Below are 144,179 nucleotides of genomic sequence, written 5' to 3'. Positions count from 1 at the left end.
TATCACTTGGTGAGTCACCACTTCCATCATGCTTGGCCTCCCAGGTCCCCAGGCCTCAATCCGTGTGATTATTGACTGTAGGCATTACCAGAAGTCGTAAGTTAACCGCGATCGTCCGATCTCATATGGGGTACTAGAAGACAACATCCGACGGCAATTTCTTGCCATGCCTACTGATATTCTACAGAGTGCTGTTCAAAATATTGTTCCTCGAATACAGGTATTACCCGCCAGGGAAGCCGAGAACGCTAATGCGCTGTTTCCTGGTCTCGGGTAGGCGCGCCGGCCCCGGATCGAATCCGCCCGACGGATTAACGACGAGTTCCGGTATGCTGGCCAGCCTGGATGTGGTTTTTAGGCGGTTTTCCACATCCTGATAGGTGAATACTCGGTTGGTCCCGACGTTCCGCCTCAGTTACACGACTCGCAGACATTTGAACACGTTCACGCTATTGTATGGCTTACACTGGACGCAGACAGATGGGGTACACTAATTGCGTCCCGGGGATTTGGGGTGGCGACAGGTAACACTGCCACACTCCATAATAACACCCAGACCCGGCAGTATCAAGAGCCGGGATCTGGATGCGATGACGACTACAGGTATTGTTGATCATGCTAAAAACCTATTGCTATGCTAGTTATTGCTTTTCTATAATATCAATCACCATTTGTTGGTCATTTTGTGTATGACATCTCAAGCTTGTGTCCTAATTTTTACCTTTCTACCTACATTACTCCGTGAAGTATTGAATTTTCAAGTGGTAATGAACTTGTGGGTCACTCTGTATATCGGATATACGATGCCCAGGAGGGGAGGTTGCTTGGCACCTTAGTCGGCAGCATATGTTTTCAGCCTGAGTCCAGAAAACGAGAAAGACGACAGGGTGTTCCCAGTCACTGTTATGTATCCGGACAGGACACAATGCAAATTGTTGAGATACCGTGGAAGTAGACAATCGCAGAGATAAAAGCGTTTTGAAGATACAGCTGATTAAAGCACACTATCACCAGATAAGAGTCATTTTTAGATACCGAAGAAAACACATCATTACGAATGAATGACTTCTGAGAAAAGCCGTTGAGGAGTGTGCGTGGCTTTTGACGTCAGAAATAGTACACAAGAATTACAAAAGCATGATTTAAAAAATTTCACTCTCCAGAACGAGAACGTTAACTGATCAAACAGATATATTGAACCCGCCTACAGATAGTTATGCAGAACCCGAGGTGGAGCTCGTACTAGTGTAGCCAGTTCACTGCTAAACCTGGGAGGACGGACTTGGACGCCTACTCTGAGGAGGCAGCTTGGAGGTCGCTCAACACCTGGCTCCTGGGAGTGACTGCCGCTAAAGCCAGGCATGGCGCTCCGGCAGCCCTCCACATTCACACCTGAATCCGATCGTCGTCGCCGAGAGAGCGTTCGAAGTCTGGTGTCGACGCGCTGATGCACTCCCATCGCTCTCTGTCTGCCAATGTCCCATTGGTCTCAGAGTAACCATTACTTAAAACCATAATTACCCGATCGATTTATTAGGTTGGGGCTTAAGTTACTAGCGTTCTTGTTTTGCGTGTTGGTATTACTGTTGCTATTGGGTTACTTATCGAATGTCATTTTTATTTCTGGTTCACTATCGATATTCGAGTTTACATTTGGTCGATTTGAGATAGTGAGTGGAGCTGTGGGCTCTAGGAAATAGAGGGCCTTGTGGAGAAATATGAAAGTTTTCTACTTATTCTTCGGTCTGAGTTCACTGAGGTGGGCAGCCAGAAACATTTACGCCGTGTGTGGGGATAATGCCACTGGACAGGGCACGGCAAGAAAACGGTTTTCTCGTTTTGTGGAGCTTCCTTTTGACGTTAGTGACTCTCGGCGTTAAGGAAGACCTCCAGGGTTTGACGAAAATCCTTTCATCGCATTAATCCACGGTGATCCACATCAGCGTACACGAGAACTGGCAAATCTGATTAACTACGATCATTCCACATTCGCCCGACATTTTCGTGCAGCAGGGAAGGTTCAAAATTAGGTCTATGGGTAACATACGCTCTAGGCCAAAATCACAAAAATCAGCGGGTGGTCATATATGCATCTCCACTTCTCATCAATTGGCTCATGAACAACACCGACCATTTCTGTCCTGTATCGTTACGGGTGATGAGGTTCAAATGGTTCAAATCGCTCTGAGCAGTATGGAACTTCTGAGGTCATCAGTCTCCTAGAACTTAGAACTACTAAAACCTAACTAACCTAAGGAGATCTCACACATCCATGCCCGAGGTAGGATTCGAACCTGCGACCGTAGCGGTCGCGCGGTTCCAGACTGTAGCGGCTAGAACCGCTCGGCCACTCCAGCCGCCTTCGGGTGATGTGAAACAGTGTCTTGATGCTAACATAAAGAAAATAAAGAAAAGGTTGAGCCCAAACTAACAGAGACCCCCGTACAAAGACCTGTACACAACCACGGAAGATAATGTTCAGCATCTGGTGCAATAGCGGCTATCAATAGCTTCCCGGAAATTTTACCATCACTAAAGACGTTTATTGTGAACAACTGAGGGGTTTGCAGACGCATTCCAGGAACAACGACCAAGAAGGTTACTTCAAGTATGTTACTCCACGATAACGCCCGCCCTCATTCTGCTAGTCTGACTAAAGCACTGTACTTGAGTTGGCTTGGGAAGTCATTTCGCACCCACCGTACAGATCTGATCTTGTTCCCTGAGAATTCACCTTTTCCGCTCTGTATAGAACAATCCTCCCTGATCCCCCCACGGGGTCCACAACTCTTTTGTGGATACGTGCGTAGCGAGCACGGGACCCCGAGCTAATGTGGGCCTCCTTCCTTTCCGGGCTGCATACCTTCCTTTTCCGCATCCTTCCCTCTACCCCATCTTCGCCCCTCCTCCCCTCACCTCTGGCTCTTTCCTTCCCTTTCTCCCCCTCTGGGAGTATGGTTTGTGCCTACGTCCGGAGACGGACGCTCGTAAATGTACCGCATTCTTCGCCTTCTCTGCTTGTATGTCTTCATCCTTCCTTTGTCCTTCTCTTTTCCTTACCTCTTCTCTTTACCCTTTTCTCCACTGCGGCGTTTGAGACCTCTCCTCTTTCCTTTCCCTTTCTTTGTTTTTCCCTTTCTCTTTCTTCCTCCCTGTGCATGTCTGAAGGCCGACCCACGCATTTTTGTGCGTAGCCGGTGACGGGGTAACGCGTAATTCCCCGCCCCGGGTAGACAGGTAGGACACGTACGTACCCCCTGGTAACGGCCAGGCCCAGGGAGGGGTGATTACCCGAGCTGATACCTTCCGAAAGTGCCGATTGGTCCCTCCGTCCGTTTGTCGGGAGGTGTGACCTGAGGTGTGAACAATCACCTAAGGCGGGAGTGCCCTCAGAGAGGGCCCCCACAAGGGAGGAGCGCGCCATCTGAGACGCCGGTAATCATGGGGGATTCTTCCGCAATGGTTTCCTCACCTTCCATTATGTCTGCTCACAAGCGTAAGTTCACTGAGTCTCAGCCACAGACAGTTCTTCCATCGTTGCCACAGTTCCTTGTTGTTTCTCGGTCTGACGAAGGTCACGACTTCTCCACGGTCAACCCTTTCATTATTCAGAATGGTGTCGACGCAATTGCAGGTCCTGTAAAGTCTTGTTCCAGATTACGGAATGGCACCCTGTTGTTAGAAACAGTCAGTGCCCTCCAGGCACAAAAATTGCTGCGTACTTCTCTGCTCCACACCTTCCCTGTCCGGGTTGAAGTGCACCGCACTTCAAATTCCTCGCATGGAGTCGTTTATACACGCTCCCTCGATGGATTGTCTGACGAAGAAATTCAGCACTACCTGTCTGACCAGGGCGTAACGGCTGTTCATAGAGTTATGAAAAGGGTTGACACGAACATCATTCCAACCCGCACTGTCTTCTTGACATTTGACAAAGTTCAACTCACATCGAAAATCAAAGCAGGCTATGAGATAATTTCCGTTCGCCCTTACGTCCCAAACCTTACGCGTTACTATCGGTGTCAGCGGTTCAATCACACCAGCCAGTCCTGTTCCAATCCGGCCAAATGTGTTACGTGTGGCAAGGATGCCCATGAGGGTGCTTGTCCACCTCCATCCCCTATCTGCATCAACTGTATGGGTGACCACGCTGCTTCCTCTCGAGATTGCCCCGTTTTTAAGGACGAAAAGCTCATCCAGGAAATCAGAGTGAAGGAAAAGGTGTCGACCTATGCTGCTTGAAAATTATTCGCCAGTCGACAGCCCACCGTGCCTGAGACAGGAAAATACAGCACTGTCCTTGCTTCTCCTCGGCCAACAAAGGAGGCGGCCACGCAGACTTGCGACCTCACCTTTAGTGCCACAGTCGTCAGATCGGCCAGCGCAAAGATCGCCCGTTCAACCTCACCACTTTCGCCTGCCCACTCTCTGGCTCACCCTTCGTCGGGTTCTGCTAAATCTCGAGCCCAAAAGTCAGACACCAAGACTTCGAAAAAAGAGCATACTCATGAAGAGTTTTTACGTACCGCAACTTCCCAACCATCGGTTCCTCCTTCATCTAAACATCATACTTCCAAGAAGGCTACAAAGAAACCCAGTTCCTCTCCTTCTCCACCAAGGCGTGTCCCATCTACAGCACCACCTGGTGGAAATCGCCCTCGGCCGTCTTTTGTGTCGCCGAGGCGCACTGCTGGCGGCCGATCAACTGGCCTATCGCTGGTGGCAGGAGCTGCTCCTGAACAACCTATGGATCAGGATCTTCTGCCTTCGGCTGAATGCCATTCCATGCTGTCGGTTGCAAGCTCTGAGCAGTCGTTGAGTTGACAGCAACCTTGGTCACATTCCTCCAATTTCTGTCCACCCTATGTCCATTATCCACTGGAATATCCGCGGCATTCGAGCCAATCGGGATGAATTGTCGATCCTCTTACGATCCTACTCGCTGGTCATCTTCTGTCTTCAGGAAACAAAGCTGCGTCCTCATGACCGCTTTGTTCTCCCTCATTTTCAGTCCGTCTGATATGATCTCCCCTCTGTTGAAGGCCCTCCAGCACATGGAGGACTCATGATTCTTCTCCATGATACTCTCCATTATCACCCAATCCACTTAAACACTTCCTTCCAAGCTGTCGCCGTCCGTCTTTCCCTTTCCGGATACACGTTCTCTCTTTGTACTGTATACATTCCATCGTCCGCACCAATGGCACGAGCTGATCTCCTTCATCTTCTTGGTCAGCTTCCACCCCCTATTTGCTGGTTGGGGACTTCAATGCCCACCACCCGATTTGGGGATCTCCAAATCCTTGTCCACATGGCTCACTATTGCTAGACGTCTTCCACCAAGCGGATCTAGTTTGCCTCAACACTGGGGTCCCTATATTTTTGTCTGCCTCCACGACAAATTTATCCCATTTGGACCTTGCGGTCGGTACTGTTCCGCTAGCTCGGTGCTTCGAATGGTTCGCCCTTGATGATACACACTCGAGTGACCACTTTCCATGTGTCCTTAGACTGCAGCCTCAACTGCCATATATGCGCCCGCGACGCTGGAAGTTTGCCCAAGCTGATTGGACACTTTTTTCGTCTCTAGCGACATTCGATGACCGTCACTTTCCCAGCGTCGACGATGAGGCCACACATATTACCGACGTTATTCTTACAGCTGCGGAACGTTCAATACCACGCACCTCCGAATTGCCCCGGCGCTCCCCAGTTCCTTGGTGGAACGAGGCATGCCGTGATGCAATACGTGAGTGGCGACGTGCTCTCCACGTTTTCCGCCACCATCCTACTTTGGCCAACTGTATCCGCTATAAGCAGTTCGGTGCGCGATGCCGTCGTGTCATCCACGATAGCAAGAAGGCAAGCTGGAAAGTCTTTATTAGCTCATTTAACACCCTCACTCCCTCCTCGGAAGTTTGGAGTCGGCTTCGACGGTTTTCAGGCGCGCCTAGTTTCTCCCCGGTCTCTGGGCTCACTGTCGCGCATGATACATTAGTGGACCACGTCGCAATTTCTAACTCGTTGGGTCAGCACTTTGCTAAGATTTCGAGCTCTTCAAATTACCCGCTAGCGTTTCTCCCGAAGAAACGCGCAGCGGAAGTGCGACCTCTTGCTTTCTCCTCTCAAAATCGCGAAAGCTACAATACTGTTTTCTCCATGCGGGAACTCCAACATGCACTCTCTTCTTCTCGCTCCTCCGCCCCAGGACCGGAAGGTATCCACGTCCAAATGTTGCTGCATTTATCAACCCATAGTCTGCGTTACCTCCTTCGCCTTTATAATCGAATTTGGACCGACAGTACTTTTCCCAGACGATGGCGGGAAGCTATCGTCGTTCCAGTTCCGAAACCTGGAAAGGACAAACATCTCCCCTCTAGCTATCGCCCCATTTCTCTCACGAGTAGTGTCTGTAAGGTTTTGGAGCGTATGGTGAATTACCGTTTAGCGTGGTGGCTGGAATCCCGCAGTCTTTTAACACATGCCCAATGCGGATTCCGAAAGCATCGTTCTGCAGTTGACCATCTTGTTGCTCTCTCCACTTGTATCATGAACAATTTTCTCCGGAAACGCCAAACAGTAGCAATATTTTTTGATCTGGAGAGAGCATACGATACCTGTTGGAGGACAGGCATCCTCCGCACACTTTTCTCTTGGGGCTTTCGAGGTCGGCTGCCCCTTTTTCTTCGCGAATTTATGGCAGAGCGCACATTTAGGGTGCGGGTGAACACTACTCTCTCCCGTACTTTCTCCCAAGAAAACGGGGTACCCCAGGGCTCCGTGCTGAGTGCTGTACTGTTTGCCATTGCCATAAATCCAATTATGGATTGTCTCCTTCCAGATGTCTCGGGCTCCCCCTTTGTGGACGATTTTGCGACCTACTACAGCTCTCAACGGACCAGCCTTCTTGAACGACGTCTTCAAGGATGTCTCGATCGCCTCCACTCTTGGAGCATCGAAACCGGCTTCCGTTTTTCTCCCAGTAAGACCATTTGTGTTAATTTTTGGCGACGTAAGGAGTTTCTTCCGCCCTCCTTACATCTAGGCCCTGTCAACCTTCCGTTTTCAGGCGTCGCTAAATTCTTGGGTCTTGTGTTTGACAGAAAACTGTGCTGGTCCTCCCACGTTTCCTATCTTTCGGCTCGCTGTCTGCGATTCCTCAACACCCTCCGTGTCCTGAATGGTACCTCCTGGGGAGCGGACCGAGTGATCCTTCTCCGCCTCTATCGCCCCTTAGTGCGCTCGAAATTGGACTATGGAAGCATAGCCTACTCCTCTGCTCGGCCGTCTATTCTTCGGCGTCTCGACTCTATCCACCACCGTGGATTACGTTTAGTGTCTGGAGCTTTTTACACCAGCCCTGTGGAAAGCCTTTATGCTGAGACTGCTGAACCTCCGCCGTCCAATTGGCGAGCAGTCCTTCTGAGTCGTTATGCTAGCCATATGTCTTCCATGCCTGCTAATCCAGCCCATGACGTTTTTTTCGACGCCTCCTTTGATGTAGGGTATGCAGGCCGCCCCTCCTCCCTACTACCACCGGGAGTCCGCTTCCGTCAACTGCTCCATTCTCTTTCCTTCCGCTTTCCTAAAACCTTCTTGACAACTTGGGGTACACCACCGCCTTGGCTCGGTCCCCGGATCTGCCTGCTCCGTGACCTTTGTCGATTTCCCAAGGATGGTACCCCATCACTTGTTTATCGTCGGACATTTGCTGCTCTATGTGCACAAATGACGGACGCCACATTTATTTACACCGACGGCTCGAAAACATCGTTAGGTGTAGGGAGTGCCTATATTGTTGGCGATACCCCAAATCACTTTCGGCTTCCCGACCAGTGTTCGGTTTATACTGCGAGCTTTACGCTGTTCTCCAGGCTGTCCACTACATCCGCCGCCATCAGCGGATACAGTACGTTATCTTCTCAGATTCTCTCAGCTCTCTCCTCAGTCTCCAAGCTCTTTATCCTGTGCACCCTCTGGTCCCCCGGATTCAGGACTGTCTGCGCTTGCTCCACCTGGGGGGCGTCTCGGTGGCGTTCCTCTGGCTCCCGAGACACGTTGGTATTTGTGGAAATGAGGCGGCCGATATTGCAGCCAAGGCTGCAGTCTCTCTTCTTCGGCCAGCTATTCAATCGATTCCCTTCGCCGATCTACGGAGCGTTTTATGTCGTCGTGTTGTTCATTTATGGCACGCGCATTGGTCGACACTTCCCCATAATAAATTGCGGGACGTGAAAGCTCTTCCTTGTGCTTGGACCTCTTCCTCCCGAACGCGTCGTCGGGAGGAGGTAATTTTAACTAGACTCCGGATAGGGCACTGTCTTTTTAGCCATCGACATCTTTTAAGCGGCGATCCTCCCCCACTCTGTCCCCACTGCTCTCAGCTGTGGACGGTAAGACACCTTTTAATTGAGTGCCCCTATTTTAGTCCGTTACGCTCCCGTCTACAGCTATCGCCTGATATATCGTTGATTTTAGCAGATGACACGCGCTCAGCCGACCGCGTTCTCAAGTTTATTAGTGCCAGTGAAATGACGTCAGTCATTTGAAGCCTTTTTTGGGGACAACCAACCCCTTTCTGTAGTGGATTTTTAAGCCTTCCTTCTGCTTTTAGTTTCTCCAATTTTATGACTTTCGTACCCATTGCTGCTGGTTTTCAATTTCGGTTTTTTACTGTTTCCTAAGTCACGGACCGGGCGCTAATGACCATAGCAGTTTTGCGCCCTAAAACCAAAACAAAAAACAAAAAAAAAAATCCTCACTGATGAATATGCGCTGCGAATATGGCTTGACCAATTCTTCACTTCGTAACAACGTGATTTCGACATTAGCGGTATCGAAGACTCCAGCGCTGGCGGACTGTTGTAAATAGTGAAGGAGATCGTGTTATCGATGACTAAAGTTTCTATTAAGTGTATCTGTTGTGTTTATTAAAATTATGGAAAAATGATACAAAGTTAAACACCAACCTCATGTTCAGGAAAAACAGAATACTTCGAGTAACTAGAGACATATTCACAGGATATGTATTAGGATTGAATTAAATGTAATGCCCGCACCTTCGTTAATTGGGTTTGGATGGGAATATTTTAATAAATCAAACGCAGAAACAATCCTTAGAATGTGTCGTTCAGTTACCAATATTAACTTCTCCACATAATCACCAGCCAATTGGATACATTTCTGCCAACGATGAACAAGTTTTCATGAAGCCATCATGGAATAAGTCGACACACTGTTTCCGGAACCACAGTCTCACAGTTCTCTTATCGTCTCCGGGTCGTAATGGTGTACCCACGTTCGGTATCCTGTCACTATTGGAAGGATAAAGGCGTAATCTTCATCCTCGTAACGCGAGAGGAGTTCCTGGCAAATTTCAAGTCTGTGCGCTTTCATTTCAAGAGTCAGCATCCGGGGTACCCATCGTGCACAGATCTTCCGATAGCCAAGCAAAGCAATAATGTGACTCACACGTTCTTGTGAAATGGCGATTGTGCTTGCAGTTTCTCTCTGAGTGATACGACGATCGTCCTGAATCAATCTGTCAACATTTTGCTTGTGAAACTTGGTGGTTACTGTGACAGGACGTCCAACTCTTTGTTTGTCACGCAGGTCGGATGTTCCCGCCTCAACATCTTTAAACTTACTCCTCCAATGGCGCACATTCTGCTGTCAAGAATTCAATTAAATCGCATTGACCGACCGTCTGCGCAGAGTTCTATACTTTACACTGTAACAACACAACCATTCAATGCCAACGCTTCCCGCCAACTGGAGCTGTACAGAAGAAGCTATGAAACCTGCCGCATATTAATGCTGCCAACTGTTGAAGAGTTACGAAGTTTTCAGTCAACCGCCGTAAATTAGTATGTTCCGCAGAAATGATTAGTATTTCAGTCGGTTCAGCATGTGTCCTGTTGCCTAGATGGCACAGGTCCTGCCATGGGTCTACATCTACATCTACATCCATACTCCGCAACCCACTATACGGTGCGTGGCGAAGGGTACCTCGTACCGCAACTAGCATCTTCTCTCCCTGTTCCACTGCCAAACAGAACGACGGAAAAATTACTGCCTGTATGCCTCTGTACGAGCCCTAATCTCTCTTATTTTATCTTTGTGGTCTTTCCGCGAAATGTAGGTTGGCGGCAGTAAAACTGTACTGCAGTCAGCCTAAAATGCCGGTTCTCTAAATTTCCTCAGTAGCGATTCACGAAAAGAACGCCTCCTTCCCTCTAGAGACTCCCACCCGAGTTCCTGAAGCATTTCCGTAACACTTGCGAGATGATCAAACCTACCAGTAACAAATCTAGCAGCCCGCCTCTGAATTGCTTCTATGTCCTCTCTCAATCCGACCTGATAGGGATCCCAAACGCTCGAGCAGTACTCAAGAATAGGTCGTATTAGTGTTTTATAAGCGGTCTCCTTTACAGACAAACCACATCTTCCCAAAATTCTACCAATGAACCGAAGACGACTATCCACCTTTCCCACAACTGCCATTACATGCTTGTCCCACTTCATCTCGCTCTGCAATGTTACGCCCAAATATTTAATCCACGTGACTGTGTCAAGCTCTACACTACTAATGGAGTATTCAAACATTACGGGATTCTTTTTCCTATTCATCTGCATTAATTTACATTTATCTATATTCAGAGTTAGCTGCCATTCTTTACACCAATCACAAATCCTGTCCAAGTCATCTTGTATCCTCCTACAGTCACTCAACGACGACACCTTCCTGTACACCACAGCATCATCAGCAAACAGCCACACATTGCTATCCACCATATTCAAAACATCATTTATGTAGATAGAAAGTCCGCAGCTCGTGGTCGTGCGGTAGCGTTCTCGCTTCCCACGCCCGGGTTCCCGGGTTCGATTCCCGGCGGGGTCAGGGATTTTCTCTGCCTCGTGATGACTGCGTGTTGTGTGCTGTCCTTAGGTTAGTTAGGTTTAAGTAGTTCTAAGTTCTAGGGGACTGATGACCATAGATGTTAAGTCCCATAGTGCTCAGAGCCATTTGAACCTTTTTTTTTTTTTTGTAGATAGAAAACAACAGCGGACCTACCACACTTCCCTGGGGCCCTCACCTCCAATGAGCACTCACCATCGAGGACAACGTACTGGGATTTATTACTTAAGAAGTCTTCGAGCCACTCACATACTTGGGAACCAATCCCATATGCTCGTACCTTAGTTAGGAGTCCGCAGTGTGGCACCGAGTCATACGCTTTCCGGAAGTCAAGGAATGTGGCATCCGTCCGATACCCTTCATCCATGGTTCGCAAGATATCATGTGAAAAAAGGGCGAGTTGCGTTCCGCAGGAGCGATGCTTTCTAAAGCCGTGCTGATGCATGGACAGCAGCTTCTCTGTCTCAAGGAAATTAATTATATTCGAACTGAGAATATGTTCGAGAATGCTGTAACAAACCGATGTTAAGAATATTTGTCTGTAAATTTGAAGATCCGTCCTTCTACCCTTCTTATATACGGGCGTCACCTGCGCTTTTTTCCAGTCGCTCGGGATTTTACGTTGGGCAAGAGATTCGCGAAAAATGCAAGCTAAGAAAGGAGCCAATGGAGTAGAGTACTCTCTGTAAAGCCGAACTGGAATCCCATCAGGACCTACCGATTTATTTATTTTCAACCTATTCAGCTGCTTCACAACCCCAGGGATGTCTATCACTATGTCCTCCATACGGGAATCTGTACGAGACTCAAACGGCGGTATGTTTGTACGCTCCTCCTGCGTGAAAGATTTCTCAAATGCTAAATTTAAAATTTCAGCTTTCGTTTTGCTGTCTTCCGTTGCCAGGCCAGACTGATCAGTGAGTGACTGGATGGAAGCCTTCAACCCGCTTACCGATTTAGCGTAAGACAGGAATTTCCTTGGGTTTTCAGCAAGGTCCTGATAACTTGTACTGTGCGCGATGGCGTCGACGCGTATAAGGCCCGTCCATGATGCATTTATTTAGTTCCAGAGTTCGTCTTTGGTGTTTGGCATTGGGTTACCGACACACGTCGTTTCACAGTATCCCACATATACGAGGGGCGTTCAGAAAGTAAGCTCCGATCGGTCGCGAAATGGAAACGACTATGAAAATCCGATAAAGCTTTGCACAGATGTGTTGGGTAGTGTCTCTAGTATAACCCCAGTTAGCATCACGTCGCTCTTCTAATTTCTGAGCTCGCAGTGAGTGCCTAAAGATGTCTAGAAAATAGTGTCTGCCGCCAAGTACGAGGGCCTGGTGAGAAATTTCGCCTGAAGCTATGCAGCTAACATTACATAACTGTCGTGCTGTTTCTTCTTCAAGACAATTCTCAGCCGCATTCTGCAGGGGCAATGAAGATGCTCCTGCGTCGTTTTCAAATGGAAATGTGAGATTACCCACAATACAGTCCGCAATTGTCTCCCCCTGAGTTTCATCTCTGGTCACATGAACCGCTGTCTTTGAAGACAACATTTTGACACAGACAACGAGGTGTAGGCCAGCGTGGAGAATTGGCGGAAAGCACTGGCGGCTGCCTTCTATGATGAGGCTATTGAAAAGTTGGTACAACGCTATGACAAAAGTCTAAGTCAGAACGGCGACTACGTAGAGAAGTAGCTGAAAGGTGTATCTAATTGTTACAAGAAGAACATTTCTTATGTTCACTGTGGTTTCAATTTGGCAATCAATCGGAGCTTACTTTCTGAACAGGCCTCGTATTTGATTGATGACAAGTCTGGTGACCTGGTAGGCCAAGGCAGAATGTGACATCCTGCGACATCAAGAAGGCATGCGTTCATGCAGCAACATGTGTTCGTGCATTATCTTGCTGAAAAAGTGGCGTGTGAGGTGTTAGGCAGTAAGGGTATGGCTACGGGTCGCAGGATGTCATTTACAAAGGCCACACTGTTCACAATGCCCTGGACACGCACTGTGGCTGTACCCAATAGCACGCCACACCGTAAGGCTTTGAGATGAAACTGTGTGTTGTGTGAATGCCGTCACTGTGATGCTGCTACCCCTGTCTGCGGCGAACCACAATGAGGCCATCATTTTCAAACAAACAGAAGCTGGATTCGTCCAAAAATACTGTCTGATCCAATTCCTGTCCACAGTGACGCCGTTCGAGACATCACTGCCGTCTAGAATGTTTGTGCACATTAGTCAGAAGTAGGTGGATAAGTGTACTATGCGCACGTAACCCATTCCGAAATAAACGGTGTACAATGTGTTATTACACTATTCCACTGTTGCGACAGAGCCGAGGAGGACGGAGATCTGTCCTGCAATGCCATGAGGTGTCGATCTTCTCGGGAGTTGATCTGGTTGGTGCGACCTGACCCACCTCGTCGTGTTGTACGGCCTTCCGTGAACCATTCGGCACACACCAGTTGCACTGCCGACACACTTCGTCCCACACGAGCAGCAATTTCCCGGATGAATGCATCACATTCCCTCATGCCAATAATTCGTCCTCTTTCAAACTCACTGATTTAACAGTACGGTTCGCACATACGTCTGCAAGTCACACGAGCCATTACGTTCCGTTTATAGCGACAGCGAGAGTCGCATTTTAGTGGTAGGAAGAATTGTGCCGCGATATCGATGTTGAACTGGAACCCGCAGTCTGACATGGTTCAAGCGCAAGTTATTTCTGAAGAACATACTAATGTGCGTGTGCTGTGAATATGAACGTCCTGTCTCTAGTCGTTCAATGTGTTCTGTTTTTTTATTTCTGAATATGAGTGTATAAAAGCCAAATAACTATTCGTGTTACACGGAAAACGTCGTCGAAGTTGCGTCCAGTAGAAAGACTTTCACCAGGCCATTGAACCACACGAAATCGTTACTATTTTTTCATTATTTCATTTCTGGTGATGGACATTACATTAATTATTTTGTATGTGCGCTTAGTAAAGGATAATTGATGTGGTCCAAATACGGTGGAGTGCTGAAAAGTAATGGCTCCTAATTTTGTATGTGAAAGCTATTGAAGCTTTTTAAGCAAAACTAACTTCATTAAATTCGAATCATTGTTCTTCGTGTTTAGATATTTATTTGTCAACATGGTCGCCTTGGTGACTAACACATTTCTGCTAATGAGAGACCCGTTTGTTGATACCGGATCTCTAGAATGTCAACGGAGCCACAACCACACCTCTGCTTGCATTGCTTCAACACTATCAAATTGAAGTCCTCGAAGGTATTCTATCAGTTTTGATCGACCACTCCAAGCTCTACCACACAAGTTGAGGTTTGCTCCCCCGTTTCCTTCATTACGACCACGAACAACCCATCACACATTACCGATGTCGATGTAATCGTCGTCGTATACATCTTTCATTCTTTGTATAGATTTCAATTGGAAGCACGTTTTCTGCTGTTAGAAACTGGATTATAGCACGCTGCTTCTCAGGCACCGACATAGTTCCGTTACACGTCGCCGATTTCAGGTCAATATTATTGTATGCCCGTATTTTGCTGTTTTGAGACATTGATTTTCTAAATCGCAAAAGCGTTAGGTAGAAATCAACGTAAACTAACGGACGAGTGAATTGGTTTATCAAATAGTTAGCAGTAAGATTATGGACAGAATGTATGTGCTTATGTTGTATGTTTATTTGGGTATGCATCTGGTTTCAGGTATTATATTACTGATAATTTTTGTTGTTTGGATCTCTGTGGAAACAGTGTTGTCTCTTTGATGCACCACAGTATTGTGTTAATATCGTTGTTGTATGAGATGAGAAGAAAATGAGGAAATTTTCTTATGTTGAAATGGTCAGAGAAGCAGGAGATTTATATATTAAAGACTGTTAATAATTTTGAGATCTGGATTGATAATCAATATGTGTTCAGACGAGACAACGGTCTACCTCAGTTTAACAATGTGAGATCAGGAAGCAGGGAGCTTGACAGGTAGCGCATGGGAACAGAACGAGAGTAGAGTCACAAATGCGAGGGATGCAAATCAGTCGAGCAATAAATTACAAAACAACATGGTGGCCGAAATTTTTAAAAGATAAGAACTGTAATTTACTTGGAAATTATCATCTGTCGTACAAAAAAATTGACAAAGTTGCTAGCAATGCATTGGTGGATTGTGCTTCTCGAGCGTTATCAAATAGTTTACTTACTTACTACTTAAATAGCTTTCAGACACGGTACACCGGGAGTGAATTTTGTTCGTTACTTAACAAGAATCTACGACCCGGGACACAAACACATCCAGTAGCGTCCAGTCGAATAACTACATACTGACAATAATACAGCTTTAAATTAATGCATATATGTACGTTTCATATAAGTGCTGACTAATTACTTTCATCTCAGGTAAATGGTGTGTAGGAGATGAATTAAAAGTCCACGTAATGAAAATTTCTTTCAGAATATCTTGTTGTATGCCTGTATACGTTTAATTAAGAGGAAGTTTTTGATTTAACTATACTCTTATTATGAGAACCCGTTATTAAGATCTCATTAATTTCTCTACTTAGTAAGAATTATGTTATTAGTGCCGGTTTCATCACCGCATCAACATTCTCGTTTTAGTGTATTTAGACATAACGTACTAAAGGTTAGCTTCTGTAAAAGGAATCATTTACTGGTAAATAAAGGTTGAAAGATCTTGCAAATTGATCCATAGAGACAGACAACAGAGATCAGTCTTAGCGAACCTAGTAAACGTCTGAGTGGAAATTGAACTCAATTAGAATTTGAAGCGGTCTCCGACACACGGGCTACGGTGTACAAGATAGGAATTAGTTTTGTAGGCTCATTCTCAGACTTAGGTTCATCTGTATTTTTCTGGACTTACAATGTGGAGCGGATCAAGTTTCTCCTGACTTGAGAGTACTTCAGATGGCCACATCTGGGTTCACTAGGGGGTGAAATTAATTGAAAACATTACCGGTTTGAAAATTAATTAAACTGGGTTTGGAAATATGTGCTTCCTCTCAATCGAACTTATTGGTTAGTCATTGTGCCCACAATTAAGCGCCGATCAGTAGTATTTTCCACTAATATTTGTGGAGATAATCTGTCTTATTCAAAACTAATTCGCTCTGTATCACTTAGCGTCAGAAACGACCCGATATTTCTGTAATGGTGAAGGAAGTCATATAATGTTCCAAGGACCTCTTGGCAGTTGGGCAAATGGTTTATTTTGTTACACAGTGTAATAATTTGTAACTATGATCTGCACGTCGCTGGTTAAGGTGGCGGCATGGATGCTGAAGATCATATTGCATGGGAAGTTGGTTGGTTGGTTGATTCGGGGGAGGGGAACGACCAGCGAGGTCATCGGCCCCGTAGGATTAGGAAAGGATGGTGAAGGAAGTCGGCTTTGCCCTTTCACAAGAACCATCCCACCGTTTACCTGCAGTGATTTAGGGAAATCATGTAAAATCTAAACCAGGATGGCTGGATATTTTTTTTTCTTTTTCAGGTCAGGGGACAGAGTGGGCAGGGGTAGTACTTGGAGGCCTGGCCACGGTGTCCCCGTCTCCTGATAGGATAAGTGGGAGGCAGCGGGAAGGAGACATTGTACGTGTATGTAATTTCTTTTTATTATTAACAATATTATTTTATTTATTCATTTAAGTTTAATGTCCCAAAAGAAAAATCATATATAAAAAAGAAAGGAAAGAAATATTCGGCCGAAGTGACATCCTCGTCACTTCACTGGGAGTAATGTCCTATCCCTCGAAACAACGTAAACCTGGGACTCCCCACCACTTCGGGGGGCTATGAAACAAGCTGCCTAGAAAGTTCGCAAAATGCGTTTTATATTTAGAGTGGCGTCGGATGATTTCGTGTTGTTCTACTACATAATACCAATAGTCCATGCCCGATATGAAGGTTCGCGAGAGCACGCAGTGCGATGCGTGTCCTCCAATCCAGCGGATTGCCGATGTTTTTTGTGAGGGGGAAAAGACAGCGTCAGGGAAAAATAAAGCGTCCGTCGTGATCGTGGATTCGTCGGTGCGTCGGAGAAGCACCATGACGCGTTGCGTCAGCCGCCAAACATCCTTTACCTCACCGCACTGCAGAGAATGTTCGTCGGTGTCCTTGCCACATATAAGGCAGAGCGGCGAATCTACCATGCGAATGTCGTACAATCGTTGGCGTTTGACTGTCTTGCGGTTGATTAATGTATACCAAGACGATCTCGCTGCTGTGGTGAGGAGAGAGTATGGACAGCTCGCCAAATCTGTCTCCAGTCGCGTAAGTTCGACAACATTGCTGCCATGATGACGCCGCAAGTATCGATATATCTCACGGGTAGTGGGGATTCCTGTAGAAGGTATCTGTAACTGAACATAACTAAAATCAACGAAGAATCGCGCGACGTGAGAAAAAGAGGGCGATATTGTGCCTACCGCCACCGGCGGTTCAAAGGACGTGGGAAGAAGCACATCCAGGATCGCTGACGTGATGGCGTGTTGCCGTTGGTTCCAAGTTCGTAGCGTCGTTCTCAGGTATAGAGCTAGAGCCTTGTTCCGCACATCCTCCAAAATGGTGTGGGAGAGTTAAAGTCTCGTATTTGATCTTAAACAACGTTCCTTGGCTGACAGTATCCAAAGGCCGCGATTAATCTGCCAGCAATACCATGTGGCATTGGCAGTACCTGTGCCAGGTGCGGCAGTCGCGAGGCCAGGTGAACATTAGTGTAGTCCACCCTTTGGAGCAGGTCGTGAGTTCGGAGTGAATTGTTGAGTATGTGCACTCGGACGTGCTGGAGGAGACTTCGATAGCTCGCCGCCGATGATTGCCGTAACGATCGGGTGAACAAGACACCTAAGCATCGCAAGATGTCCATCGTCGTAAACGGACTGTGAAGAGCGTCCAGCCCTCGACCGATGTCCATAATCTTGGTTTTATTCATGTTGACCCTGTTTCCCGCAGCTACTCCGTACGTAGTAAGAAGGGTAACCACCTTACTTCGTTCTCCGACCGTACGAGTATCATCAAATCGTCGGCATAAGCACCCCACGTGAAGGAGCTCGCACGGAGTCGGACGCCTGTCAGAGTCCGTCTATGAGCCTGCATCAATGGTTCGAGCGCTATTGTAAATAGCATCATCGACAAGGGACATCCGTGCCTAACTGAGCTGCAAACAGGAATCGTTCCTACCTCCCTGCCACTGACTCTCACCGTCGAAGAAGCGCCGCAAAGGGGGCGTATGAGGACGGTAATAAAATCCTGCGGTATCGCCATGCGTCGCATGGTCGAGTCAAGGAAATCATGGTTGATCCTGTCAAAGGCACGATCAAAATCCACCGATACGAACGCAGCTCGCATGCGACAAGCTTCCGTCAGGGAAATTACGTCACGGTATTCGCCTAGGATAGAATGGATGTTGTTTCGAACCACTAGACAAGCCTGGTCTGGTGGTATTGTCTTGCATATTATAGTCTTGAACCTTGCCGCCAACATTCGCGCAAAGATCTTAGTATTGAGCATCGTGAGCTGTCTAAATTGATGGGCGCTGACACTCGCTGTCGATTTTGGTATTGGTATAAGCAGTCCCACCATGAACTGCGACGGAACGTCCTGTCAGGGCTCAATAACTCATTATACATCGACACCAACCGGGACATCATTAAATCCGCTAATGCGCGATAAAATTCGAGTGTCAATCCATCTGGCCCAGGGGATATATGCACCGCACTCTTCGTGAGTGCCCCCCGGATGTCATCTTCCGTTAGGGGTTCCAATAGCGCCTCTGCATCCAGACCATCCATCTCTATTTGCATCTGAAATGGGTTTGAACCATCGTCCACCCGAATGCGAGTCCAGTGCGTTAACCACTGCGCCACCTAGCTCAGTGCATGGGAAGTCTGGGACATCCTATTTTCCAGTAACTGGCCTCAACTGCTGCAGCTGCTGCTGCCGGCCCTGCTACTGCTGATGATAATAACTGAACCACATAAGTAATGCCCCATTTCTGAGTTCAGGGTATCTTCAGAATAGTAATTTCACCTATTTAAATAAGTACTGCAAACCCTTCTGTCGATGCTAGGATGTAAGAAAAAATGGTTCAAATGGCTCTAAGCACTATGGGACTTAACATCTGAGGTCATCAGTCCCCTATAACTTAGAAATACTTAAACCTGACTAACCTATGGACATCACACACATCCATGCCCAAGGCAGGATTCGAACCTGCGACCGTAGCAGCAGAGCGGTTCCGGACTGAAGCGCCTAGAACCGCTCACCCACAGCGGCCGGCTAGGATACAACAGCTTTGCAATCATTTTTTCACACATTAGTATCGAGAGATGTTTGATTTCTTATTTAGTTTAAGTAGCAAAAATACATTCAGATTTTTTTAATCTGTTCCACAGTACGGAAAACTGTTTCACTTATTTTATGTGGAAATGATGTTAGTATATCAACTGTTTTATGAATATGTAGGTTACGGATATTTCTGTTAGTAAATCGCTACCTTCAATCACAATATTTTAGTTTTCTATTTAGTTTCAGTGACAATTCCGTTTTCAAGGACAAAAATTCTTTGGGCGTTACATTAGTTTCAGTTCATTACTTTTGGTTAGTTTTGCTCAAAAATAATCTTGGACGGGACAAATGAAATAAGTATAGCTAATGGTTACCTTCTTCGGCCACAAAATGTTCATCTATTGAATCGGTAGAAGACTTCCACCTTTACACATGTACTTCAAATAATATACCGTTTTTATGGCTTTAATTATTCAAAAATAGAATTGGCAGATGTAGGTTACACTTCCTCGAAGATCTGACGTGGACCGACACTGATGAGCCAAAAAATAATGACCACTCTTCACCATGAGACTCTATGCCACCTGGTAGCATTGCGAACACATGGAGCAGTAAGCAAACTATAATAGTAGGTCAGAGATGAATGGGGAATACCTTCTCCCCACGTGCATCCTCTGCCACCTCATCAAATTCCCACCCCTCCTCACTCACACCGAACACCTCCACATCTCCCGTACTAACCGCAGACTAGATTCCAATAACCCAGTTGCCTGTCTTCTGATCACCAACCCTGGTACTGTGTTGAGCCTTCACACACGCATCCCTCCTCCCTACACATACACACACTTAAAATACTATCTCAATGCAATATCAACAAACTCCTAGACGATGAGATCATCCCCAATAATTATCCCACCTAACAACTTTAACTCCTCCTCACCTACCCCACTCCACATCAGGGCCCCTGTGTCGCTGTCCCTCTTCATCCATCTCCATCCTTTCCCTCTTGTTACAACTACCGTACCTACCCCGCACCAAACCACTCCCACCCTCTATCTTTACTAACGTCTGTCTTCCCACTATCCATCTCAACACTTACACTCATCACTCTAGTTTACCGTACCCCTCAACCCAATGGAACATACCGCCTCCTCTCGAAATATGGGATGTTTCAAAACGAAAGGTCTGATTTCAAAACCCTGTAATTATTTATAAAAACATACTACAAATATGAGATGTATTGCAAACACTCACAAGAACTTAAAGTTTTAGCTATGCTATTATAAGTGCTCTAAATATCCACCAGCAGAAACACAGATGTGTCTGCTTTTCCAGAAGTTATGTTGGCTGTTGTTCTGTTCTGCACTTCTTTTATGTCATGAGGTAAAGGGGAGATGAACACACTTTCCTTCTCATATCCCACACAAAAAAATTTTATGAGGTGATGACTGGCGATCTTGATCACCAAGAATGCAGGGCAGTGTCTCTGGGTACCGCATGCCCTGTCTAGGGATGAGACAGAGTGTCATTGAGAAACTGACATATGTTGTTGCGCCAGTGGGGTGGAGATCCAGTGTGTTGGAAAATGAAGTCATCGGAGTCATCCCTAAGCTGTCGGAAAACCCAATACTGCGGCATTTGAAGATAGCTCATTCCAGTCACTGTGTTTTCCTCAAAAAAGAAGGTCGATTCAAATTGGCGATACCAACGACGAGTGTTTTTGGGTGCAGCTGTATCAATGACAAAACGCTCACGAAAAACACGCTGAACGGAAATAACTAACTCTTTGCAAACTGCAGCGCACAAAACGAGTTCTGTTAGTAGACACCATCTTACTTCCGACTGACCATAGACTGAAAAGACGCAGTGACTGACATCTAGAGGAGATTTTCTGAAAATCTAGGCCACGCCCGTTCAGACAACACTCATATTCTTGCCGGCACGTCCTATGTTTCGTAATTATTAACTTACAAAATCAGGCCACCCTGTTTGAAACACCTTGTACCTTTCTCCCAGTGCAGGTCATTCAGATTTTAAGCGGAATTGCAATACTTCAGTGTTTTTTGTCTTAGAAGAATTTCAGCATTCTGTAATGTGTTTTTACAAAATGTATATATATTCGTTTTTTAGAGGTCGGTCTTTGGTTTTCTAATTTACAATAGTAAATAAATTCAAATGGCTCTGGGCACTGTGGGACTTAATTGCTGAGGTCATCAGTCCCCTAGCACTTAGAACTACTTAAACCTAACTGTCCTAAAGACATCACACACATCTATGCCCGAGGCAGGATTCGAACCTGCGACCGTAGCGGTTGCGCGGTTCCAGACTGTAGCGCCTAGAACCGCTCGGCCACCCCGGCCGGCAGTAAGTAAGTCCTCATGTTGTTTATCTCATCCTTGTTACTTATTTAAAATGCTCTTGGTTAGAGAGCGGAGTACTTTATGTGTGATAGCTCACCCCTGCCCATTTATGAGGAGGGGAATGAAAGTAATAATAAAGGGAGAAAAAAAAAGAACGGGTAATCATTCGGTCGACGATATGGGCGGCAAAAGGGAAAGTGCCTTACAGAAGCGTCTCTGACAAAGGGCAGATTTTTTTCGCCCGGCACCTTGTACCGAGCATCTCGGTAACGGCGAAGCCGGTTCGCTGTCCGACCAAAGCTGTGCGTCGCACCACACTCACCCGAGCCCACCTGTGGCTGACCGCTCCCTTCTGCTGCCTGCACCGCGGGCAGTCGAGCTCAGCCCCACCGGGAACAGAATGCGCGAGCCGCAATACGCCGTTGAGGCCCGCGGTTCGTTCGCGTACCCAGTCGAGCCCGGGCATCGACAGGGCTCGGTGCATTAGGGAAACAGACAGCGCTGGGAAGGCGGGAAAGACGGACCACACGTGAGCCGAATAGATTTCTGAATCGTCTGAACTCCTCCTCTGAGCAGCATGAAGTTTTGATAGGAAACGACTGTTTTTGAAACTTTGTAAAAAAGAAATATCTCGTAATGTAAAATGATGAATGCAAGACAGCAGTTGGTAATTTCATAAAATTGTTCTTTACCTGTCTCCGGTTCTTTCACAGGCCTCCTTATCTCTGAGCTCTTTTATGAATTTTTTTCCAAAATTTTGTAGTTAAATTTTTATTACACTTTGCTCCACTGTTTTCTATCGTCTAGAAAATTTTCAACAATCTTTTCGTACATCCTACTTTGTATATTATTCTGCATGTAATGTCCCTGAGTGATTTCCCTCAAACGAGGTCTTTTGCGGTACATTTTTGTAAGTTTTCGATGTGTCCGTATTGAAAGCAACTAGAACCTGCTGTCACGTGCAGGAAAAATCGTGGACCCTCTTGCGACACTTGAGTAACTACAATGCTCCTCGTAAGAGTCAGATCAGTAGTAGTGATTCTGGCGTCAGCAAAATCAATTGTCCCGGAAAGGTGTGTAACAATGTGCACTGGAGATCTGTGGCCCTTCATGAAAGGGGCAGGAGAAGGCCTTCCAGATCTTGCACAGACACTGCCGAAAATAGAAGCACAGTAGTCTACTGCAACAGCAGGAGATGTACCGCCTTACCAACTAACAATGCCTCGCCATGAAACAGAAGTAGGAGACGAATACCGCGTGGCTGTAGTCCGCTAAATGTAGCAGGATATGGTGGATGTTGCGTGCGCATATGTAACTGACATATGGACAGATGCGTACACTAAAAGGCATTATTTCACTATTACTACACATTCACTATCGTCAGAGCTGTACTCCGAGCCGGCCGCAATGGCCGAGCGGTTCTAGGCGCTTCAGTCTGGAACCGCGCGACCGCTACGACCGCATGTTCGAATCCTGCCTCGGGCATGGATGTGTCTGATGTCCTTAGGTTAGTTAGGTTTAAGTAGTTCTAAGTTCTAGGGGACTGATGACCTCAGATGTTAAGTCCCATAGTGCTCACAGCTATTTTATGTAATCCGAAAATCGGGTCCTGTTTTTCGCCAAGTTGCTGTTTCTTGGAGAATAGTACTACGAGTGTACGGGACGAAGGTATATCTAAAATAAAGAAGGTAGGGAGATTTTCAAGCCATCTCTTGTATGTTACATTCTTTGTCAGTCAGGTGGAAAATGTGACAAGTCTTTAGAGAACTTTTGTCGCCTTCCATGTAGTAAGAACTCCTTCAGCACTATGCTGTGCTACGCCCTTGAGGAAAAATGGTGCAGAAATATTGTCGTAATGTTCACTCACCGTTGGAATCAACGAAATTTGCGGTAACTTATTTGAAAAGGAGTGGCCACGTGAAAAACTCACGATTGTAATTTATCGTGAAGCAGCACGTTGAGACTCGCTGGAACACTTAGTGTGTTATGCTATGAACAAATTGTTCAAGTGATACGTGAATTCGAAAAATACACTTGTTCGAAAACTGGGATTTCCAGGTATCTGACAAATTAATTTATTTTCTCGAAGTATTTCAAGGGGTTACCAAGGTTATAGAAGCTGACAGTGAGTCGACGCTGCAGTTGCTTGGGCCATGGGCGTACCAGTTACAAGAACACTGTGCTGAGAATGCGTCCGACAATAGGGAATCACTCAAATATGTGTAAAACGACGCATTTATAAATGCAGTTTGTATTTTGACAAAATTTTTTAAACATGCAGAACTGGATAAGAGGTCGTATTTAAAGAAGACCGTGTGCCTTAATACTGTCAAATATTTGCGAGAAGCACCAATACTGAAAGCAAGAGGTCGAAACATCTTAAGCAAATAAATGGAAATAAATTCAGTGCGCTTGCTTGTATTATTTCTAGTACCACAGGTGTTTCATCTAAAGAAAGTTTATGCCGCAGCAGATTCCAGATATCCTGCACTAGGAGGTAAATGTAATGTTGATTAGCTATGCTAATTAAATATTTTATCAGCACTAACGCCCTCAATGTTTGATCATATAGTAGTAAAAAGACGTAAATTTATCTGAACAATGCACCAAATTTACTAACAGCTACACAACATGACATATTTGTCCTCCCTGGCATGTTCCATTTCCTCCAAAATGTCATACAGACAACGAAGCCTCAGCATCGACGCCTTCAAACCGTGGAGAGAGGGTGCAATGTGAGAATAGTTCTGCCGTGATATAACCCTATAACATCGGTGACAACAAAAACTTTTAAATACTTGTCATTTCCTGATACACTATCATAAAAATTCGGTAATTTGTAGGGTGACCCTTAATAACGTGAACTGCATCATAAGGTATAGTGTTTCTTACATGCACATTACAAGAAGTTCATGCAACAATTACAAGCAATGGTGGAGTTATAAGCATACGTCTTGTTCCTGATGGTACGGTGTAAGGGGGCTACAATTTCGCACCTTACAAGAACTCATCCATATTCTTTGCCATTATCTGCCAACACAATTAGGCATCATGTGACAGGTTGTACATCGTGTATATGAATATATAAAGGAGAATGACATTGTCACGTACTTCATGTAAATAATTGTTAACGCTCATTGCATGAAATGTGACGGAGTGGCTTTATTATAAAACTGGCGTAATGAATGACTGCGTATACTGGTAGAGGTTGGAACGCCAGTGGAGATGAAACAGCAGGTAGAACTATAGCTCTTGCTGGAAGGCCCGCACAGGTATTAGTCCTGCTTAAACACAGGAAGTAGCTAGACGGACGTTGTGACACCTGATTTCTGGAGCACAATACGGTTACGGCCGGCCGCTATTGTAGTAGGGGCCGGAAGGATAACCAGATAATACTTCTGAACGCTGAAAATCTTGAACGCAGGTTAGAGGAACGAAGAAACGGCACATCGGAAACCGCGCAGGCTGGGTTACTTCCAAGGATTTTTACTCAGAAGCATACTGTTGTACGAGTACAGGTTTTTCCTCGCAAACTTTCCGCGCTGGACGACTAAAGACTCAAATATGGTTGGTCGGCGTTCGGAAGAATCTGTAGAGAGGGAGAATATTTCGTGTTTTGGGAGTATGATTCTGTTGTGACTTGGCGAGACAGCCAAGCCACTACGAGGTAGCCGAAAGGCACGCGTTTAAGCTCACGCAGGTTGGCGTGAGGTCTGGAACGGGTAAAGTAATTGAGACTAGCAAGTAAAGTACGTAGCTTCCTGAATACTTAACTTTAATCCATAATTGGTGAACATCGGTCTGACGGTACATGCATCACAAGATAAACAGCAAATGATAATGGCGCCTTGCTAGGTCGTAGCAAATGACGTAGCTGAAGGCTATGCTAACTATCGTCTCGGCAAATGAGAGCGTAATTTGTCAGTGAACCATCGCTAGCAAAGTCGGCTGTACAACTGGGGCGAGTGCTAGGACGTCTCTCTAGACCTGCCGTGTGGCGGCGCTCGGTCTGCAATCACTGACAGTGGCGACAAGCGGGTCCGACGTATACTAACGGACCGCGGCCGATTTAAAGGCTACCACCTAGCAAGTGTGGTGTCTGGCGGTGACACCACAGATTCGTTTTCGGAATTACGGTGGTGAGCGCCCGTGTGTGACGGTCGCACGATATCAGCTTGTGTTGGTACCGACGGACTTGCTGTCTTTGCTCTCAGTAAAGTGTATAGTTAGAACAGTTAGGAACTGTTCTGTTGTGAACCTACACGTTTCTGGACTTCACATCCAGGTAGGAAGTCGTCTTTAAGTACGCAGTATTCAGTAATTGAGAGCACTTCCTCTGCCTGTACTTAGGTTGAGACGTTATCTGAACTCCGTCCTTGTGGCTGGGAGTTAGCGTTTCTCGTCTGTAGAACACAGAGAAGAGAAGACAGTATTAGAGGATATTAGTCAGAGGAACGCCTTCTGCCGTCCTACTGTTGGAAAGAGTTTTTTTGTGGCTGGAGTTCTTCCACTGTCGCAGACGAGTACGAGAACCATCACTTCGACGCACCGGACGCAGTACATATGGTGGTATCGCTAATTGCTTCGGCTTATTAGGGCTACAAAAGCTAAACAGCTGTGATCGCGTTTGTCTATTTCCACTGAGGTTCCACACCGCCGTAGATCATCTTTAAAAGCAGTGTGCTCTAGTCTTCGGTACGTAGATAATGTCAGTCATTTCGCGTTATTGATATTAGACCGCACCGTCATAGTTAGGGGCAGAGTTGGGAAATTGAGTAGTAATTTTACTTAGGAAATGTAAACTTTCTAATCTAAAGGTTTTCTTAATCTACAATTAATATACAGGGTGTTGCAAAAAGGTACTGCCAAACTCTCAGGAAACATTCCTCACACACAAATAAAGAAAAGATGTTATGTGGACATGTGTCCGGAAACGCTTACTTTCCATGTTACAGCTCATTTTATTACTTCTCTTCAAATCACATTAATCATGGAGTGAAAACACACAGCATCAGAACGTACCAGCGTGACTTCAAACACTTTGTTACAGGAAGTGTTCAAAATGTCCTCCGTCAGCGAGGATACATGCATCCACCCTCCGTGGCATGGAATCCCTGATGCGCTGATGGCTGGCTCTGAGCACTATGGGACTTAACATCTATGGTCATCAGTCCCCTAGAACTTAGAACTACTTAAACCTAACTAACCTAAGGACAGCACACAACACCCAGCCATCACGAGGCAGAGAAAATCCCTGACCCCGCCGGGAATCGAACCCGGGAACCCGGGCGTGGGAAGCGAGAACGCTACCGCACGACCACGAGATGCGGGCGATGCGCTGATGCAGCCCTGGAGAATGGCGTAGTGTATCACAGCCGTCCACAATACGAGCACGAAGAGTCTCTACATTTGGTACCGGGGTTGCTTAGGCGAGAGCTTTCAAATGCCCCCATAAATGAAAGTCAAGAGGGTTGAGGTCAGGAGAGCGTGGAGGCCACGGAATTGGTCCGCCTCTACCAATCCATCGGTCACCGAATCTGTTGTTGAGAAGCGTACGAACACTTCGACTGAAATGTGCAGGAGCTCCATCGTGCATGAACCACATGTTGTGTCGTACTTGTAAAGGCACATGTTCTAGCAGCACAGGTAGAGTATCCCGTATGAAATCATGGCGGTGAATCAAGTAAGTACAGTACATACTGACGAAACTGAAATGAGCTCTAACATGGAAATTAAGCGTTTCCGGACCCATGTCCTCACAACACCTTTTCTTTATTTGTGTGTGAGGAATGTTTCCTGAAAGTTTGGCCGTACCTTTTTGTAACACCCTGTATAATCAGACACAATGTTTATTATTTAGTAGGACTAGTTGCCTTCATTGTTCCTTTATGTTTAGATTGTAATTTATAGAATTAAGAGATCGTAAAATCCGCTTCAGGGGGTTGTGAGACAAGGTCAGATCTTCATTTAGCGATTATTATTTTCCGTTGTGCACATTCATTTTACACCCGCCTGGAGTAGCATCTTGGAACAGCCATCAGTTATTTTTATGTAACACCGGAGGTTAAGTGTTATGTCGGTAAATACTGTGCAAAGTGAAAAAAATCTGCCTCGGGCCGCAGAGATTTCGTTCTGCGCCCACAACGGTGTCGTGCCTGTCAGGCGCGCGATTTGACGAGCAACCGAGCCGCTCGGTTGCTTGGGCGGACTCGGGTTATGGCGGGCAACAGCGCAACTGGCGGGCTCTACCGGGTGACCTGGCAGCGCGAATCGAGGCTCGTCCGTCAGTCATGGCTGCGGTCTCGGGCAGATCGCACAGGCTCGATGCATGACTCTGTGGCTGACTGCTAGTGTCGAGAGCATTTACGGAAAGTGGTTGGCGAACGGTTAAACGACGAGCAGGCGACAAGGAGTTTGAAGTCCGCGCCTTATCACAAAAATTGGACACCGTAGGCTTTCCCACTCTCTAAAGCAGGACAGACGGCGATGAGGCATATTTGACGAATAAAAAGAGTACATTTCTGGTTAAGACACAATTGTTTTGGAACGCATTGTTCGGCGTACGTTGCTGAACATTGGTCTCTGCAATAGATGACCACCATGAGTTCGCCGGCCGCGGTGGTCTAGCGGTTCTAGGCGCTCAGTCCGGAACCGCGCGACTGCTACGGTCGCAGGTTCGAATCCTGCCTCGGGCATGGATGTGTGTGATGTCCTTAGGCTAGTTAGGTTTAAGTAGTTCTAGGGGACTGATGACCACAGATGTTAAGTCCCATAGTGCTCGGAGCCATTGGAACCATTTGAACCACCATGAGTCCCCATGTTGACCCAACGACATCGTCAATAACAACTGCAGTGGGCAGAATATCGTCGAAATTGAATAATTGGAAACGTGTCGCTTAGTCGGATGAATCACGTTTCTTGTTAGAGGAGGTCTATCGTCGTGTCTCCATACTGAATAAATCGGCCGCCTGCCGTCTGTACTTGCTATATTACTAAACATTCTCAAAACATAAACGATCACAGAAGCAGCTTTACGTACGTTTGGACAATCATTAAACTTAATACCAATCATTTCAAAAATGATCGCTCTACAGTAAAACGTGATACACCGACATAGGCACTTCACTGTCGATGCAGATGGGTGGGGGGCAATCACTTGTGCTTCCATGGCGGCTGTGGTAGTGAAACACGTATGTAACGCAGCAGCGATGGCGAGGCATTGTAGCATCTGTGACCAGAGAGTATGCGCTTGACCGCGCGAGTGTTGCGAGCGGTTCTCAGTCAGTAGTAGTCTTTGCGAGTTAGTTGTCGCTATGCAGAGTAGCAGTCAGTCAGTCGTTGCGAGTCTGTCAGTTCAGTCGTTGCGAGTCTGTAGCTCTGTCTAGTTGAGAGCAGTACTCAGTCTGTAGTAGTCATGCAGAGCGGTCGGTCAGTAGTAGCAGCCCAGTGCGGTTGTGTGATGTAGGCGGTCGGCAACAATGGTCAAGATGAGGAATAAGGTATACAGTTAATTAATATAATCATTAGATAATGAAAAATTTTATTTATTGTAATTATTCTCCAACAAGTCTCCCAATAATAATTTTTTATTTCAAAAGCATTTTCTCAAAAGTTTAATTTTTTTGAACTAAAGATCTCGTTGCACTTCCCATTTCATTCCACTTCTTTTGAAGAAAAATTCCACTAAAATCACAAAAAAAAGACAATATTATTATTTGCAATGCAGTTCCTCCAAGCGGTGCGCAACAACAAGAGCAGATATGTGACATCCATTTATTCTGAGGTAAGACTTTAATTCTGATTGTTTTACACAGGGCCAAAGACCGATATTTCGGTTTAATTGAATTTTCTTGTCACTGAATGGACTTTAATTTTTTGAAGGATTTATATTTGAGTCAGATTGCGAATTTCACATTTTTGTTGCCATTGTCAGTACATTTGATTGTGGGCAGGTTACGCATAGAGCAATGTCCATCAGCATTTCTAATTAGTATCGTTATTTTCTTTTAAAATTTTTGTGAGGAGGTTACACTTGGCTCCCATTTCTATTAAGTATTGCTACATATTTTCTCTTTTAAAAATTGCGGTGGGGAGGTTACACTTGGCGACACCCAGTCCAGGATCGAATTTCGTTGAGAGTCTTTTGAGCGACAGTCAGATATCTGCTCTTATTTGCTTAGATAATTAGGATTTGGCGCAACGCTTTTAATAATATTGTGACTTTCTTTCTACAGGTCAACGGCAATTTGCTGCTTTGTTGTATTTGTGTGTTGCTTTTGCATTGTGCTTATTTGTTTTGTGAATAATTGTGACTATTGCAAAAATGCCGCGAAAGACTGTGAATAGTGTATCGCGAAGTATTGTGAATGAAATTACCGACTTAAACAACGTGACCGATAGTAATTGTGATACGCAGCGTAATGATGGCAATCCTGCGTTCACTAACAATCAGTGCATTCCGACCACTAATGATGACTTTCACCTTAATGATGAACAAACGAACTCAATTGTCTCGTCTGTTAACTTGACGACAATTGATGACGCAGAACGCTCTATTGTAATGAGCGCTGCAGAGCTTAACACACCCGATTCGGAAAACTCAAGTAATGTACAGACAAATCTGTCTAATGAAAATGAACAGATCACACAAAGTAGGGCGGATTTATTTAATTCCGGAACAGTGTCTGACAATGTACATCCGACTGACAAACCTTTTTCTAAATTACAGAATGACCAAATGGTCACGGAAAGCGAGAGAGTTCTAGATCCACCACTAAACAGCACAGAGAATATAAACGCTAATTTTGACTTGGTACGAATTATGACAAGATTGCTACAACAACAGAGTGAAGATATCAAACAACAATTTAGTGAACAGGACAAAAAATTTAATAAAAATGACGAAAATTTCAAACAACTTAGTGAACAAATTACAGCCGTTGCCGCGCAGTGCCATGACACTAAGGAACAGTTGCGCGTGGAAATTGAGGCTTGTTCACAAAAAAATAGCGAAGAAATAAAGTCTGTTGCGCGAGAATTAAGGGAAATGCAAACAGCCGCGACAAATACACTCAGAGACGAAATTAGCGGAGTCGCCAAACAGTGCTCTGAAAAAGCTACACAATTACGGGACGAGTTTAGAGCAATGACGGTAGAACTTTCGCGCACAATGGACGCAAAGATAGACGCAAAATTCGAACAGCAGAACACTCAGATTAACGAGCGCTTTAATCTGCACATACAGAACAGTGATACGCGTTTCCGCAGATTTATTCAAGATCAAAACAAAGTAAAACGACAAGTCATGGAAACAATCACTGCACAGAGACAAGAGGACAAACGTAAAATATTCGCGAAAGCGAAGACGTATGTAGACAATAATATTACTACAGTGTCCGACAAAATTAATACCATAGAACAATTGAACGCGGAATTACGGGATGAAATTTCTGACCTTAAATCAAAAACAGATACACACACAGTAAATATTCAAACAGTGACAGATAGATTCGAACAGTTAGATCTAACACAGGATTGTGATGTTATCAAAGCTGATGTTAAAAAACTGAGCGAAACTACGCGCAAGTTGCAAAAACAGATTAATGCGTCTGATTCTAAAACCGATGATCAGGTTAAGATATTGACTGAAAAATGTGATGAATTGGCCAGTCGTATTGATGTTATCGAAAATGCTAATGACAATAAATCAGACGATACTGCACCGGTTTCTTTTATCCAAACACCTGAATTTCAAAATTTACAGCTGACAATTAATGAAATCGATTCATCTAACAACACGTTACGTCGGAAGTTATCAAATTTACAACAAGAAGTAACAGAGATGAAAAACATGTCAGTTAATAACATACCACAACAGACGCCACTTTATGAACATGTGTCAGAGTCACGCAGCGCGTATCATGTGAGCAATTTACAGCAACTACGCGACTTAAAATCCGAAAAGCCACGCGACTTAAAATCTGAAAAGCTACGCAACTTAAAATCCGAAATGACACAGACGAACAGATTCACACACAAACCTGAACGTGTTATCAAACTGAGTGACGAGAACGTAGATTTCGAGCAATTTGCATTTGTAAGCAAATGTAAAGAATTTAATAATGACAGAACACAGATACACGATTTGCACTGTATACGACAATTTATCTTTGTACATTCACCGCTATTATCGGTAATGGAGAAACTAGCTTTGAACCAGATGCGACAATTTATTTTTGTATTTACAACAGCATGGCCTGTAATGAAGAAATTTGAATTAGCACGGATACAACAATTTGCCTTTGAAATTTTACCGCTATTGCCTGTAACACAAAAGCTAAAATTTATTTGCAGTGCGTAATAGACCTCAGGGGATTCATTACGCTTTAATGAATATGTGCCGTAGCGAGCATAGGGCCCCGAGCTGTAGTAGTGCTGTTTCATCTTTAGTTTTCTGCACTGCTGCCTTCTCTTCTACTATCCTTTATATCTATCCAAACTGCTCTTTAACTATTGCTCTACCTAGTATTAAGAAACGTATGTAATGAAAACCGGATACGACAAATCTTTTACCGAATGTGACAATTTTCAGTAGGCACTCCAGTACCGCCGTAATTTTAATTACAGATAAAATCGTAATCATCAGTATGTATAAAATTTTGAGCAGTCGGAACCATATTTTTGTAACAATAGATGTTTTTCACCACAATAGCATGAAAGTCAGCCGCTTAGCATACCTAACCAACAATGCAGTCTACAAGGTCAACCAAACTTTAATGTTTCGCCGCGTGCATGTATAGTCTCAGCGCCAACAAATAGTAACGCATGGCAGCAAAGAAATAACTACGTACAGACAACACTCTATTTCAATTCCTATCGCAATACACCGTATAGGAATGATTATTAGGACAGACGTAAAAAGAATGATGAGCACAATTTTCAGCGTACATTTAATAACAGTCGATCTTATGAGCAGCAAGAACATTAGCAACAACACATTATCATGAATGATCCAGACAATAGGTGTCATCCATAGCGTAACACGTCAGTATGAAATAACAGAACAGTTCATACAGTGGATATGCCACAACATTCTCCCGTAAATAATAACACGTACGATAGAATTTAACCAGATACAGCACAGATTGCATACTACAGTAACGCAAACATTACTTTTGACAAGCAGAATTTTGCTCACGAGAATGTTATTTGAAGCATGCTTTGTTGAATGCTCCACTATTATCGCACCCAGATCTTACTAGAAATTTTTCCATTGCCACCGACAGTTCTAACACCGCTTTAGGCGTACACATTTTCCAGGAAATTGAAGAAGATGGTTCAATAGTAATCAAAAACATCGCATTTGCAAGCCGCATTCTGTCACCTGCTGAACGAAATTATTCCGTTACAGAATTGGAAACATTATGCGTTGTCTGGGCTTTTACGAGATTTCGGCACTTTCTTTATGGCAGACATACCACCGTTTACACAGACCATAGAGCTATACAATTTTTTGCTTTCAGCTAAATTTACTCACGACAGATTAAGTAGATGGAAACTATATTGACAAGAATTTAATTTTACGATTGTTCATATTCCCGGTACACAAAATGTTATAGCAGACGCACTATCGCGTTCTCTCAGTAACAATCAGCAAGACGTAGCAACCAACTTCTGCAAAGCAAATTTCAGTGTCATGTACATTCAGCAGGTTGCATTTGAAAATTTTATTTCATCGTCATTACAGGACATAGCACAAGAACAAAATAAGGACAATGTGTGGAAAGAAATTAAACACCTTTGGCAAGATAGGAAAAATGTTACGATTAGGAACCACTACACTGTACGCAATGACATTCTGTTTCGCCGCTCTCATCCTGACAGCAACATTTGGTTATTATGCATTCCTGACGAACTGGTTAACAAACTAATTTGGTACACTCATTTAAGTTACGCACATTACGGAGCACGAAAATGTTTTCTTATACTGAGACAGAACTGTTATTTTACCAACATGGAGAAACGTATACGACGAGTTTTAGCGTCTTGTAAAATTTGCCAGAAAGCTAAATCAGACACCATTTCACATATTCCTCCTTTATATCCCATTGTACCTGTTAAATTAAGACACATGGCCGCAGTAGATATTTTTGGTCCGATTCCGAGAACTAACAGAGGTTTTTGCTACATTTTTGTCGCTGTTGAGCTCACTTCAAAATTTGTTACTTTCACTCCATTACGCAAAGCTACTGCTAAAACTGTTTCGAAAGCATTTGTAAAACATTTTCTATTTCATGTAGGGCATGTAATGAAAGTAATTTCTGATAATGGATCTCAATTTCGTAGTAGTGTATGGACACGCATGTTACGAGCTAGAAACATTTCTCCGATCTATATATCCAAGTACCACGCTTCTTCGAACCCTTGTGAAAGATTAATGAAGGAAATTGGTAAGCTGTGCAGAATATACTGCCACAAAAGACATATTGATTGGGATACACACATACTCTCATTCCAAGATGTAATTAATTCCATTCCAAATGAATCCACTATGCTATCTCCGACTGTTATACTGAAAAACGTTGAACCACCGAACAAAATTAAAGAATTAATAGAATTCCCCAAAAATCGTCGCCTACGACACCACGAAATAATTGACATTGCGCTGAACAACATCAAACGTGCCGCAGAGCGCCGGAGAAGACAGCAAAAACAGGTTTGTACACGCCGCGACTTTCACGTTGGACAGAAGATATTAGTACGTACACACTATTTATCCAGCAAATTAAAAGGTAAGTGCAGTAAATTTGAACTTCTATACGCAGGTCCGTATCGGATTCGCAGCATCCCTCACCCCAATGTTGTACACGTCGAAACTTTGAGAACCAGAAAATCGAAAGGCAATCACCATATCTCAAACATTAAACCGTTTATTGAGTGAAACCACTGTATGATTCAACACACTATGATGCCATTTACTAATGCAATTAATTCACCTGACTAATTATTGATGATTATCGTATTTTTTTTCTTGGCAAGTGCCCGGCAAGGTAAGGTTAGCAGGTCGCTCTTCTTGTCGTTACACATCAGACCGTGCATATTTTTCCAGATGAATTTACACATTTACGACTATTTCTGCAATTATATTTATGTGACTACTTATTGATGATTATCGTATTTTTTTTTCTTGGCAAGTGCCCGGCAAGGTAAGGTTAGCAGGTCGCTTTTCTTGTCGTTACACATCAGACCGTGCACATTTTCCATTTTTTGTGTATATGACTGTACTCCAGTTTTGTTTGTATGCACTATGAAATAGTTAAGATATAACACACACCAGTCGACTTTGACATTTTTTTTTGCCTTATGACATCTCAACATCGTGACTGTTTCACATTTTTTTTGCTACTGCATTGTATTATTCTGTGTACATTTTTTCGCATCCGAACACTGTCAATGTCTTGGACATATTACGTTTTCTGTCATGTTATGCTGTATGGTTAATTGTGTCACCATAAACCAGTCATTATTTAGTGGGTATAGGATTTAAATGCAAGACATTAATCTTTGTTCACCAATTTCAGAAAGGAATGATGATTCTAAGAAATAAATTTAACATAAATGGGAATTTCACCTACGGAATAAACGAAAGGAGATGCAATAACTTTATGAGGAAGAGTAAATGGATCAGGATTAACAAACATTAACAAGAATATACTATACTCATCACAGAATAGCAGTCTTAACTAATTTTTTCTTTCAGAATACAAGGTGATTGATGCAGGCTGTCAGAGAGAACTACACATCTTATTTTTAGTGATGAAATATGCTAGAGATAAGGAATAGTTAGGTAATGAGTAATGAAGTGATTTTTTGCAGATGATAGTGAATACTGATGAATAATGATGAAGGAAATGGTATTATGAATAATGAAGTTTTTCTTTACAGGTGATGATAATGGTGAAGTTATGAGGATATGGATAATGAAGTTTTTTTTTTCTTTATGCCACGTAGTTATTTAAGTATTTGTTGCGGTTTGCTTTGACAGCAGGTGTTACATTGCATAGTAGGATGACGGAAAGTTTTGGAAAGGACAGCTATGGAACACATTTTATACACATTTCACTACTTGTTAATTCGAAGTTCACTACTTTTCAGCATAGTGTGCGTTTCTTCTTTCAGGTCAATAATCCGTTTTTGTATTTTTTCCAGGAGAAGTTTTTCATGACACTTACTAAACCTGTTACTTATTATACCTGTTCTAGTACTTGCATTTTTATATTTTTTACCCATTTGTGTTTATCATTTATAAATGTGATCACATATACTGCCTTGTTACATAATCTTGCTACAGCTGACTCATGACGAATGACGTTACCTATCCTCATTTGCAGCAATAGGTCAAAAGCAAAAAGTATTATGCCTCAGCAATTAATTATCGATCCCAACGCAATGCATTGCTACCAAAAAAAAATGTATTACCAGTCCCACATAATGTCACTAGTTTATGATAATTCTGAATAATACTGATCAACTCTGAATAGCATGTCACTCGAGTAATGACCTCTTAATGAGACTATATTCAAAATAATGCTTTGTCACTAGCTAATAACTGCCACTGTTTATTGTAATGCCTGTGATTACTAATGATTTGACTGTAATTAACTGATTTTTAATAATGACTTTGTAATGATCTGAATAATACTGAATGATGAACTATGTTTTATTCTATTCAATACTTGATGGCCACTGAGTGCCAATAATTAATGTCACTCCACGAATTGTTATTAATTATGCCATTAATTAACTCTTGTTTTCAATGTTCATACTTTGTAATTTGAAATGAATGTGACGGTTTAATAATGCTTTGTAATTAATTAAGGCTAATAATTCTTAATATATTGAAATGACAAATGATCAATTAATTAACTGTAATTATACAAATGATTAATTAACTGTAATTAGACAAATGATTAATTAATGACAAATGATTAATTAACTGTAATTAGGAAAAGGCTAATGATTCTTAATTATACACTGTAACTGGAAAAGAATGCGATTATTTAATAATGCTTTGTAACTAGGAAAAGAAGATTACTGATTCTATGTAAAACAATTAATGAACATTTTTCTGTAATACTACATACTTGGTACAGAAATGTTCAATAACTGGGCTATGAATGCCACGAACTATCAATGAAGACTGTAATTGTCAATATTATGTGACTTGATGTCCTTCACCTCATAAGCTGACTACCCTGAATTACTGCAATGTCCATTTGTCCTGTTTATCCCAGTGATCATGGAGCACTATATTTGGTTTTGCACTAATTCTACGTTGGTGTGCCTTGTAAGAGTGTGGTGTTGACACGGCATGCTGTCCACCACCATGAGCGATGAAGACATTATTATGGTCCCACTGTTTGGTGTACCTAATGTACTGCCAAAATGAAAACATGGAACATTACTACGACAGTTCAGTGTCTTGGCTACACTGATAAATTCTGATGGGAAAAGAACTTCAAGTTGTGTCACTTGGTGTTGTACTACTGTGGAAAGATATGGACTTTCAGAGCAGCTGTGTGCAATCTAAAGTGCTACAACCATGATGCAATCCTTCCCTTTCCTATCCTGATTCTTGTCACATAAAGAAAAAATTTTTTTTGGTAACATCATTTATGTTCATAGGTTATACATTTTTCGATTCGCTAAACTCCAGTGTGAGTACACTTACGTCACTGGTCGACATGATGTTTGCCATTATGTTTATTTGTTGTGAAAATACTAAAGACATTTTTCAGTGCATGTGCACTTTGGACATGAATTTTTTTTTTTGCCATTATGTTTATTTGTTGTGAAAATACTAAAGACATTTTTCAGTGCATGTGCACTTTGGACATGAATTTTTTTTTTTTGCCATTATGTTTATTTGTTGTGAAAATGCTAAAGACATTTTTCAGTGCATGTACACTTGTCAACATAATATTTTTTGCCAGTCTGTTTATTTGTTCTGAATATGCTAAAGAATTTTTTCAGTGCCTGTGCACTTTGTTATCTGTCAAATAATTTGTATATACTTTTCTGATTTGCTACTATGTTTTGTACTCACATTTTGTCTTTGTCTGATATATTTTGTACTTAGTGCGTGTGCACAACATTTACTTTATGTACTACATCTAATTATTCTTGCCAGTCTGTTTATTTGTTCTGCATATGCTAAAGAATTTTTTCAGTGCCTGTGCACTTTATCTGTCAAAAAGTTTGTATATACTTTTTTCTGATTTGCTACTATGTTTAGTATTCACATTTTGTCTTTGTCTGATATATTTTGTACTTAGTGCGTGTGCACAACATTTAAATATTCTGTAAGTTGTAGGATTTTGTTAATTAAAGAAAAATTTTGCCGCGCTTGGCAAGTCCAAATGACTCACCATCGCTGCCAAATTTTTGCCCCCCGAGTGGAGGGTTATGAAACACGTATGTAACGCAGCAGCGATGGCGAGGCATTGTAGCATCTGTGACCAGAGAGTATGCGCTTGACCGCGCGAGTGTTGCGAGCGGTTCTCAGTCAGTAGTAGTCTTTGCGAGTTAGTTGTCGCTATGCAGAGTAGCAGTCAGTCAGTCGTTGCGAGTCTGTCAGTTCAGTCGTTGCGAGTCTGTAGCTCTGTCTAGTTGAGAGCAGTACTCAGTCTGTAGTCGTCATGCAGAGCGGTCGGTCAGTAGTAGCAGCCCAGTGCGGTTGTGTGATGTAGGCGGTCGGCAACAATGGTCAAGATGAGGAATAAGGTATACAGTTAATTAATATAATCATTAGATAATGAAAAATTTTATTTATTGTAATTATTCTCCAACAAGTCTCCCAATAATAATTTTTTATTTCAAAAGCATTTTCTCAAAAGTTTAATTTTTTTGAACTAAAGATCTCGTTGCACTTCCCATTTCATTCCACTTCTTTTGAAGAAAAATTCCACTAAAATCACAAAAAAAAGACAATATTATTATTTGCAATGCAGTTCCTCCAAGCGGTGCGCAACAACAAGAGCAGATATGTGACATCCATTTATTCTGAGGTAAGACTTTAATTCTGATTGTTTTACACAGGGCCAAAGACCGATATTTCGGTTTAATTGAATTTTCTTGTCACTGAATGGACTTTAATTTTTTGAAGGATTTATATTTGAGTCAGATTGCGAATTTCACATTTTTGTTGCCATTGTCAGTACATTTGATTGTGGGCAGGTTACGCATAGAGCAATGTCCATCAGCATTTCTAATTAGTATCGTTATTTTCTTTTAAAATTTTTGTGAGGAGGTTACACTTGGCTCCCATTTCTATTAAGTATTGCTACATATTTTCTCTTTTAAAAATTGCGGTGGGGAGGTTACAGTAGTAATCGAAGGTACCATTAATAGTGTGGACTACGTGAACCATATTACGAACAGCTATGTCCCTTCGTGCTTCATATTTTCCCCGACGTCGATAGTATGGCGGGTTAACTGTCCGTTCCACAAGATCAGAATGGTGCTAGTGTGGTTTGAGGATCATGATAGCTAACTCGCGTTGATATTAGGCCACCAAATTCGGCATGTACATGGTAGCCATTTGGGGACCTATCGGGCGCCAACTCCGCGCGCACAAGTCACCTGAATTGCATGACTTAAGTGTGGTCATCTGGTAGCACATGCCTCTGTAAACCTGTCAAGAACTTGTCGAACATATGTCAAGCAGAATCGCTACTTTACTCAGTTCCAAAAGTGGACCAATACTCTATTACGATCTTACATTGCCTTTATTGTTAGTAACAACGATGCAATGCGCCGTTGGACATGCACGTTTCTAACTACACAGACACTGCATTATCATATTTATCCACCTATACCAGGCAGTGACTTTCAGTATTAAAATGCCCTCCTCTGTATGGGATTTATATAATATGTGTACGAGTACAAGTTATGACGCATGAACGACAACATATGGAAGTTTGGCTCTTGGCGAGAGTCGCGTACGTTTGGGCAAACCGGTTAAGGACACCGTTTGCGTAAAGCGGGAATCCGGCCCAGCACAAATTCTCATCGCCGCATTCCATTATACAGATGATAGGTGTCCATATTCACAACTGCGAACACATCTCATATCATATGGTACTACATCGTAATATTTTGACTCATCTGTACATGTATCTAATGAAACCTAATCTCTAAGCTCACGTCAGTCCTGCTTGACGGTTTTTGGTGCAAATGATCCCATCGCGGGATTTCTGCTGCACTGCATATGAGTGTCATGTGGAGTTCACCTGTGATTTCTATAAAAACAAACTTCAGTCTCTCAGTGCATTACAGTTTGATTTCTAGTGGCCTTGCAATCACTTCCAGTAATTTGTTATCAGCAGAGTGCCCAGAGTAGATGGCTGTCCTGCGGAAGACCCAGATTCAAGTTTGGCGCTGCCAAGGATTTTCTTTCTTGAGGATGACTGATACGAGGGGCAGTCAACCTCTTGATGCTAAATTGAGGATATATTTGAATGAGAATTAGAGGACCACGCACTGGAAAATCAGCAAAACGGCATGGAGAGCAATGTACTCACCACATGTCCCTCTCAGCCACATCCGCATGATGCCCCGAGGCAGAGGATGACACAGCAGGCTGTCGACATCCCTTGGGTCTGCACGGCCTGGAACAGGAGCTCGATATTGTTATTCTTATTTAATATTATAAATTGTTATCAGATTTTTAAGGTACCCATTATTTGCATGTAATGGCGCGCTTTATTCTATTTCCAGTTTTGCTGTTTCACTTATGTGAAGTAAACGTATTAGTGCTACGGTACGTGCAGAGTAGGGAGCGAGCGGTAGTTTAACACGCTGGTTTGCAGAGGCAGCAGGCCATCTGGTGCTTTCAGAGTCAATGGCATGAGGTGCCAATGCAGATATCACTTGTGGTGTCACCAAAGATATACGTAGAGAACGTCCATTTATTCTGGCACGAATCAATTAATTTTTATTAATAAGTATTTACTAACGAAGTTGCCTTTCGCCACTCAGGCATTAGGAGGAGCCTACGGGTCATAAATACTACGTTTGAGTAATTTTATAAAGCGAGGATACGTTGATATTAATAAATAAATGAATTACTTTGGCGTAACTGAAGATATACTATCTTATGCAAACTATGGCTATTGTACGCTCAAGATACAGACTCTGCGCCATGATCGGCAGTCGTCTATAGCATACCTTTCGCTCTGGTAATGCGGTAGACCATGCTGTCATACCGTTAATAGTTAGCTTATAATCAGTGTGAAAAAGTTCATTTCACGGTGGTTCTTCAATAAACGCACTATAATGGTATCCCGTGTAAAAATTATTTTCACAAAAAAACTTCTTTCCGCTTCATAACGTAAAACATGGACAGTAGTATTGCACTGCAAAGGCTCTACGAGGGGACAAACTACGAGAGAATCTCCATCTAACCGGTAGGAAGAATTCCTGTGTGGTGGCTCACTAAGTCAGTTCAAGGACAGACTTGATTAATTATCGAAAAACTCTATACGGACTGGCCAGCTTAACTGTGACATTTCTGAAAGTTTACTACGAGTCAGGAGTTCAGTACCCGTGGTCTAGAGTATCATTCATGTGATATAAGACATATTTAATTTTTGAAAGGCATGGCTGTTGATGATCATGTCTACAAATAAAGCGTCGTCGGTATGCCGGCACGGAAGCTCAGCGTGAGCGTGTTTGGTCAGAGGGTTACGTGCTCTCTGTAATAAAAAAACTGAGTTACTCGATTAACAACGAACTTCAATAGATGTTTTACGACGTCCGCCCTGAGCAGATGCAACGATCAAAAGCGAATAAAATGAGATTTTTTTTTTAAAAAAAGGGTAGCGTCTTTGTTTCATAATCAAAACGTCTTCGGTTCGGTCCCGGGTTCGATCCCCGCCACTGCTTAAATTTTGATAAATAATCAGCATTGGCGGCCGAAGACTTCCGGCATAAGAAGTCAGCCTCATTCTGCCAACGGCCTTGTCAAAGAGCGGATAGAGGTTCAGGGCACTCTCTTGTCCTAGGGGTGGGAAATTGCCCCTAAAGGCGGAAGAATCAGCAATGATCAACGACATGAGGATGCAGAAGGCAATGGAAACCACTGCATTAAAGACACATAACGTGTATCCACAGGACATGTGGCCTGTAATTGAAGAAGTATCATGATGATCTCTCCATTGGCAAAAGTTTCCGGAATAGTCCCCCATTCGGATCTCCGGGAGGGGACTGCCAAGGGGGAGGTTACCATGAGAAAAAGATTGAATAATCAACGAAAGGATAACGTTCTACGAGTCGGGGCGTGGAATGTCAGAAGCTTGAACGTGGTAGGGAAACTAGAAAATCTGAAATGGGAAATGCAAAGACTCAATCTAGATGTAGTAGGGGTCAGTGAAGTGAAGTGGAAGGAAGACAAGGATTTCTGGTCAGATGAGTATTGGGTAATATCAACAGCAGTAGAAAATGGTATAACAGGTGTAGGATTCGTTATGAATAGGAACGTAGAGCAGAGGGTGTGTTACTGTGAACATTTCAGTGACCGGGTTGTTCTGATCAGAATCGACAGCAGACCATCATCGATAACGATAGTTCAGGTATACATGCCGACGTCGTAAGCTGAAGATGAACAGATAGAGAGAGTGTATGAGGATATTGAAAGGGTAATGCAGTATGTAAAGGGGGACGAAAATCTAATAGTCATGGGCGACTGGAATGCAGTTGTAGGGGAAGGAGTAGAAGAAAAAGTTACAGGAGAATATGGGCTTGGGACAAGGAATGAAAGAGGAGAAAGACTATTTGAGTTCTCTAACAAGTTTCAGCTAGTAATAGCAAATACCCTGTTCAAGAATCACAAGAGGAGGAGGTATACTTGGAAAAGGCCGGGAGACACGGGAAGATTTCAATTAGATTACATCATGGTCAGACAGAGATTCCGAAATCAGATACTGGATTGTAAGGTGTACCCAGAAGCAGATATAGACTCAGATCACAATATAGTAGTGATGAAGAGTAGGCTGAAGTTCAAGACATTAGTCAGGAAGAATCAATACGCAAAGAAGTGGGATACGGAAGTACTAAGGAATGACGAGATACGCTTGAAGTTCTCTAACGCTATAGATACAGCAATAAGGAATAGCGCAGTAGGCAGTACAGTTGAAGAAGAATGGACATCTCTAAAAAGGGCCATCACAGAAGTTGGCAAGGAAAACATAGGTACGAAGAATGTAGCTGCGAAGAAACCATGGGTAACGGAAGAAATACTTCACTTGATTGATGAAAGGAGGAAGTACAAACATGTTCCGGGAAAATCAGAAACACAGAAATACAAGTCGCTGAGGAATGAAATAAATAGGAAGTGCAGGGAAGCTAAGACGAAATGGCTGCAGGAAAAATGTGAAGACATCGAAAAAGATATGATTGTCGGAAGGACAGACTCAGCATACAGGAAAGTCAAAACAACCTTTGGTGACATTAAAAGCAACGGTGGTAACATTAAGAGTGCAACGGGAATTCCACTGTTAAATGCAGAGGAGAGAGCAGGTAGGTGGAAAGAATACATTGAAAGCCTCTATGGGGGTGAAGATTTGTCTGATGTGATAGAAGAAGACACAGGAGTCGATTTAGAAGAGATAGGGGATCCAGTATTAGAATCGGAATTTAAAAGAGATTTGGAGGACTTACGGTCAAATAAGGCAGAAGGGATAGATAACATTCCGTCAGAATTTCTAAAATCATTGGGGGAAGTGGCAACAAAACCACTATTCACGTTGGTGTGTAGAATATATGAGTCTGGCGATATACCATCTGACTTTCGGAAAAGCATCATCCACACAATTCCGAAGACGGCAAGAGCTGACAAGTGCGAGAATTATCGCACAATCAGCTTAATAGCTCATGCATCGAAGCTGCTTACAAGAATAATATACAGAAGAATGGAAAAGAAAATTGAGAATGCGCTAGGTGACGATCAGTTTGGCTTTAGGAAAAGTAAAGGGACGAGAGAGGCAATTCTGACGTTACGGCTAATAATGGAAGCAAGGCTAAAGAAACATCAAGACACTTTCATAGGATTTGTCGACCTGGAAAAAGCGCTCGACAATATAAAATGGTGCAAGCTGTTCGAGATTCTGAAAAAAATTGGGGTAAGCTATAGGGAGAGACGGGTCATATACAATATGTACAACAACCAAGAGGGAATAATAAGAGTGGACGATCAAGAACGAAGTGCTCGTATTAAGAAGGGTGTAAGACAAGGCTGTAGCCTTTCGCCCCTACTCTTCAATCTGTACATCGAGGAAGCAATGATGGAAATAAAAGAATGGTTCAGGAGTGGAATTAAAATACAAGGTGAAAGGATATCAATGATACGATTCGCTGATGACATTGATATCCTGAGTGAAAGTGAAGAAGAATTAAATGATCTGCTGAATGGAATGAACAGTCTAATGAGTACACAGTATGGTTTGAGAGTAAATCGGAGGAAGACGAAGGTGATGAGAAGTAGTAGAAATGTGAGCAGCGAGAAACTTAACATCAGGATTGATGGTCACGAAGTCAATGAAGTCAAGGAATTCTGCTACCTAGGCAGTAAAATAACCAATGACGGACGGAGCAAGGAGGACATCAAAAGCAGACTCGCTATGGCAAAAAAGGCATTTCTGGTCAAGAGAAGATTACTAATATCAAATACCGGCCTTAATTTGAGGAAGAAATTTCTGAGGATGTACGTCTGGAGTACAGCAGTAGTGAAACATGGACTGTGGGAAAACCGGAACAGAAGAGAATCGAAGCATTTGAGATGTGGTGCTATAGACGAATGTTGAAAATTAGGTGAACTGATAAAGTAAGGAATGAGGAGGTTCTACGCAGAATCGGAGAGGAAAGGAATATGTGGAAAACACTGATAGGGAGAAGGGACAGGATGATAGGACATCTGCTAAGACATGAGTGAATGACTTCCATGGTACTAGAGGGCGCTGTAGAGGGCAAAAACTGTAGAGGAAGACAGAGATTGGAATACGTCAATCAAATAATTGAGGACGTAGGTTGCAAGTGCTACTCTGAGATGAAGAGGTTAGCACAGGAAAGGAATTCGTGGCGGGCCGCATCAAACCAGTCAGTAGACTGATGACCAAAAAAAAAAAAGGCGGAGTTCTTGCAGACGTGCGTTTAGATGAGTACGTATTTCATTAGAATATGTCCTATCAACTACATAACGCTGTTTTACGATTTTCATGTGCCATCTGTATCATTTCCTACTAGGACCAATAAGTGTGGGAAGTGATGTGTAGAATGTAAGTTTTATTAAACCCTAACTTTGCCGTGATGATCAGCAGACTGTATTTCTTGAACACTCCTCATCTTACATGAAATCAATTCTCGCTGAGGATAGGGCGAATTGTCTGTTCTCTCAGAGCTTGGAAACGTAGGGGGCCAGAACAATAGCCAGAGGGAGTGAAAGAACAAGGAGAGATGTGTTGGCAGAGGACTCCAGCTCTCTCTGTCTTGGCATACGTGACTTGGAGTGCGTAGATGAAACGATTTTTCCCGCCGAATTTGTGGGTCAGTGTTTCCACTGGTTGCTGGGAGACTCGTGGTAGAAGCTTAGAGTTGTTTCTAAAAAATCTGTCGGATAAAATGGACGAACTAGAACCAGTAGAGCGCGCTTTTGACGCGAACCGATTGGGTCGTTGTGTTGCTCGGAAGCTAGGGCCTCGATTCACCAGAATGTGCGCCAAAATGTGCGACCTCTCGGGGGTGTTGAGGGGCAGCTGAAGAGGGGGCGGGCTACAGACTGGACCTGTTGGAGATGCTGTTGACTGGCGGGGGCACACTGTGCAGCTGTACTAAGAGGCAATGACGGTGAGACGCGATGCAGCTGCTTGCTGCCGTATCATTAGTAAATTCGCGATCAGGACTTGTTCGTAGTCACAGTCTTTTGTACCAAAATCTTTCCAAATTGTTGAAATCTTTGCCACGTGTGTTGTAAGCTCAAATATTTACACCGCCAAGTTTTAGACTGATCAGGATGTTCGTTCTCTTGCTTCAATAACTGTAACTAATATCCATTTTGAAGCTAAAATCTGCTGGGTTATTAGGCCGCGTCATGTTTCTTCTAAAATGATCTTCATTGTAGAAGAAACATGACGCGGCCTAATAACCCAGAAGATTTTAACTTCAGTGACAACGGCCACGAAACCCTGCAGACTTAAAAATCCATTTTCTCTCGCTCTGCTCTTTTCCCGTCGCAAATTGATTATCCCGAATCTCTGTGAATGAGTAGCAGCAAATTTCTATCTCCTTCTTTCCCCTCAGCAACGTTCATCTCTGCTGCACCACGTTGTATCGCCCACAAGCTTATAAAATCCTTTCCCTCGTTTCCAAGTAGGTACCCCCCATGCTGATAATTTTGTCTGCAAGTTACTGTCAAGTCTTCGTTTTATAAGGGAGGGTGGCATTTAAGAACATTGCTTGTTACTTAGTTCAAACTTCCTTCATGTAAAAGTAACTGTTAATAAATCCCAAGGTTTGAAGTTAATCTTTTACTTCAAGCCCCCCAGGTCATTTTCAGATGTTTAAGGGAAGAGGTATTGAAATACATGAGGCATAACTAAACAATGTGTTTGTCTCCATAAGGCCATACTCTGCTGCTTGTTTCCGTTGTGTTAGGTTAAAGATAGTGTTTTACTAGTTTTCAAGACTGAAATTCCTCCTACTCTAATTGTCCACAATGTGGCCGTTGTATTTATGGATTACGACACCATCTTCAGTGAATGTGTTAAAGGAACAATACGAATGAGTGATTAATGCATAACTGTCACATTTTTGCCTATTCCTAGACAGAAATACAAATTAAGATCACTGGTCTACCATCGGGCCATTCCATGCTACCAACATCTACATCTACATCTAAATTTATACTCCGCAAGCGACCCAACGGTGTGTGGCGGAGGGCACTTTACGTGCCACTGTCATTACCTCCCTTTCCTGTTCCAGTCGCGTATGGTTCGCGGGAAGAACGACTGCCGGAAAGCCTCCGTGCACGTTCGAATCTCTCTAATTTTACATTCGTGATCTCCTCGGGAGGTATAAGTAGGGGGAAGCAATATATTCGATACCTCATCCAGAAACGCACCCTCTCGAAACCTGGACAGCAAGCTACACCGCGATGCAGAGCGCCTCTCTTGCAGAGTCTGCCACTTGAGTTTGCTAAACACCTCCGTAACGCTTTATATGATCATTCCACTTCAAATCGTTCCGCACGCATACTCCCAGATATTTTACAGAAATAACTGCTACCAGTGTTTGTTCCGCTATCATATAATCATACAATAAGGGATCCTTCTTTCTATGTATTCGCAATACATTACATTTGTCTATGTTAAGGGTCAGTTGCCACTCCCTGCACCAAGCGCCTATCCGCTGCAGATCTTCCTGCATTTCGCTACAATTTTCTAATGCTGCAACTACTCTGTATGCTACAGCATCTTGCGCGAAAAGCCGCACGGAACTTCCGACACTATCTACTAGGTCATTTATATATATTGTGAAAAGCAATGGTCCCATAACTCTCCCCTGTGGCACGCCAGAGGTTACTTTAGCGTCTGTAGATGTCTCTGCATTGAGAACAACATGCTGTGTTCTGTTTGCTAAAAACTCTTCAATCCAGCCACACAGCTGGTCTGATATTCCGTAGGCTCTTACTTTGTTTATCAGGCGACAGTGCGGAACTGTATCGAACGCCTTCCGGAAGTCAAGGAAAATGGCATCTACCTGGGAGCCTGTATCTAATATTTTCAGGGTCTCATGAACAAATAAAGTAAGTTGGGTCTCACACGATTGCTGTTCCCTGAATCCATGTTGATTCGTACAGAGTATATTCTGGGTTTCCAGAAACGACCTGATACTCGAGCAAAAAACATGTTCTAAAATTCTACAACAGATCGACGTCAGAGATATAGGTCTATAGTCTTGCGCATCTGCCCATCTACCCTTCTTGAAGACTGGGACTACCTGTGCTCTTTTCCAATCATTTGGAACCTTCCGTTCCTCTATCGAATTGCAGTACACGGCTGTTAAAAGGGGGGCAAGTTCTTTCGCGTACTGTGTGTAGAATCGAATTGGTATCCCGTCAGGTCCAGTGATCTTTCCTCTGTTGAGTGATTTCAGTTGCTTTTCTATTCCTTGGACACTGATTTCGATGTCAGCCATTTTTTCGTTTGTGCGAGGACTCAAAGAACGAACTGCAGTGCAGTCTTCATCTGCGAAAGAGCTTTGGAAAAATGTGTTTAGTATTTCAGCTTTACGAGTGTCATTCTCTGTTTTAGTGCTATTATCATCCCAGAGTGCCTGGATATGCTTTACTGATTTAACATAAGACCAGAACTTCCTAGGATTTTCTGTCAAGTCGGTAGATAGAATTTTACTTTCGAATTCACTGAACGCTTCACGCATAGCCCTCCTTACGCTAACTTTGACATCGTTTAGCTTCTGTCTGTCTGAGAGGTTTTGGCTGCCTTTAAACTTGCAGTGAAGCTCTCTTTGATTTCGCAGTAGTTTCCTAACTTTGTTGTTGAACCACGGTGGGTTTTTCCCGTCCCTCACAGTTTTACTCGGCACGTACCTGTCTAAAACGCATTTTACGATTGCCTTGAACTTAGGTAGTCTGAAATCTGCCTTCTATTACTCTTGATAAACAGATAAACCCTCCTCCCTTTTTTTATATTCCTATTTACTTCCATATTCAGGGATGCTGCAACGGCCTTATGATCTCTGATTCGCTGTTCTGTGCTTACAAGGTCGAAAAGTTCGTGTCTGTTTGTTATCAGTAGGTCCAAGATGTTATCTCCACGAGTCGGTTCTCTGTTTAATTGCTCGAGGTAATTTTCGGATAGTGCACTCAGCATAATGTCACTCGATGCTCTGTCCCTACCACCCGTCCTGAACGTCTGAGTGTCCTAATCTATATCTGGAAAATTGAAATCTCCACCTAAGACTATAAGATGCTGAGTAAATTTGTGTGAAATGTATTCCAGATTTTCTCTCAGTTGTTCTGCCACAGATGCTGCTGAGTCGGGAGGTCGGTAAAAGGAGCCAATTATTAACCTAGTTTCTCTGCCTCGTGATGTCTGGGTGTTGTGTGATGTCCTTAGGTTAGTTAGGTTTAAGTAGTTCTAAGTTCTAGGGGACTGATGACCATAGATGTTAAGTCCCATAGTGCTCAGAGCCATTTGAACCATATCAACCTAGCTCGGTTGTTGAATGTAACCTCCACCCGTAGTAATTCACAGGAACTATCCACTTCTACTTCACTACAGGATAAAGTACTCTATAAACACAGCTGGTAAATTGATACGTTTATACACAGTAGAACTTTCTTATGAGAAAATATTTTAATTGGATTATCTTCGGATATGGTACTGAATAAATAAACCAGCTGCTATCTGAACTTCCCAAAACAAAAACAATTTCAGAAGCAGCATCGCTGTACGTTTAGACTAGTATTATACTTGAGATCAATAATTAAAAAATGAACGCTCAGCATTAAACCGTGACAAGCCAACATGCGCGGGAAAACACCCTTAGTGCTAAAGCGGCGACCAGGAGAGAGGCTCGCGTGAAGCGCAGATTGATGGATCAACGCGACTGGGCCGCCTGACCCAGTTATCTGCTCGCAGAATTACAGAGTGGCCTCCGGTGCCCGCCCCGGCGCCCCCTGTATTGCAGAATTAATGGATGCACACAAGTTGGGGCTGCTTCCGTGAAACCAATCTCGGAGGCTACAGTGAGGAGAGGCCGGCACTGTACATTCGCTCCCGCTGCTTCATCGCTTCATCACAGAAGCTCCGGCGGAAATGGAGTATAGCACTGTGCCGATTTAGAGTCGAAACAGCAACCACACAACACGTTTTATGCATAGCAGGGATGACACAGGAGATTACTATAGTGTTGCTCTATCATTATGAGAACAAAACACCCAAGGTTTTCCATTTAATTGTGGAAACTGGATTCGTCAGAATTAGACTTGTGGCAGCAACCATCCTCAAGTTGTTTATGCCTGAAGACATCGTGATGCTGAAACCGCTTATTACAATTAAGTGAAGAAACGTTTCGTTGACGTAACAGCACATTTTATTGGAAGTACCCAATAATCATATACGGGGTGTCCATAAACTCCCGTTATAAACTTCCAGGAGTGAGCGCACAATATTTTGAATAGGCACCTATAATTCGGAAACGTACTGTTTCCGTGCCACCGACATTTGAAACCCTTTTTGGGTGGGTAGGTTTTCAACAAGGTAGTCATGGTGGGGTGGGGTGCTTACGTCTATCCTATCTTCCTGACCTGGTTCGAACCTCATTCACGTGTCTGTGAGTGTTAGAGCAACATGATTAAGTACACGTTTACAGAATGCACCTTACACGATCCTTCTATGTGGCGTAGCTCACGGGAATGGAAAAGCTGTTCGTCGTCTTTATGAAGATCGTTATGCGCTACGTCCGACTCCATCGCACACCCTTTTGGTCACAGATACGTAGCGGCTTCGAGAAAGGACTACCTTCACCGTCAACAGGCGTGAATATGATGCTCCAAGGAGACGCTGCACACGCGAATTGGAAGAGGCTGTACTGCATCACGTCGAAGAGAACCAGTAAACGACTACAGGAGCAACTGCACATGCAATGGATGTTGCACCTAGTATTATCTGCCTTGTTGTGGATGACTAACAACTATATGCATACCACCTCCACCACTCCATACCACTTCTAACACTCACAGACATGTGAATGAGGTTTTAACTGGGTGAGAGACAGGATAGACGTCAAATTATATCAGCCAATCCAATATAAGCACCCCTACCATGAATATCCTGTTACAAACCTACCTAGCTCACATGGTTTAAATCGGTTGTTGAACGGAAACGGTACGTTTCCAGACATAGGTTCCTATTCAAAGTACTATATACTCACTCCCATCTACAAGTCCTAGAAGTTTGTGACAGCAGTTTCCGAACACCCTGTATTTTCATGATTCCATCCATCAACTCATTGCTCACTCATGCTACCGTCCATAATTATTTTTATTTAATCACACGATATATGATAAGTAGTTTTTAAGGAAGGTACGTGTAGTGTAGTTGTAATTGTTCACTTCACATACAGAAACGTATGTTAAAAATGCTCTATTGTGTTACCTCCTAGCAATGAACTTGATAAATCGGTATAAGACAAGTTTATACTGATAAATATGAAAGGTCTGCAAAGAAAAAAATCGCAAATTGTTTCCGTTTTGATAACTGACTCTTATGAATTTTTTAGAAAAGATATTTCTTTACATATCACGTCAGGTTGACTACAAAATGACATAAAAATTCTATGAAAAAACTAAAAAGGCCATTTTTATCAGTATTATTTATCTACAATGTTATCAAACCACATTAAACAAAGGTTCATCAGAAACATAGTGTAAGATAAGTTCATAAGTCTTTATTACAACACTATTACAAGTCTAGTGTAAGATAAGTTCATAAGTCTTTATTACAACACTATTACAAGTCTTGGTAGTAACGTTTCCTCAAGTCCATAATTCCTTGTTATAACACTTCTACAAGTCTTTGTAGTAACGTTTCCTTTCTTCCTTCCAAACTTTTTTGTACTTTTCCTGCTGTGGAGTTGAGGATTTTCTTTTTTTAACATCCAACAGTACTCCGCCATCGTGTTTAAATCCCAGTGCCCTTAATATTTTCGTCCCATTTCTTTTATATCTTGATGGAATAGTTCTCCTTTTTCTTGACTGACAGCTCCAAGATTTCTTGGAAAGTAGTCCAGATGGGAATGAAGGAAATGAACTTTAACGCTCATATTGCGCTCTACAATTTGTAGCTAACAGATCGGTAACAATATTCTTGTAGTTTGGGTCTTTTAATTCCTGGACGCCGTTTACCACTTGTTGAAAATGGGAAACCAATAAAGGAAAGTATGGAAGTCTTTTAAACAAGTGGTAACCGGATTTCCAGGAAATAAAGACCCATACTACAAGAATATTGTTGGCGATGTGTCAACAAACTGCAAACTGTGGAGCTTCCTTGCTTTCCATTTCTGGTTTCCCATATTAAACTCGAAGTTTTCATCCTTCATAAGTTTTCTTACATCAGGACCAAAAAATACCCCTTCTTTAAGTTTTCCCGCAGAGAGGCCAGGGAATTGCTCACAGAGATATTTAAAACACACAGCTTCTTTAGGCAATGCTTTGACGAATTGTTTCATCAGTCCTCACTTTAAGTATCAGAAGTAAAAACTTTTTAAGATCGACTAAACTCTCCTTCTCAACGTTCTTAACTCAAGAAACAAAACTTTTTCTTACTGGTCACTCTGTTTTAACATAATTCTGTTTTCAGTCACGGCTGTCCCATTCACAGAGGAACTTTGTGTAGCCACTCTGTTAGCCTAGTACCATAGAGATCACTTTCACGTCCCCCATTTCAGATGAACTGAATATCCTGTTGGTACAAATGCATATTGGTTGCCATTGCACCGAAAAGCAGCTTTCGGGCTTCTTTTGTAGGAATCAATGAAAAGTCTCCATTCATCAGGTTCGTATTTGATACTGAATGTTTCTATCAGTCCAGAAATGTTATAACGAAAAACGAGGTCAACCACATGAGAGAAAAATGGCAAAAAAGGAACCAACAACCCTTTCTTTTTCAACCTCTATCCTAAAACCTCGGCTAATTCCTTGGAAGGCGTAAGCCTCTAACCAAATCATCTAGTTCAGACTGTGTGAAGAGTTTTGGCTCATAGTTTGAGGTGATCTTAACTAACATCATTGTCGTCATCATCACTGCCTTGAGACAACTGATCAATGTCATCTAAAATCTATTCAAGTATAGCTGGAGGACGAGAAACAGACATATAAAGCCCTTGAGGAACAGGGTACATAGCTGATGGGGAAGCATTGATACAAAATCTCCTTTTTAGCTCTCAAAGTAAAACCTTACACTCAGAAAGTGCAAAAATAACACGTCTTCACCATGCTTTTGCGGTCCTCTCGAAATCATAGATTTTGCAAAACTGAATTATTTCTTCTAACCTTGAAACCATTGTCTCAGTTCTTCTACACACACAGTACACACTTTGTGAGGATCCCATGATTTGACTTGATCGCTCAGCTTCATATCTAAGTAGACAAAGTATACCGTTTTAACAAAGTCAGAAATGTTTTCTGAGTTCGAGTCTCGGTCGGGCACACAGTTTTAATCTGCCAGGAAGTTTCATATCAGCGCACACTCCGCTGCAGAGTGAAAATCTCATTCTGGAAACATCCCCCAGGCTGTGGCTAAGCCATGTCTCCGCATATCCTTTCTTTCAGGAGTGCTAGTTCTGCATGGTTCGCAGGAGAGCTTCTGTAAAGTTTGGAAGGTAGGAGACGAGGTACTGGCAGAAGTAAAGCTGTGAGTAACGGGCGTGAGTCGTGCTTCGGTAGCTCAGATGGTCAGTCGGCTCTCAGCCGTGGCAGCGTGCGGACGGCCCCGCGCGCTGGCCAGTGCTCCGCTGCAGGCGTTGTTTACTTCCGCGTCGTAGCTTTCAGGCTTGCGTCCGTCCACCGTGAACAACATGTCGAGCGCTTACCGCCGTGCGACCCTTAAAGTTTCCTTCCCAGCTGAACATGCGCGACCTCGTGCACATGAAGTTGAAACGTTCATACGTGAAGAAGTTCGTTTAGATCCTAACCACGTTATCGGAATCCATTTTTCGATCACGAGTAGTGTCGTTCATATTAAAATGACAAACACCGAGGTGTGTGAAGATGTTATTCGCCGCCATGCCAATGGACTTAAGTTCAAATACTCTGATGGTCACGTCGGAGCTGTAACACTTGAACTCGCAGAGTGCGGTCAACGCACGATTAGAGTGTTTGAACTACCTTTTGAAGTGCCAAAGGACGAAGTTGTCTCTGCGTTACAACCATACGGTAACGTCATCGGTTACGTAGAGGAAAAATGGCAAACCTTCACGACCTACCATGTCCTTAATGGTGTGCGTCAGGTCAAAATTGAACTGAAAAAACATATTCCATCATACCTGACCATTGGCGGGGTGCGAGCCATTGTCATGTACGACGGCCAACCCCGAACATGTGCGGGTTGTGGACAAGAAGGCCACGTCAGATCCGCCTGCATGCGACGCCGCCTGATCCAGACGCCGCTCGGCGAGGAAGCGTCCCCAGCGGTGATGACTCAGATCCCTGTCACATACGCCAAGGTTGCCCAGGAAGGTAGCACGTCTACACAGAGTCTTCCTGCTCCGTTGACGTCGTCTGATCAGGTAGATGCAACCGCTCCTGAGATTCCTTCTGAGGTGCCCCAGACGCCAGATCCTAACCTGCCGAATCATCGCAGCACTGTGACTGAAAATGCTACTGAAATGGACGTTGATCCGGGAGTGGTACCTACTTCTGCTTTCCTTCAGACTGGTCCGGAGTCAGACGAAAGCCACCCGCAATCGGACTCTGAACGACTTGTTCGAAAACAAGGGTCGACACGAAAGAGAAAGAAACGTAGCCGTACACCCCCTGATGAATCCATTCTACGGATGGATACCGGGGATGCAGACCCGAAGATGGACGACAAACCGATCTTTGATGACCGAAAGGCTGATGCGAAAGACCCGCCACAGGCGACCACTGGCAACGAACACCCCTCCTTACTGACGCCGTCGCCCCCACAGGTCGACGTTGAAGAGAGCCTATCCGATGAGACGAAAACTACGTCTCCTCTCCACGTGGATGACGTGCACAGCCGATGCCCTACCGCAGCATCAGTCTCCTGGGCGGACGACGTGGAGATCGAAGGGACTGGGGTGGATGCTGCTGATGATGGGGCACCCCCATCGGTTGCGCCCGCGCCCGCAAACTCTCCACAATAGCAGCCTCTTCAGCGGACCGGCAAGATCGACGACCTCTCGCTCCTGAAGAAGAAGCCCCGCCTGTGCCTGTGGGACTCCAACACCAGCATTATCGTGTCGCAACGATTAACCTGGCGACCATTCGTGCGCCCCACAAACTAGCGCTGCTCCGCGATATGATTTATGATGCGGACATAGATATTGCGCTTTTTCAGGAAGTGCATGTCGTCGATTTTTCACCACCACATGGCTTCACGGTGCATCTTTCTCCCGCTTCGGACACCGGTAGTGGTGTTGCCATCATCTTACGCGAAGGTCTTCCTGCCGAAGATGTCCTATACCTCCCCAGCGGCAGAGGTATGGCCCTTACTCTCTTTGGTGTACGCATCATCAATATTTATGCGCCGTCGGGCTCCAGCTACCGTCGTGAACGCAATGCCTTCTTCGCGAATGAAGTCACACCCCTTTTTATGGGACCACACGATGACTGGATCATGGGTGGAGATTTCAACTGCACCCAGCGACCTCAGGATCAATTGCCGCGTCACTCACCATGCGCATCTCTGGAAACAGTCGTCACGCGGCTACAATTTGTCGATACGTGGAGACATGTTCACGGTGATCTTTTGGGCTTTACGTACCACACTGCGCACTCCTCTAGCCGACTGGATCGCATCTACATCTCGCGATCCCTAATTCAACACACTCGACAGGCTGAAATCTGGCCTGTTGCTTTCTCAGACCATGAGGCTTACTTCTGTGATGTTGTTCTCACAAGACAGGCAGTATGGCACGGACGTGGTTTATGGAAACTGAACACGGCACTTCTTAATTCACCTGACTGTCGACTTCTAATAGAAGACACTTGGATCACATGTAATAGACGCCGACCCACGTATCCGTCTACCATATCCTGGTGGATCCAGTGTGCAAAACCTGCTCTTCGAAAAACTTTAATCCGGTATGGCAAAGATGTTGTCGCCTGGAGGAAGAGCACTATGGACTTTTACTACAGGATCCTACGAGAATTCTCCACGATGCCAGCCTCCCCTGAGCGCCATACAAGGATGAACCAAGCTAAGGCCCAAATCTCCAATCTCATGCGACGGCATTTGGAAGGGGCGATAGTACGATCTCGTACTGCTGATCGCATGTCTCATGAACATCCGTCGATGTACCATATCATCCAAGAACGACAAAATCGACGCCGAAAATTGATTCACGTCCTAACGGATCAAGAAGGGCGTCGCTACGTAACCCAATCTGCCATAGGGAATGTGCTTCACGCCCACTACCGGCAGCTCTACGCCGCAGTTCCACATTCCCCAGAGTTGATCGAGGAAGTCTCACAGCACAACTTCGGTGGTATCCCAGGAGATGCGGCGATTGACTTGATGTCGGAGGTGACTGATGAGGAAGTCCGCGATGCGATCCGGGCAGGAACCATCAATCGCTCCCCGGGCCCCGACGGTCTTCCCCTCGAATTTTATCGCACCTTCCGTGATTTGTTAGAGTCCACCTTCACCTCCATCTGTCAGGAACTGATGTCTCCGGAAGTACCTGTGCCGGACGCTTTCATGGAAGGAATTATTATTCCTGTACATAAACCGCACGGTGGCAACAATATCAGTGATTATCGGCCCCTCACCCTCCTTAACAGTGATATGAAAATCTTCACTCGCCTTTTGGCAGCACGACTTAAAAACGTTGCCCGCTATGTTGTGTCGCCAGACCAAGCATCTTTGGGAGGCGACAACAATATTCGCACGGCTTTATGCCGCTACAGGGATATGATCGCCGTTACCCAGGCACAACGCCTCTCTGGGGCACTTGCGTCTTTGGACTTTAGTCAAGCTTTTGATAGGGTTGACCATTCGTTCCTTACCGCCGTTCTCCACCATATGGGTTTCCCGGTCCCCGTTATCACGGTAGTGATGCGCCTTCTGCGGGGTGCCTCATCCAGGATTCTGTACAATGGCACACTCACTCCACCGATAATAATAGGTCGATCCGTACGTCAAGGTTGCCCTCTATCAGCAATTTTATACGCCTTTTCCTTGGAATCCTTGCTATGTGGACTAAGACAACGTTTGGTAGGGTTGTCCATAGATCGCTACCGATTCTGTTGCACGGCCTATGCTGACGATGTCGTCATCTGTTTACGTAATGCCGACGAAGTTTGAGCTGTTTTGACGTGGGTAGCGACTTATGGTGAGGCGTCGGGTAGCTCTTTAAACGTACGTAAGTCACAAGTTATGTTCATTGGCACGGGACTTCCCGTGGAGTGCGTTACACCTCTCACCACCGTTGATACCATTCGTTGTTTGGGAATAGATTTTTCATCTGATCTCCGGCGTTCAGCCACCATCAATTGCCGACGCCTCCTTTTAATGATCAGAGCAGGTCTGATGGACCATCGCCTTCGATCCCTAGATATTCTCCAACGAGCTCGATATGTCAATACATATATCGCATCCCGAGTTCCCCATGTAGCGCAAGTTCTACCTTTCCCGCTTACTGTGGCACGTCGCATGTTGGCAGCGATGGCATCTTTCGTCAGCTCTGGGATGTTGTTCAAAATTAGCTATGCGACCCTTACTCTTCCCCGTGAACGAGGTGGGATAGGTCTGTTTCACGTGCCGGATAGAGCTCGCGCCCTATTTGTCAGCTCACAGATGGCGGTATGGACACGTTGCCCAACGAGCCTCACTGGTCTCCTCCTGTCGGCATACTCGCCGGTCTCACTGTCAGCCCCAGTGATCATCTCGGATGTTCCGGCCCAGTTCCATTATATACGGTACTTCTTTCTGGAACTCAGTTATCTACGCCTCACCTTACCAAGACAGCTTTTACTCAAGACAAAGGCAGTATACAATGTCCTCCAATTAGGTCGTCCACCTAACCCGATTGAACAAAAGTTCCCCCAGGTTGACTGGCGTCATGTATGGCGCGCGGTGTTCGCCTGTTACCTTGACACGAATGTTCAATCTGTCTGGTACATAACTGTCAATGGTAAGCAAATCAACCAATTTCGCCTTCATCGTATCCACCTCGCCCAATCACCTCTATGCTCCACGTGTGGAGTGCCAGACAATGATGAACATCGGTTTGTTTGCGGACCGGCGGCGGAGGTTTGGCACTTGGTTCGACGTATTGTGGCTTTTCTAACGCGGGACATTCCGGATCGGATTACTCCCCTTTCATTATTATTTCCGGAACGTGACTATTTTCCTCGGACAAAGACCAATGCTGTGAATTGGATTCGCGGACATGCCATTCACTACTTATTTGGACAAACTGTAGACTCTGCACTCGATTTTTGGACATACCTCAATGACCGTCATTATGTCGTTGTCCGTCACCCAAAATACAGACAATTTTTCTCGAACTTCCTTGGGAGTGCTTTCCACGAGCCGCCTCGCAGCTGGAATGTGTTAAGCCAAGAGAGAAGAAGGTTTCCTGTTTGAACCAATGAACATTTCTGAACAATTGAACGGAACACATCAATTTAGAGAAGACGTGACTCAACATATTACCAGCGGGGCGCAGAAGGCCTCTGATCAATTACACAAAAAAAAAAAAAATAAATAAATAAATAAATAAATAAATAAATATAAAACAAAAAAAAATTAAAATAAAATTCAGAAAAAGGAAGATTTTGTTTTGTTTTTCAGGATAGCCCTAACCTTGATTTCCCATATTTCCCCTGGTATATAGGCAGCTCTCTGAGGTAGGTTTAGTCAGGAGCCAACGCCTGAAGTGGCCCAGATTTTTTTTTTTTTTTTTTTGTTATAGGATGAAAAGTGGCGGTGGCACTTGTTTTTTTTTAGTTGTGTGCAATGTCCTTAGGTTAGTTCGAAAAAAAAACAAAAAAAAAAGAAAAAATATAAAAGAAAGAAAAGTAGAAAAAAAAATGTTGGTAGAGCACTTGCCCGCGAAAAAAAAAAAAAAAAAAAAAAAGATGGTAGAGCACTTGCCTGCGAAATGCAAAGGTCCCGAGTTCGAGTCTCGGTCGGGCACACTGTTTTAATCTGCCAGAAAGTTTCATATCAGCGCATACTCCGCTGCAGAGTGAAAATCTCATTCTGGAAACATCCCCCAGGCTGTGGCTAAGCCATGTCTCCGCAATATCCTTTCTTTCAGGAGTGCTAGTTCTGCATGGTTCGCAGGAGAGCTTCTGTAAAGTTTGGAAGGTAGGAGACGAGGTACTGGCAGAAGTAAAGCTGTGAGTACCGGCCGTGAGTCGTGCTTCGGTAGCTCAGATGTGAGAGCACTTGCCCGCGAAAGGCAAAGGTCCCGAGTTCGAGTCTCGGTCGGGCACACAGTTTTAATCTGCCAGGAAGTTTCATATCAGCGCACACTCCGCTGCAGAGTGAAAATCTCATTCTGGTAAATTTAGTGTGATTAAATTTGCACGTTAACTTATTAGGATTAAAAATGTTATATTTTAAAGCTAGTATTTAGATTTTACCGAAAGGTTATAGTTTGCACGTATGTTGTAACACCTTAAAAGTAATAATGCAATGTGTGGTTTGTGGGTATTTTTTCTGTATTCAGCACAACAAATACCATAATACTTACTGCAGAAATATGAAACCATTTTTTCATCACAGACCTGTGTATTAGTTCTGTATGGTGTATTAAATGCTCTAGTTTGAGTATTTAATCACGTAAATAAAGATTGTTGTTGAAGGGCCTACATGAACACGTGATTTTATTCTGACCAAGTATATGCTGCAACTGAACTCCACCTGCAGCTGTATGAGGTCCCGGTTGGTTGGTTGATTTGGGGGAGGGGTCATCAGTTCCATAGGATTAGGGAAGGATAGGGAAAGAAGTCGGCCATGCCCTTTCACAGCGGCGAGAAGCGATTGAGGGACATCATGGATGCGGGTTTGAACTGTTGTCCTCCCGAATGTTAGTCCACTGGGCTAACCACTACGCCGCCTCGCACTGTGCATCAGGTCTCGTGGTCGATACAATGCCTACAGAAGCAAAGGCAGAATTATTGGAAGGCGACAGTGAAATACGGATTGGGGAAAGTATTGAAATGAATCTGGAGTTAAAACAAATCAATATTGATTGCACATGCTCAAATAAAATCAGTTTCGCTCGAAAAAAAAAATGCCTGTCCGGCTTATAGACATACCATTTACTAGAATCTGTGCCTTCCAGCCGGCCGCGGTGGCCGAGCGGTTCTAGGCGCGTCAGTCCGGAAGCGCGCGACTGCTACGGTCGCAGGTTCGAATCCTGCCTCGGGCATGGATGTGTGTGATGTCCTTAGGTTAGTTAGGTTTAAGTAGTTCTAAGTTCTAGGGGACTGATGACCTAAGATGTTAAAACCCATAGTGCTCAGAGCCATTTTTTTTTGTGCCTTCCAGCGAATTTAATCACTAATGCTTATATTTCAAAGTTCAATGTCACCAAAGGAAGTGCCTTGTTACAGATTAGTCTAAAGCTCATAATTATACAACATGTACAACTACTGTCCTTAGGTCAGAAAAAACTTAACTGCAAGAACGTAAGAAATCAATTACGGCTGGTAAACAGAGGCGAAACCTCCAAGGCTAATTGATGATGCTCTCCACATTATAGAAAAGGAGGCAGGGGGAAACAAATTGTCTATTGTGAATATAATGAAGAAAAACAAAAATGGTTTACAGGAACATGTGAAGACATCAAAAGAGATACGTTCAAATGAAAATTTGACTTTTCATACAAATAAGATGAGAAATTTTGAGAATGTCAAATGAAGAGACGGTAACACGTGCAGCGTTGTGGGGAGGGTGTATAGATTTCGAGACTATGTGGGAGTTACGGATAGGCCTTGTTCTTCACGACCATAAAAGAGGAAGAAATAGAAGTGTTGGACATCATCGAAACCAGAGCTTTACTGGGCACGGTAGAATCAGAACTCCCAATGAGACAAGTCAACAACTGTCGATTATCTATCGACTTTTAAGGCAAAGGCAAGAATCCAGCAGATAAAAGTAGCAATCAGTCTACAAAAGGAATATATATCATCACTAGAATATTCAATAATGAAACTGTAATCCATGTGCGTGTTGGAAAAAAAGACGTAAGGAAAATGTTAAATGCAGTAGGTGTGGCACACAACATGCTGAGTCACAGAAAAAGAAACTTATCGAAAGTAATGTAGAATGTACTTATTTAATTTTAATGAAATTGTGGTGACTCCCATACAATTATATAATAATATTGTTTTACTTCTATAAGCTTGTGCATGCTCCTACTGTTCAAAAAAATACATGAAGCGCCAAAGAAACTGGTATAGGCATGCTTTTTCAAATACAGAGAAATGTAAGCAGGGAGAATACGGTGCTATGGTCGGCAAAGCTTATATATCTCGCGTAGTTGTTGGATCTGTTACTGCTGCTACAACGACAGGTTGTCAAGATTTAAGTGAATTTGAACGTGGTGTTAAGTCAGCGCACGAGCGATGGGACACAACATCTCCGAAGTAGCTACTGAGTGGGGATTTTCCCGTACGACAAATTCACGAGAGTAATGTGAATGTCAGATATCCGGTAGAACTTCAAATCTCCGACATCCCGGAGGCCGGGAAAAGACCCTGCAAGAACTGGACCAACGACGACTGCAGAGAATCGTACAGCGTGACAGAAGTGCAACGCTTCCTCAAATTGCTGCAGATTTCAATGCTGGGCCATCAATAAGTGTCAGCGTGTGAACCATTCAACGAAACATCATCCATATGGGCTTTCGGAGCCGAAGACTCACTCGTGTACCCTTGATGACTGCACGACTCAAAACCTTACATCTTTTCTGGCCCCATCAGCACTGAATTTGGACTATCGATGAATTGAAACATGTTGCCTGGTCGGACGAGTCTCGTTTTAAATTATATCGAGCGGCTGGAGGCGTACGGGTATGGAGACAACCTCATGAATCCATGGACCCCGCAAATCAGCAGTGGACAGTTTTGGTTGGTGGAGACAATGTTATGGTGCGGGGCGTGTACAGTAGGAGTGATATGGGACTTCTAGGGAACAATATTCGTTTTGTTTCGACTAACGTCTAAGAAAACATGAAGTTCTGGGCCACAAAGTTGTAATTTAAGCGCTGCATCATTTCAGTCACACCGAGAGAGGTGATGACATAGACACTATATTCATATTGGGGAGAAAATTGTTTCGTTTCCGAGAAAAGTGCGAATTTGCAACTCCTCTGCCCCCCCCCCCCTCGAATTTTAACCATCATTACGACAATTCTCCATTTTTGTTTAGTCCTATTCGCTGCTTATGCTGTTTATTGAGGTCAGTACTATTTTACAACTAAGTAAACCGTACACATTTCAGTAATTCCTTTTTTTGTGTGGGCAATTCAAAACTTAGAAAATACAAAGTCCAAAATAATGTTGCTTGCCACAACAACAAATTCATTGTTTTATTTACATCAAATTCGAAGCCACAACATATAAAAACAAAAATAAACTTTTTGTGTACATACACTCCTCGAAATGGAAAAAAGAACACATTGACACCGGTGTGTCAGACCCACCATACTTGCTCCGGACACTGCGAGAGGGCTGTACAAGCAATGTTCACACGCACGGCACAGCGGACACACCAGGAACCGCGGTGTTGGCCGTCGAATGGCGCTAGCTGTGCAGCATTTGTGCACCGCCGCCGTCAGTGTCAGCCAGTTTGCCGTGGCATACGGAGCTCCATCGCAGTCTTTAACACTGGTAGCATGCCGCGACAGCGTGGACGTGAACCGTATGTGCAGTTGACGGACTTTGAGCGAGGGCGTATAGTGGGCATGCGGGAGGCCGGGTGGACGTACCGCCGAATTGCTCAACACGTGGGGCGTGAGGTCTCCACAGTACATCGATGTTGTCGCCAGTGGTCGGCGGAAGGTGCACGTGCCCGTCGACCTGGGACCGGACCGCAGCGACGCACGGATGCACGCCAAGACCGTAGGATCCTACGCAGTGCCGTAGGGGACCGCACCGCCACTTCCCAGCAAATTACGGACACTGTTGCTCCTGGGGTATCGTCGAGGACCATTCGCAACCGTCTCCATGAAGCTGGGCTACGGTCCCGCACACCGTTAGGCCGTCTTCCGCTCACGCCCCAACATCGTGCAGCCCGCCTCCAGTGGTGTCGCGACAGGCGTGAATGGAGGGACGAATGGAGACGTGTCGTCTTCAGCGATGAAAGTCGCTTCTGCCTTGGTGCCAATGATGGTCGTATGCGTGTTTGGCGCCGTGCAGGTGAGCGCCACAATCAGGACTGCATACGACCGAGGCACACAGGGCCAACACCCGGCATCATGGTGTGGGGAGCGATCTCCTACACTGGCCGTACACCACTGGTGATCGTCGAGGGGACACTGAATAGTGCACGGTACATCCAAACCGTCATCGAACCCATCGTTCTACCATTCCTAGACCGGCAAGGGAACTTGCTGTTCCAACAGGACAATGCACGTCCGCATGTATCCCGTGCCACCCAACGTGCTCTAGAAGGTGTAAGTCAACCACCCTGGCCAGCAAGATCTCGGTTCTGTCCCCCATTGAGCATGTTTGGGACTGGATGAAGCGTCGTCTCACGCGGTCTGCACGTCCAGCACGAACGCTGGTCCAACTGAGGCGCCAGGTGGAAATGGCATGGCAAGCCGTTCCACAGGACTACATCCAGCATCTCTACGATCGTCTCCATGGGAGAATAGCAGCCTGCATTGCTGCGAAAGGTGGATATACACTGTACTAGTGCCGACATCGTGCATGCTCTGTTGCCTGTGTCTATGTGCCTGTGGTTCTGTCAGTGTGATCATGTGATGTATCTGACCCCAGGAATGTGTCAATAAAGTTTCCCCTTCCTGGGACAATGAATTCACGGTGTTCTTATTTCAATTTCCAGGAGTGTAGTTCCACGTAGTCAGCACGTACACAGCTTTCCCACTAGAGCGCGCCCCGCTAAGCACAACAGCGCAGGCGCAGCACTCGTCCGTCTTCGCACTACGAGATGGCGCTGTCTTAGAGATGGACCAAATTCTGCTTCCGCCGATCCGCATACTAATATGTAACGCAGCCAATGAGATTGCTGCTAATGTAGAACCTTTTCCAATCGCGGATCACACTCGCGCAGTGATACCTGAACGCGTGAGGTATTATAACGAGTGTACAGACCTCCGATTAGTCAGTCTGCATTAGTCTGTAGTCAAGTTTCAGTCTGCGCCTTATAAGATTATCACATTCCTGTACATAGCCATGAAGATAAATGTATAGACACTTTGTCAGGTATCAGAGATATGTGAGAATATGATTAACGTACCAAGAACCAAGGAACTTCAGATTGTCAACTGTAAATAGAATCCAGAATCAAGTTAAGTAAGGTTTATGATTTTTATTATTTTAATAAATGTGTGTGAAAATTAATCAAGTTCTGTTTAAAGTTGGTCACCGTCAATCTGCTACTCTAAGCGTGCAAGTGGCATTTTATCGTCTGACCTAACGGCAGAAGATAAACACGCCACGGTAAGACCACGAGACATATTGCTGACACTCGCCTACTTCGCTAGAGCGACAAGTCAGATAATCTGATGGTGTGTGTACCGAAGGTCTTACAGTACGCACACCGCAAAACTGATATATGGTAGCATACTTCTCGGCGTATTACAATGATAAAACCTTCTCGGCTGATCAGTCGAGCAGTGGCGACCTTTTGTCACAAAGTCCCAGTAAGCACCCATTGTTTTCAGGTGAAGTGTCGTGATTCCGTGTTCTGTGTACCTGTTTAGCCGCTCGGCCACTGATATTTGTGGGCGGCCAAACACGCATCTCAGGAAGACAGCTCTGCGCCGGTGATGGGGAAAGTGGCACGGCCAGTGGTGGCCTAAAGCGGCACAGTGCTTGCGCCTGTATCGAGTCCCAGTGTCTGTCCATTCTGTCCACTAACGACGTCCCCTTCAGAACGGAGCGTTTCTGTCGTATCTTCGTAACTGCGGAATCCCACGCTGTGCTGAGTTGAAATCTGCTATCACGGTTTAACCCCAATTTCTTTTCCCAGTTTAACTGGGATAGCGGATTTACATTCAGCACAGTGAGGGATTTTCCAGTTACGAAAGTAGGGCATGAGCGCTCCATTCTGAAGGGGGTGACGTCTGCGGACAGAACCGACAGACACAGGGACTCAGTGCTAGCACCAGGGCCGGGTGCGTTCCCTCATCACCAGCCACTCGAAGTTCCCTCATCACCAGCGTGGCACTCTCTTCCAAGGACGCGTTACTGGCCCGCCCATGGGAGACGGCAGCGTCCAGCAGAAACGGAGAACACAGTAGCCCGACTTCTCGTCCTATTTGGAAGCCCCACGTAGACGAGGCCCGCAGGAAGGTTTGTTCTAGAACGTCCATCCTATACCCAATCCTCAACACAACCAGCTCCCTTCCCTACTCTGTAGGTGTGAACGCATACCTGGACAAACTCCAGAGACTGTAGAACCGCGCCCTCAGGAGGTCACTGCATCTACGTCTGGGATTCCCCACTGACGCTTACAGCAGAAAGACGACGTACAGAATGGCGCACCCACAGACTGCGTTGTCTTCTATATCTTTCACATCACTTGCAGCGCCATCTGTTGTTGAAAATTGTAACTACTGTAATTTCGATAGTTTGTCCGCCTGAAAATGTACTGTTGTCCCAAGCATATTGCAACAAACGGTGTATTTCTATCGCTGCTCGTTAATTTTTGTTACCGTTTCAAATATACCGGTCATTTTTGAAACACCCTGTAAGTAGAAATTACTAAGCAAATCAGCCAAGTTGCTCCCGCGGCTTCAAACAGGTTAGGTTACAGTAATTCCAGCAAAACCTCATCTTCAAACTCTCCAGGCGAGTTTCACTGAGGGAATAAACACGATACGCCATATGCCATCATTCAAAGCTCTATTCCGGCCGCCAGCATCCAAACTGTACACAGCGAGAACACTCGAGCAGGCAAATTGCTGGGGCACTCTAGCTCTAAAAGCCAGACATCAGCCACAATGGATACTATCGTGCATTCGGCTCTGAATACACCAAGAGGTCACAACTACCATCATTTCAACAGACTGGATCCTCAGTCCGTACCTGCTGCCGCCTCTTACCAAAACCGACTCGCCAACCGCGTCTTGGATCTCGCCTTCCCCTCACTCGCAAACAGCGATAAACCGACCGAAACAGTGCAGCACTTGCGTCTCCTACCTGGACGCCAATCAATCAAAGGATTAAAAGATTGAACAACGCAGAAACGACTCATCATTGTTTCGCACACCTATTTATACCATCAGGCCGCAGAATGCGGCACCTGACGTGAACGGCGACGAGTCAGCAGCAGCGGCCGCAACCGAACCCAAAGAGACAACGACAGGGGCACCAAGGGTGGATGGAACTAACCACCCCCCTATCAGGGTGACAACGTGCAGGCGACACAAGCCTCCTGCATACGCCCTGGCGCGGCCGTAGCGGGGTGCTTCCCCATCCAAGCTGATGTGTACAGGACAAAGCAGAAGAAGAGAGCGGGGATAAAATGCAACACAGCTCCGCGTCAGGCACATGTTCAAATGTTCAAATGTGTGTGAAATCTTATGGGACTTAACTGCTAAGGTCGTCAGTCCCTAAGCTTACACACTACTTACCCTAAATTATCCTAAGGACAAACACACACACCCATGCCCGAGGGAGGACTCGAACCTCCGCCGGGACCAACCCTACAGTCCATGAGGCACATGAGGATGGCTTCATAGCCCCCGATCGGAACCACATAGCCAGAGCCGTTGAGCTCCAGCAAGTGTGATCCATTAGACCGCAAAGTGGTACGGCAGTGTACAGGAAGCAGTCGAAGGGGGTTAGACCACACTGAGACAGATGAAGAAACCACCTCTCCCACCGACAATCACCATCTGGTGCCCACAGGGTCATCAGACTTTCCACAAGAAGATCGTGAGGGAGGCTCGGAGCTATATGGGGTCCAGGTGCAAAACATTGGAGACAACTGCAGGCTCATGAAGCTCGTAGAGAAGGAGAAATGGCATGGTTTCGCCCAGAATGCTGAGCCACAGAAGCAACTGAAAGTGATTTTTCGCGATCGTCTGATGAAGATGGAGCTGGAGTTCTCGAAGCAACGCCACGCAGCCCTGGGTTTCCCAGCCCACTCTTCCCGCCTGATGAAGTCATTCAAGACTCACAGGAATATGTGCTGTTCTCAATCGTCCAGCCAACAATGTCGAAACTCAGAATGTTTTCCAGGTGGACAAAGTCGCCGACATCTCATTGAAGATGGAGCCCCATCGAGCGAAAGGCGGAAATGTTCGAATCACTCCAGAACGCGCCAAACCCAGAAGCAGTCGGAGCCGATGCAACCCTAGTCTTTTTCAACAAAAGCATGCTTCAAACAGCAAATGCAGGTATTCCGAGGCGACCGCAGCGATCAGAAGATTCCTCTCGTCAGCTGGCGGCGATCACCGAGAAGTACCGACTGTTCCGTGAATTTATGTTCACTCACCAACGAGACACGAAATGTCGCTTCAGCCACACGCGATGAGACATTAAGGCAGCAGGTGAAGAACACAGGAACAGGGAGTGAAATCACCAACGAGACACGAAATGTCGCTTCAGCCGCACGCGATGAGACATTAAGGCGGCAGGTGAAGAACACAGGAACAGGAAGTGAGCGGGCCCGATGTCAATGCTCAGTCCTGACAATGGCTACTTGCTCCCCACTCTCTCGAAAGTTTTCGAGAGGCTGTACTCGAAAAGGCTGATGGAACATATCACCCAAGAGGAAGTCATTCATGACGAACAGTTTGGAATTCGAAGCGGGCCACTCGACTTCTCACCAGCTCCTGCGACTTGTTAAGCAGGCTATGACAGCACTAGAAACAATGGCATACCATGGGGTACTGTTCCTCGACATGTCTAGGGCCTTCGATTCTGGCTGACATGGTGGCCACGCATTCAAGCTTCTTGTACTCAGCTGTCGACGTCGCATGCAGTCCTTCTCAGATCGTACCTGTCCAAGTAAAGGCAGACGATGGTATGTCAACAGTTCGACTGATACGTGCAAGAGTGTTGCAGGGATCAGTGTTCGGCCTCTTTCTGTACTACCTATACACTGCCGACATTTCGCGAGTGACAATCGTTCAATTACCCCTTTAAGCCGTTGATACAGCATTAACGTATCCACGATGAGACGTCACCTCTAGCTCGGGAGCGTCTTCTTGATACGACGAGGTGGCAGCTGAAACTGAACGTAGTGAAGAGACAGGTAGTGATTTTCACCGTAGAAATGCTGCCACCAGATATTCTGTGAGTCGAGATCCTGAGATCACTCATCCCATGGAGCAGGACAGTGAAATACCTAGGAGTCACGCTAGACGAAAAACTCTGATGGGTGCCCCACATTCGTGACATCAGAGACAGAGCCATAGGGCGACTTCGCATTCTGTATCTACTGCTAAACCGGCAGTCGACGCTGCAACCACACCATGGTGGTACGCTGTATTTAACGCTGGTCCGACGAGTGTTGGAGTACACAGCCATGATGTAGGAAAAAGCCGCACATTCACTCATCCCAATGCTGCAAAGAGTCCAGAACCGAGGTGTGATGCCGATCTGCACATTGCAAGGAAATGTTCCACTTATCTGCTACAAAAGACATTCGCATCTCACTCCAGTAGGACCGATTCCAGATCACAACGAGGTCCTTCTACAAGAATGCGATACAATCCTGCAACCGGTTCGTACAAAAACTCATACACCAACCACACCATAGGCCAACCACACTTGGCCTGACATGTTGCAATAATAATTTTTCTCATACCCGACATAGGAAATCATACCCAGATCAACAATGCCCAATTCATGTGGGTAAGGATTTGTTTTTCTCTCTTACCCACACTAACAGCAGGATCACCATGTTTATGCTTACGCTGCTCAACATGCTGAGCAAGGAAAGCTCACCAATGGAGTGTTAGCGTCAGCATCCCGACATTACACCTGAAGGTGATGGGTACGAAACTCACTGAAATGTTGTGACCACTTGGCTGATGACGCGAGAAGATATTATCAAAGACAAACACTTTACACTTTCATTGGGCTGGCTCCCTAAGCATAACGGGTTTGGACAAATTTAGTAGTTGAAAAGAAGAAAGAGGCGCCCCGTACCACGGAGAGCTATATTTTACGGAGCTATTGCTGAACACAGTCCACTCCGAATCTTCTCATGGTGTTACTTTCCTACAGCCATGTGCCCTTTCCATTTTAGTGCCCTTGCATAACCCCCATGCTTTCCCCTCGTTTTTATGTGACAGCTCACAACAGAGAACGACTTTGCACCTGGCGGCGGAATACAGCCGGGTCTTGACGATTCCAAGGAGCTCCCTTTCCAACACTGCTTGGTCTGCACGAAGGAAGATAGCTGGATCTCGAAAAACAGCACTGACGTTATCAGTGTGATCCTGTCCGCGAAAGCACCAGAAATCACTGAGTACTCTAATGTGACTGTGTGATTTACCTGAACAACACGGGCTGTTTGGCTACTACTGGCAGACCAGGTACAGGGTGACAGTGATGACACTGACAGTGCTGCCCTGCTACAGTTAGGTTGGAGGCGGTAGCCGAACACCCCCAGACGAAGTGATGCGGACGTCGACGACACCGACCTGCTGCCGGTACGCTGGGGCCAGCGGCCTGACAGCCCCAGACTAGGTGACGCAGACGTCGATGGCACCGCCCTGCTATAGCTAGGCCGATGTGACACAGGCGTCGATGGAGACATCAATGAAGTGTCCAGCAGCGGTGCTGTGCATCCATCTCTAGAAACTTCCAGTACTACTCCTGCAATGAAGGAAGAAGCAAAATGGATTAGCATCGCACACAGATGCGAGAAATGGACACGTACGAGGTGCATTCAAGTTCTAAGGCCTCCGATTTTTTTTTCTTCGGATTGGAAAGAGATAGAAACATGCGCATTGTTTTAAAATGAGGCCGCGTTCATTGTCAATACGTCCCAGAGATGGCAGCACCGTACGGCAGATGGAATTTTACCGCCAGCGGCGAGAATGAGAGCTGTTTTAAATACTTAAAATTGCGATGTTTTTCTTACTTGAACAGCGTGCAATCATTCGTTTTCTGAATTTGCGTGGTGTGAAAGCAATTGAAATTCATCAACAGTTGAAGGAGACATGTGGTGATGGAGTTATGGATGTGTCGAAAGTGCGTTCGTGGGTGCGACAGTTTAATGAAGGCAGAACATCGTGTGACAACAAACCGAAACAACCTCGGGCTCGCACAAGCCGGTCTGACGACATGATCGAGAAAGTGGAGAGAATTGTTTTGGGAGATCGCCGAATGACTGTTGAACAGATCGCCTCCAGAGTTGGCATTTCTGTGGGTTCTGTGCACACAATCCTGCATGACGACCTGAAAATGCGAAAAGTGTCATCCAGGTGGGTGCCACGAATGCTGACGGACGACCACATGGCTGCCCATGTGGCATGTTGCCAAGCAATGTTGACGCGCAACGACAGCATGAATGGGACTTTCTTTTCGTCGGTTGTGACAATGTATGAGACGTGGATGCCATTTTTCAATCCAGAAACAAAGCGCCAGTCAGCTCAATGGAAGCACACAGATTCACCGCCACCAAAAAAATTTCGGGTAACCGCCAGTGCTGAAAAAATGATGGTGTCCACGTTCTGGGACAGCGAGGGCGTAATCCTTACCCATTGCGTTCCAAAGGGCACTACAGTAACAGGTGCATCCTACGAAAATGTTTTGAAGAACAAATTCCTTCCTGCACTGCAACAAAAACGTCCAGGAAGGGCTGCACGTGTGCTGTTTCACCAAGACAACGCACCCGCACATCGAGCTGATGTTACGCAACAGTTTCTTCGTGATAACGACTTTGAAGTGATTCCTCATGCTCCCTACTCACCTGACCTGGCTCCTAGTGACTTTTGGCTTTTTCTAACAATGAAAGACACTCTCCGTGGCCGCACATTCACCAGCTGTGCTGCTATTGCCTCAGTGATTTTCCAGTGGTCAAAACAGACTCCTAAAGAAGCCTTCGCCGCTGCCATGGAATCATGGCGTCAGCGTTGTGAAAAATGTGTACGTCTGCAGGGCGATTACGTCGAGAAGTAACGCCAGTTTCATCGATTTCGGGTGAGTAGTTCATTAGAAAAAAAATCGGAGGCCTTAGAACTTGAATGCACCTCGTACACCGAATCATAATAATTAATTTCAGATACTTACGTTGAAGTTCACTGATTCATCATCCTCTTTATTACGCACAATATGAGGTAAGGTGTATTCTACTATTTTTGGTTTAGCTCGCTTTCCACTTCCCTTGCAAAAAAAATGTTCAAATGTGTGTGAAATCTTATGGGCCATAACTGCTAAGGTCATCAGTCCCTAAGCTTAAACACTACGTAACCTAAATTATCCTAAGGACAAACACACAAACACACACACACACCCATACCCGAGGGAGGACTCGAACCTCCGACAGGACTAGCCGCACAGTCCATGATTGCAGCGCCCTAGACTGCTCGGCTAATCCCGCGCGGCGTTCCCTTGCAATATCAGTGTAAAGTGCATATCGAAAAAAGAACAACACTGTATGCAGATTTAAAAATTATTATTATTATTATTATTATTATTATTATTATTATTATTGATAGTAGAAATAGTAATACTACGACACACGTATCTCTCTCTCTCTCAACGACCGGCGTCATCCCCCATGAGCTCATTTCGTGTCGTTACTATCGGTATCTCATCCACAACTTGATCAAAACTCCATGAGCTCCAAGTGAAGACGTCGTTAGTTCACTGTCGATGGCATTTATCCAATCATGAACAACTGCTTTCGTATATTAAAGTATGTCCATTAGTTTTGCGTTGATTTCTTCAATTTCCTCTTTCTTATATAATTCACGTTCCTTTATTATAGCATTCAACACCACGGCATTTACAGCCCCCGCCATGATAAGACTTTCCAGTTCCATTAATTTAGCATCGATCGCCACGAGTTTCCTGACAACGCATAGATACCTGTCCTATGCACTCTCTGAACGAGTATTCATAGTCTACAGTATATTGATATACAGCCTTTTGTGCAGAATCTCATTGTAGTTTCGTCTATGTCAAACCTCATTCAATCTCCCTGTTTTATCCAAAATCAAAAAGCCGTACTTCGAATTATTCCAGCAATTCTCTAATATGGTAACATATTCATTGACTGCCATGTCAGTTCCTACATGTCCCTGGTAAATTCAGATTGTCCTGATTCTAAGCGATAATAATGTTCACATCAACCTGAACCAACTGCTTCGGACCTTGAATGTGTCTGTCTCAGACAAAATATATTGAGTTGCGTATGGCAACCAAAGCAGAAATTTCTGATCTCATCCAGATTTTCCGTTGCGACGTCGTCAAATATGAATACACTGTTTGACTTTACTTTTTCAGACGGTGGAGTACCACTGCTTTTGATGAACGTCTGGTATGTTAATCCCTGGAAGCCCTGCAAAATTGCTGATATTTGCTCTAACAGAGTTTTTGAAATGAAATGTATACATTCTCAGGAAATGTTAACAGCGTTGGAACGAGATTAGTTTTAGCGCATCGCAAAGGCCCAATGACAAAAACAAGAGTATTATCAGGAAATAATAATCCATTCGTCTTGTTCTTTCTGTTTCCAGCGTCATGTCTGCAGGGCCAGTCGTTTATTGTAAGACCCTTGAGGTGAAGTAGTTTTAGCCACTCCGTCACCGTGGTAACAGTTCATTTACATTGGGATGCTTTCTATAAACTCTTACCTGTTGCTGAGTATATGAACAAATTTCAATAAGAAATCTAGTAATGTTGTACTAACCCTCCCCCTACGCCTGTATCATTATTTCAGTGCCAAATGAAGGCTGTAAACTATCATAAACTATCAACTGTTACGAAAAAAAATTTTATTAACGGTAAATTATGGCCCTACAGACTTCAGAAGGGTGGTGGAATAGTCGCACTGTAATTTAATTCTGTGACCTTGTGAGATACGCATGTAATGTACGTCAAAGATAGTAGAACTTCTATTGTTTATTATAAATCCTCTCACAAAGCGAGTGCAGTAGTTCCAATGAAGTATAACACGAACATGTTTAATAAAGTCCTATTCACTGACAAATTATCAGAAGAACATGAAACAGTTACGAGTGGCGAAGATTGGCGAAGATTCCGGACAAGGAACCGTCTGATAGGTTACTACATTACTAGCAAACTGATCCGTTTCCGCGATCTAACGACAATAACTGCCAAACTTTGCATTCGTACAATTAGGCATGCCAGAAGGACGTCTTCCTCCTACTCATAAACACTGTAACGTTTACTGAGCACTTGCGACCCACACGCACCGAAAGCGATTACAAATCTTACCATTTTTTTTACAGCATCGTTGTGTTGTCCACAAGTGTTGGTGTCGCTGTCACTGTGACGGATTGGATACCAATGAATCAGTAAAATGTACCAGACGCAAACTTTACATCATTTTGCAAGCAGAATTCGAAGTGTTTCTCTCACCAGCAGCAGACGAAGAGACTCTTTACTTCCTTCTATCTTCCCTTGTAATATCTGCCCTTCTTCGAGATCCAATCCTATTCTATGACAGGCAGTCATCCAATGACAAGGGTCACTTATCTTGGAGCGTCCTCCCACTTCTCAACAATTTTCGAAAACCACTATGTCAGATCAGGTTGATAAATAAAATTTCCGCATTTTCGCGTCCAGAGGCCAACGGCTAAAGAAAGGAATTAATTTTTGGCTTTGTCCTGCCGGTACCTCGAAGGATCGCGTTATTTTACAAGAACATGTTGTTTCCTACTATCTACCTAACTTTGCTGTCTGCTTTATATACAGGCTGACTCACTAACTATTGCCACCAAGAATAAAAGTTACATGGGGCAACGGGGGCGATAATATGACGTTGGTTTTTTGTTGCTAGGTGTGGTCGCTTCAGAGATATGAAGGTCAACTTTGTATTTTTTAAATGGAATGCTATAGTTTAGTACTTATTTTCTGATAACGACTATCGAGACGAATTCAGTGATGTGTAACAGTAAGGTCTTTGAAGGTCAACGAAGGTCACAAAGGTGGCATGAGCGTCCATTTGCAGAACGTGTTCGAAGTGATGACAATTGGTATCGATGCAGTGCTGCAACCTTCTTACCATGGACTGAATGATATTCCTTATGACATCAGCACTTATCGAAGCACATGCACTGACAATTCTCTCTCCCATATCTTCAGGTGTAGTTGGAACGTCTTTATAAACAATGTCTTTTAGGAATCCCCACAAGAAAGAATCCCGAGGCGCTAAGTCTGGTGAACAATCCATCGATTTGGGAATTATCCCTACAATTCATTTCTAGCCATTAGCGAAAAATATGCCGGACACCCATCGTGGTGGTACCGCCTTCCGTTCCTTGTTCCTAAAGGTATTGCTTCCAATAACAGACCTAATGCTACTTGCAGGAATGTGGTGTACTTCTTACCATTAAGATTTCCCTCGATGAAATAGGGGCCTATAATTCTGTCCTCAAGAATCCCACACCATACATTCACTGACCACAGTTTTTGGTGCGCAACTTGCCGCAGCCAGCATGTATTTTCAGTTGCCTAATAATGCATGTTATGCAAATAAACATTTCCATGGTTCGTGAATGTAGCCTCGTCAGTAAATAAAAGCAAGTTAATAAACGTGTCATCCCTCTGAATCTGAAGTTGAGCCCATCGTCAGAATTTAATGCGACTCATACAATCCGTACCAGTTAGTTCTTGGTGGAGACTGATATGGTAAGGATGATATTTATGGCGATGCGTAACACGAACAACACTACTCTGGCTCCTGCCAGATTCCCTTGCGATTTGATGCGAACTAACACAAGGATCTCGAACCACAGTGGTGAGAGTATCAATTTCCGTTTCCTTGTTAGTAACTTTCCTTTGCCGGATATATTTCCGATGTGTTAAAGATCCAGTTGTTCTCAATTAATCATACACATATGTGAATGTACGAGATGTAGGTGTCTACGTTGAGGATATGTTTCAGTGTATAAGTCTCCAGCTTTCACTGAATTTTGTTTGCATTCTCCGTAAATGAGAAGCATATCGACTTGTTCTTCGAAGGAATACATCATCCATATTCGCTTCGTTCGATGTACTAGACTTACCGTTACTATTAGTGCTGCATTGCGAAACCGTGTAATGGAGTTTACATGTCAAGGGCAAGTTAGATGGATACGCTGTATTCGACGAATATTTACTGTTTGCACGATATACAAGAGAGAATTGTCAGGGCATGTGCTTCGATAAGTGCCGAAGTTATGGGGAATACCACTCAATCCATGATAAGAATTATGCAGCACTGCATTGACACCAATGGTCATCACTTCGAACACCTTCTCTAAATGAACGTTCATACCACCTTTTTGACCTTCGTTTACCTTCAAAGACCTTACTGTTACACATCATTGGATTCGTCTCGATAGCCGCTATCAGTAAATAAGTATCAAACTATGGCATCTCATTAAAAAAAAATGACCTTCATATCTCTGACGGGACCCAACCTAGCAAAAAAAAAAAAACGAACGCCATTTTGTGGTTCCCGTTGTCCCATGCAACATTTGTCCCACAAACGTTTCAGCTACCATCATACTTTCGCAGTTATTCTAGGTGGCAATAGTTAGTGACTCACCCTATATATACGGTGTATTTCACTAAACGTGTTTGCCTCTGTCAGTTACGAAGTAATAGGCGACGGAAATATTTATCGCGGTAGGTCACCATAAGAAACGTTACACTGTCTGCGGAGCTATGAACATAGTTTATTGTGTGATTATCCAAAGAGTTACAGCAAAAGATTACAATTTTTTAAATGGAACAATAGTCGTTTCTATCATGCATTGGAATCAGTAACACCAGCTGTGTATACATCAATTTAAACTACATTCGTATCACTTTTACTTTCGGACCTACAACCATTAAAAATTTCTGGGGCAGATACCACATGCTGTACTTAATACATCATTGTGTGGTGGATGATGGATGTTCTGGGGCTGGGAAGTTGATTTAACTGAGATGTTCAAATGTGTGTCCATGTTCCTGAATGCACAATGCAATGCGCCTTCTAAAGGATCTTCGGTCGAGATGCCGGTGTCACGGAGCAACATGCGTCCTCGATGCGCCGTTTTAGATCATCTGAGGATATGGGCTCAGTGACATAAACACGATCCTTTAGATATCCCCACAAAAAGAAATCTAATGGTGTTAAATCGGGCGACCTTGCGGGCCGTGAATGAGGACCATGGCGCCCCAACCACCTTCCTGCAAACATTTTGTTAGTTCTTCCACAACAGCACGCGTGGAATGGGCTGGGTGACCATCGTGCTGCATCCAATATGGACTCTCGTGTGTAGACACACATGTTCAAGAAGACCACCCAAACTGTCGACTATAATCGTGCGATGTAACTCACCTGTCAGTGTACCTGTGAAGTTGTGTGGACCGATGATTTTATCCCCAAGGATTCAACACCATACATTAATAGACCACCTACGTTGACGGTCGACAGGTCGTACCCACCGATGAGTCTGCAGCCCAGTAGCGCACGTTATGGCGATTCACTGTACCGTAATTTGTGAACGTGGGCTCGTCACAGAACATAACACCTTGTAAAGACTCCAGGGTGAAATTACGCCTGGCCCACTCACAGAATGTAACTCTCGCACGGAAATCGTCCCCATGCAGCTCCTGGATCACAGGCGGTACTGTTGAAAGCTGTGGCCGTGTACTACACGCCACATAGATGTGAGACTGACACCAGCGACTGCAGCAATGGCTCGTAAACTGACGTAAGGAATGCGGTGTACCTAAACTAAAACGAACACCTCCGTCCCCTCACTTCTTGCAGTTCTTCTTCTGTTACTGCGGCGCACTACCATGCTACCTGTTTCCCGAAGTCGTTGTTCAGCACGTAAGAACGTAATGGCTGCCGGAGCTCCTAGGATAACTAACGGCGTACGCCATGGCTGCTTCAGTGGCATCGTGTCGGCACCTGCCGAGCATCAGCTACATGTCAGCGTACTTGTCCTTCGTGTATGCCATCTTCATCCGTTGTCAGTAACTGTGGTATATTGAGCCCCGTTTCTTTGTGTGGCTCGAACTGTCGGGTATACGGCCTTGTGCGGCGACAGTCGGCAGTCTAACAGCGCATCGAGGAAGCTTCTCGCTCCGTGACACCGGCGACGTTAGAACTCGGCCGCACCACATTTAGAAGGTGCATTGCGCTATGCGCAGCGTGTGTGGTATCTGCCCCTGAAACTTGAAGAGTTGTAGCTCCCAAAGTAAAGGTGATAGGAATATAATTTAAATTGATGTATATACGCCGCTTTGGCCGTGCGGTTCTAGGTGCTTCAGTCTGGAACCGCGTGACTGCTACGGTTGCAGGTTCGAATCCTGTCTCGGGCATTGATGTGTATGATGTCCTTAGGTTGGTTAGGTTTGAGTAGTTCTAAGTTCTAGGGGACTGGTGACCTCAGTAGTTAAGTCCCATAGTGCTCAGAGCCAGTTTTTTTTAATGTATACACAGCTGGTGTCACTGATTCCTAGGTTGATAGAAACAACTATTGTTCCATTTAAAAAATTGTACCTGTATGAGGGGACAGCTACAGGTATTTTTTGAGGCGAGAAAGTTGCATTCTCGGCTTATAGAATTCTCACACCTTGTGTGCTGCGTTCTGGCCAGAGCACAGAGCCATATATACCTGTAGCTTTCACACAGTCTCCACTGCTATAATATTGTTCTTCTATCGGCAGAGTGGCGCCGTTTTCTCTGCATTTTCCACCCAAGGCTCATTGTTGTTCGCTTTCTGGGACCTGTACTTTACAACGTCTTCACCGCAAAAAAATGCTTTAGGAACATGGGAGCTGCGGTCATCTCGGGACGACTGCGGCGTTACCTGTTGTCCCCATTGTGTCGGCTCGCGAGGTGCATCTCCTTATCCTGTCCAGTACACACAACAGCCTTCAGCGAACGCCGTCCTACGTGGTGCCGACGTCACCGTTTACAACATGGGTTAAGTGTCCTCAGGCCCGCTTTTTTGTCCGCTGCCTGTATGTGAAACTTCCAGCCCAGCCAAAGGTACTCGACAAATAAGACGCCTACAACTATTTCGTATATTGGCAACCACTATCTATATTCTTCCATAAAAGTAAAGGAGTACACTGTTTTCAAATTAAATTAATTCGATCTACATATGACTCTATATAATTTGCGTATGAAAAATCGATAATGTGAAAATCGACGAAACAACCAGTTTTACCGACTTTCAATAAATCCCATTTATGAAATTTTGCAAGGCCTGTGACAGACTTCAGTGGGTTACAGACTGAAGGAAAATTAGGGTGTCCCTACACATTGGATATCTGGAAATAAAACTGACTACAACTATTGAGAAAGGACGTATAATCAACTTATAAGTGAATGCATAGTAATTGCTATCACACTCATATTTATGGGAGTCACCTTCACTCAAACTTACTTGCTGTCAGATGTGCAGTGGGGTCCTATGTATGTTTCAAGCCATATATAGTTCAGTTTTAGGATGGTAACTACAAGCATTGAAACAATCAGAAAAGAAAATCGGTCCAGCTCTCTTCAGTGAACACAGTCACACTCAGTGCGGGATAGAGTGCATTTAATTACAATATCATCTTTTCACTCTTCCTTGTCTATATGGTGGTACAGTCTTAATGTTACTTTTCAAAGTAACCAATGTTTGAGATACGACCTCCCCCCCTCCCGCCCCGCCCCCGGCCCCCCCCCCCACACACACACACCAATCATTTCCATTCAGACACTTTTACTTCATATTATATGTGAGCAAACGAGAAAAGTAATCAGTAACATAATACCTATACACTACAAATCACAAAGTCAAAGTCCGCAGCTCGTGGTCGTGCGGTAGCGTTCTCGCTTCCCACGCCCGGGTTCCCAGGTTTGATTCCCCTCGGGGTCAGGGATTTTCTCTGCCTCGTGATGACTGGGTGTTGTGTGATGTCCTTAGGTTAGTTAGATTTAAGTAGTTCTAAGTTCTAGGGGACTGATGACCATAGATGTCAAGTCCCATAATGCTCAGAGCCATTTGAACTATTTTTGAACAACGTCAAAACACTTTATGTAAAAGTAAACATCGCAAGTGAATTCTCAAATACAACAGTTGTTTATAAAGAGATCCAAAATGTAATAAGTTGAGATTCCCGTTTTTACAATTCAAACATATACAGTAATTACAGTATAATAATGATAAATTTGGAACTAAATTATATAGCATAATATGGAGAAACAGTTTAATTACATAGTGTTAAAACAAACAAATGACAGAGACATAACAGGTGAACAATCTCCTGAAGAAAAGAACTACACTGAATTAGAGATGACATACGTGCAACAACTTCTTACTTTTTCCATACTTCTGGAACACAGCGTTGACGAGGTTGACACACTTGTTATCGGGACAATTCCAGCTTGTCTATGGGGAGCGAAGGTCACGTTGCTCGGCGAAAAGTGTGACATTGTCCTTGCTTCCTGGCGTGGAGAAATCGATCACCTTTGCTATTTTCCTCTGTCACATCTCATCCGCTAGTGACAGCTGGGGTGGGGAATACTGAAGGCTCATTACTGAGGAATTAGGTTCTCAGTATGACGTTGCATTACCATATGCATACGTGTTTTCGTTAAATGGACTCCAGGACTCCACTGTGGGATTCTTGTGTTGGCTGGCGTTGCTTTTAGCCCATTCATCAAGATGCTGTATTGGTTGTTGCATCCTATATGTTGTAGTGGCATATGAGATGTTCGTAAGGATGTCGTACAGGAAAATAGCTGTGGAATATGTTATTAGAATGGGTTAATCGGATATGCGGTTTGACCCAATAGTTTACAGCGTGACACAATGGAGTGAGTTAATATTGGTTCAAATGGCTCTGAGCACCAGTAAGGGCAGTGCTTCGGGCTATTAAACCTCCCTGATGTAGCGGTAGCTGATCATATTGCCTACAAGACGTAGAAGGCGAGATCGCTTGTTATAGGTAATGGCGTACAGAGCCATCAAACTTGACGTTTGTCCACCACGTCGCTCAACAATATAGTCCATCAGTGGCGTACAGAGCCATCAAACTTGACGTTTGTCCACCATGTCGCTCAACAATATAGTCCACCTGGTTGTTTTTATCACGGCGGCATAGATCGCGTTTGGAGCCAATTACTGTAGGACAAGTTGAAGCGCGACTCGTCCAGAAACACAAAATTTGGCCACTCAGCACACCAAAGGTGGCGGTCACGCGCTGACTGCAGTTTGCAGCGTTGGTGGGTTGTGATCAGTGGAAGACGACGCAATGGCATATGTGGCACAACTACAGCCCACAGTGGATAGCGTCAAACAGTCAATGCAGACATTTCCACACCCATTTCAGAGCTACGATGTCGCGCCAACAATGTGGACGAAGCTACTTTGTCTGTTACAGCCCCACGGACAATCCTGTTTCATGCTGTGGTCACATTGTGTCTCCAGTACTCTGTTGGCGCTGTTTGTGGGTCTCTTCTATGCACTGGCTCCACATATGCCTCGTTGTTGAAGGAGCGGGCCCTGTACTTGCCGCAGTATCACGGTACGACACGCTCACCGTCCCGAGCCCAATCATTCTGACCTGTTTGAATGTACGTCACCTCCCTCCCATTTAAAGCATTTATTACGCACGGTTCCGCTGTTCCTAACGTCCTCTTATCGTGGTGTCTTGCTGAACATTGCTTCTGAGCGTTTCGCTTTTTGCCACATTTATTGCGATGCATGCAAACGTTGTTTGTTGGGGAACTATATGTGGCTTGATGTGAAAGATGTAGTGTGATGGTAGAGGTCGACCTATGTGTAGGTGTGTGTTACGCTTCTGGTTAAGTCTAATGGTTGTTTTGTCACCTTGTGTTTTCCTACTAAAGTTTTCCCAGATAGGATGGCTACGCCTGAGCGCCAGGCATTGATAAATTGTTAATGTTGTTGCCCAGTTAGTTATGTATACTAGGGCCCAGATTGGACTTTATTCTTTTACTTGATAGTAGACATTTTGTAGTATGTGGAGTCAGATAGACAAATATTTTACTTTATTGAAAGTGTACTTCTACTTTTTATATTAAAGAAAATAATTGTTGAACTGAACTCCACGTCGGCAGAACGTCGCAAGCTGAACCCCACCCAAACTAAACCCCCTGCTGCACGATCTCGAAGATACGAAAATTCACATTAATTATATTACACGCCCAATCATAAAGTAAACAGAGATGTGCAGTATTCAGGTAGTACAACACAAAGTATGTAACTTTTTCAGTCAACCGTTAAAAACCATAGAAACACCTCTGATATTAACTACACCTTGTACACACAGTTTTGAACGCCTCATTGAGCCATCAGTGCACTCAACGTCTTGTGTAATATGAAAAGAGCAGAATTCTCAGTCTCATCGTAACATCCTATGCGCATGCAGCAAACTACTGTCCATAGTCCACATCGTTTGAACCATTGAAGACATGGCACTCGATTTTCTGCTGTGAAACATGGAGTTTTGCTGGATACCACACTCAAAATGAGCATTGCATGCTGCTCCCTTAACAACGTTACTTTGGACATCGGTTGAGATGGACCTGCATTCACTGACATTAACACTTCCTTTCAGGTTTGAAACCGATTGTTTTTGGCAAGACATGACAATCGTCTCCATTCCCCATCGATCAGGATGTTTTCATGACCAAAGTTCTTACACTGTGTTACATAAGAGTGAATGCTACACCATCCCACAATGGACAGTCTTAATTGATCTAGCAACCAATATGGCAGATTCATTCATAGTGTGCTCATGAGCACGATCAAACACGATAGCTTATTTCTGCCATTTTATCGCGTCTCTACGTCGACGCAACATATTGTGTAGATTCTAAATATCTGTCTTCAATTATACACTGAAGTGCCAAAGAAACTGGTATAGACATGCGTATTCAAACACAGAGATATGTAAACAGGCTGAATCCGGTACTGCGGTCGGGAACGCCTATGTAAGATAAGTGTCTGGCGCAGTTGTTAGATTGGCTACTGCTGCTACAACGGCAGGTTATCAATATTTGAGTGAGACTGACCGTGATGTTATAGTCGGCGCAGGAGCGATGGGACAGATTATCTCTGAGGCAGCGATGTAGTGGGGATTTTCCCGTACGACCATTTCACGAGTGTACCGTGAATATCAGGAATCCGGTAAAACATCAAATTTCTGACATCGCTGCGGCCGGAAAAATATCCTAGAAGAACGGGACCAACGACATTTAAAAGAATCCTTCAACGTGACAGAAGTGCACGCCTTTTGCAAATTGCTGCAGATTTCTACGCTGGGACATTAACAAGCGCCAGCGTGCGAACCATTCAATGAAACATCATCGATATGGGCTTTCGGAGCTCGTCCACTCGTGTACCCTTGATGACTGCACGACACAAAACGTTACGCCTCACCTGGACGGTTCAACACCGACATTAGACTGTTGATGACTAGAAGCATACTGCCTGGGCGGATGAGCCTCATTTCAAACTGTATCGAGCTGATAGACCCTGCATGTCAGCAGGAGACTGTTCAAGCTGTTGGAGGCTCTGTAAATCTGGTGGAGGCTCTGTAATGGTGCGGAGCGTGTGCAGTTGGAGTGATACGTTTAGATACGACTCTGACAGGTGAAACCTATGTAAGCATATTGTCTGATCACACGCATCCATTAATGTCCATCGTGCATTCCGACGAACTTGGGCAATTCCAACAGAACAGTGCGACACCCCACACATCCAGGATTGCTACAGAGTGGCTCCAAGAGCACTCTTCTGAGCTTACATGCCTTGCAACGTGCTGTTCGGAAGAGATTTCCATCCCCTCGTACTCAAGGATTTTATGGACAGCCCTACAGGATTCATGGTGTCAGTTCCCTCCAGCACTACTTAAGACATTAGTCGCGTCCATGCCGTGTTGCGGCCCTTGGGGGTGATCGCGGGGGCCCTACACGATATTAGGTATTTGTACCACTAACTTTGGCTCTTCAGTATGTTAGCGGTGGAGTGCCACGTGACCGCTAGGTACCATCTCCCCACATATACTTCTACCTCTATGTACATACTCCGTAAGGGGATGGTACCCATTACCACTACTAGTCATTTCCTTCCTGTTCCACTCACAAATAGAGCAACAGGAAAATGACTCTGTATGCGCCTTTGTACGAGCCCTAATTTCTCTTTTCTGTGTGGTCCTATGTTGGTGGTAGTAACATCGTTCTATAGTCATCTTCAAATGCCAGTTCTCTTAATTTTCTCGGCAGTATTCCTCGAAAATAACGTCGCTTTCCCTCAGAGAATTCTCATTTGAGTTCCGAAGCATCTCCGTAACACTTTTGTGTCGTTCCAACGTACGAGTAACAGATCTAGCAGCCCGCCTCTTAAGTGCTTCGATATCTTCCTTTAATTTGACCCGGTACAGATGTCAAACACCCGAGCAGTACTCACGTATAGGTCGCAATAGCGTCCTATATGCGATCTCCTTTACAGATGAACCACACTTACATGTGTCTGTGCTCTGTTACTTTCCCTTGTGCACTCCTGCGATACTGTCGTCTCTGATCAAGACTCCCCGCCGCGGACAACGTGCTGGTTTCTCTTACTTGTCTTTGAGCTACTCACATATTTGGGAACCTAATCCGTACACTGGGACCTTCGTTAACAGTCTCCAGTGAGACACTGTGTGAAATACTTTCCGGCAATCTAGAAATATTGAGTATTGAGTCTGCACTCTACAGCGCTCCAAAGCTACCAGCGAAGTCTCTCAATAGACGACTTATATTTTTTCCAGTGAGCTTAGGACACTTGTGCATTGCTTTGACTGTAGTTGAACAGTGTTTCTTGTCCGAAGCTCTCGCAGAAAGGATAACCTTTCGTGGCGGGAAACAACAAGCGTAGTAAAGGCACGCTGACTAACTAGGAAGCCAATAGCCAATCCGGAGGCGGCTGGCGCGCCGCCCAGCAAGTGCCAGCCTGTGGATCGATGGGCAGCGACGGAGGCGTCGTGACCGGCGTGCCGATGAAGTGCGCCTGCAATTACACCGCCGCGCCGGCGTCGCCTGCCGCCAGCCGCCCTAATAAAGTAGTCCGCGCGCCGGACGCCCGTCCTAGATGAAGAATTTCCGCCGGTGCACGGTTGCCGCTGGCCGGCTATCCGTCAATATCCGGGGAAGGGGATGCGCTCCGCCGGCGCAATGGCGAAGCGTAGGGCGGCAGTGGATCGGGCCCTCTGGCGATGAGCATCCACTCCGCGCGACGCGATATATGCATCGCTGATACGCGGGATGATCAGTAAGTTACCACCCTCTCGATAAGGCTCCCGCCCAAATAACGGGAGGACGACGGTTCAATCCCGCGTCCGGCCATCCTGATTTAGGTTTTCCGTGATTTCCCTAAATCGCTCCAGGCAAATGCCGGGATGGTTCCTTTGAAAGGGCACAGCCGACTTCCTTACCCATCCTCCCCTACTCCGATGAGACCGATGACCTCGCTGTCTGGTCTCCTTCCCCAAAAAACCAACCAACCAACCCAAATAACGTGGCGCCATAAGCTTTCGCTGCGACACAATATAACGGCCAGGCTGAATCTTCCGTACATGCTCCTTTTAATTTCTCCTAAACTAATGATGCTATGTTGACTCCGAAAAAGTATAAGGGGCAGTCAAATTGAAACGAGGCAAATGGGAAAGGAGTAAGTAAGCTGTTTATTATTTCAAAAGGAATCGCCGTAACTGATACATTTACCCCTGTGAGACAAGATGGTCAAAACGTTCACGGACAAATGTTTACGGTTGCAACGACACCATGATTGTAGCCAGGCGTGAACCACTTCAACTGAAACAAATCTACGCCACGAATATCTTTCATCAGAGTTCCAAAAACAGAGAAATCGCGTGGGGAGAAATAAGGAGTCTATGGATGTCGTACAGGTGCTTCAGAACCAAATTTCTGCAGCGTACTCGAAACATTTAGGCCCGCCCATGTGTTGCAAATGTTGTCTCCACTACACTATAGAATATTCCCTGGGAATCCCTTACACATCCTCCACAGTATCCCTACATGCCGTTGCGATTTCCATATTTTTGGAGCCCTGAAAAAGACATTCGTGACCGTCGGTTTACTTCAGACGAAAAGGTCCAATATTCTGAGGTTTTCAATAAATTTAGCCTTATTCAGGCAATTAAATGAGTCAGGGGCACCACGTGCAAGTTTGTACTGGACCGGGACACGAACCTCGATCTCTCAATTAACGCAAGCGGTTCTCTTAACCGGCCTGGCCATCCCATCCCAGCCTGTTGCTCATTACTGGCGTAGCGTCATGACCCATGACATTTACGGTGATTACTTTTGAAACAATGAACAGTTTACTTACTTTTCGCCACTTGTCTCGTTTTCATTTGGTTCAAATGGTTCAAATGGCTCTGAGCACTATGGGACTCAACTGCTGTGGTCATCAGTCCCCTAGAACTTAGAACTACTTAAACCTAACTAACCTAAGGACATCACACACATCCATGCCCGAGGCAGGATTCGAACCTGCGACCGTAGCAGTTGCACGGTTCCGGACTGCGCTCGTTTTCATTTGACTGTCCCTTATATTTGCTGATTGAGAAATTAGGACTGCAAGTACGAGAAAATAATTTTATCACGTTCAAAATGAGTTTCATTCTCAATAACGAGCTGCCACGAAGCGTATCAACCTTAAATGGGTCGGAGGATGTGGTTGGAGAAGACCTGAGCGTGAGCGGAAACACGATAATAAATCAGACTGCATGGAACTTCCAGTAGCTGTCGGCGAGAATAACGGACTTAATTATGTTAATCTTCTGTTGCGGCAGGTCCAATTTTTTTTTCAGTTAACATTGATACTGAATGGATTAATGGCCTGCTTAAGAAGGACTACTTAAAAGATAGGCCTACGAGGGCCAAACCCGAAGTCATGAAAACGCCACTAAAAAACCTGTAAGATCGTTATCTACAGACCTTACACTACACCCTACCATATTGTCACGTCTCTCACGTGACTGTAGGCAGTACTTCCAAAGTGGTCGACATCAGTGTTTCGTTTCGAAAGCATACTGTCATGGAATTTATTGTTAAACAGGGACAAAAGTGGTGTTGCTGCTGAAATTCACCTCTGACTTTATGCATCTATGATGATGTGTTACGAGATGGATGAAACACGCGTATCCAAAATGATCCTGATAGTGATCGCCCTCGAACTGCCTTCACGGAACGCAACAAGGAGACAGTTGATGAGCTCATTAGAAAAGACAGGTGTGTCACAGTGAATGAAATCGCTGCAATGTTTCAAAGTTCAGTTTGTCTAAATGTCTGTGCCCGTTTTGTTCTATGTTTATTGACCGAAGACCACAAACATAAGAAAAGAACCACCACCCGAAACCTTCTACAGAGATTTCAAGCTGAAGGTGATGATGTTTTGTTGAGTATTGTTCAAATGGTTCAAGTGGCTCTGAGCACTATGGGACTCAACTGCTGAGGTCATTAGTCCCCTAGAACTTAGAACTAGTTAAACCTAACTAACCTAAGGACATCACAAACATCCATGCCCGAGGCAGGATTCGAACCTGCGACCGTAGCGGTCTTGCGGTCCCAGACTGCAGCGCCTTTAACCGCACGGCCACTTCGGCCGGCCTGAGTATTGTGACAGGAGATGAAAGGATGGAGGATGTTCGACAAACAGTGTGTCAGTGCCTTATTGAAGCTGCAACGGAGTTCTATCCTAAGGATACATTCAAGCTTCCAGAGCCGGCCGAAGTGGCCGTGCGGTTAAAGGCGCTGCAGTCTGGAACCGCAAGACCGCTACAGTCGCAGGTTCGAATCCTGCCTCGGGCATAGATGTTTGTGCTGTCCTTAGGTTAGTTAGGTTTAACTAGTTCTTAGTTCTAGGGGACTAATGACCTCAGCAGTTGAGTCCCATAGTGCTCAGAGCCATTTGAACCAAGCTTCCAGAACAATGAGGAAACGTGTGTACAGAAATGGAGACTATGTTGAAAAGTGACAGAATGTGGCCGGATTAAAATGAAGTTCTTGATTTGTCTCAAAAGTAAAAATTATAAAATCTTTAAAAATTGTTGTGCATTGCTCGTATCTTGATATTATTAGGGGCACTGATTGTAAAACCAGTTCCGGAGGACATGTTACGAGTTCAAGTACACGATAGGATTTTTATTTTACTGAAGGATATATGTTAATGTGATGTTGTACAGAGATTCAGGGAGAGCATAAGGGAGCAATTGACAGGAATGGGGGAAATAAATACAGTAGAAGAAGAATGGGTAACTTTGAGGGATGAAGTAGTGAAAGCAGCAGAGGATCAAGTAGGTAAAAAGACGAGGGCTAGTAGAAATCCTTGGGTAACAGAAGAAATATTGAATTTAATTGATGAAAGGAGAAAATATAAAAATGCAGTAAGTGAAACAGGCAAAAAGGAATATAAACGTCTCAAAAATGAGATCGACAGGAAGTGCAAAATGGCTAAGCAGGGATGGCTAGAAGACAAATGTAAGGATGTAGAGGCCTATCTCACTAGGGGTAAGATAGATACCGCCTACAGGAAAATTAAAGAGACCTTTGGAGATAAGAGAACGACTTGTATGAATATCAAGAGCTCAGATGGAAACCCAGTTCTAAGCAAAGAAGGGAAAGCAGAAAGGTGGAAGGAGTATATAGAGGGTCTATACAAGGGCGATGTACTTGAGGACAATATTATGGAAATGGAAGAGGATGTAGATGAAGATGAAATGGGAGATATGATACTGCGTGAAGAGTTTGACAGAGCACTGAAAGACCTGAGTCGAAACAAGGCCCCCGGAGTAGACAATATTCCATTGGAACTACTGATGGCCGTGGGAGAGCCAGTCCTGACAAAGCTCTACCATCTGGTGAGCAAGATGTATGAAACAGGCGAAATACCCTCAGACTTCAAGAATATAATAATTCCAATCCCAAAGAAAGCAGGTGTTGACAGATGTGAAAATTACCGAACTATCAGCTTAATAAGTCACAGCTGCAAAATACTAACACGAATTCTTTACAGACGAATGGAAAAACTAGTAGAAGCCAACCTCGGGGAAGATCAGTTTGGATTCCGTAGAAACACTGGAACACGTGAGGCAATACTGACCTTACGACTTATCTTAGAAGAAAGATTGAGGAAAGGCAAACCTACGTTTCTAGCATTTGTAGACTTAGAGAAAGCTTTTGACAATGTTGACTGGAATACTCTCTTTCAAATTCTAAAGGTGGCAGGGGTAAAATACAGGGAGCAAAAGGCTATTTACAACTTGTACAGAAACCAGATGGCAGTTATAAGAGTCGAGGGGCATGAAAGGGAAGCAGTGGTTGGGAAGGGAGTAAGACAGGGTTGTAGCCTCTCCCCGATGTTGTTCAATCTGTATATTGAGCAAGCAGTAAAGGAAACAAAAGAAAAATTCGGAGTAGGTATTAAAATTCATGGAGAAGAAATAAAAACTTTGAGGTTCGCTGATGACATTGTAATTCTGTCAGAGACAGCAAAGGACTTGGAAGAGCAGTTGAATGGAATGGACAGTGTCTTGAAAGGAGGATATAAGATGAACATCAACAAAAGCAAAACAAGGATAATGGAATGTAGTCTAATTAAGTCGGGTGATGCTGAGGGAATTAGATTAGGAAATGAGGCACTTAAAGTAGTAAAGGAGTTTTGCTATTTGGGGAGCAAAATAACTGATGATGGTCGAAGTAGAGAGGATATAAAATGTAGGCTGGCAATGGCAAGGAAAGCGTTTCTGAAGAAGAGAAATTTGTTAACATCCAGTATTGATTTAAGTGTCAGGAAGTCATTTCTGAAAGTATTCATATGGAGTGTAGCCATGTATGGAAGTGAAACATGGACGATAAATAGTTTGGACAAGAAGAGAATAGAAGCTTTCGAAATGTGGTGCTACAGAAGAATGTTAAAGATTAGATGGGTAGATCACATAACTAATGAGGAAGTATTGAATAGGATTGGGGAGAAGAGAAGTTTGTGGCACAACTTGACCAGAAGAAGGGATCGGTTGGTAGGACATGTTCTGAGGCATCAAGGGATCACCAATTTAGTATTGGAGGGCAGCGTGGAGGGTAAAAATCGTAGAGGGAGACCAAGAGATGAATACACTAAGCAGATTCAGAAGGATGTAGGTTGCAATAGGTACTGGGAGATGAAAAAGCTTGCACAGGATAGAGTAGCATGGAGAGCTGCATCAAACCAGTCTCAGGACTGAAGACCACAACAACAACAACGATGAGTCTAAATTGAGTTTATTGCAATGCAAATTTCTGTTCAGTTAATGATTATTAATATTTTAACGAAGAGACAATTATTGTTTGACTGAGCTATTTATTATTGAATTATCATTCAACTGGAGCAGTGGAGGTTCTGTTATTGCAGGAATTACTTATGATTAGGCTGTCACAGGCAAATTTAACGGCCAAGAAAGATTTTAAGATTTTATCTTTCGCACAGTTATTTGTTACATCGAACATTTTAGGATTTTAAATACGATAACCGCTACACCAGGACGCACAGTTTGTAAACAGTGTGTCCCATTTATCTTGAAAATCCTAAATGCAGAGTGTTCGGACTAGATGTACACAAATACATTTGTTTATATTTTACCACTTATTAACAATTATAACTTTATTTGCCAAAAATTGTAAACAGGACCACTAACATTTTTATGCTTGTTGGTACAGTTCAAGGTGTGCAATGCTTGTACCTTGACAGATATCGAAAAGGTACTCCAATTGTCGCGACATGTTTATAAGCATGACAAGTGTCCTCTTATTCTTATCAGCTCTCTAAACTTTGTTCTCTAAATAAGGTCTTTTATAAACCCTCATACTCTGAAATCCAACAGAGTCAGATTTGGAGACCGAGGAGCCAGCCAGCAGAGTTCTCCAATCCGATCCATCGCTTAGGAAACGTCTCAAGAAGAAATGTGGTAACATCCCCGTGGGGTGGGACACCGTATTACAGGAACATAATACCGGGAAGCTCGTGTGGAACTGCATAGTTCGCCAACATGTGGAGATATATGTTCTGTCACTTTAGACTCCATAAAAAAACGGACCTTCCGCACAATTATATGTAATTTCAACCTCAAATTGACTTTTGGTGTGTCCACTACATACTCGATCCTCCTGCAATCTCACTTCCTAATATTCGACGGTTATGCCTGCTACATAGTACACATTTGTGTTCATGCCCCAGCGCTGTTCTTGAAAAGTGAGGATCACATCTTGGAGAGTATCTGTTGCGTATTTTCCTAACAACATTAAATGTCGAGTTCTTTAATTATAAGCATTTGCTTGCGTGTACTTCTAGCCCAGACACCGTGTACTTCTTGTCCAGAGGAAAGTAGAAAATGTATCAAAGCAAATGTTGTTTAACGACGAGGGGGATACTAACAAGCATGATGACCTTTCTCGTAACTCAGTTTGTTACAAAGATACGAACAGCACTACGTATTGTTTATTTTTTTAATTTTGTTTAAATAGCTCCTTACAAGTATATTCACTCAGCGGTGATATGTAAAGATTGTGAGCAGCAGCTCTGTACCGTTAAGGGATTTTCTCTGCATCGTGATGACTGGGTGTTGTGTGATGTCCTTAGGTTAGTTAGGTGTAAGTAGTTCTAAGTTCTAGGGGACTGATGACCATAGATGTTAAGTCCCATAGTGCTCAGAGCCATTTGAACCAATCCGTACCGTTTATTGATTTATACTTGATTATTGCCCACCGTAGTGTGACTGGCTGGAAAATCTGATATCGGACGTTCATAAGTAGCCAGTTAATGGAGGACGAACTTACTCCCGAGGTAAATGCGCCGATAACCAACCCTGAACCTACGACGCATGCCCTGTGTATGCTCTCACACTGTTCTACAACATATTTCCTTCCAAAATATTCTAATAATACTAAAGAGCTTCTAATATGTGAACACATTTGTACGACGTAGTTAATTTACTTCACTTTAAATACAACTATCAAATCCATAATGGTTCTGATCGTTCTTACACTATAATTACAGTAACACATCGATCACGAGCTTACTAAACGATAGCTTTTAAGTATGTAATATTCCCCCGAAACGAAATTAGCCATTAGATGTAAAATTATTATCTTCAACACGATCACTTTTCTCGCGCACATATGCGTCCTACTCGCTTGATGGTTCCTGCGCGATTGACTCATTTCTTCACGAAAAACTACACTCATGCTCATAAATTAAGGATGATTCCAGAATTTGGTGCCCCACAACGTGCCACTACGCAAAACTGGCGCTAATAGCAATAGCGCATAGGGAACACACATGACAGAGATCTGTAAGTCCACGATATTAGTGATAAGTAGAGAAAACCGTCCCGAAACACATGTGCTACAAAACACCACTGTTTCCTGTGCATGTACCCCGGCATCAATATGGGATATGATCACCATGCACACGTACACAGGCCGCACAACTGGTTGGCATACTCTGGATCTGGGGTGGTCGAGCAGCTGCTGGGGTATAGCCTCCCATTCTTGCACCAGTGCCTGTCGGAGCTCCTGAAGTGTCGTAGGGGTTTGAAGACGTGCAGCGATACGTTGACAGAGAGCATCCCAGACGTCCTCGATGGGGTTTAGGTCTGGAGAACAGGTGGGCCACTCCACTCGCCTGATGTCTTCTGTTTCAAGGCACTCCTCCACCATCGCAGCTCCGTGGGGCCGTGCGTCATCATCCATCAGGAGGAAGGTAGGACCCACTGCACCCCACAAAACGCGGACATACTGGTGCAAAATGATGTCCCGATACACCTGACCTGTTACAGTTCCTCTGTCAAAGACATGCAGGGTGTACGTGCCCCAATCATAATCCGACCCCAAACCATCAAACCACGACCTCCACACAGGTCCCTTTCAAGGACATTAAGGGGTTGGTATCTGGTTTCTGGTTCACGCCAGACGAAAATCCGATGAGAATCACTGTTCAGACTATACCTGGACTCGTCCGTGAACATAACCTGGGACCACTGTTCCAATGACCATGTACTGTGTTCTTTACACCAGGCTTTACGGGCTCTCCTCTGACCCTGGGTCAGTGGAATGCACCTTGCAGGTCTCTGGGTGAATAAACCATGTCTATTCAGCCGGGAAGCAACTGTTCCAGTGGCTGCGTTAAGGTCCCGAGCAAGGCTACCTGCAATACTCCGTGGCCGTCTGCGGGCACTGATGGCGAGATATCGGTCTTCTTGTGGTGTTGTACACTGTGGACGTCCCGTACTGTAGCGCCTGGACACGTTTCCTGTCTGCTGGAATCGTTGCCATAATCTTGAGATCACACTTTGCGGCACACGGAGGGCCCGTGCTACGACCTGCTGTGTTTGACCAGCCTCCAGTCGCCCTAGTATTCTACCCCTCTTATTGTCATGTGTTCTGTGAGCCATTTTCAACACACAGTCACCATTAGCACGTCTGAAAACGTCTGCACACTTATTCGCTGCACCGTACGCCGACATGCACCAACACACCTCTGCGTATGTGGACCTGCCAGCACCACCGTTCGACGACCGCAGGTCAAATGCCCAGCATGGTCATACCCCGAGGTGATTTAAACCCGCAAACCTCCCACCAGAGCGTTGTTCCACCACGTACCAACATCACCCTTAATTTATGAGGTTGCGTTTATTTACCAGCGCCAATGTGTCCCTACTAGAACTATGGGGCATCACCGTCAATGATGTCGCTGTGCTGTAAGGAAAAAGCGTTAAATCCGTCAATTACAGTATCGATATCTGTACTCTTACATGCTGAAGGTCATTTTAAAATGTGAGAAGCAATAATATCCCTACGTCTACGTTTAGAAATCTAAATATACACCTTTGTTGCAAAGAAAACATATTTCATTGTCTTCTACATTTTATTCTCAAGAGAAACCAAGGTGTTCTAAAACAAAATAACACCAACATAAAGAATTTAGGAGTACACACTGCATGGCAGAGTAGCGGCTACCAGAAATACTGAAGGACACTAACGTCTATATAACTGATTCGTAAAAACTCTGGAAGGTTCACAGAGATTGGTAAGTACGAAGTATGGCGACTCGTAGGGATAAAATATATTTACTAAATTCACACCAAGATAAAAGGTGGTTGAAAGTGATTTAGATCAGAAACGTCTAATCAACAAGATCTGCTGAAAATAACTGTATCAGAGCTTAACATCTTTTGTATGAAACGAGAAAATAACAGGAGAAATCAATAATTTAAAACGAAAACGTGTAACTTTATTTAAAATATTTTTAAGCAATGAGGTAGCTGAATACCTTTAGTAATGATACTGCTACGGCATGGAACATACAAGAAAATTAATCATGTTTGTATGCAGTCAGCAGGTCTCATTAACGTAACTGTAAATATAATGAATTGTCATGGGAAACAGTTAATTTTTTAAGGAGAACATTTCAGTATGTGGCAATTACTGAATTCATGTCTCATACCAGCGATTCGTAATACCATTCCTGCTTACATACAATGCCTGAAAATTATCTGCTACAGTCTTTAATAATTATAGTAAATTGTGGAGCCATGTATTTGCAAGCAATTTCGGTGCTGTGAAATCTGACTGGCTTTTCCTCGATATATCACAGCAGATTTACTGTTCTGAGCCGCGCGGGATTAGCCGAACGGTCTAGGGTGCTGCAACATGGACTGTGCAGCTAGTCCCTGCGGAGATTCGCGTCCTCCCTCGGGCATGGGTGTGTATTTTCGTCCTTAGAATAATTTAGGTTAAGTAGTGTGTAAGCTTAGGGACTGATGACCTTAGCGTTCAAGTCCCATAAGATTTCACACGCATTTGAACTGTCCTGAACATGCAGCACTGTGGCGTTGTCAAACACAAAGCAAAGTAGTAAAATAAATTGTTTAATAAACACCTAAATTCATACTTACCGAACTAGGGAACTTACCAGTCGCATAACAATACCTAATGCGTCGTTACTACGTGTGACATAAAGTAATAAAAGGTATTACTCTCTCGTTATGTGAAATGGAAACGAAATTCGCGATTCGTGCCATTCGTGACACATCATCTTACTAATTTTCGACTATAACTAGCTACCGATGATTAGCTGTTGTGGCCGGCCGGAGTGGCCGTGCGGTTCTAGGAGCTACAGTCTGGAACCGAGCGACCGCTACGGTCGCAGGTTCGAATCCTGCCTCGGGAATGGATGTGTGTGATGTCGTTAGGTTGGCTAGGTTTAATTAGTTCTAAGTTCTAGGCGACTGATGACCTCAGAAGTTAAGTCGCATAGTGCTCAGAGCCATTTGAACCATTTGATTAGCTGTTCCCCGAACTCCGATGGACGTTACGCATGGATTCCGTTTTGACGTTCCGTTGCGTCGAACAACATAATTAACGAACGCCAAACGTTTGATAGTTTGTCATCATTGTACTCGGAACATTTGATGACTGCTGAAAGTGGGAATTGCAGATATCACTTATTGCGACAACTTTTACGCAACCAGATAGTTCTCGTTTAATCTTAGAAATCCACGCCAAAGTGCACCCGTGCCTTGTTGTAGTGCATACCTATGTCCCTACGATGATGTTCTTTAGACGGTTATGATTCTCAGTTGATTGGCATGAATAAGATGTCGTTCACGATTTTCTCAAAGACCTTAACAAAGTACGCAAAATGGTAAATTACTAAATGCTAAGATTTTCAAGATTTCTTCAAATAAAACTACTAGGTTTGAGATCTTAGTGGATCGCAGAGAAGTTCGTCGTCAGTTATGAATTTACTGTACAGGCAGGCGCATGCTTCTGCCATAATATTTCTGTAGAGTCGTACCTCGCTGACGTACATCATCGTATTGTGGCATAGCTCGTCTTACTGCCTCTATATAAACTGTACCGATAAATCGTACGACGGTTAGATTACTGTCTTGTCGTAAGTCATCAGCTCTTAGGCGGTCGGACCCTTTTATTACTAGCAGGATACTGGATCGGTGTGTTATGACAATACGGACGGTGATGGACGAAGAGGTGAATGGAAATCATCAGGTCAGGGCCTCAGTCTTCAAACAATAAAAACTAGAGACCGGTTTATACTCAAATAACCAATGTATCGCGTCTGCAGAAGATGTTACTGAATAGCTGCAACACTTGAATCGATATACTCGTTTACAGGCAACAAGCGGGTGTAGATTCCCATGTACGATGAGAAGGTTCACTGAAAGCATGTTGTAATTGAGGATAGGACGACTCATTTAGCTACTTCGTTGGAATACATAAATACTAGGCAGTCTACCGATAACCAGTAGAATACTGTTATTGAAGAAGGAAATTTAACTAAGCGGGAGAGGGAACGTCACTAATAGCTCATAGCTATAAGTCTACGTGCTCTGCGGCAGCGGAGGGCTCGTCGCTTTGGCTGATGGGGCCTTCTTCGAACCATATATTTTATTTTCGTAAAACTGTTAACTGTATTAGTACATTTGAGGAACACTATTACCTTCGAAAGTTGAATAGAGTATTTGCAGCTATAAAAGGATTGTAGGTGAGACTATTTTCTACAGCAAGTATACAAAGTTTAGTTTTATAAACTGAAAATATCTTTTTATTACTGCGAGCTACGACGCGTCTGAGACGCATTTTTCATTTTATAGCAAGACACCTTCAGTGTATTTAGTTTGGAATCATTTAGTTTTGGTTTTAAATGTGATATTTATTGACTAGAAAATAATATGAGCTGTGTGGTATTTTCAATGAGATTGTCTTCTTATACTTTGAAGTTTTCAGATCGTAATTTTCACATATGTTTGTACTTTCTTAAAGTATGCTGTGCGACTGATGAGATGGTCAGCCAAGTTGGCAGTCACACAAAAACCGCTGTGAAAGAAGTGGAAGCAGGCAGAAGGAACTTGTGATGTTGGAAGTAATAAAAAAAAAAAAAATGGCTCTGACCATTGTGGGACTTAACATCTATGGTCATCAGTCCCCTAGAACTTAGAACTACTTAAACCTAACTAACCTAAGGACATCACACAACACCCAGTCATCACGAGGCAGAGAAAATCCCTGACGTCGCCGGGAATCGAACTCGGAAACTGGAAGTAATCCAGAGCTATTGGAAATACAGGAAGGACAGGATCAACCAGTACATGTGCGTCTTAATTTCAACGGATATACCGCATTATTTTCTCAACAACGTTGTGCATAACAGATTGTGTTCGAAATCGCAACAACCATGTTCGATATAGGCATATGATCTTCGGAGAAAATTCTGACACACTCTACCTAGTACCACTGTATCGCACGATCTCCCCAGACGATGAAAGTATTTGCCAATAAGTGTTTCTTCGTTGGGAGTTGGTGTCACGTGAACGACGCTTTTGATATCGGCGTAGCCCGCATCTCGTGGTCGTGCGGTAGCGTTCTCGCTTCCCACGCACGGGTTCCCGGGTTCCATTCCCGGCGGGGTCAGGGATTTTCTCTGCCTCGTGATGGCTGGGTGTTGTGTGCTGTCCTTAGGATAGTTAGGTTTAAGTAGTTCTAAGTTCTAGGGGACTGATGACCATAGATGTTAAGTCCCATAGTGCTCAGAGCCATTTGATATCGGCGTAGGAAAAAGAGGGTTCGCAGAAACAGTACATCGTCTTTTCTCTACTTAAGGTGTGTGTGAATTGGTTGTCCTTGTTGTTTCCAATATTCCAAAAATTGCTCTATCCTAGGATTACCTTCAAGACTTTAATTTACCATTACAAATAGCTGTATTTCGACTACTGTGTCAACTTCTTCAGTTCGAGTGTAACCTTCTGAATCATACTCTATAATAAAAACTATTACTGTAATATAATACTTAGCAGCCCATGAGTCTTCGACCAGCTCTAATGTAAGCATTTCATTTGATTTCTTTCTTTTTTTTTTTTTTTTTGTTGTTGTTGTTTAGTGACAGCAAAGGATTACATTGTTCCTCAACGCGTGTGGTTCAGTTCTTTCCTAATCGTGTGTTATTCACAAAAGCTGTAAGATACTTTAAAAAAGCTACATTATTTTTTCAGTACAGAGAAAAAATTTTACCAGTTCTTGTATATGCCATACTCTGATATCATATCTGAATCCAAAGTGTACTACACAAAATTCTGTAAGAATGACTTAAAGATAAAAGCACGCTATAGATAAGCGTGTGCCAAACAATAAATGGAAGGGACGCACCAGAGAAGCAGAAAATATGTAAAATTACGTTAAAATAATATTTGATATTGAATGTGAATAGAGATATTCTTACGCCCCCCTGTCTGTCTAGCGTTAGCATTCTCTTCTTCTTTTCCCTAGCCTTATCCCATATCTTTACGAGGTCGGCATATTAATCTGTACTGGGAAATGCTAGTGACAAGGGGTGGCGGTAGCCCTTTCTGTCGCCATTCCATCATTCTGGAGACTAATTTGTGTACCCCGTTTGTCTGCATCTAGTGTTATCCCAAGTGCAAGTGTGACGTTTTCAAAATGTTTGTGAATCGTGTAACTGAGAAGGACGTGGGCACCAGCCAGGTATTCTCGTAGTCGAATGCGATAAACCACCTAAAAACACACTCAGACTGGCCGGCGCAACCGCTCTCGTCGTTAATCGGCCTGGAGTATTCGATCCGCAGCTGGCGCGCATCCCAGAATCTCGTAAGCAGCATGCCAACGCGCCCAGCTATCCAGGCGGGTTATTTTGTGTCATCATTGTAAATATAAAATGGTGCAACTCAAGTAACAATACGCTATTCGCCATCTGCAACATCTTGACAAAGCAGAGGAATGGAATCAATACTATAGCAGCCACTGTTCTCATGTGAAAATTGATTTGGTAGCTACAGAATTCTCAACTGCCCCAAATTTCCACTTAGTATGATGACTGACTGATTCCTTTTTCAGATTTTTAATATGTTTGCTTACCGATCCTCTACTTTTGCATTTGTTAGACATCTAATAAATCTAGTCCCTGATCATTCACAAGCACGAACTGGGTAACACTGCTAAAAATATGGATAACTATACACCACTTCGGCATAGGAAGCCGTTGCATTTAATTCTCCAAAAGATCTTCACAGTTAAAAGGGAATCGCTTCACCTCACACAGTGAATATTTTACACTGATCATGCGTTAGCAACTAGTAACAAAAAAATTACTCACGAGCTTTATTCAAAGCTTTTTTGTGCTACCATTAGATTCTGATAAAATATTTAAGACATAAAGTGAACCAGTTCCGTTCCACCTATTAATGAAAATCAAAAAGCTACTCTGAGGCTATATATCGATAAAATTGCGTGTTACGCAGCCACTTTTTGTCTCGTCGAGCAGTTCAGCATTATACTACTGAAACAAAGTACATGACATTAACTCTTGCATGAATATGAAATGGTGTTTCCCAACCTTTTATGTCACTTGCATGAAAGTCGTTGATTAATTTTGTCTTCCAGCCTATTCAATTTTTTCTCTCGCATCAGTCTTAAACAAGTCTTTGCTTTATTTTCTCTGTCCGAACGTAAACAGAACGGCACATCAAATAATTAACTGCTGCAATTCTTATGCTCATGTATCGTATTTCTGGGTTTCTGTTTATTAACCACACTTTTTTTTGCTGTCTACTTCATGAAGTCAGAATCTTAGACACTAACTACGAGATGAATCATCTTGCATCAGTATGTTGCCATGCAGTTTCAATGTTTTCAATTAACTCCGGTTCGATGTCGTGACTAAGAAAAAAAATATATATGTCACACTAATGTAAACATTGAAAGTTTGACGTTCATATCTTTTTTGGGAAGTTCGCTATTGATTATGCTGTTTCGTTCGTACACAAACTCTGCGTCAGAGATTAATTATCGCGAGTGGTAGCGTGGTAACAGTTGTTGAGGGTAGTCAGACGCAGTCTGCTGTGAAGAGAAGCAGCGCGTCAGTAGAGGTCACAGCCTGCCCTGGCTGTGCTAGTGCCACCGGAGAAGATTTTGGTATTAATCGAGGATTTTTGGTAATTTTAGTTTTTGCTGCGAGTAGCTGTTGCTTGCTTGCGCACTAGAGGGATTTCGTCATGTTTGTGTAAGCAAACATTGAAAGTAATATTCGTATCTTTGTTGTGACCAGATACGTGATTATTGATGAAAGACATTGTGGAATAACTGAAGTTTTACAAGGTCAAACTCCCGAGAAAAAAGAAAGGTCTGAGTACAGTATGTTACTGTTTCAATCGTCATTTTTTAGAATACAATATTTCTTTTGAATTATTTTAGCATGTTGCTGGACACAGGATTTTCACGCAGCTGCAGCGGCAAGCCGATGTAAATTGTTTATTGCATGCAAGAGTGTTACAGTATTAGTTATTAGGAGCGTTAGAGAATATTTTTAAAAATCACAGGCAGTTACAAATGAGTTAATTTTTCATGACTTATAGGAAGAGAAGTTAATTCCCCCCCTCTCCCCTCCCCCCAAGAACCATGGACCTGGCCGATGGTGGGGAGGCTTGCGTGCCTCAACCATACTGATAACCATACCGTAGGTGCAACCACAACGGAGGGGTATCTGTTGAGAGGCCAGACAAACGTGTCGTTCCTGAAGAGGGGCAGCAACCTTTCCAGCAGTTGCAGGGGCAGCAGTCTGGATGAGTGACTGATCTGGCCTTGTAACACTAACCAAAACGGCCTTGCTGTGCTGGTACTGCGAGCCGCTGAAAGCAAGGGGAAACTACAGCCGTAATTTTTCCCGAGGGCATACAGCTTTACTAGATGGTTAAATGATGATGGCGTCCTCTTGGGAAAAATATTCCGGAGGTAAAATAGTCCCCCATTCGGATCTCCGGGCCGTCTCTATTCAGGAGGACGTTGTTATCAGGAGAAAGACAACTGGCGTTCTACGGGTCGGAGCGTGGAATGTCACATCCCTTAAACGGGCAGGTAGGTTAGAAAATTTAAAAAGGGAAATCGATAGTTTAAAGTTAGATATAGTGGGAATTAGTGAAGTTCGGTGGTAGGAGGAGCAAGACTTCTGGGCAGGTGAATACAGGGTTATAAATACAGAATCAAATAGGGGTAATGCAGGAGTAGGTTTAATAATGAATAAAAAAATATGAATGCAGGTAAGCTACTATAAACAGCATAGTGTACGCATCATTGTGGCCAAGATAGATACGAAACCCACGCCTAACACAATAGTACAAGTTTATATGCCGACTAGCTCCGCGGATGATGAAGAGATTGATGAAATGTATGATGAGATAAAATATATTATTCAGGTAGTCAAGGGAGATGAAAATTTAATAGTCGTGGGTGACTGGAAAAGGAACAGAAGGAAACGGGGCTGAGGAATACAAGAGCAAGCCGCCTGGTAAAATTTTGCACAGAGTAAAACTTAATCATAGCTAACACTTGGTTCAAGAATCATAAAAGAAGGTTGTATACATGGAAGAAGCATGGAGACACTGACAGGTTTCTGATAGATTATATAATGGTCAAACAGAGTGTGGTGTCACCGCCAGACACCACACTTGCTAGGTGGTAGCCTTTAAATCGGCCGCGGTCCGTTAGTATACGTCGGACCCGCGTGTCGCCACTATCAGTGATTGCAGACCGAGCGCCGCCACACGGCAGGTCTAGAGAGTCTTCCTAGCACTCGCCCCAGTTAGACAGCCGACTTTGCTAGCGATGGTTCACTGACAAATTACGCTCTCATTTGGCGAGACGATAGTTAGCATAGCCTTCAGCTACGTCATTTGCTACGACCTAGCAAGGCGCCATTACCAGTTACTATTGATGCTGTAAAACATGTACCGTCAAGAGCGATGTTCACCAATTATGAATTAAAGTTAAGTATTCCAGTAGTTACGTACGTTCTTTGCTACTATAAATTCGTTGTCCTGTTCCAGACCTCACGCCAGCCTGCGTGAGCTTAAACGCGTGCCTTTCGGCTTCCTGTCATAGTGGATTGGCTGTCTTGCCAGTCCACAAAACAGAGATTTAAGAACCATGTTTTAAATTGTAAGACATTTCCAGGAGCAGATGTGGACTCTCACCACAATCTAATGGTTATGAACTGTAGATTAAAACTAAAGAAACTGCAAAAAGGTGGGAATTTAAGGAGATGGGGCCTGGATAAACTGACAGAACCAGAGGTTGTAGAGGGTTTCAGGGAGAGAATTAGGGAACGATTGACAAGAATGGGGGAAAGAAATACAGTAGAAGAAGAATGGGTAGCTTTGAGAGATGAAATAGTGAACGCAGCAGAGGATCAAGTAGGTGAAAAGACGAGGGCTAGTAGAAATCCTTTGGTAACAGAAGAAATAATGAATTTAATTCATGAAAGGAGAAAACACAAAAATGCAGTAAATGAAGTAGGCAAAAAGGAATACAAACGTCTCAAGAATAAGATCGACAATAAGTGCAAAATGGCTAAGCAGGGATGGCTGGAGGACAAATGTAAGGATGTAGAGGCGTATATCACCAGGGGTAAGACAGATACCGCCAACAGAAATATTAAAGAGACGTTCGGAGAAAAGACAACCACTTGTATGAATATCAAGAACTCAGATGGAAACCCAGTTCTAAGCAAAGAAGGGAAAGCAGAAAGGTGGAAGGAGTATATATTGGGTCTATACAAGGGTGATGTTCTTGAGGACAGTATTATGGAAATGGAAGAGGATGTAGATGATGATGAAATGGGAGGTATGATACTGCGTGAAGAGTTTGACAGAGCACTGTTAAGACCTAAGTCAAAACAAGGCCCCGGGAGTAGACAGCATTCCATTACAACTACTGACATCCTTGGGAGACCCAGCCCTGACAAAACTCTGCCATTTGGTGAGCAAGATGTGTATGACAGGCAAAATGTCCTCAGACTTCAAAAAGAATATAACAATTGCAATCCCAAAGAAAGTAGGGGCCGACAGATGTGAAAATTACCGAACTATCAGTTTAATAAGCCACGGCTGCAAAATACTAACACGAATTCTTTACAGACGAATCGAAAAACTGGTAGAAGCCGACCTCAGGGAATGTGAATTTGGATTCCGTAGAAATGTTGGAACACGTGAGGCAATACTGACCCTATGAATTATCTTAGAAAATAGTATAAGGAATGGCAAAACTACGTTTCTAGCATTTGTAGACATAGAATGCTTCCAATGTTTCTGATCGCTGTGGGACTTGACATCTGAGTTCATCAGTCCCCTAGAACTTAGAACTTCGTAAACCTAACTAACCTACGGACATCACACACATACATGCCCGAGGCAGGATTCGTACCTGCGACTGTAGCGGTCGCGCGGTTCCAGACTGTAGCGCCTAGAACCGCTCGGCCACTAGGGCCGGCATTTGCAGACTTAGCGAAAGCTTTCGACAATGTTGACTGAAATACTCTCTTTCTGAAGGTGAGAGAGTTAAGTCGGGTGATGCTGAGGGAATTAGATTAGGAATTGAGTTTTGCTGTTTGGCGAGCAAAATAACTGATGAGTGTCGCAGTAGAGAGGGTATAAAATGTAGACTGGCAATGGCAAGGAAAGCGTTTCTGAAGAAGAGAAATTTGTTAACATCGAGTATAGATTTAAGTGTCAGGACGTCGTTTCTGAAAGTATTTGTATGGAGTGTAGCCATGTATGGAAGTGAAACGTGGACGATAAATAGTTTAAACAAAGAGAGAACAGAAGTTTTCGAAATGTGGTGCTACAGAAGAATGCTGAAGGTTAGATAGGTAGATCACATAACTAACGAGGAGGTATTGAATAGAATTGGAGACAAGAGAAATTTGTGGCACAACTTGACTAGAAGAAGGGATCGGTTGGTAGGACATAATCTGAGGCATCAAGGGACCACCAGTTAAGTATTGGAGGGCAGCGCGGAGGGTAAAAATCGTAGAGGGAGACCAAGAGATGAATACACTAAACAGATTCAGAACGATGTAAGGTGCAGTAGACACTGGGAGATGAAGAAGCTTGCACAGGATAGAGTAACATGGAGAGCTGCATCAAATCAGTATCTGGACTGAAGACCACAACAACAACAGCAGCATTTAATTTCTGCTTTTTGTTCTCATTCAGAAAACTGACTGTCACATGTAAAGCCTCCCCATTTTTCCTACGTCTGTTGGCATAAAAATAATGTTTGACGTAAAACTTATACAATAATAATAATAATAATTACGATTTTTAATTATATAACTTACAATATGTTTTGTCTATTATTAGTAGACTGCCTTGTTATCTCTGAGCCCTTGAAATCCAAATCGTCGTTTTGACTGCCCGTGAGTCAGTGGATGATGTTACAGACGACATGTTTCGTTGTGAGTTACTTTTACTGGTTATCCATTAGTGTGATGATTTTACACTTGTTATCCACACATATAAAATACGTGGCACACCCCTCGCTCACTTGTCATGGACTGTCCACAAAAAAGAAACGATATAAAATCTTACATTTATAGTTTTGCACATTGACGAAAACTTAAAGAGGTTGGTTGGGTGGCTGGCTGACTTGCGGGAGGAGACCAAACAGCAAGGTCATCGGTCCCATCGCATTAGGGAGGGATGGGGAAGGAAGCCGGCAGTGACCTTTCAAAGGAATCATCCAGGCATTTGAAACGCTTAGGTCCAGTTACTCTTTCCATAAGAATATTTATCAATTTTGGATGTACAAATGTCCGTAACTAACTTATTTTGCATATTTTTGTTCACTGATTTCTTATGGGATGATATTCTGTGGTAACTCTTCACTTTTGAAAGCGTTCGCCATCTTATGACTGACTCTTTTCATGTAAATCAATTATAGCCACCATTTAAGATTCATTCCGCCAGTAATTCAATCTAAGAACAACAGTAGAAATAATTGCGATATGACTGGTAAACATCAGCCTCAATCCACCCTTTTCTGTACAGGGCAGGCAGTACAGTAATGATGGAATAAGATCTTCTACTGGGTAACGAGGTGATGCTTGGAAAAGCATCTGCTTGGTTAATTTCGAAGGGTCTTTGAGTGTGGGAGGTCCCCCAGCCATTGTCTCCACCCACACTGTGGGAACTCAGCCATGCGGCACCTCGCCTTTGTACACGGAAGAATTTGGGGACAAGAGCGACTTTCGAAAGGCGGAATCTCCGCCTACATTGTTTAGGCGGCGACTGAAAGGCACCGTACCTAAACTCGGTATCAGTGAGACCCGCTTGTGGTGGTCACGCTCGAGAATTTCTCGCAAGAGCAACTTTGCGAACATCAGTTTTTCACTAATGCAGATAGACAGGTGATGTGACGGTGCCGTGTTGTTGCTTGCTCGGCATATGGGTTTTCCACCCCGCCTTCTGAGGTACACCGTTTTAATGTGTTATAATGGTGCTAATTTGTCCGAAACTGACATTTTGTGCACGTGGCTGTGTACAAAATATAGATTGACTCTTACATAGAAAATTACAGCAACCAGCCACTTTTTACAGTGCTATTTGTTGATTTAAACAGCGCCGTTACCGGTTTCGAACCGCCACTGTCATCTTCAGACGGATAGTTCACGTTTTACGCTAGATTTCGCCTTTGTGCTCCCAACTGACGAAATTTCATTGGGGTGGTGGTGCCGATGAAGGATGTATATGTATGTATGTATACATACCTCCATGTGATGAAACATCTTAGTGTATGAGTGCTGCATTACATTATGTGCAAATTTATATACAAAAAAGTGTATTATGTCGCTTTAGGTGCTGCAAGATGATAAGCAGCTTGCACTGGAACATAATGGTGCGGATTCTTCATCGGCATCACCACCCAAAAGAAATTTTGTCAGTTGGGGAAACAAAAGGTGAAATCTAATGTAAAACGTGAACCATTCGTCTGAAGACAAACCTGTCGGTTCGCAAACGGTAACGGCGCTGTTTAAATAAATAAACAGCATCGTAAAATGGGGCCGGTTGCTGTAATCTTCTATGTTAGAGTCAACTTAGGAGCTATAATGGTGGCTGGCTCATCCATGCTTTTTGTCAGTGATCAGAGCGTCGCGTATTCCTCTGAATCTATTTTAGTTTTCCTCTTGTCTTACTTGTGTAAGTTTCAGAACAGCTGACCATTTTAACGGTATTTTTCATGACGTGTGCTAGTGTGGTTGTGCGGATGATCGTGGGTGAGATTAGGAGAGATTAAGTGTGATTTTATGCCTAATTGCTTTTTCCTTCTCTAATCGTATTTTCTATGTTTTAACCACATTAGTTCTGCTTATTTTCGTATGGAGACTGAGAAACTCGTCGCTGAGCGCCCGTATCCCAGAAACCGCATACACACCAAATACGCATCTGGAAGGCTTCTTTGAAATTATCTTTAGAGGGGGAGAATGTGATCGCGATTTCCTCTGCGCTCATTGGGGACAACGAATCACTCACTTTCATTGGGCACTGATACTGTTGGCGTGTATTTTTCTGGAGCATAAAAGAGGAGAAGGGATTTGGGAACCAGAATTTCCTCTGGTGTGGTAGGCCAACAACGAGAGACATGCTGTGATTTGTCGGTGTGTGAGTTAGGCACGCCTTTCCTTTCAAGGGAAGAGAGTTAAGAAAAATTTTCCGAAACTCTACGGGAGATCGGGGTGAAATTTTGGACACGCCACTCTACGGCCGAATGGGACAGATGCAGACGCTCTACGGCCGAACAGCGAAGATCCAGGCATCTCAGCTTTGACGCCGGCGATGAACACACTGATTTCCTGAAAGCAGCTAAGACGATCGGTAAGTGCTGCTTCACTTCGGTATTTCGTTCCAACTAAGAACGTGAACAATGTAGTTGGATCAGGCATCGATTGATATTCAGGTGATGTTTGATTTGATAAGTGCCATTTTAAAGGCTTTCTTAGCTCTTTGGTTGCGAGTGGATTTTACTAAAGTGAACCTTTGTGTGAGACTGCTCATTGCAGTACCAAGTTGTTAACGAAAGCTTACTTGTATGCCTGATTAGATGCCCCTCGCAATCATTTCTGCAGTCGGTAAAAATAGATTCAAACGCGATTCCTGGAGGTAATATCTTTTGTTTAGTTTCCCTTGCGGACCACGTCCATGCGAGTTATGTATGATCGATACATCCTCATGTCTTCATGTATATTGATGGCTTTTAGACGTGCTTGTATCTTATGTAAAGTTTCTCTTGTATTAAATGTTAGTGTAAATAAATAAGAGATATTACTGGGCTTTCTCTGTAGGCATATAATCTCTCTCCCTTGCGCCTTAGTGATTTTGCAGGACCAACACCCGTTTATTCATGTATGAGGGCCAGTTTTCCTACACCCATTGCGCGAACTTTAAATTACGTAACTTAATGAGTTGGGAGCTGTCAAACAGAAAATCCAACTGTAAAAGATGAGTTGAAGATTACAACCGGCAACGTAAGTTAATAAGTTGGGAGCTGTCAAACAGACGGAAAGTCCAACTGGAAAATCTAAGTTGAAAATTGTAACCGGCAACTTCGACAAATATTAGTTGCGGAAAAGAAAGTAATTATGTTTGTGGTTCACAAACAGGCATTAAGCACGGATCTCGTTAGGGAGCTGGGAATGTTAATCACCACATCACAATAAACATATTCGATACCATAATGAAATTTGCTATCGGTTGTCTGAGTTTGAGAGAAAGAGATATATTCACAACCAACTACACTCCTGGAAATTGAAATAAGAACACCGTGAATTCATTGTCCCAGGAAGGGGAAACTTTATTGACACATTCCTGGGGTCAGATACATCACATGATCACACTGACAGAACCACAGGCACATAGACACAGGCAACAGAGCATGCACAATGTCGGCACTAGTACAGTGTATATCCACCTTTCGCAGCAATGCAGGATGCTATTCTCCCATGGAGACGATCGTAGAGATGCTGGATGTAGTCTTGTGGAACGGCTTGCCATGCCATTTCCACCTGGTGACTCAGTTGGACCAGCGTTCGTGCTGGACGTGCAGACCGCGTGAGACGACGCTTCATCCAGTCCCAAACATGCTCAATGGGGGACCGATCCGGAGATCTTTCTGGCCGGGGTACTTGACTTACACCTTCTAGAGCACGTTGGGTGGCACGGGATACATGCGGACGTGCATTGTCCTGTTGGAACAGCAAGTTCCCTTGCCGGTCTAGGAATGGTAGAACGATGGGTTCGATGACGGTTTGGATGTACCGTGCACTATTCAGTGTCCCCTCGACGATCACCAGTGGTGTACGGCCAGTGTAGGAGATCGCTCCCCACACCATGATGCCGGGTGTTGGCCCTGTGTGCCTCGGTCGTATGCAGTCCTGATTGTGGCGCTCACCTGCACGGCGCCAAACACGCATACGACCATCATTGGCACCAAGACAGAAGCGACTCTCATCGCTGAAGACGACACGTCTCTATTCGTCCCTCCATTCACGCCTGTCGCGACACCACTGGAGGCGGGCTGCACGATGTTGGGGCGTGAGCGGAAGACGGCCTAACGGTGTGCGGGACCGTAGCCCAGCTTCATGGAGACGGTTGCGAATGGTCCTCGCCGATACCCCAGGAGCAACAGTGTCCCTAATTTGCTGGGAAGTGGCGGTGCGGTCCCCTACGGCACTGCGTAGGATCCTACGGTTTTGGCGTGCATCCGTGCGTCGCTGCGGTCCGGTCCCAGGTCGACGGGCACGTGCACCTTCCGCCGACCACTGGCGACAACATCGATGTACTGTGGAGACCTCACGCCCCACGTGTTGAGCAATTCGGCGGTACGTCCACCCGGCCTCCCGCATGCCCACTATACGCCCTCGCTCAAAGTCCGTCAACTGCACATACGGTTCACGTCCACGCTGTCGCGGCATGCTACCAGTGTTAAAAACTGCGATGGAGCTCCGTATGCCACGGCAAACTGGCTGACACTGACGGCGGCGGTGCACAAATGCTGCGCAGCTAGCGCCATTCGACGGCCAACACCGCGGTTCCTGGTGTGTCCGCTGTGCCGTGCGTGTGATCATTGCTTGTACAGCCCTCTCGCAGTGTCCGGAGCAAGTATGGTGGGTCTGACACACCGGTGTCAATGTGTTCTTTTTTCCATTTCAAGGAGTGTAGAAAGAAATTAAAAGAAAGACACACACACAAACTGACACGTACACACACACACACACACACACACACACACACACACACACACACACACTTGGTTCCTGGTTGGTGCGTCCATAAACAGCCCTTTTCAATCTATCCCAGGCATGTTCATGTCTGAAGAACATGCTGGCCTCTGTAGTCGAGCAATGTCATTATTCTGAAGGATTCACAAGATGTGCACGATGGGGCGCCAATTGTCGTCCATGTAAACGAATGCCTCGCCAATATGCTGCCGATATGGTTGAAATATCGGTCGGAGGGTGGCATTCTCGTATCGTACAGCCGCTACAGTGCCTTCCATGACCACCAGCGGAGTACGTCGGCCCCACATAATGCTACGCCAAAACAGCAGGGAATCTCCACCCTGCTGCACTCGTTGGACAGTGTGTCTAAGGCGTTCAGCCTTACCGGGTTGCCTCCAAACACGGCTCCGACGATTGTCTGGTTGAAGCCATATGCGAAACTCATCGGTGAGAAGAACGTAACGCCAATCCTGAGCGGTCCATTCGAAATGTTGTTGGACCCATGTGTACCGTGCTGCACGATGTCGTGGTTGCAAAGATGGCCCTCGACATGGACGTCGAGAGTGAAGTTACGCATCATGCAGCCTATTGCGCACAGTTTGAGTCGTAGCACGACACCCCGTGGCTGCACGAAAAGCATTATTCAACCTGATGGTGTTGCTGTCAGGGTTCATCCGAGCAATAATCCGTAGGTAGCGGTCATCCACTGCAGTAGTAGCCCTTGGGCGGCCCGTGCGAGGCATGTCATCGTCAGTTCCTGTCTCTCTGTATCTCCTTGGTGTCCGGACAACACCGCTGGTTCGCGGTTGGTTTGTGGGGGTTAAAGGGACCAGACTGCTACGGTCATCGGTCCCTTTTTCCAAAAAAACGAAAACAAACCAAAATCACCCACAGAGAATAAAAAACGAACAACAGAAAATACGGCAAACGACACCGGACAAGAAAGACTCAGACAGAGATCAGACAAAACAAATTAAAATCACACAGAGTGTGACGGTGGTTGACCGACCATAGAGATAAAAAAGGACAAGCCAACCGCCGAGAACACATTAAAAACTCATTCTAAAATCGTAGGCCAAAGGCCAGAATCAATACAAAAAGGACATAAAAAACAGATTAAGTGATAAAAAATCCCTGCCCGAATAAAACGCAAAACTAAGTCCACCAGGGCACAGTCATCTGTTAAAAGGGCAGGGAGCGTGTCAGGCAGTGCGAACGTCTGCCTGAGGGCAGCTAAAAGTGGACACTCCAATAAAATGTTGACACCGTGAAAACGGAGCCGCAGCGACATAAAGGTGGGTCCTCACGTCGCAATAGGTGGCCGTGCGTCATCCAGGTGTGGCCAATGCGCAGCCGGCAGAGGACAACAGACTCCTTGCGAGAGACTCGCAAGGAGGAGCGCCACACACCGGTAGCCTCCTTGATGGCCCGAAGTTTGTTAGGTGAAGGCAGAGCGCGCCATTCAGTGTCCCAAAGTTCGAAAATTTTGCGGCGTACGATCCTCCGGGAGGCCAATGTCCAGAGATGGTTTACTGGTGGCCTCTTTCGCCAGGCGGTCTACATATTCATTGCCGGGTATCCCAACATGGCCTGGGGTCCACACAAAGACCACAGAACGGCTGCAACGGGCAAGAATATGCAGGGACTCCAGGATAGCCTTCACCAGACGAGAACGAGGGAAACATTGGTCGATAGCTCGTAAACTGCTCAGGGAGTCGCTACAGATAACGAAGGACTCACCTGAGCAGGAGCGCATATACTCTAGGGCACGAAAGATGGCGACCAGCTCAACAGGAAACACTCTGCAGCCAGCTGGCAAGGAATGTTGTTCACTGTGGTCCCCTAGAGTCAGAGCATAACCGACACGACCAGCAACCATAGAACCGTGAGTGTAAACAACGCCAGAGCCCTGATACGTGGCCAGGATGGAGTAAAAGCGGCGGCGGAAGGCCTCTGGAGGGACTGAGTCCTTCAGGCCCTGTGCCAAGTAGAGCCGAAGGCAAGGGCGAGGAACACACCATGGGGGTGTACGCAAAGGGGCCCGGAAAGGAGGTGGAACAGGTAAAACCCCAAGCCCGAAGAGAAGCTCTTTGACGTGGACCGGGATCGTACAACCTGAACGGGGCCGACGTTCTGGCAGATAGACGACCGATTGCGGGAACAGAAGACGATAACTTGGATGTCCAGGAAAGTTAAAAACTTGGGCAGCATAAGCGGCCAGCAAACGTTGGCACCGTAACCGCAGTGGAGGGACACCTGCCTCCACGAGTATGCTGTCCACAGGGCTGGTCCGAATGGCACCAGTGGCAAGTCGTATCCCGCTGTGTAGGAGTGGGTCCAGCACCCGCAACGCAGAAGGGGATGCCGAACCATAAGCCAGGCTCCCATAATCCGGACAGGACTGCCTTAACGTCTGGTAGAGCCGTAAGAGCGTAGATCGGTCGGCGCCCCAGCTGGTGTGGCTCAGGCATCGCAGAGCATTTAGATGCCGCCAACACATCTGTTTAAGCTGCCGAATATGAGGCAGCCAAGTCAACCCAAAAACCTATGTGTCTCCACCACAGCAAGAAGTTTGCCATCAAGATAAAGCCGTGGCTCCGGTTGAACAGTGCGTCGCCGGCAGAAATGCATAACGCAGGTCTTGGCAGCCGAAAACTGAAAGCCATGCGCTACAGCCCAAGACTGCGCCTTGCGGATAGCGCCCTCAAGCTGACGTTCAGCGGCTGCAACGCCAATAGAGCTATAGTAAAGGCAGAAGTCGTCAGCATACAAGGAAGCTGAGACAGACGTTCCCACCACCGCAGTGAGCCCGTTAATTGCTATTAAAAACAGGCAGACACTTAAAACAGATCCCTGTGGCACCCCGTTCTCCTCAGCTCTGGAGGAGCTATGTGAGACTGCGACTTGCACCCGGAAGGATCGATGTAACGGAAAATTTCGGATGAAAATCGGCAGTGGACCGCGAAGACCCCAGCCATGAAGCGTAGAAAGGATGTGATGACGCCATGTCGTATCGTACGCCTTCCGCATGTCGAAGAAGACAGCGACCAGGTGCTGACGGCGGGCAAAGGCAGTACGGATGGCCGACTCCAGGCTCACCAGATTGTCGGCGGCGGAGCGGCCTTTACGGAACCCACCCTGAGACGGAGCCAGAAGGCCCCTAGACTCCAGTACCCAATTCAAGCGCCGGCTCACCATCCGTTCAAGCATCTTGCAAAGAACGTTGGTGAGGCTAATGGGACGGTAGCTGTCCACTTCCAAAAGGTTCTTGCCAGGTTTCAAAATGGGTATAACAATACTTTCCCGCCATTGCGACGGAAACACACCCTCGACCCAAATACGGTTGTAAAGGTCGAGGAGGCGTCGCTGGAAGTCCACTGAAAGGTGTTTCAGCATCTGACAGTGGATGAGATCTGGCCCAGGAGCGGTATCAGGGCAAGCGGCGACGGCACTGTGAAATTCCCACTCACTGAATGGAACATTGTAGGATCCAGGATGGTGGGTGCGAAATGAAAGGCTCCGACGTTCCATCCGCTCTTTAATGGAGCGGAAGCCCAGTGGGTAATTCGAAGAAGCGGAACTCACAGCAAAATGCCCTGCCAACCGGTCGGCAATTACGTCGGAGTCAGTACAAATTGCTCCATTCAGTGAGAGCGCTGGGACACTGACAGGGTCCGATAGCCATAGAGGCGTCGAATCTTGGCCCAGACCTGCGATGGAGTGACATGGAGGCCAATGGTGGACACATACCGCTCCCAGCACTCCTGCTTGTGTTGGCAGATAAGGCGGCGGGCTCGCGCACGCAGGCGTTTGAAGGCGATCAGGTGTTCTATGGAGGGATGTCGCTTGTGACGCTGGAGCGCCCACCGGCGATCTTTAATCGATTCAGCAATCTTAGGCGACCACCAAGGCACAGTCCTCCGCTGAGGGGAACCAGAAGAACGGGGAATGGCAGATTCTGCCGCATTAACGATGCTGGTGGTGACTGAGTGAACCACCGTATCAATGGCTTCATGAGAAACAGGGTAAATAGCGACAGTGGAGGAGAACAAGTCCCAGTCAGCCTTATTCATAGCCCATCTGCTAGGGCGCCCAGATGAGTGACGCTGTGGCAGCGACAGAAAGATCGGAAAGTGGTCACTACCATACAAGTCGTCATACACACTCCAGTGGGCAGTAGGTAAGAGGCTAGGGCTGCAGATCGAAAGGTCGATGGCGGAGTACGTGCCATGCGCCACACTGAAGTGTGTGAAGGCACCATCATTTAAAAGCGAATGATCAAGCTGTGCCAATAAATGCTCAATGGTGGCGCCTCGACCTGTTGAAACTGACCCACCCCACAGAGGATTATGGGCGTTGAAGTCGCCCAGTAACAAGAAAGGTAGCGGCAATTGGGCTATCAGCGCAGCCAGGACATGCTGCGCGACATCACCATCAAGTGGAAGATAAAGACTGCAGACAGTACAGCCTGTGGCGTCCACACCCGAACAGTGACAGGTGTTTGGAGAGGGACAGACTCGCTGTGAATGACATTGATGCAGACGCCACCAGACACCCTTTCATAAGCTGTCCGGTTCTCATAATAACCCCGATAACCACGGAGGGCTGGGGTTCGCATTGCTGGATACCATGTTTCCTGAAGAGTGATGCAGAAGAAAGGGTGAAGGCTGATAAGCTGTCGGAGCTCAGCTAGATGGTGGAAGAAACCGCTGCAGTTCCACTGGAGGATGGTATTGTCCATGGCTGAGAAATGCATGAAGGGACTGTGGAGGCCGTTTACGCCGTGAGTTCACTCGCCGTCACTGTTTGAGTACCCGCACGAGTGACATCCATGGCGTCTGAGGGACCAGCGCGATCAAGATCCTCAGCGGGCGCCAGGATATCGACCTCAGAAGGAGAGCTAGAAGGGTGCGGTGGAGTTGGTGCCACCGCAAGTTCTTTGGCCTTAGAGGTCTTTTGCTTGGACTTCTCTCGCTGAACCTTGAGTTTCAGCGCCTGGGAAGGCTTCGCGGATTCAGTCTCAGGGATGGAGAAGGATTTCGAAGTCCTACGACCAGCTGCTGGTGTGGACTTATGCCACTGTCTGGCGTCATCCTTCCCGCTGGTGGAAGATTGGGAAGGGAGGGGCCCAAGGGAACACTTGAGCGAGAGTAGCTGAAGAAGTTGGACGCTTCTCCGGCTGAGAAGCGTGGACAGACATCCCCAATGGGCGGGAGGATGTTGCTCCTGAGGTAGGTAGCACAGGAGCAACTGGGTGGGTAGAGCCCCCCACAGGTAAGGGGGCAGGAGGAGTTGTACTGCTCATCGAGCTGGCTGGAAGTCTCGAAACTGATGGGGCTAGCACAGTTGTTGTAGCAGCGGCGTAAGAAGATGTCATTCGCACAGGATGTAGTCTGTCATATTTCCTTTTGGCCTCAGTATAGGTCAGTCGGTCCAGGGTCTTATATTACATGATTTTGCGCTCTTTTTGAAAGACTTTGCAGTCTGGCGAGCAAGGTGAATGATGCTCTCCACAGTTGACACAGATGGGAGGCGGGGCACATGGAGTATTGGGATGTGATGGGCGTCTGTAATCTCGACATGTGAGGCTGGAGGTGCATCGGGCAGACATATGGCCGAACTTCCAGCACTTAAAGCACCGCATCGGGGGAGGGATATAGTGCTTGACGTCACAATGGTAGACCATCACCTTGACGTTCTCTGGTAACGTATCACCCTCAAAGGCCAAGATGAGGGCACCGGTAGCAACCTGATTGTCCCTCGGACCCCGATGAACGCGCCAGACGAAATGAACACCTCTACACTCAAAGTTGGCACACAGCTCGTTATCAGACTGCAAAAGTAGGTCCCTAAGGAAAATAACACCCTGGACCACATTTAAACTCTCATGTGGTGTGATGGTAACGTTAACATCCCCCAACTTGTCACAAGCAAGTAACCTGCGTGACTGGTCGGAGGATGCCGTTTGTATCAGTACTAACCCATAGCTCATTTTGGACAAGCCCTCCACCTCCCCAAACTTTTCCTCTAAATGCTCGACGAAGAACTGAGGCTTTGTGGATAGAAAAGATCCCCATCAGCTCTCGTACAAACTAAGAATCGGGGCGCATAACTGTTACCGCCATCCTGAGACTACGCTCCTCCCACGGTGTGGCCAGGGAGGTGAACGTTTTCGGATCATACTTCTGAGCATTAAAATGAGCCCGAGAACGCTTAGAGACTGCTGGCGGCTGGCCGCCAGCGAGAGATGATGTACCACGCTTAATTGCGGGTCATCCGCCCTGATGCCACCTACTCTGACCAAGGGCCCTTCCCACAGGCGCCACCCAGCCTCAGCAATAGCCACCTGGCAGCATGGCCATTGCCGGGAGTCCTGATGCCCCAGGAAGATGGGCATCTATTCCTTGGCATACGTGGGGAGTTAACAGCGCAGGCATCAGTAGAGCGATCCCTGTGTTGTCAGGGGCCTACAACAAACAGGGTACATGGCGGCCCCACCACAACGGACTGGCTACCGTGCTGGATGTTAGGTGACATGTAGTCCATGATCGTCGTCTCCGCAAAACGCAACACTACACAGTGCATAGTGAAAATTGCACCCAGGAACACATCCTCGCCCAAGAGATGGACAACGAGCGGGACGGCAATGCGACGACGAGAAATCTGGCTAGAGGTCTTAATGCACGCTGGACAAAATGCACCATGTAAGGCGCCCTTCCCCAATGGGCTCGCTCTGCGGAATAATTTGGAAAGATGGAGGTCAAACCCAACAGGGGACCATCACAGAAGGCCAAAACGTTTGAGACTCCTTTTAGTCGCCTCTTACGACATGCAGGAATACCGCGGGCCTATTCTTACCCCCGAACCCGTAGGGGGGCTTTGGTTCACTCCGAGACGCCTGGACACTTCCCTAGTTGAGAGCCCTTGCTGACACAAAGTAACAATGACGACGCGATCGACCCGCGTTATTGACCGTCTAGACATGGTTGAACTCCAGACAACGCGAACCGTGTACCTCCATTCCGGTGGAATGACTGGAACTGATCGGCGGTCGCACCCGCTTAGTCTAATAGGCGGTGTTCATGTATGGTTGTTTACATCTTTGGGCGCGTTTAGTGACAACTCTGAACGGTTAAAGGGACAGTGTCTTTGAAACAGTATCCACAGTCGTCTATCTTCAGGAGTGCACCGTCACAGTCAATGCGCTGGAAAAAAAAATTGCTGAGTGCCTGGTTCAAAAAAATGCCTCTGAGCACTATGGAACTTAACTTCTGAGGTCATCAGTCCCCTAGAACTTAGAACTACTTAAGCCTAACTAACCTATCACACACATCCATGCCCGAGGCAGAATTCGAACGTGCGACCGTAGCGATCGCGTGTTTCCAGACTATAGCGCCTAGAACCGCTCGGCCACTCCGGCCGGTGCTGAGTACCTGGATACGGTCTCCTATCGAGGTGTGTGTGTGTATGTGTGTGTGTGTGTGTGTGTGTGTACTGACGGAAAAAATTCGTACCGCCAAGAAGCAGCGATGGTACATAAACGAAAGTTAAAAAGTTGATAGGTTTGTTCCTACATCGGAAAGATGTGCGAGTCGCATAAGAGACGCGCTAAGTACCGCCGTTATGAGGTTAAAAATCAAGTTTTGTTTACATATCCCCTTTAACGGTCGTAAGGGCTAGTTACCTTTGGGATTGGGTGTGGTGAACTGATGTTTGTCAAGAATATCTTAAAGGCAACAAAGACGCCGTTATCCACTACTCAGTGACTTTAAACGGGGTCGTGTAATAGGGCTACGAGAAACTTGATGCCCCTTCTGCATCTGCAGGAAAACTTAACCAGGGAGGTAGCCACTGTACATGACTGCTGGTAGCGGTGCTTACGAGAATTTACGAGGGCAAGGAGAACAGGTTCTGGACGGCCATGTGGCTCTACCGAGAGGGAACGCCATAGTGATCGGCGTATGGCTTTGGCACATCACATCGTTCTGCACCTGGAACAGCAATCTGAGCAGCAGTTAGCGCCACATTGACACAGTTAACTATCACAGATCAGTTACTTAAAGGACAACGTCCGAGCAAGTCGACCTGTAGCGTGCATTCCACTGACCCCAAATCACCGACATTTCCGACTTCGGAGGTGTCAAGCGAGAGCTCAGTCGACGGTAGGTATGAGCTCTGTTGTGTTTGCTGATGGAAGTTGCCTCGGCGCCGGTGATTGTCGTTTACTGGTTACAAGGATGCCAGATGAAGGCCTGCAACCAACCTGGTTGCGTGCTAGACACACTGGCCCTGCACCTGCAATTATTGTTTGTGGTGCGAATTCGTATGACAGCAGGAATACTCTCGTTATTAGTAGACACAAAATGATCGCAAATTGTACGTCAATCTGGTGATTCGACCTTGTCGTGCTCTCAGTCATTAACAGCATTGCACGGAGTGTTAACCAACAGGATAACGCTCGCCCACATACCTCTGTTGTAACCCAACATGCTCTACAGGTTGCTTCGGACTCTATCATCAGATCTGTCTCCAATCGAGCATACATCGAACATCATCGGACGACATCTCCGACGTCATCCGCGAACAGCATTAAAGGTACCTAAACTGACAGACCATCGAAAACAAGTACGAAACTCCAACCCGAAAATTGACATCCGACACCTGCACAGCACCTTGCATACTCGATTACACGTTTGCATGCTTATATTCCATTTCTGGTGGTTACACAGGATGTTAATGTACCAGCAGGTCACAAATGTATTCGCGAAATTTCATTAGATTATAATGGTGTTGCAATTTTTTCGTCAGTGTGTGTGTGTGTGTGTGTGTGTGTGTGTGTGTGTGTGTGTGTGTGTGTGTGTGTTTGTTTGTTTCTGTTGCGCTGACATGTTCCTAGACCATCGTGAAAATGATTTATGGTACAAGTACACCAACCAAGCACCGGAAAACGTCCTTGTAGTTATCGTGTCTGGTGGTGCTTCACAACGTGCAAATACTCACGTGCAATCAAAATGCGGCCTGTCACCAGATCAAGCTTCTCACCACGGTTTAAGGCTTGGCTATTGAGTCTTGGCATACTCGATTAAAATTTAATTTTCGTTGAGCTCAAAAAATGGAGGTTACTTAACGGTAAGAGGTATTTTACGAACGTACCTACCCACCCTCAATGGAAATCGCTTAATTGGTAATTTAAAAATAAAATGAAGATAATAATATGCGAGTCACAGATAACAGCCACGTTCACTACCAATCTGGTTACAAAGAAATTACAGTACCTCTTGCAATTCCACTTTTTAACACAATGAGCGCCTTTACTCATATGGCTATGTTTGATTGGTTATAGTCTCAGTGTTGTGTCGCTGAGTAGGCATTGGTGTACCTCCAAGAGTGATCACAATTTGAAAATGATATTTCTGAGTGAACCGCTCACAGTTTTAAAAAGTGCTGTAATACTGGTGCTGTAAATTGTTTCCCATTACTACAGTAGCCGATAGCCTGCACCGACACAGTCAATGCGCTGCAAAAATAAAATTTTTTTTTTTAAAAAAAGTGAGTGCCTGGATACGACCTCCAATCGACTCGAAATCTCTGTGTGTGTTTGCCAGCTTTATACGCTCATTTCCTTGACCTGCTAAGATAGCAGGTCACTGTGTACGTCCAACTTACCTTTTACACCTCTGCAGCCCCCATAAAGGGCTGAACGTTTATTAGGGTTAATAGCAGCAATGTTGGTCATTGCCAACAGCTACGATATGTGCTCCCCTATTACTGCGTACACTCAGGTGTCAAGAGCACTCTCAGTGGGTAGACATGAAGCAGCGATGGCCACAAATTGTGCCGCTGTAAGTGTGCTGCAGAGCTTGCCTCCAACATCATTTCCTCTCATATCTCACCGCAAGTCCTATCAACGATGGAGGCTTAGGTCTGCTATGTATGTTGGGACCAGAGGGCATATAAATGAGTTCAGTGTCCATCACCAGCGGTCTCCCGCCGTCCATCATCCTCGTTCATGCGACCACACCATCAATGGATAATCAGCCATTACCGGAACAGAATATTCAGCAACTTCAAATTACAGCCAGTGACAGGTAAGAGAAATAAGACGAAGAAAAGAAAAGAACAGAAACGACTACTCTTTAACACCAGGTGTGGCTTCCATCCACATTAACAACAGATGTGGTCTCGAATTACATTAAGACCACGTGTGGCGTGCTGAAAAAATATGGCTTCGAGTAAAAGTTGAATCATCTCTTCTCACAGCAACTGCATACCGTTTTTGCGAACCCCAACTTCACAATAAAGTCTTTGTCATGAGATCTTCACACGTCTTTTGGTGTATGGGAGACCCTGCCCCTTTGTGGTGTTTTCAAATTTCCGCCGCCAACTAATTGTTGGTAGGGCGGGTACCAGGTTGAGATTCATTGGGAGAGTGCTTAGAAAATGTAGTCCATCAACAAAGGAGGTGGCTTACAAAACACTCGTTCGACCTATACTTGAGTATTGCTCATCAGTGTGGGATCCGTACCAGGTCGGGTTGACGGAGGAGATAGAGAAGATCCAAAGAAGAGCGGCGCGTTTCGTCACTGGGTTATTTGGTAACCGTGATAGCGTTACGGAGATGTTTAATAAACTCAAGTGGCAGACTCTGCAAGAGAGGCGCTCTGCATCGCGGTGTAGCTTGCTCGCCAGGTTTCGAGAGGGTGCGTTTCTGGATGAGGTATCGAATATATTGCTTCCCCCTACTTATACTTCCTGAGGAGATCACGAATGTAAAATTAGAGAGATTAGAGCGCGCACGGAGGCTTTCAGACAGTCGTTCTTCCCGCGAACCATACGCGACTGGAACAGGAAAGGGAGGTAATGACAGTGGCACGTAAAGTGCCCTCCGCCACACACCGTTGGGTGGCTTGCGGAGTATCGATGTAGATGTAGATGTAGATGTAGAGTAGGCTCACTGACGTCAGGTAGCGCTTTGTCCGTGCCAGTAGCAAGTATCACGTTGTCCGAGCAAAGGTCATACCACATGATCCATCCTCGTAATCATACAAATAAATAACAGGTTCAACTCGGAAGAACAGTCATCTTTTGTGGATGGGAGCGATGTTGCATTTCCAGGCTCTTCTTTGCTAAGCGATTACTCATTACGGACATAATTACTGATTGGATGTGCTTCAGATGTTGTTGGCGATGCCCACGCCGAAATATGCGTACGAACGTGGATCCTCCATTCGGACACCATTAGTTTCTGTGTTTGGCTTGCTATTTGTAATATTGAACAAAACATAAAACTGTCCTATATTACATGGTATTCAAAATTCGTATCAGCCATTGGAACACAGCCGGCCGAGGTGGCCGAGCGGTTCTAAGCGCTTCAGTCCGGAACCGCGCGACTACTACGGTCGCAGGTTCGAATCCTGCCTCGGGCATGGATGTGTGTGATTTCCTTAGTTTAGTTGGGTTTAAGTAGTTCTAAATTCTAGGGGACTGATGACCTCCGATGTTATGCCCCATAGTGCTCAGAGCCATTTGAAACTTTTTTGATTGGAAGACACAAAGACACAACCATTGAAAGCCTCCTGTCTGAAGTGTTTACAATAATGAATGAAGTAATCATCCCGTTTCACACAACATACTTGAACATGATGTTACTTTATGCTGGACAAACGCTCATTGAAACATTAAAGGGAAGGAAATGGTAGATGTTTTTGCGAGAGACATCAGTTATTGTCGAATCCAAGTTACTGATTTCCTACCTAGGTTTAGAACTTCATCAAGTGATATGTAAGCGAAACGAGGTGGACTATCTCCCTTAAAAATGCAGTTAACTGGAATGACATTAAGTTGAGCTGATATGAGTAAACAAACTGAAATGAAATCTTTTGTGACATAGCAATTCATGTAATTCTCTTTGTAAATAGTGAATGGTTTTCATTTTCCAATAAAATCTTAACATATGTTCTGTTTCAGCTGGCATATCATGCTCCAAGAATATTAATCCTTTACTCATGCACAGCTTGCCAGTATTAATGAAACATTCCTGGATCTCAGTTCTGATCTCGCATACGTGAAATATCTGATGAAGTGGATGATAAAAGAAAATGTCGAAGTAATGAAGTGTATCACCATAAAACTCAAAAGACAACGTCGTCAAAAGACACATCCTCGACTTTAGTGATGAGATAATTGACGACAGAGGTGCAAGATGATCGATTGTTTAGTCATCAGGTAAAGTACGAAACAATTCAGACAGTAGAAACTCAGTAGTGGTTGCCCTGGAAAGACAAAAATTATCAAAATTAATATTGGTAGAAATTTGAATTGTAAATAGTTAATTCCGTAATGTTTAAATACTTCTGTTATCGTGACAGTCCATTTGTTCCTTAAGACAAGAAGTTATTAACTTGTTACAGTGGTTCAACTATGCTCTTATCTCACTTGCATGTGGTCGGCTCAAGACATTAAAAGAAGATGTGTTATTGAACGCGAGACATTTTTTTCAGTTCGTATAAGGAAATTGAAGTCTTATATAGACATAAAAGTTGTGCCCAGGGCATCACTGGCATGCGTTGATCAATTAGTTCAGCGATAGTTTAATACGAAAGTAATAGTTTCATGCAGAAATAGTATAGAGCGGAAGAGTTCTCTAGTATTATCAGAACAGTTTACTCACAAATATACTCTCAGTTACGACCAAGGTGCTGGTGGGACGAACATCGATGACAAGGAGCTTCAATACAAGTGGTCTGAAGAAACATTTGGACTTACAGTATTCCTGCCGTGTACATTTAGCAAAGAGGAACACGCCAGTTATACCTCTTTCTGTTGCGCTGGCAGGCTTGATTCTACAAAGAGACTATTGATGGATTTGGTAACTTCTCTTGCTTAGTACAGTAACCACTTTAATACCGCGGAAGAAGTACATGATTTACCGTCTCTTTACACGTCGTTAGTGAGCTTGGAAGTTCACATTTAAGGTAAAGCTGCAAGTGAAACGTGTGTAATGTTGTGTGATACTGGTAAACATGTGTGACCTACTTATTTAAGCAGCTACTAACATTAAATGAGTGACCAAGAGTCACGGGAAGGATTGTCCCTTCTGAAATCGTTCAGTGTGTGATGCTCGAATGTTGCGGCTAGATGTACTGGATTCCAAGAGTGTAGAAACTGTATTTGAGCAATCGTTTTCAGAAAGGTATGTCGTGAACACGGCAGAACGTCTACAGTTTACTAACTTGTAGTGGTTGGATGATAATCCGTTCAAGATCCGTATTGTGATATATCTAGTCAGTATCTGAAACACAATAACTCAGCCTTACAAAGGACGTTTGTCATTATTCTGGATGGAATTCCATTCGAGGGTATATTCACTTTGTTACCATAGAGCCATTAGTTAGGTGATTGTCTCAAAGTTGTTTTCTTTTAGAGGTATGATGATGCCGCAAGTCTGCCTTGTACAAAGAACAACCACTGATGCTAGAATTCTGAAAGTCCGATGAATCACTGTCTACGAAATAAAAAGTAACTGCACTTTGAATGTTTGTATTTTAACTCTTCAAACAGCGCAACGTAATGTGGCATTCATTTTCTTACATGAGCGATCATTTCCACCAACAATGTCTGCTTTCTACCACGTCACAAACGCGGCACGTCTCCTTAGCTCTAAAACTTACTGTCAACTCCTCACAGTGAAGAGGTAGCTACAACTACAACCTCTGGAGTGAAGAGGTTTACATCGTTCTCAAAGATATTAACTGATACTTAGCAAAGCTATGTACGTTTAAATTTAGACATTTTTATTTTAATTTTCAAAATTTATTCTAAACACGTAAGACGCAAATAGTTGTGCACAAAATAACGAACTACAGGGTGGTCCACTGATCGTGACCGGGCCAAATATCTCACGAAATAACCGTGAAACGAAAAAACTACAAAGAACGCACCTTGTCTACCTTGAAGGGGGAAACCAGATGGCGCTATGGTTGGCCCGCTAGATGCCGCTGCCATAGGTCAAACGGATATCAACTGCGTTTTTTTAAAAAATAGGAACCCCAGTTTTTTATTACATATTCGTGTAGTACGTAAAGGAATATGAATGTTTTAGTTGCACCACTTTTTTCTCTTTGTGATAGATGGCGCTGTAATAGTCACAAACATATGGCTCACAATTTTAGACGAACAGTTGGTAACAGGTAGGTTTTTGAAATTAAAATACAGGACGTAGGTACGTTTGAACATTTTATTTCGCTTGTTCTATTGTGATACATTTACCTTTGTGAACTTATCATTTCTGAGAACGCATGCAGTTACAGCGTAATTACCTATACATACCACATTAATGCAATAAATGCTCAAAATGATGTCCATTAACCTCAATGCATTTGGCAGTATGTGTAGCGACATTCCTCTCAACAGCGAGTAGTTCGCCTTCCGTAATGTTCGCACATGCATTGACAATGCGCTGACGCATGTTGTCAGGCGTTGTCGGTGGATCACGACAGCAAATATCCTTCAACTTTCTCCACAGAAAGAAATCGGACGACGTCAGATCCGATGAACGTGCGGGCCATGGTTTTGTGCTTCGACGACCAATCCACCTGTCATGAAATATGCTTCAACCGCACGCGAGCTATGTGCCGGACATCCATCATATTGGAAGTACATCGCCATTCTGTCATGCTGTGAAACATCTTGTAGTAACATCGGTAGAACATTACGTAGGAAATCAGCATACACTGCACCATTTATATTGCCACCGATAAACTGGGGGCCAATTATCCTTCCTCCCATAATGCCGCACCATGCATTAACCCGCCAAGGTCGCTGATGTTCCACTTGTCACAACCATCGTAGATTTTCCGTTGCCCAATAGTGCATATTATGCCGGTTTAAGTTACCACTGTTGGTGAATGACGCTTCGTCGCTAAATAGAACGCGTGCAAAAAATCTGTAATGGTCTCGTAATTACTCTTGTGCCCAGTGGCAGAACTGTACACGACGTTCAAAGTCGTCGCCATGCAATTCCTGGTGCACAGAAATATGGTACGTGTGCAATCGATGTTGACGTAGCATTCTCAACACCGACGTATTGAGATTCCCAGTTCTCGCACAATTTGTCTGCTACTGACGTGCGGATTAGCCGCGACAGCAGCTAAAACACCTACTTGGTCATCATCATTTGTTGCAGGTCGTGATTGACGTTTCACATGGGGCTGAAGACTTCCTGTTTCCTTAAATAACTAACTATCCGACGAACGTTCCGGACACCTGGATGATGTCGTCCAGGATACCGAGCAGCACAGCATACTCCCGTTGGGCATTTTGATCACAACAGCCATATATCAACACGATATCGACCTTTCCGCAATTGGTAAACGGTCCTTTTTAACACGAAGCAAATAGCGTCCGCACTGGCGGAATGTGACGTGATACCACATACGTTTGTGACTATTATAGCGCCATCTATCACAAAATCGAAAAAAGTGGTCTAACTAAAACATGCATATTTCTTTACGTACTACACGAATATGTAATAAAAAATGGGGGTCCTATTTAAAAAACGCAGTTGATATCCGTTTGACCTATGGCAGCGCCATCTAATGGGCCAATCATAGCGTCATCTGGTTTCCCCCTTCAAGTTAGACGAGTTTCGTTCTTTATAGTTTTTTCGTTTGATGCTTATTTCGTGAGATATTTGGCCCGGTCACTATCAATGGACCACTCTTTATAGTCGATTAAGTCTTATGCTAATATTTACGTTTATTAAATGAAATAATTGATGCCCGTCAGTATCGGAGGATCCATAACATATCTCTGGCTTCGTTACGATCATAGTGTAATAGAACTTCAGAGATTATACAAGAACTGAGGTTTCTGAGGTAAACGGCGCCTAGGGTGAATCTTCAATAATGCAGAGATAATGTTTCAACACACCTAAACTATTGCACAGGACCATCACGAATGGATGGCTAAGGATGTCACGCCCCTCTGCAGAGATATATAGTGCGATAGATGGTCTTCTGTGAGTCATACCACCTCCGATGTAAATACAGAGTGTCAAGAACACATTTCTAAGAAGAGTGTAGAGAGACAAATGCACAGTACAGAGTTCGATAGTCCACGACCGACATCACATCCAGTTCCTTCCCTTAACTCTTGACCACTCAGGGTTTCAGAGACTATCTCAGGGGTCGGACTTCATCCTTTCTTTTTTTTTTTTAGAGGTATCAGGTCAGTGACACAGTTACAACTTCAGAAGAATCTGCGTGCATTGCAAATTGTGAACTCTAGTTCACTTTGGCAGTGGGGCTATGTCTTACAGATACAGAAGCAGGGTCGGATCGTGACAAAAATTCCAGGATAGCTGCGGCAGCAGAAGGCCTCGAAACAACCGAAAGAAAGTGTCTGTGAGGACGAAAGCCATAGACAACGAAAAGCGGACAGCGCCGTGGACTCGGACCCTCGGGGAGGAGAGAAGACGCTGCATTATGCAGGTGATTTGCGGCCGCTGAATCTTTCATCGCTTTCCCCCCTCGAGACCGTCGCCGCTCCTCTCAGACGGCGGATTGCGGAAGGAAGAAGACAACGTGACCGCTCCACTTCTATGAGCTGCCTAAGGACAACGGCCTCCAGCGCTTTCTGGTACGACTGCGGCAAGCGGTAGCGTCAAATGGCTACTGGGGGTGAAATTCTGACACTCAGCGATTTACCTCAGTGAATGCTGTGTGTTAATATCTGTAATCATCATCAACAGCATGAGCATCATTTTGGATTATCTCTAAGGATTAGACCTGTGGACCACTTCTTCCTTCAATCGAAGATTCCTCTTGTTGTGTACGATTTCATACACAACGCTAAGGAGATGTGAGCTAAAAGTGATGCAGGAGATGTCGTCATAGGAAAGCTGGATAGGTGCAGAAATGATGACTGAACAAGCATATACAGTAAACAAAGACTTCACTTAACTGGTGGGTTTCTCCAGGTGTACGGAAACTCATTACAAATAACGCAGCAAAAAGCATACGTAGTCCAAGTAATACAACAGGAAAAGGATGAGGCTCTTTGACCTAAAGCTTGAATGATGATGATGGAGCTGCAGCTTGGTGGTGTCTGTGTAGCATCACTTAGCTCCAAGTGTGCATGTTGTGTGGCTGCCACTGGCCATTCTGATTTGCACTGGCAGAGGGTGTTCGTCGTACAGAGCTGCTGGAGATGTGGCACAGTGGGCACGCACCGCTGGGTTCACTGAATCCCACAAGAATGTTATTGGCATCTGATGGGAGTTTCCAGTTCCGTTACCAACTTCGAGATGCCGGTAGGGTGCTACCAATACCACACCTTCCACCCAGTAAGTTCTCTTCCTGCATTCCATCATCCTACTGGCTTTGAAATTCAGTTTTTTATTTCCCTTTTGTTGCTTTATTCTGTATTTTATAATTCATATCACACAGTTCCATTGTCATCAATGTATCATTATTTCTTTAAAATATAGCTTCTATTTTCCTCTAATATGATCTGTTAAATAATCCAGTCTTACGCTGAACTTTAACGTGGGGACTGCTATCAGGTCGTAAAATTTTATTTGCGTTGATATCTGGGTTTAGCCGTTGATGTCCTGTTAACTGTGCTACACATTATCTGAAATTTTCCCGTTTCATTGGGGATCTCCACCGTCTCAAATAAAATATGAAATTCCCTATCAAATTTTAACTGCTCAAATGTTGCATATTTTTATGATTTAGGGAGGGACGTTGAAGAAATTGACCAAAAATGTCAATCATCGATTTATTATTTATTTGTTAGTATAACTCATTGACAATAAGTTCCCAAAGGTTCAATGTTGAAATCGCTTCGAAAGTGCCTGAAAATTAATTAAAAGTGTGACGCGGCCTTCCAGCCACGCTCACGTTTTGCAGCAGCAATTCAATACCAGCTCAGTGAACAACGATTCTGTGTATTACTTTCAACCAAACGTGTGCAGGATACATCTAGAAGGCCGTGGTACATACTCTTTGGATTTATAGATCATCTTTGACTCTGTTCCGTATTTTATAAACGATTCTCTAAATTCACTCATATGGAAGCGATGCCCTAAAAATATATTTGCATCTCCTACAGCTGTCAGAGTTACAGCTTATGATGCAGTTATTGTATTTAATGATGGGAACGTTCGGAGGATGAAGGTATTAGAAAGAATCGGCTTCAAGATAGGAAATTTTACTCAAGACATAGAGAAAAATAGATTTACAGTGCGTCTCTGCAGCTGTATAAAGTCAGTTGAAGACCTGGTAGAGGAAAGAAGACAGGCAACAAGAAACCAGAAGAGAAGCCTTGAAGGGAAAGACGACCCAGAGTACAAATGTGGTGCCTTCTGAGGACGTGACATGAGGAAAAAAGTTAGGTTGAAATTTAAATTACGTTTCCTGAAAAGTTTATTTTTAAAGTTTATGTACCTTTTCTTCAGATGCTATGAATGCTAGAATTATGAAATTTTGTACACATATTTCTGTAAACGTAATAAACGTTGTCTCAAGAGAAAAGTTTGAAATTCTGATTGCAGGTTGAGATATGGGGCAAAGTGCTTCGAATTCTGTATGAATTTGAATTGTGCTTGTGGAATAATAATCAAAAAATTATCTAAATTCTCCTATTTGACCTATTCCAAAAACCTCAAGAGAGAAGCTTACAACATGAAAAGAGATGAAATAGAGAAATTTTTGTAGAAATCTCTTGAATAATTTATGAGAAAAAGGAACATACGTTTTTTTTAATAAAACTTCAAATTTCATTTAAAATAATCAAAGAATTTTATATGTAAATGTGTTACTGTCATTTAAAGTGTGGTTCAAAATTTTTGATTTCCATATCTCAAAAACTGTGGATTTGGTGCATTTTTGAAATAGTGTCTGTTTTTTATCAACGTCCCCCCTTAAAGTGTTTCATTACTGACTTGCTCTTGTTGTGCACCATGGAACGCACCAGCTTGTCAGTCAGGGAGGTGAACCAGACGGCCGGCCGGAGTGGCCGAGCGGTTCTAGGCGCTACAGTCTGGGACCACGTGACCGCTACGGTTGCAGGTTCGAATCCTGCCTTCGGCATGGATGTGTGTGATGTCCTTAGGTTAGTTAGGTTTAAATAGTTCTAAGTTCTAGGGGACTGATGACCTCAGATGTTAAAAGTCCCATAGTGCTCAGAGCCATTTGAACCAGACGTGTCGAGTCTACGACGAATGAGCGACGCTGTACTGTTACACTGGTCTGAGTATAGTTTTTAATCGGTTTCTGTTGATTTTTCCCAACTGCTATGCTGAGCCCCAAATTCCGCTTTAGAGAATACGTGACACTAACACTTCAAACACCTTCACACAAAAATTAAAGTTTACGTGATACACAAGAAAGTGGCATACACGACTTCACACCCTTTTCTTACTTTGACAACTGTGGTGTCATGAAGAGCATCCGGCCACAGAGTTAAATACGCGTAATAAAATAAAATCTGTCGAATCCTGAGCGATTACCGTACTGAATAGGTTAATAGATAATGGGAGAAAGAAGAAAGACGAATATTTCAGGTCTCGAATGCTGTTTCCCCTTGGAACGCCAACGCCTCGATTTTATCTAAAGATATCTTCGGATTGAAACTTTTGTCTACATCTTTAAGGTTATTTGTTGCTAACAGCAGATCGTGTTCTGTATTGCTAAACGTGACTTGGTCATCAATAATTAAAATTTTAACTAAAATATCATTGTCCACCTTGCAATTATTGTCAGAGTACTTTGCCACACCTGTATGGCTGCATTTATAAATATACTAAAGCATGCTTCTAACACTATGCATCCCTTTTTAATTCCAAGACTTTCTTCCACTTGTTCTTGCTGCTTGTTTGTCTTGTCTCAACTTTTACTGGAATGTGTTTATGTGTTCTTTGAATTGTTTAAATAAAATGTTTTAATAAAACATATTTTAAAAAATAAAAATACTTTAGTTTCCATTACGTAGTGTGCATAGCAGATTCTCAGCACAGTGTTGGAGATATTTTGAAAATCCACCCAAGTAGGAAGATGGTTCCTTTTCTGAAAGTCAGTGGTTCTTATTGTATAATCGTGAACGTAGTGCTTTTTAAACGCAGCAAGTAACAGGTAATAAAAGCCTACTAAAGAAGGAAAATTCATTGTCAACATGCCACATTAAATGATTGAGAAGGGCAAAACGATATCACAGCTGGATTCAAAAAAGAAAATGACGTACAGTGTAAGACAGAGGAGGATGAAAGGAAGAATAGCTTTGTATCAAGTTGCCCTTTTTATCAGTTCAGGTGGTGATACGAAACTTGACGCCATCCCTGTGAAAGATGTCAACGTTCAGGGAGTTATTGAGAAGTCCCCTTATTCTGGTCTGTGAAAGCTAATTAATGTAACAGATAATCAGTTTCAGTTGACGATCATGATTTTCATATCTTTGTGCTAGTGTTAATTCTAAAAATTTTGTTGAAATATTCCAACCAACAGTCGCATGAAGGCACAATTTTTAACGTACATTTACATGAGCATATTCCACAGTGAATATTGCTAGTAGCTATTAGAGTAACAGACAAATTTAAGTGCAGATTTAATATTTTGAAGTTTGCCTCCTAGATAACTACAGAACAGTACAGGTGCGACAACTGAAAGCCAGAGCCATACATCGAGAGAAGTGGCAGCCTAATAACAGACAAAAATATTTAGTGCTGACGAAACATGTCTTGTTTATCAGTGGATGAATATTTTAATTTGTGACTAACTCCTTCTCTCGTTTACCATTATAACTAAATTTGTGTCATGAACAGCATTTGATAATATTGTCAAACAAGTTGGTGGATTCTAAGATACATCCAGATTGCCCTACAACATAATAGTGTGTCGTGAAATAACGCCAAAAACCATCCACGTTGTACAAAATAAATCTTTCAATGTGCACTCTCACGTTACTTTGTCATTTAAAGGATATATTTTATCGCAGATGTGAAATGTGGAAAGACCGTATATTATTTTTTGTTTGTTTGAAGGTTAAAATGAAATAAGTCGACACAGAAAAAACTACATATAAAGATCTGTATATTATCAGCGTGGAAAATTATATTTCTGTCATTGTAATCAAGTTTCTGAGCTATACCTAATAGATAATACCGAAGAACCTAAAAGATGTAAAATACAACAAACAGGGCTCTGAAAAGTCTTTACTTAATTCAGTTTCCTTCATTTTACACTGTATTTCGTGGAAGCCTCAGCTTCAATACCGTTTCCACTAATTATGATTGTCAATGGTATAAAAAGTTGTATCTGTTATTCTCTTTTCTTTATTTCTTCAATGCAAAGTCGTAATTCAGATATGTTTGTGTCATTGATGCAGTACATTTATCGTATACATTTATCTATAATTATAGAAAGCATGAAATATTTACATCCCAAACACACAATCTCTATCAAAAAGTAAAAATTTCAATCGCTCATGGGATTAGGACATGTAATTATGTGATGCTGCTACCATACCTTCTATTTCGGTAAACCAAACAAAACAACCATGAGAGATCGAGTACTTGTATTTCTTTGATTAAGTGAACTTTTTACAATGGAATACTATACATTTTATAAGAGCTATACCCATTTCCATCCTATAATCTTCCACGCCTAATACATTCATAAATTATATCGAAATTACTTGAACGTGTAGTTGGTAACATTTTTTTTAATGACTAACATCATACTAAGAGAATGCCATCTTGTGGACGATAATGGTACTATGCCTTGTTACATTCCACAGTGAAGGAGAGGTATATAAAATTTTGTTGTGTTCTGTGTCAGAAAAAGATCTTGACCAGTGATTCTAAGTAAAGAGGATTAACTTTCATGGTTATGCTGATGAATAATACGTGCTTCTGGGTAGGCTACATTTATTGCCTAGCATATTGAATGATTAGTGTATTAGAATATGGCCCAAAAAACAGGACAATTAATGATTTTGCACAATGGATAACGCAAGACAAAAAGAGCACATTATGAAAAGCAGTGATACGAAAGATGCATCACATCTCTTTTCCGCTCATGTCTCTCTTTGAAAAAAAAAAAAAGTAATTTTACATGTGCATTGGTCTTTCGGGAATAAATGCATGTGCATATCTGGGAAAAGACAGGATTGATAGCAAAACCATTTACAAATATGGTAAAATATTTTATCATGAAGGATAACAATTTATTCAAGCCATAACATCGGATTACCATCGACAAAACTTCAAAACGCGTTTGTCAAGTGAGATTTTCAAAGTGCAGACAATACCACACAATTTTACAATTTGACTTATGATTCCATTTTTTAATTCATTGATCATTGGGAGAGGGGGAAGGGGGTTTGTCCCTTAGCATATATCGGGATTATCAATATAGTACACTGAGGATACACAAAACATTGTGAGAGGAATCGACTTCATGGTCGAGACATCAAAGTTAGAGACCATGGGGTAAGGATCATTTACATTCAAATGCATTCATACCGTGCGAGAATGGGCGACAGTCAGTGCTAAGATCAACTCCCACTGAGACAAGCTAAGAATGACTAGAGAGAGTATCTAGCGATATCAGTTCAAAGACGCAAGGTCGCAAAATTTTCGTTAAAAATAAAAGGAACAGTCAACGAATAGTAAATAACTATAGACGTAGGTTTTCGTCAGAGACACAACATTACATTCTAAAACAATGAAGAGCACGGATTAAATGGCTCTAACCACTATGGGACTTAACACCTGAGATCATCAGTCCCCTAGACTTAGAACTACTTAAAGCTAACTAACCTAAGGACATCACACACATCCATGCCCGAGGCAGGATTCTAACCTAATAGAGGAATGTAGTCTTCCGCCCCTGCTGTTGTCAATACGTGGAAGAATCAACGACGGAAATAAAGGTTCAAGGGTGACATTAAAATTCAAGGTGAAAATATATCAATGTTAAGATGCGCTGATGACGTTGCTATCCTCAGTGAAAGTGAAGAAGAAATACAGGACGTTCTTAATGGAAATAACAGTCTAATAAGTACAGCATATGGACTGAAAGTAAACCAGAAAAAGACGAAAGTAATGAGAAGAAGCAGAAATGAGAACAGAGGGAAATTTAACATCATAGTTGGTGATCACTAAGTAGATAAAGTTAAGGAGGACGCAGAAAGCACACTGGCACTGGCAATAAGAGCATTCCTGGCCTACTAATATCAGAAAGAGGCCTGAATTTGGGGAAAAAATTTCTGAAAATGTACGCTTGGAGCACAGCACTGCATAGCAGTGAGATATGGGCAGAGGGAAAACCGGAACAGAAGAGAACAGAAGCATCTGAGATGTGGTGCTGCGGAAGAATGTTGAAAATTAGGTGGAGTGGTAAGGTAGGGGATGAGGAGGTTTTCCGCAAAATAGGCGAGGAAATGAATATATGAAAATCATGGTCAAGAAGAAGAAACCGGATGATAGGACATCTGTTAAGACACGAGGGAATAGCTTTCACGGTAGCACAGGGAGATGTAGATGGAAAAATTATAAATGAAGAGCGAGATTGGAATACATCCAGCAAATAATTGAGGACGTAGCTTGCAAGTTCTACTTGGAAATAAAAATGTTGCCACAGGATTGGAATTCGTGGTGGGCCTCATCATGCCAGTCAGAAGACTGATGACTAAAATATAAACAACAAGGCCTCGTTATCTGAGTACTATATTATCACAACACTTGGGTTCTAAGGGACAAATAAGATGATGTCAGACTTGCGTTTTCAGGTATTCTTTATAATATTGCGATCTATTAAAAGCGCCTTGGGAAAAACTATACAATGCCGCTAGCGTTCCAGTACCAAATAAGGTACTAAATGTTAATCACTCTCAGTTATACCAGGGCTGGCATGGAAGGTGGTGGTACTGCATTCTGGTGCAGAGTTTCCATTACTTGGGCAGCAACGGCAACAAGATGCCCTTATCGAGATCTGCCTCAACTGCTGCCACTTGCTTCTTGGCTAGAGGAACACTGCGATTCTCGCTGCAATCACATATACAATAATTTTGTACAACATTTTACAAAACACGGTAAAAATTTAGGTACGATCATGGTTACGCATACTCCATTGGAGTGGTACATAAAGAGGAGGTCAACATATGCATCTTATCCCAACTTTTACATATATGTTACTCATAAAAGACACACAAGATGTTTACAGTGATGTCTCACAGTATATAATGTGAAATGGATAATGGTGAAGGACGAAGGGAAGGTTTGATCAACACCATTATTATTCTCAGTCAGCGGTATCACATAACCAAAATGCTAACTAAATATGTGTGTTCCACATTGTACCATTCACACCTTCCGAGATTATGTCCCCATGTCGGAACAACTGCTACTCATTCTCAGCAACTTGTTAATATTATGAGATGGGTTGCTACTTACAACGTAGTGGAAATGTTGCTTTGCAGACAGCCACAACAAAAATACAACTAACCATGTAAGCTTTCGGCCAAAAAGTCTTCTACTGAACTTAGTGAACATACAAACATGGATGCAAATGTAACTGTCACATGTGTGTAAGAGTTGCATTTACATAAATGTGTGCGTGTGTGTGTGTGTGTATGTGTGTGTGTTGTCTCACTCAGAAGAAAGCACTTTGGCCGAAAGCAGTCTTTTGTTGTGCCTGTCTGAAATTCAACTTCCACTACATGGTGAGTATAGATTTGTCCATTTCATAATTGTCGTTATTCCATCCTGGATTTTCCATTGTTTGATTTCAATAACTTGTTAATGTTATCTAGTTTCATTCGCATCTGCAATCTGCACCATTACACTACTGCTACTACTACTACTACTACTACTACCACTATGACTCAGATCAAAACTTTGACAATTTCCCACATCTGTGACTGTGTTCTGTCTATACTAATAACACATCTGTGGAGCTGTCATATCTTTCTGTTTTTCCTTTGAACACACTTCTCTAAAGCTACTAGACGAATTTCCATGGTGTTTTCGCAGGTAACCAGAACATAGCTTGGTGCTCCATACTGCCTTTATTTCATGAACATCGGAGTACGAAAAAAATTGTGATTTGAGGTTTTATTCAAAACCACCGTATCTGTCTGATTGTAGATTTAAATACGCTAATCTGTTTCATGTGATCTTCACAGGTACTTTGAGATTATCTTGGAAACACCATAGAGACTTTATTCCACCAAAATCGGCTCATGGCGAAAAGAGATACTTTAACCGAAATTTTTATCCGTACCAATATTACAAATACCAAAGTAACTCTGTCTGTTACGTTTTCATGACTAATACGCTAAACCGATTTCGATAAAGTTTGTTATGGAGATAGCCTGAAACCTGAGGAAGAAAATAAGTTACTTCACAAAGTGCTTAGTAGAAGATAGTTATTGATCTGAAGAATATTTTGCAAATTAGGGAAAAATATTTACTCTTCTAAAAAGCTACTTACTCTTCGGCTTGAAATCTTTACCAAATTATGCTTCTACTGGTTAATCTGTGCAACGTGATACTATTCATAGTAGTGAATACAATGATTGTTCAGTCTTCAGTCTCTTTAATCCATACTTCTATACTATTTGTAGCATGGTGGAAATGTTGTATTGCTACTTAAATGTCATTATGCATAGATCTTGCTCCTGCCCACGCCCGTCTTTATGCATTGTTCGGCAGCGACAGTACGCATGCGGACGCGTTGTGCATTGGGACAGGTTGGGAGGTGGGAGACCAGACCACATCACGAGCTATGCTTATCCAAACACGGAGACACGTGGGGGCAGCTGATGTTAGTGAACGTTAAGTAGCTTACTTACTTGCGATCACTCACAACAACCAAACTAATGGTACGCGAGCATAGCCAAATGTAACAGCTCGTCTATACGAATAATAAAACTGTAAGACCGTCGTGTTTATCTGTTTCTTTGAGTCTGCTGATTTCCGAAACTAGCAGACGAATTTTTCCGGTGTTTTCACAGATGACATAAGTGTAAATTGGGAAAACGTATAGGCCCCATTTCATCAAAATCGTTTTGCAGAAAAGAATGACATCGCGATTTAAAATTTTATCTAGAACCGTAGTGTCTCTCTGTTCAAACACGCTAAATTCCAAAACTACTACACAAATTTTTGTGGTGTTTTGACAGGTAACTTAAGCGTAGCTTGGAGCAACAATAGTCTTTGTTTCATCAAAATTAGATCACAGGAAGATAGATATCGTGATTTATAGTTTCGTCTAAAACCATCGTGCCTGTCTGTTTGTCTTCCTGACCAAACTAATCTCCAAAACTGCCAGACGGATGCTCATGGGGTTTTCACAGGCAACTTGTCAATGGCTTGGAGCGATGTATAAGGTTTATTGTATCAAAATAGGATCATAAAAAATATACCATCATTTAAAGGCTTATCTAAAATTGCTTATCTTAGTAGGACCAATATACAGTGCCCTCTTCTTATCTCGGTGACAGATGTATTTTCGGAAGTATACGTCAGTGACAGATTTAAACGCCGCACTCTTATCCCTATGGAAACAAACTAAAAGTGAATTTACTTGGCCAGGACATAAGGGTATAGTGAGCTGGCTTTGTGTGTTAAAATCTTAACGACGTTACTGGACTTCTTACGATATGTTTTATTTATTTATTTGCTTGATAGGGAATAATCATGTTTGCTTTGTGATTTGAGTCCCAACTCATTACGTTTAGATTTCGTTTATTTACGAATGAAAACGAGTAGAAAACGGTCGAGTCCTTCTGAATACACCAGAATGACTTGAAGACTGGGGACTATGTGGTCTCAGTAATCCACTGAGAATGGTGAGACGAGACTTCCTGTGGCTCGAGAACATCAGGTCTTAACTCTCTCTTTAGATATGCCTTCCGAAAGCGAGACGTGAAACACTTTTTGCACGGCGAGCTCTACGCGGTTCTCTCCTGTATGAGTCAAGCAAACAAGCTCTTCGTTCCTGTCCCTAATCGTACTACCTGAAACGTTGAGTACAAAGAAGTTTTATAAGTTAAAAATAAATTCGAAGACTACGAAGTCTGGGACACAGCCATAGATAAATACTCAGATGATGCCGGGTTTCTCATCTTCTCAACAGTAATAATCTAGTACCCGGTTAGACACAGTGGTTGGTTTGACAAACAGAGAAACAACTGCACATAGCAATACAATAAACGATATACATTTCACACAAAAGTTAATTATTGTGCTAATAAATTTGTCGACTAATGTGAATCAGTCTGTATAAGGTTCCACAACGTCATCGGTCAAGCCACAACCAAAAAATGGTTCAAATGGCTCTGAGCACTATGGGACTTAACATCTATGGTCATCAGTCCCCTAGAACTTAGAACTACTTAAACATAACTAACCTAAGGACAGCACACAACACCCAGCCATCAGCAGGCAGAGAAAATCCCTGACCCCGCCGGGAATCGAACCTGGGAACCCGGACGTGGGAAGCGAGAACGCTACCGCACGACCACGAGATGCGGGCAGGCCACAACCAGAACAACAGTAGTAATCAACACCTTTTATAGATATACCTAAAACAAGTAAAAATACCACTTCATTATGAGCCCTCATTCTTCTTACCATTGATAAAAAACCGGACGTTGTACAAATAATTGTCTAATTTCACCTCTTCCTTTTCATCGTCTCCATTCCTCTGGTGGACTCTCGAGTGTGTCGAGAAGTGGAGAAAAACAAGCCTAATTATACTACCAATTTTGCCTAAAGTTACGTGAGTGATCCACGTCCACGAACTCTCCGGTTTTGTTTCTCTAATACTCGCTTCTCAATTGCAAGGAACATTCAAAGGTAATACAGGCCAGCACATAATAAATTACTAATAGTATACTCCGTGTTCTTCAGCCACCCGTCAGCATCTCATCTCGCTGATTAATTATTCCTCGCCCTGTTCCATCGGTGCTTCTCAATGCCGTTACCCTCAGCGACACTTATGGCGCGAATCTACGTTAAGTTCTCTGTCCCTCTATAAGCTCTACATGCTATCTACGTAGCTATCCTTCCTAATAGTATTTCATTACTGTTACCCGTTTAGAAATTCACTCGCGAATTACTCTCACGTACTCTCACGCCAACAACTTCGCAATATGAATACAATTGCGGTCTGACCACACAATAATGATATGTAACAAAATGCATAATCTCTGTCTTGGGTAATGTATGTTCCAGGACAGAAATGAGAAACATAATGCACAGTAACTGATACTGAAGCGCCAAAGGTACTTCATAGAAATGCGTATTCAAATACACATATATGTAAAAATGCAGAATACGGCGCTGCGTCGGTAACGCCTATATAAGACCACAATTGTCTGGCGCAGTACTTGGATCTGTTACTGTTGCTAGAATGGCATGTTATCAAGATTTAAGTGAGTTTGAACGTGGGGACACAGCATCTCCGAGGTAGCGATGAAGTGGAAATTTTCCCGTTCGACCATTTAGCGAATGTACCGTGAATATCAGGAATCCGGTAAAACATCAAACCCGCGACATCGGTGCAGCGGAAAAATATCCTGTAAGAACGGAACCAACGAAAACTGAAGAGAATCGTTCAACGTGACACAAGTTCAACCCATCGGCAAATTGCACAAGGCCCACTCGCATACCCTTGATGACTGCACGACCCAAAGCCTTACCCTCGCCTGGCCCCGCCAGCACCGACGGTGGACTATTGGCAACTGGAAGCATGTTGTCCAGTCGGACGAATCTCGTTTCGAATTGTATCGAGCGGATGGACTTATACGGATATGAAGACAACCTCATGAATCCATGGACCTTGAATTTCTCAGAGGGCCGAACGGGATTAGCCGAGCGGTCTCAGGGGCTGCAGTCATGGACTGTGCGGCTGGTCCCGGCGGAGATTCGAGTCCTCCATCGGGCATGGGTGCGTGTGTTTTTCCTAAGGATAATTTAGGTTAAGTAGTGTGTAGGTTTAGGGACTGATGACCTTAGCAGTAAAGTCCCTTAAGATTTCACACACATTTGAACATTTTGTCTCAGAGGACTGCCCAAGTTGGTGCAGACTCTGTAGTAGTGTGGGGCGTGTGCAGTTGGAGTGATATGGGAATCCTGATGCCTCTAGATAAGACTCTGACAGGTAACACTACGTAAGCATCCTGTCTAATCATCGGCATTCATTAATGTCCGTTGGCATCCCGATGGGCTTAGCAATTCCAGCAGTACAGTGCAACATCCTACACGCCCAGAATTGCTAGAGGGCGGTTCAAGGAACACGCTTCTGACTTTAAACACTTCTGCTACCACCAAACTCCACAGACAAGAACATTATTGAGCATATCTGGGATGCCTTGCAACGTGCTGTTCAGAAGAGATATCCACCCTCTCGTTCTCTTACTGAATTATGGACAGCCCAGCAGGTTTCATGGTATCAATTCGCTCCAGACATTAGTCGAATCCCTGCCACGTCATGTTGCGGCACTTCTGCGTGCTGCGGAGGCCCTACACGATGTTACGCAAGTGTACCATTTCATTTGGCTATTCAGCGTAACTATAATTCAAAAGGAACCATTATCATGAAATTTAAAGATGCATCTCTTCTTTAACAATTCTGAAATTTATTACGATGTGTAAGCCACGCGGTTTCTTTTTCTGTAATCAAGTCTCAAACTCAACTGCATTCTAAAGTACATCTCTCATGACACGAAAAGGACGAGTATATATGTTTAAGAACATGTTAGACAGGGAGCTATGTTTCTTTGATAGTTGAGGATTTGACCAACACCTTATTTCCTAATGGCAAGTCCAGTTCCCGCAACTACCGCTTCAGTCTGCCTTTTTTTCCATCTCAAACAGTAAATATCTTTATCTACATACATTTCTACTTCGATACGTATATCCATGTACAGACAAAAGGAAAACTAAAAAAGCAAAGCTTATGATATAGTTTTTAAGAATAACTCCATTTTATTGCTAGTATTTTGTCAACTAAATGTTAGTTCCGAGTACAAGTCATTGCCTTAATGCCGGAGGCTATTTCTGACGTTGTACGCCAGCTCGAACATCATATGACGCCGTTCTTTGGAGTCACGGTCGGTTTGTGAGCGAGCTCGTTGACATCTCTCTCACAACTTCGGTGCATTATTCCTGCACAGGCACTCATTTCTCTCCTTCTACATATCGTGAAACAACGTGAAATCAGCAATGAAGCCCCGTTTATCTCTGTGCCGCTAAACATGCAAAGTATATGTGGCTGAACATGCGACCTCACACCGTCACAACTTTTTACAACACGAATTATTACCGCTGACTACTGAAGAGATCGAATTGCAGCCCTTAATTTCGTCTGTAAGTTCGGACTGCGCCTCTGTTTCCTGCAATGTCACAACACGCAATAGACCTACAAAAAATATGCATTCTGGATGCACTCAAAAAACTGACATTATCCTTACCATTGTTTTTACTGATTTTATACTGCCTTACACGTATCAGCCTTACGCCATAGGCTCTTTAACAGAATCGCGTTAAATGGCACCAGTGAAAATCACTTTGGTACAGTTACATAAAACGTAAAAACGGAAGAAGCAGTATTCTGTGATAAAAGAATGATAAAGTACATCAAATGGACATCGTAAAAAACGAATAGAGGTAAAACTCACCAAAATATCTTAGTTAAAGGGAAACTGAATCCGTCAATCATGGATACAAAGTATCTGGTCCACATTCATTCATGACATTTGACTGCAAACTGCCTCACTGTACACATCGAAGTGTAAGGTGAAGATGACCGCCAGATAACATTACTACATGGCGTTTATGAAGACTTAATATTTTGAAATACATAAATTCTGGCACAACTGGTTCATACAGTGTTGTTTTCAATAAGAAATAATAGTATATCGCATCTGTTAGATCAATCAGTTTATTATCTATGAAATATCTATCTCTGAAGAATACTGGCGAAAAGTAACGCTGCAAGAAGGCGTCAGTGTATAAAAATGTAATTATAATTCGTGAACATCTAACGTGTTCAATAAAACAATAAATTACAACAGATGCATAATATAGTATCCAGAAATGCGTATATAAAACTTTTAAAATCAATATACTGGTTTCCTTACCATAACATAAAACAAACATACGATGTTACACACAGAATGACAGGAAGCGTATTTACTGAGTAACAATTTTGCATTGACAGGCGGCAGGATATATATATATATATATATATATATATATATATATATATATATATATATATATATATATATTGCTGACTGCCCACTTATAGACAGGTGACTCCACGTCATCAGGAGGACCTCCGAAGATATCCAGCGCAGTTTTCGACGAAACGTTAAGAACTGAAAAGTTTCTGTAACCACAGCCGGAATATTCAAGAGCAGCTATAACCCCCGGTCGTGAAAGCCGTCACTGTGTCGTTCTTGTATAGTAGGTTGCACACTGAGCATGGTCACAAGATTTAGCAAATGCGAGTGCCTTACTACTTATCTTAAGCTATATATTAAATACACACTCATTTGCTGTATTCCTATCGTCAGATACATTACATTCTGTATATTCTTTATATGCTGATGCCTGTCTCTGCAAAACTGTTAGATGCTAAATATGCTTCCTGCCATTTCCCGTGTTACACTCTATAATTGTTTTATGTTATGTGTGGAATACTAGTTTATGGATTTTAACAGTTTTATATATTTACTTCTGAATGCTAAATTCGCATCTGTTGAAATTTATTATTTTATTGAACATGCTAGTTGTTCACGTATTTTAACTGCATTTTTATACATTGGCCACTGCTTGCGGTGATAGTTTTCACCATTCTCCTTGCACCACATAGATATTTGTTCGATAATAAACTGGTTAATGAAATAGATATATTATACTGTTAGTAGTCATTTAAAACTATTGTATCACTCAATTGTAGCAGTATTTCTGTGTTTCGAGACATATAGTTTTCATAAACGTCGTGTAGTGTTGCTGTCTGAGGGTCTTCTTCACTTAATACTTCTGTGTGTAGAGTGAGCCAGTTTGCACTCAATTGTCATCAAGGAATGTGGACCGGATCCTTTGCATCTATGTTTGGGGAATTTAATTACAGGTGTTTTGGTGAGTTTTATTTTCGTCCGTTTTTTTTTCGACGTCCATTTCATGTACTTTATGAATGTTTTCTCGCAGAGTACTTGCTTCTTCCGTTTTTACGAAGTATATTTCATGTAACTGTACCAACATGTTTTCGCTGATACCATTTCATGTGCTTCTCTTGTAGAGCCTATGAGAATGGTAAAGGCTGAAATCCGCAAGGCAGTAAAAAATCAATAAAAACATTTGTCAAGGCTAATATCAGTTTCTGAGTGGAATAAAGATGGCCGCAAAATCTCATAAAGCCATGCATTTCGCTGCTGAGATTCTGAATACAACTCTTATCACTCTCATCTGCGCTGCCAGCGATGCTTTCTCATATGCGGTACAAACTTGATCCATTCGAAACTGTTACTATCAACACACACTCAACTTCCAATTGTAGTTGTTCTCGTACTTTCTCATCTACATTTGTTAGACTTGGTTCGTCTAACTACTTTGTCCTTGGTCATCTCGTCTTGAAGTTCTATGGAGAAGCAGCATTTTGCGACTGTAGACTCTCATGCACCCTGCACGCTCACAGTTTGAGTAAACAGCTCTTCACTGCGTATATAACATTCCTCGAATGCGTTTTCGTGAGGCAGTAGTTCACTCTCAGAAAAATTCTTACCAAAAGGTTCCGTGGTGCAGTGGCTTTCTACAGTTGTGGATGCTGAATTTTGCCATACACTTGCGAACTGTTCATTAAATTCTTCGCACTGTTCACCCCCTCAAGTGGCTCGATTATCGTTCTTATCAAATAACTCAACAACTGACTCTTCGTCCCCGAAACTGTTTCCTTATCCACTGATTTGCAACATGGCTTTCAGCAAAGACTGCATCTCTTATGGCGCCCAATTCACCAGACCATTTATTCTGAGCAGCTAGTTTCTCGAAGTTCCCCGTTGATCTTTCTTTTGGTCGCAGAGCTTTTTTCTTAGCCCCTTTAGACTCTCTTTTGCATGTCAAACGCTTTTTCGATATTGTTCCATATACTCCGCAGAAGCAACATCAGTACATTAGTCAGCAGGAGAGTCAAAATAGGCGTTGTTTCCGCTGCGTCAATGCGGGCTGGCGACACTTCCCTATTAGGACCTCCTCTTGGTTGCTTATATGTGTTTATGTTGAGCGGTTTCGCTGACGGAATTGCTAAACTGAGTCCATCCACAAGAGCGGTGTCCTCAAAAACGATCATAATACCTGATTTACTGGTTCCGATTGATAATCCATGTACAGTCAGTTCAAGGTCAGTTGTATCTGCAATTATATGTTCACTGAACTGCTCATCCTTCGCAAACGCGACACTCTGCTTGTCCATAGCAACTGAACTTTTAGTCCTGGAAGCCGGCCGGTGTGGCCGAGCGGTTCTAGGCGCTACAGTCTGGAACCTGTGACATTACAGCCTTTATCACTGCGATTTTTAACATGTAAAAGTTTTTTTTTTCTGTATTTGCGTCAGTATGTGCGAACTTCTAACATATACCAATGAATGTTGTAACCAGATATCTTCTGTGAATGTGTTGCGAGTCGGATGCAAAAGTATTGTGCTCCATACTGATATAATCATTTTATTGTAAATTTAAGAGTTTAAGTGATTGAAAAATATATGTAGCCACAAACAAGCGAGAATGTGTATCATGAAAATTCGCTCCACCGCCACAATGGGTGGCCATGTTAATGTAAGTTTCCGTTTCATAATATAATACTTGAAGCCTTGAAGTTTATTTAATTTCCAAGAAAATCTCTCAACTTTATTTTCATTAATTATACTTGTGATAATCTTTTCTGTTTAAAAGATTTATGCAGCTTATGATCCAGCGTGTGTTCTGTCGGAACAGGAGGCTGTTGTGACGACATCGTTATAGTATTTATTCCAAGTTCTTTCAGTTCCGTTTATATGTTCGTACAAATCCAATTAGTTGGTCCCTTAGGTTTCTTTCATGTAACTTCCGTCTGTTTTCTCCGCGCGATCTTCCTCCGAAAAAAAATTTCTGTTCATTTTTTTTTTAGTAATTTACGATATCGCGAAGGAGAAAAGACAGCCGCCTCCTGCTCCGAACGGAACACCACGACTTTTCTAACGTCGGAGAGTACCGCACGAATTTTCCGCTAAAAGGTAATAGAATTTCTTAAAGCTGGGTCAATTACACATGTTGCTGCTGTTCTCCGACAAATCTGGTGTGATTAATAGTAATTTATTCAGTCACGACAAAAAGAACCAATTTTATTTTTACCAAAGCAACAAAGCTTTCAATTAAATTACTAGAAAAAAAATCATACCAGATCTGGCGCCCGAACAGGGACTTGACTAAAAATATTGAAAGTGTCACGGTACTAATGTATGATTGTCTTATTTCATGTATCGCTCGTTGGAACCCAATGCTGCATAAAATTGCGGATAAGCAATAAATATACGCAATCTTGAAGGACGCGGTATTTACACAAATATCTTGGGATTTAATAAGACGCAGATTTGCAGTTTTGAAGACAACGCCGAGTGAGTACCAAATTTTCGTTTGTCATAGTTCTGTCTAAAGAGTAGCTCATTGACCTTCAAATTCGACCTCACTCTATCCTTTCTGTAGCTTAACGTAAAAAACCATTTTTTTTTCTATGTAAATATTTGAACATTTTCTGTAACCTTTTGCTTGGCCTATTTGTTTTATACTGTAGTTAGTATTCTCGTGTAAGTTCAAGATGGATGCCATTTCAGTCTTTTCTGTGTAACAGCGTTGGCAATCAATTGTTTCAACGGCGTTGACTCCATCTTGTCTTTTTGCTACAGACGTGTGTCAGTTATTACCCACGTAACATTAGACATTTGACGAACGCGCCGCGACTTTAACTTGCGCGGCAAGAATAATTGACAATCAGAATTTCAGTTGGCAGTACCCATTTTAAGTTGGCAATAGTTGAATTTCATTATGGCGGACGGACAATCGAGCGCGAACTCTGCAGACGAAAGCGACGGCACTGTTAACAAACATTACCGACTCCGCTCACGTGGAACGACGGCCAGGACAGACGACAGACAAGAGGTAGCTAACGTGGACGACACTCAGCAGGAAACACCCACCTCCCCGATAACGGTATCAGTTGACATTGTCAAAATGTTACAGGAATTGATACTAGACAGACAGGAGAGGGAACAGCGCGAACGTGATCGCGAACAACGTGAGAAAGACAGAGACAAGTTTTTATCAGAGCTGAAAACGGATATGACAACACAGATTGACTCAGTTAGGAATGACGTAAATACCATCATTGATGCGAAAGTAGGTACCCTCACTACGCAAGTAGGCTCTCTCACAGCACAGATAGATTCGGTTAAGGGTGACGTCACGGCACAGATAGATTCGGTTAAGGGTGACGTCACGGCACAGATAGATTCGGTTAAGGGTGACGTCACGGAGCAAGTAACCACTTTGACAACCCAGATAAGCACTCTGAATAAAAAAATTGATAACATTGGTCAGAATCTCACAACTCAAATCGAAGCGGGTCGCAAAGAAACCGATTCGGTAAAACTTGCGTATAAAACAGTTGCACGACAGGTAGACGAGTTAGCGACAGCGGTAGCCACTGTAGAATCAAAAGTAAGTGCAATGGCGAATGACATTTCGGACCGAACTATTGACGAAAGAGTTAACAGTAGTGTTGCTTCGCACACTAAAGCACTTACCGAACATTACAAAGAATGGATTGATGTACAAGAGAAGCTAGTTGAGGAGAAGGTTACACGTGACTTGAAAGATGTTGTTAAATCCGCAACCTTAGACATATTATCTGCACCCGGCAGTTCAGGAGACACTGTTTGTACTGAACTAGGCCAAATTAGACGAGTGTTTACCCGGGATTTGCCGGAATGGCGGAAGCAAGTAACAGATGAGTTATCCGACCTGAAACAGCAAATTCAAACACTACAGTATGATAACCAGAGTGACGGGAAACACTCACTACCTTCTGAGCCAGATGAACATCAATACCAGACAACACAACAACACAACACACCACAGTACATTCCGCGACTGAAAAATGAATTTAACGATTCACACAACAACACTGAACAATTGACACTCACAACCCTCATGAAAGAGGAGAGTGTATTGAAACACAGA

This window comes from Schistocerca americana, chromosome 3, assembly GCF_021461395.2.
Source record: "Schistocerca americana isolate TAMUIC-IGC-003095 chromosome 3, iqSchAmer2.1, whole genome shotgun sequence".
In the NCBI taxonomy this organism is placed as follows: Eukaryota; Metazoa; Arthropoda; class Insecta; order Orthoptera; family Acrididae; genus Schistocerca; species Schistocerca americana.
The sequence above is the reverse complement of the archived record's forward strand: the minus strand, read 5'-3'. Positions refer to the sequence as shown.